Source organism: Thermobia domestica, chromosome 14, assembly GCF_964235325.1.
Source record: "Thermobia domestica chromosome 14, izTheDome1.hap1.1, whole genome shotgun sequence".
NCBI lineage: Eukaryota > Metazoa > Arthropoda > Insecta > Zygentoma > Lepismatidae > Thermobia > Thermobia domestica.
Genome location: NC_137467.1, coordinates 172,496,837 through 172,636,777, shown reverse-complemented (window position 1 = coordinate 172,636,777; position 139,941 = coordinate 172,496,837). Strand labels below are relative to the sequence as shown.

Below are 139,941 nucleotides of genomic sequence, written 5' to 3'. Positions count from 1 at the left end.
GTCTGTAATATTCAGCTGCTGTCTCACACTCGAAGAAGTATCACCACCATCCAATGCTCGTGGAATTCGTCTTCGCGGAACGTTCGGTGCACTGAATCCCATGGTTTCTGTAATTTCTTCTGTTTCTGTCCACAGCGTTTTGAAACTTTTCTCACTCCGTAAGGACTGAAGGCTGCAGATATTGGCTTGCGACAATTTTTTCACAGTAGAAAAATTGGTACGTGTATTCTGTAAGTGCATTGACAGTTGATTCGTGTATTCAAGAACACGTCTCATCAGTTTAAGACGAAACAAAAATAAAAAAATCATGAACATTTCTTAACAGGGAATGCGCATCTGGCCCGTAAATTTGATAGTGCTATTTCCTCTAAAGTTTCAACTACAGGTCCAAAATTTTCTAAAACTGCAAGAATAGCTTCCGATTTACATTTCCATCTAGTGTAGCTCAAAGATTTTAATGTTACCGAATGCTTTAAGTTTCTCCTTGACGTTGAACATTTTCAAAAATAGCGTGCTTTTTTGACGGTGCTTCTATGAAGGAATGCAACTGCTCAGAACACCAAACATGTTTCGAATCGTAGACAGTTTTCCGCACACCCCTGGTCCTCATTGCAACGCCAGAGTACTGACCACACATAGCGGCTGCACCATCGTAACATTGTCCTCGGATGTTATCTACGCTCAGACCCAGTGATATTAACACATTTGTTAACAGTTTGGACAAACTTTCGCCGTGATTTTTCTGTATTGTAAAACCCGATAAAACTTTCGTGAACGTTTAATGTTTCATCACAGTATCGCAAAACAGTGGCTTCAAACTTTGAGTTTCATCCATGATGACACCATATATACCTGCAGTCTTCACACGATCGATTATTTTTCTCAGCACATACTCGCATATTAAATCTAGAAATTGATTTTGGTATTCGGGACTAACGTATTTAAATGTTTTCTCTTAACATAATACCGAAAAATCACGTCATTGTCTTTGGATCTTAGCGATAAGAGTTCTAGTAAATTCCCTTAGTTTCACTTTCGTTACTTTCCTTATGGTCTCTAAGAGGAACACATTGGCGAAGCACAATACAAAATACTATTTAGAAGTGCTTCCAAATATATTCTATTGCCGTTAACTATTTGGTTCGTCTGCAAATCTAATTTACGCGCAACTGATCCATGCAATAGTGTGCGTTTCGGAATTCCGCAGCCTTAGAAATACAAGTCTTATAAGCGTTACTTGCCTCATGAGTACCGAATTTATCCACGACCTTCTTCCAGTTACGGAAACCCTTCATAGTAAAAGTGTCTTCAGATTTCGGAATATTTTCGGAGAATGCACGACAATAAAAGCAAAAATCACTATCTCGAGAAATGTTATATTCTAACCAACTAAATTGCCTATACCAGTGGTCGAAGTGAGACGGTATGCGGTGGTATGCCATACTGCCTCTGGTTTTTCAGTAATGAGGACATACCGTCTCTGGTTTTTCAGTGATCAAGACAATATTTAAATAGCCGGTATGTTGAATCAAAATCATAATAAAACATACCGCCTCTGCTTTTTTTTCCACTTCGAACACTGGCCTATACCACTCAGATCGGAACTGGCGGCCATTTTTATTGGGGTACGTTTTCAATTGCGGTTGGAAGGGACCTAGACCTACTGCCAGAAATGTCTTTGCCTTTTCACAACCTTTGACTGGATCACGATCTCCTGAAACTTCATCTTGTGACACTGTTTCCAAAGTAATACCGTCATTTGAATTCTTATCTTCTGACACTGTTTTCACACTAGCATTTGAATTCTTATCTTCAGAAACGCAAGAAGTATATTGTGTAGTCACTATTTCATTATCTCCTCTGGCACTGTCAATGTAACTAAGTTTCGGCTTCTTACTAAAATATTCCAACGAAGGTTTTTTTTTTTTTTTTTTTTTTTTTTTTTTTTGAGCACTGCATATTAGTCACAACAACTTCCTGTGAAACTTGAGAAATGTTCAAATACCTCAGATAAAATATAAAAAATGAAACCACTATACACCGATACACGTGAAGGCTATATATATGAAAAAAAAAATGAACTGCTCACTGCCAAGGGCGCCGATTTCTTTGTAACTTTGGAGGGGGGGCATTCAGACGTGGGTTTGTATATTCATAAAAAATACATATAACAATACAAAATACATATTCAGAAAAATACATGGGGGCCCATATGAGCTTTGGGAGCCCGGTCCCCTGGCCCTTGCTCACTGCAAACACCAACTTCAGAATAAATCAAGTGTATTATTTTTGGTTTGGGTGCCAGGGTGGCTATTAGTAAAAAAAATGTTGTTTTAACCTTACAATTCTCCCATTCCACTTTACAACAATACCAGATGTTGCTATTTTTGTGACACAGGGAAAGCAGTAAAATATCTTTTGTATTTAGGACCACAAGATTTCCGACAAAGAGCCGAGTTCTGAATGTCTCTGCTTATCCTTATAAAACAGTTGCTGTATCCCAGACAACAGACCGACCTGTTCTTCCTTTGACCATCAACGGACACCACATCCCCTTTCTCCAGCACGCTCAAAGTTCACTGACTTTTATTAAGATGGATGTGGCAAAACATTTATTGCAAGACATTACCAGATATGGTTAAAATCAGAGTTCCATTCCCGTTGTTATTCTAGAACTTTTTTCAGACTTAAAGACAGTTTAAAGTCGAACATTTTATAATAATATCAGCATAGATACCGTAAGACAATTTTTTTAATAACTGTCCATTGCCTAAGAAACAGCCAGAATCAGTAAGGGAGAAGGTATATGAACATCTCTGAATATGAGCATTTTCTTTTTCTTTTTCTTTTTTTTTTTTAAAAAGATATATTCAATCAGAATTTTACACTACCTCTGTGATCCTCCACCCCCTCCCCCAAATGTTCTGAATAAGTCCTATATTTATTCAAATTACAAGCATTTCTGATGTAACAGAAAAATAAAGAAATCATGACAATACAGTTTATAAATTATTATTACCGTCGTAAAGGAACATGTAATGTCTAAAAACGAAAAAAAGCAATAAAGTGAGGTGTGAATCAATTCAGAACACATGCATTGAAAGTGAGTGACAATTACCCAGCTAGTAGTAGAGAGGCAGTGTCAAGGCTTAAAGTGAGCCGGAACGCTCGGCACTAAGTTCTGGGAAATCAGCCTGTGTCAGAATTTAGTTCGTGTACAACAATTGTCACTTTACAAACATTGTGCATTAATTTTTAATTAATATTTTGGTTCCGTCTATGAAACGACTATTAATATGATCTATCAAACCAGATGTGGAACATGGATCAGGGATTATTTACTTCCATTGTTGACTGCGTTCTCGCAAATTACTGTGGATAAGCATTCTGGTGAGGTGGTTTTTCGCTGAAGCCACTTTAAGCCCTGGGCAGTGTGTATGACTAACAAGCAGCATTTTAAAGGTGGAGCATGGCCACGAACTCTGTTCCGATCGCCCATCCTAACTGAGTGACTGAGGTTTAACCTAGTATCTTTTGTCAGGCCAGGGTCGCTGTTTTTTCACTTCCTTACCCCTCCTTTCTCTTGGCCTCGTTAGTCGCCTAAAGACCTTAATACTGTGAAACAAAACATAAAATTAAGCAAAATGGTGTTATATTCGCTTCAGCTCAGTTTATAACAAAATGGTGTTATATTCGCTTCAGCTCAGTTTATAAATAACACTGGATGACTATCCTAATAAACTTCAGAAATGTGGGGGCAGTTGCCTCCCTTGCCCCCTCTAAGTTACATCTATGCATGGCTGTTCACTTGAATTAGTTTCAAGACTATTTCCGAGTAAGTACTTTCTTCAAAATAATATTAAAAATTATAGAAAAATTTTCGAGACATTCGAGTCGAGTCGAGACTTTTACGAGCAGTCTCGACTCGAAAATTCGAGTCGAGAAATACGTCTGTCTCGACTCGTCTCGAATTTTACAGAGTGTGTCTCGACTCGAATTCGAGTCGAGTCGAGTCGAGATTCGAGACTTGTCTCGACTCGTGGGCATCCCTAGTTGAAGCTTTCACCGTCGCTCCCAATACCATCTAATACAACAGCGAACTTAGGATTAGTACTGCTCATTTGTAGCCGCAATTGGCATCAGAGTGGCGATTGATTTTCATAAATACTCAGCAGCTAGTACTAGTAGTAGTTTTTTTCCGCAACCTACTGGGCAAGACAACAACAACAACAAAAAGGATGCGGTAAAAATACACATTTTGCTTTGTTGTTTCGTTTTCGTTATGATAAAAATATTTGAAGAAAATTTGTTAACAGTAGAACGTGGAAAGCAAAAATCAGGAAAGACCTAGCGTATAAGTATGTCACAGCAATCTTTGAACATTTCAGTAGAGCCGTCACTTGTAGTAGCCGAACTTCATTTGCTTAGTAGTGTTTAAACTTTCTTTTTGGGTTGACGAATTAAGAGTTGCTTCCCAATTTGCAAGATATCTAAGGTGTTAGAAAGTAAGTTAAAAAAGAAAAGAGACAATAGCTGTGTAAATTCCGTTGACGAAAATGTAAAAGCAAAGATATCGAGAAATAGGGGGGGGGTGGAGTCCAAAGAACAAGTTAATTTGCCAGCTATTACTTCAGAAACAGACGTAAGTAAATTTATTTATTAATTTATTGATTTCACATTATAAAAGCTGTTATGGCAACTCCGCCTTGATGACGAAGATATCAGTGTCCTTTGTTAAAGACATTAGCTTAGGAACTATTCCGATATTTGCGTGATGCGAATGAAGAAAAACCTGTCAAGATAGCTGATCTGCAAGGGGTTTCCACACCTTCTTCACCAATTATTATTATTATTATTATTATTATTATTATTATTATTATTATTATAGGAATTTACACCTGTCTAAACGGCTCAGGTTTATGTAGCTGGAAACAGCTGTGCGAGTAATTCTAATTAAAAAAATGGTAGCCGGCCATCCTCACTGTTCTTTCAAAGCCTTCCTCTGACAGATTAAATGAATGCTGGAATACTACATCAGCTTATAAGTTCGGACAGTGTCCTTTTCAAATCCTTTTGTCTGACAGTGTGCACAAGTTTTAATAATTTAATAAGCAGTGATGGAACACCTTTCAATATCTGAGAAAATGTCTCATCACGGAAGTTGTAATCTACTTAGAAAAACTAGACATGTGGGTTTTCCTATTTGCTTGCTTAGTTTTAATTTCTAAAAAATCTTAAAAATTTAAATTTGAATTTAAAAAGTGGAAAAGCTCCCATGTTTTTAGTTTACAACTTTATATCTTTTAGGAGGAAAGCATTTTTTGTCTTTATCTATTCTTCGTTTTTTTTTCCAGGGTGTGTATTTATTTTATTTTATTTTATTTTATTTGTTTAAGAATCACCAGATACAGCTAAGAGACCATTTTATACTGGATACCTAACAACAATAATAACAATGGAAAGAATTTTGGAAGGTATTGGCCATGGCCTGTTTAGTAGGTACTATCCCGGGATTTGCCTGGTAGAACTGAGGAAAACCCCAGTCAGGATTTTCAGCAGTGGGAATCGAACCCAGGACCTCCCGAATGCTAGGCGAACGCTCTTTAGCAATTAAGCTACTTCGCCCCCCGATAAGATTGTCGGTCGATTTTTTTTTTTTTTGTTTTTGTTTTTGAATTGCTCCTGCGGGAAACTAGAGCCTGGACCCGAAATAAATTATTGGACTAAAGTTCTAGATGGGCATATTGATACTACCCGACTCCAACTTCGGAACTGGCATCAGGGCAGTAGTAGTGGTCCCGTTATGTCCAGCCGAGTCAGCAAAAATTTTCTCGATTCTGATTGGCTGAGAGAGGTCACGTGACGTTAGGCCCCGCCCACGCGGGAAATTCAAATTTTCAGGTCACGTGGTATGACGTCATGAGTCACCCTGTGGGGAAATCCCTCATTCTCTTTTATGACCGGGATTTTTGAAATTTGTTCCCTTTTACGGGTAAGATGAGTGTTTATGATTGGTTGACAAATGTCACATGATCTTAGACCCTGCGATATTTGAAATTCGTTCCCTTTTACGGGTAAGATGAATCCTTTTGGTACCCCAATGCTGATTGGTTGATAGAGGTCACGTGATCTTAAGCCCTGTGACTTTTGAAATTCGTTCCCTTTTTACGAGTAAGATGAGTGTTTTGGTACCTCGATTCTGATTGGCCGACAGAGGTCACATGATCTTAGACCCGCCACACACCCCATGAGTGAAATATAGAGCGATATGTCGGTGATCACCCTAGACCTGTATTTTAGAATTTTGTTCCCTTTTATGGTTATCCTTAAAGTTCCCATGGAGGGTTCAACCTCCTCCTTAAATAACCCTTTTTGGGTATCATGATATTGTACTGAAGTTTACATTAAATATTATCGTTCTCTTTGACAGATAAGATGATTCTTACCTTGATGGAGATCTTGTCCTTGAATTAGTAGCCTATGTCTCTGGAAGTAACAATGGTGAAAGAGGGGTGTCGCTTGTAGATTTCTTATAACACATTGTTGTGAGTTTAAGCGATTTATTGCTCAGTAAGCGCTTCATTAATGGAAACAGTGTTGCCAGATTTTTCTTACCTAAACTGCTCCGATTCTTTTCGAAACGGTTCCGCAGAGTACAAGAAATTTTAAACTAAAAATTTTTTCGAACTAAAAAAATTTCAAAACTAAAAAAATTTTAAACAAAAATTTTCAAACAAAAAATTTTCGAACTAAAAATTTTGAAACAAAAAATTTTCGAACCCCAAAAAAAATTTCGAACTAAAAAAATTGAAACAAAATTTTGTCGAACTAAAACATTTTTAAAAACAAAAGTTTCGAACTAAAGATGTAAATCATATCTAAAAATTTTCAAATCAAACTTTTTATCGAACTAAACTTTTAAAATTTTCGAACTAGAAATTTAAACCAAGTTTAAGAAAAAATCCTAAGAAATGTTTTTTCAGGAATCGAACTCAGGTCTTTCAAACCAAAGATGTGTATGCTAACCGCTTAAATGAATTCGGTTTTAATCGATCTTGGTGGGTTTCGAACCATGGTCCTTGAAAAGGATACACATATACTTTAAGAAAATAAATCTGACAGTGTAACGCTTCTCAAATCAAACTTTTTATCGAACTAAACTTTTAAAATTTTCGAACTAGAAATTTAAACCAAGTTTAGAAAAATCCTAAGAAATGTTTCTCCAGGAATTGAACTCAGGTCTTTCAAACCAAAGATGTGTATCCTAACCGCTTAGCTATGAATGAATTCGGATTTAATCATGCTTGGTGGGTTTCGAACCATGGTCCTTGAAAAGGATACACTTATACTTTACAAAGAACATGCCAGATAACACCAAAATCTCTTATTCATACACGTCAATATCTCATACAGCAGACAACCCTTTTTGGGTATCATGATATTGTACTGAAGTTTACATTAAATATTATCGTTCTCTTTGACAGATAAGATGATTCTTACCTTGATAGAGATCTTGTCCTTGAATTAGTAGCCTATGTCTCTGGAAGTAACAATGGTGAAAGAGGGGTGTCGCTTGTAGATTTCTTATAACACATTGTTGTGAGTTTAAGCGATTTTTTTTAAACGCTCAGTAAGCGCTTCATTAATGGAAACAGTGTTGCCAGATTTTTCTTACCGAAACTGCTCCGATTCTTTTCGAAACGGTTCCGCAGAGTACAAGAAATTTTAAACTAAAAATTTTTTCGAACTAAAAAAATTTCAAAACTAAAAATTTTCAAACAAAAAATTTTCGAACTAAAAATTTTGAAACAAAAAAGTTTCAAACAAAAAATTTTCGAACCCAAAAAAAAATTTCGAACTAAAAAAAATTGAAACAAAATTTTGTCGAACTAAAACATTTTTTAAAAACAAAAGTTTCGAACTAAAGATGTAAATCACATCTAAAAATTTTCAAATCAAACTTTTTATCGAACTAAACTTTTAAAATTTTCGAACTAGAAATTTAAACCAAGTTTTAGAAAAATCCTAAGAAATGTTTCTTCCAGGAATCGAACTCAGGTCTTTCAAACCAAAGATGTGTATCCTAACCGCTTAGCTATGAATGAATTCGGATTTAATCATGCTTGGTGGGTTTCGAACCATGGTCCTTGAAAAGGATACACTTATACTTTAAGAAAATAAATCTGACAGTGTAACGCTCCCGTTCGTGGATTAAAATAAAATGCTGATAGACTTCTTTGTGTGACGACATAGAAGCACATATGATTGAAAATGCAAACGTCAGCGGATCGCATTACTTTTTTTTTACTACGAACGTGTCAGCATGATTCATGAAAAAAGCAAACATTGACATTTTCTTACGGACTATGAGGAAAATGAAATGTCGTCACAGTTACGACAGGTAGTGACATGATCCTGACAGAAAGCATTTGGGATCAGAACTGTGATACTAGATGTTGTAACTATTGAGAAACGTGAATGACGTCACGATCGATTGTTACACATCGTTTTGGTTCGTGATTCATGACAAGAGCAGCGAGCGTTTTGATTGGTTCGTTGTGATGTCATTTTATAAATTTCCTCGTTTCTGATTGGCTGACGGTGACGTCGTTTTCGCAGCGACCTAAATAAAAATCTAAATTTCATTTTTCAAATCCTACACCGCTCTCAGCTATCGCGTGAGAAGGTCTGTTCTTGAAAAGTGTCTTCATTTAAGAAGCTTTACTGCACCGACTTTTTGTTCATTGAATTTGAGGTAAGTTCAGTGAGATTTTATTTTTCACACAAGATTCCAAAATCATTTTTATTTTATATTTGTGGGGGTGGATCACTCATACACTGTTTTACTTTTAGTACGAAATATTTAGACTATGAAGAAATTAGTGGAATGGGAAAGTGGGAGTACGAATCAGGAACCCCCACACATTAAAACTAAGCACAAGAAATGATATGGTTTAGCGACCCTTCAGCGAGCGCCCGTCGGGAATTGAACCATGGCCAGAAAAATGTGTGCGCTTAGTTTTGAAAAGAATGCATTACAAAATTTCTAAAACTATGCCTGAGAACAATATGGTTCGATTCCCTTTGAAAGCATTAGCGTGCCCCTTCAGCTTAACGTGATATTCGAGCAATCACCTGGGATTGAACCAGGGCCAGAGGCGTGTACGTCAACCATTTAGCTTAGTTTTGAAAAGAATGTATGATAACGCATGAGAATATTAAATTTCAGAAAAGGCTTGACAACGCTCCGATGTGGGAAAGCAAACCCCACCGAGGATTGAACCAGGACCTTCCACGTTAGAAGCATGTACGCTAACCGCTTAGTCACAATAATAATAAAAAAAAATACGCTATACAGATTTTGTTTCGACAATTACGCATGGGTATCGTTAATGTTTGATGAATCTCTTCAACTTGCAAACGCATCATTTAAAGGTCGTTGTGAGTGGAAAAAAAATGCTTACGCGTACTTTGTCACATCTCAGTACTGTTGAAACATTCATTCATTTCATGCATTTTTTTTATCACTATAGAATGGTAGGTCAGTTACATGCTGATGTAATGGTCTCGAGTTTGACAGCAATAAAACACACATTTCAGTAACATAATTATTTTTAAAAAACTTTGATTTCTAGTACATGTGCTTTCATAATGAGATTCTGAACGTCACCGCCAGGAATCAAACTCAGGACCTTTACATGAATTGCTTAGTTAAGAATTTATCATGAATGTTATGATTTCCTGGGCTAAGCGGTTAGCATACGCGCCTTTGGCGTGGGAGACCAGGGTTCGATTCCCGGCGGGAGCTCATGTGGTTCGGATTCCACGTTAATCAGTAGGTCCACGTCTCATATAGCCTCGCTGCTGAAAGGGACGCTAAACTAAAAAATCAAAAAATCAACTCAAATTCACACTGCTCAATTCCTTTTTTCCCATTACATATTTGTTTTACCGTACCTGTTTGTTGTTTTCATTTTTTAATCATGGCCGAATCGGGTTTTACTGTTTGTAATGAAATCACTCGTCATTATAGACGATTTATGTACGTTTATGTATTATGAGGTGTGTACGTCAACCATTTAGCTTAGTTTTGAAAAGAATGTATGATAACGCGTGAGAATATTAAATTACAGAAAAGGCTTGACATGCCCCCGACGTGGAAAAGCAAACCCACCGAGGCTTGAACCAGGGCCTTCCACGTCCGAAGCATGTACGCTAACCGCTTAGTCACAATAATAAAAAAAAAAAATACGCTATACAGATTTTGTTTCGACAATTACGTATGTGTATCGTTAATGTTTGATGAATCTCTTCAACTTGCAAACGCATCATTTAAAGGTCGTTGTGAGTGGAAAAAAAAAAAAAAATGCTTACGCGTACTTTGTCACATCTCAGCACTGTTAAAACATTCATTCATTTCATGCATTCTTTTTATCACTATAGAATGATAGGTCAGTTAAATGCTGATGTAATGGTCTCGAGTTTGACAGCAATAAAACACACATTTCAGTAACATAATTATTTTTTTTTAAAAAAACTTTGATTTCTAGTACATGTGCTTTCATAATGAGATTCTGAACGTCACCGCCAGGAATCAAACTCAGGACCTTTACATGAATTGCTTAGTTAAGAATTTATCATGAATGTTATCAGGTGATTAAGATTTTTCTTTCTTCTTTTCTTTTGTAGTAAATTCACGCTGCTCAATTCCTTTTTTCCCATTACATATTTGTTTTACCGTACCTGTTTGTTTGTTTTCATTTTTAACCATGGCCGAATCGGGTTTTACTGTTCGCAATGAAATCACTCGTCATTATAGACGATTTAACATTGAGGGCAGAATGCTCGAAATTCAATTCAACGCACCGCCCGTAGGAACCGATATCATACAGTATGTACATAACAGTTTCCAAGCAATGCTGGACCATTTGTTAGTCAATGTCGACGATGAGGCGATGGTTGGTTTATCGGTAATATCACCACACAACACGAATAAACCATTTTGGGTGAGTTTTCGCCAAGCACGAAACTTGACACTGGAAACGATGTGGGCCTCGTTCGAAAGAGTGTTACAAAGTAACAATGCATTTCTCCTGCACGAGCCATTCACCGTGCATTTTCATCGTGTGGATATTCCAAGAGGATACGGATATGGAGATCGTTTAGCACAAGGAATACTTCAAAATGAAGAATTGTTACGTTGCAAACGAGGGATTGTACGTGTACAAAATCAAGACTCAAGGTGCCTGGCGTACGCCCTTGTTATTGCTATTGGCCTGAAAAAATACAAGAATGTAGATGTGAAACGACATAAGCAGTATCAACATCAATCGAAATGTATTGTGGACAATGAAGTTGATGCGTTATGTTCAAATGCAGGAGTCAATTTGGATCATGGTGCCAGTGTTAATGAAATTCGACAATTCCAGTCATACCTCAAAGAATATAAAATTACTGTGTATACTAGTTTCACAGGCCGTGACATCATGTACGAGGGGCCCAACGATGAAAATCGCACTCCCATAAATTTGATTTGTTTGGCTGGCCATTTTGACATCATCCAATCTTTAACTGCTTGTTTTGCAACCAAGTTCTACTGTGAGGCGTGCCATAAAAAGTATAGTGAACGTAACAGACATGTGAAAAATTGTCCTGTAACATGCTCCAAATGTTTACAGAGACCACTATGCGACAAGAATCAAACGCCGATATTATGCAAAGACTGCAATCGTCAATTTTATGGGGAAAAATGTTTTAACAATCATCGTAATATTGTATATCATCGTGGGGAACCTGTATGCAAAATGGTGAAGCAATGTACTAAATGCTACAGAGTATATTCTTTTGTGCATACTGGACAACGACTTCATGATTGTAATGAGATCTTTTGCAATGTTTGTAAGAAGATTGTTCCAGGATCGCATCAATGTTTTATGCTTCCTGATCGACAATGCTTGAAACCTGGTGTTCCTTCACTCATGCACGCAAAGAAAGCCTTGTTGATATTCTATGATATAGAATCTATGCAGGACAAAAATATTGGCGATAATACGTATGTACACGTTCCAAATTTATTGGTTGCACAACAAGTATGTTATGCATGTGTTGAAAACAATAATATCCACCAGTCTTGCAGTACGTGTGGTCAGCGCCAGCATATTTTCCAAGGAGAGGATCCAGTTTATGATTTTCTCCAGTACTTGCGGGAACGTCGTCCCAATATAAATAGGATTTTCTGCCTCGCGCACAACGCTAAGGGATACGATGGGCATTTTATCCTAAAGACCATGGTAGAACAATGCCAATGGAGACCTGACGTTATATTAAATGGGACCAAGATACTGAGTTTAACGTTGAATAATCTGACGTTCATTGACTCGTTGAACTTCCTACCTATGGCATTAAGTAAATTGTCAAAAGCGTTCAATTTACCCGCAACCAAAGGCTACTTCCCGCATTTCTTCAACACCAAGGAGAATCAATCGTATATTGGACCACTTCCAGAAACAAAGTATTATGGTGCAGATGAAATGGCCGTCGAAGACAGAAACAAGTTCATGCAGTGGTACAACGATCATCGTAATGACACGTTTGATTTCCAGAAAGAAATTCTCAAGTATTGTATTCAAGATGTCAATGTACTGCGACAAGCATGCGTTTCGTTTATGACGTCATTTGAAACAGAAACCAAAGTGAATCCCTTCTTGGAGACGATCACGATTGCAAGTGCTTCCAATTTAGTATTCCGCCGGAATTTCCTTAAACCCAACACCATAGGAATTCTACCGGCACATGGCTATCGATGGAGAAGTACCCAATCGATCGCTGCAATGCAATGGCTGGCCTACATTGAAAAAACCGAAGAAAAACAAATCTTACATGCGGCCCGACAAAAAGAAGTGTTTATTGCGGGATTCCATGTTGATGGCTACTACCAAGATCCTGAGACGTTAGAGGAGCACGTCTACGAGCATGCCGGCTGCTTTTATCACGGATGTAAAGTATGTTTTACTACAGGCCGTAATCAGCCCATCTACAGCAATCCAGAAGACACCATGGAATTCCGTTATGAACGAACGCAAAGAAAAAATGCAAGACTGCGTGAATTGGGGTACATTGTACATGAAATGTGGGAGTGCGAATTTAATCAGTTCTTAAAACAAAATCCTGCAATGGCGACGTATCTGAAGAATCACCCGTACATGAACCGCAGACCATTAAATCCAAGAGATAGTTTTTTTTGGAGGAAGGACCAATTGCGTGAAATTGTACCACCAAGTCGACGAAAAAGCGGGGGAAGTAATAAAATATTTCGATATTGTCTCGCTTTATCCTTACATCAATAAGTGTGCTAAATACCCTGTAGGCCATCCACGAATTTATCTACAGGGTGATGAAAATATACCACCAATAAATAAAGTCAATGGTCTAATCAAAATGACGATATTACCAAGTCAACATCTATATCATGGTCTCCTGCCTTACCGATGTAACAAGAAACTACTCTTTCCACTGTGTGCTGCGTGTGCCGAAGAAATGAACCCAGACCCTACAGCAACGTGTACGCACAACGATCAGGAGCGATGCCTCACTGGAACATGGGTATCATATGAAATCCAGAAAGCAATAGAATTAGGATATCAACCAGTGGAAATTTTTGAAATTTGGGATTATGACATTGAACAATATGATCCCATCACGAAAACAGGTGGCTTGTTCACGGAATATATCAATACATTTTTGAAATCGAAAATGGAAGCGTCTGGCTGGCCTAGTTCCTGTGTGACCGAAGAAGACAAATCAAAATTCATACAAACCGTCCTGGAGCGTGAAGGTATTGCATTGGATCCGTCCAAAATTGAAAATAATCCTGCACGAAGAAGTTTATCTAAGCTTTGTGGGAACTCTCTATGGGGAAAGCTTTGCCAGCGTACAAACTTTAGCCAGACCACAATTATTGATCGGCCGGAAGAATTTTATGAAAAACTCACTTCCCCCGACATTAAACTCCATCAAATTGTACCCATCAATGATACGATGTTGTATGCGTTCTGGGAGTACAATGAACATGTGCCTGTTCAAAACCGAAACACCAATGTCGTGTTAGGTGCATTTACAACATGTCAGGCACGTCTGGAACTGTACAAGTACCTGGAAATGTTGCAGGAACGTGTTTTATATTTCGACACGGATTCTGTGATATTTACGGAGAAGCCCGGGGAGCCAACCATTGAACCTTCAACGTACTTGGGATGCTTATCGAATGAGATGGAATCTTACGGACCACGAGCATACATCAAGACATTTGTCAGTGGAGGACCAAAAAATTACAGTCTAGAAATATACAATCCGGATACCAACGTCACCAGTTACATATGCAAAATTAGAGGATTTACATTAAATTACAATGCAGGACAACAATTAAATTTCAACACGCTAAAAGAAATGATTACAAATCAATGCCGTGGACAAGTCACCATCACTATCCCCCATAAGATATGCAGGACCAAAGACCATACCATCGTCACACGCAAAGAAGAAAAAATGTACAGTATCCAGTACACAAAACGTCGATTTAAAGAATTCAATTCCTATGATACGGTTCCGTACGGGTACGTTAAAAAACAGAAGATGGAACTGGAAAAAGAAGATGAAGAAGAAAAAACTGTAAATACCCAATAAGGCCGCCATTTCTTCTTTTCCTTTTCTTCTTTCCCTTCCTTAACCACAAAGCAGCAACACCAAGAAGAAAATGAAGTACCCACAAGAGTTCATAAACCATCAACAACACCATCAGTGGAAGAAATGTAGTCATCTCGTACCGAAGGAGGAACCTTGACCATAAAGCAGCAACACCAAGAAAAATGCAGTACCCAGAAGAGTTCATAAACATCCATCAGTGAAAAAAATGCTGTCATCTCGTACCCGAGGAGGAAGATGAACCTAAACAGATCCATCATTTACGAGTAAGTTTTATTTCTCTCTTATCAATATTGACTCGTTTTTATTGTTTCAGAAAAAAAGAAATTCATAAAGTAATCCGTCGTTTCTTCTTTTTCTTTACAGGATACGGCTACAAGATTCGAAGATGATGATACGTCCAACATATTCATTAAACTAGATCCTGTATTTATTATGTTAATAAACATGTATAGGAAGACCACATACTTTTCGTTAAAATACAACAAGTTGAAAAAAAAATATGTTTTATTATTTCTTGAAACCCTGAACACTTGTTTTCAAATCATGGTAATCTTGAAAATTTAAGGTGGAAAATATATTCAAGATTTGGTTTACATGATTTTGTTCGAAAAAATAATTAAAGAATTTTTTTAGTGTCCAAAATTTGATTTTTAATTTAGTTCGAAAAAAATTGGATTTGAAAATTTTTAGATGTGGTTTACAACTTTAGTTCGAAACTTGTTTTTAAAAATTGGTTCGAAATTTTTTGAAATTTTTTTTGGTTCGAAAATTTTTTGTTCGAAAATTTTTGATCTGAAAGTTTAGTTCGAAAGTTTTTAGTTTAAAATTTTTTGTTAAAAAAAATTATTTAAATTTTTAGTTCGAAAATATTTTGTAATTTTTGTTTCAAAATTTTTAGTTCGAAAATTTTTTGTTTGAAAATTTTTGTTTAAAATTTTTTTAGTTTTGAAATTTTTTTAGTTCGAAAAATTTTTTAGTTTAAAATTTCTTGTACTCTGCGGAACCGTTTCGAAAAGAATCGGAGCAGTTTAGGTAAGAAAAATCTGGCAACACTGTTTCCATTAATGAAGCGCTTACTGAGCAATAAATCGCTTAAACTCACAACAATGTGTTATAAGAAATCTACAAGCGACACCCCTCTTTCACCATTGTTACTTCCAGAGACATAGGCTACTAATTCAAGGACAAGATCTCCATCAAGGTAAGAATCATCTTATCTGTCAAAGAGAACGATAATATTTAATGTAAACTTCAGTACAATATCATGATACCCAAAAAGGGTTATTTAAGGAGGAGGTTGAACCCTCCATGGGAACTTTAAGGATAACCATAAAAGGGAACAAAATTCTAAAATACAGGTCTAGGGTGATCACCGACATATCGCTCTATATTTCACTCATGGGGTGTGTGGCGGGTCTAAGATCATGTGACCTCTGTCGGCCAATCAGAATCGAGGTACCAAAACACTCATCTTACTCGTAAAAAGGGAACGAATTTCAAAAGTCACAGGGCTTAAGATCACGTGACCTCTATCAACCAATCAGCATTGGGGTACCAAAAGGATTCATCTTACCCGTAAAAGGGAACGAATTTCAAATATCGCAGGGTCTAAGATCATGTGACATTTGTCAACCAATCATAAACACTCATCTTACCCGTAAAAGGGAACAAATTTCAAAAATCCCGGTCATAAAAGAGAATGAGGGATTTCCCCACAGGGTGACTCATGACGTCATACCACGTGACCTGAAAATTTGAATTTCCCGCGTGGGCGGGGCCTAACGTCACGTGACCTCTCTCAGCCAATCAGAATCGAGAAAATTTTTGCTGACTCGGCTGGACATAACGGGACCACTACTACTAGGGCTTAATTCAGCCATAATTGGCCTCGAATTGGAAGTACAACCATTTATACAATCTGACCTACTTGTATAGAGTTAAATAAGGTTTTAAATTAACTTATGATACTGTAAGTAATCTTTTTCTTAGCCTCTGGTTGATAGGTTAAATGATTCGATAAATATTCTCCAAAATGTAGCTCTCCATCTAGATTTTTATTTTTGTTACTTCATATACATATCCTGCTTGTTCGAACCTTAATAGCACAAAAACTAATAAGTGTTGGAGGAAGCGTTGCAGGGGCGTCATTAAACGGGGGCAGGGAGGGGCAATTGCACCCTCGGAGTTTGAGGTTTATATAGATTTTATCAATAGAATAGTAGAAAATCAGTAAAAAAACGCGAAATTTTACTTATATCAAGGGGTCTTGCCACCCCAAGCAAAATCTGAAATGACACTCCTGAAGCGTTGTGGTGAATTTCAGAGGGAACCACACCTGTGTTGTCAGATAATACCAAGTTCAAGAGTATGGAGAAAGTAGACACAGAATTTCACAAATTAAGTCAAGATCTCATAGATAATTGTGGATTAAATGGAGCAAGATTTAATTAAGTATTGCATAATTTCCCGAATATCTTGAATGTGGCATTTTTCGAAAATACAAGTATGGTTTCCCCTGAAATTCACCATACTACAGCTTCTTCTAACACTATTAGTCTTTGAGCAATTAATATATAATGCCTTAATAAATAAAATGAATTAAAATATCCTATTTGATGTCACCTACTTTGTGTCCTGTAGATTAAAGATTATTGACTAACATATGAGGAACAAATTGCCAGAACGAATATAACGAGTAGAAACGACGACCTCCCAAGAAAACTAAACGGAGGTGATTGTAATCGTAAAAATAAACTCCCATGGGGTTATTCGAATTAAACATCTTTCTCACCAGATGTCTACAATTGCCCTACCGTGCTCCATGTTCCACGTATTCTATTACACTATCTACTTTTTCTGCTGCTCTAGTGGTAACGTCTTTGGTGCACGCATCCCGGCTTCTATACCCGGTGCGAGATTTTTAATATTAAAACGCATTGCGGTGCTACGGATTCCACCTCAAACTGTAGGTCCACGTCTCATATGGCCTCGGCGCCGAAAAGACACGTTAAAATTCAATGAAAACAACGATCTGTATCACAGGTCCTATTTCCTGGAATTGAACGCTTGTATCCCATGGTGAGGATGCGTTTGCTAATTATATATCCATGAGAAAGCTTCAAAATATGAATAAAGTTCTGTAGCTCCAGCAGGGACCAAATCTACTGAACCTTTCGTGTATGTTCCCTGCCTTGAACCTACGTAAGTGTTTTTTGCACTGTAGTTTTTGTTATACATCTGGAAACCGTATTTATACGCAATTTGTAAAATAATTGTAATTTTTCAACAATTACTTCTGGTGGCCCCTTTGCATTTTATTTATCCTAAATAGAGAAATGTCAAGTCACCCACTCTTATTTAGAACAATAAGAAGGAAATTAGTGAAAGGATTATCATTTTTCAAAACTTATTTCGAGTGGAGTGTCTAAACTTGTCCTACCACGACAAAATGTTTCCGATAATTGCTTATTACTTATAAATGTTTCCGATAATTACTTCTTTGAGTAGCATTGCCACCCACATTTGCGAAGAACGTTACGAAATGAGGCCCAAAGTTTAGCATGGATATTTAAAAAAAAAAAAAAAAAATTAAAGATATATATATATATTTTTTTTGACGTATACAAGTTGGTGAAAAGTGACAAACGAAATGCGGTGGAAGATTTGCTTGATTTTCTTCACGTCAAGCGGAAACAGGAAAGGTGTTTCTGTAGGGACCATATGTAGAATTTAAAATAGTTATTTTTTTTCTTGTAACAATAATTACATTAAATATGAAAAGTACAATCACTGTGTTGACACTAAACTGCTGGTAGGTCTGTAGTTTTAGCTATGTTTTTGTTGTTTACTTCTTACATTTACGGTTTAAAATATTTGCATATTTTATATTGTAATCTGTTACCAGCGAAAATGAAATAAACTGCAATTGTAATTTACAGATCCGTTATTTGGTAACTACCTTGTACGCTAGGAATGTGTATGGACGACAAAGGGGGCAATAAGTATATTGACTTTTGCACTTAATTTACAACAATTGTGCTTTATTGCCGGGTGCAGTTTTGCTATATGGATCCATAGTATAAATAATAATAGGAGTAGGAACGGGTCAAAAGCTCCACAGGAGTTCGTTGGGTTCTGTTCTCGACAAAAAAAAAAAAATCCGTACATTTTAGATTCTGTGGATCCGTATAGTAAAACTGCACCCAAGATTTGGTTAGATTAGATTAGATAACATTACATTACATTAGGTTAGGCTGACTTACAAGTCAGCTAACTTTCAAACCAGAAGCATGTAAATTTTAGTTTGGAATAAAAAATTACTATTTGCGTATAAATAAGGCGTATGACATAAAATCTAGAGTGCAAAAACGCAAACCAACTTATGCTAGGTGGCCGCTAAAATTACAAATGCTACCCAATGAGTCAGGGTAGGGCGAACCTGAAGGTCCCGCGCAGTAACGCGGGTTGCACCCAAAGGAGCAGGCGCGTCAACGATGCTCGGTGCGCGCGTAATCGCAGGTAGTGAAGGCAGGTGGGTTGTAGCAATGATATGAGTTTCAGTAGCGCTTGTCACGGTTTCGTAGGCCTACACTAATAGGCCTACATAACAAACAGTAAAACTTTCCCCAAAGTCAACCTACTTCCTTCGAAAATATATCGTAATATTTTCAAGTGATAGAATTTCAATTTTGATTGAGTTCATCCGTGGCTAAGCGGTTAGCGAACACACCTTTGGCGCGTGAGACCCGGGTTCGATTCCCGGCGGGAGCTCATTTCATTCGGATTCCACGTTAATCATTAGGTCCACGTCTCATATTGCTTCGCTGCTGAACGGAACGTAAAAATCAATCAATCAATCAATTTTGATTGTCCGTAACAGTTGTCCCTGTATTTCCCGATAATGCATTATTTTTCCAAAACACTATTCACATTAATAATTTATGCAGAATTCCAATGTCTTTTCAATTTATGCTCTATGTGGATGTCCCCAATTTATTTTTAGTTGTTGTAAACATTAATTTCATTGGCAAATTTAGGACGCGCATTTTTTTTTTTTTTTTTTTTTTAATTTTAGTTAAAGTAGTTGAACATTTATTGTGGAGTGTTAATTAACACAGCCACACACAAAAAATAAAAAGTTCTGCTCACCGGGCCCCAGGGTATGCATTCGTGCATTTTGCACAGAATCCAAATTTCGAAACTCCAGGAAGATCGATCTTGTCAATTTTTTGTTCTGGACGAATTACTTCAGCGATTTTGGACAACGAGGATATACGTAACACAGCTATACAAAATAATAATAATAATAATAATAATAATAATAATAATAATAATAATAATAAAAGTTCTGCAGCAGACCTGAGCTCTATACACAGCGCATCAATCACATATGAGCATGGATTTCCTTGTCGTTTCCTCAGAACAAGATACATGTCCCTTTACAGACACAAATGAACGATGTCTTGATAAAAATCTGCAAGGGAGATTTTTTTTCAATATTTTTTTAATATCGCGCACCATTTACAAGATTGAGCCTACTTCCAGTTGGAGTTTCTAATTCATGTATGATCAGTGTTTTCTTTTTTCTTGCATGTAGTATGTAATAAGCAAATACATTACATACAGAATTAATTATAATGTCAGTGAAATATGGTGTTCATTGAGCAAAACACTTCAAGTAATAAAGATTCAACTTAGACTGGAGAAATTACTATCCTTCGTTTTTCATTCTCATTTGGCCATGAAACAAACGCCTGAGAGATATGTAACCCCTGTATACAATTATGTGGCGTTGGAATGCATAATGCGTAGGATATAATGCTTTAGATTTTTTTATTTTCTTAAAATTTCAACACTTCCAGTGTACCCGTAAAAATGTAATAAAGAAATAATGGCCATGTTTATTTTTAAATATTCAATTAGAACTGGACAATCTGCGCAAAATTTGCAATCGATCAGTGAAAAAGTCATCTTTCTAGAGCCTGTAGTTTCCGAGATCTCATTGTTGAAAGGATTGGCCACAAGCATATAAACGCCCACAAACGTATAGTTTAAAAGAACTCCAAAAATGGCAGCACAATTTATTTGCTTTGATTTTTGAAAAGGCTTATTAAAATACAAAGGCTTTGAACAATAATTTTTAAAAAATAAACTTTTTGGAAAACATCAATTTAAATAATTTATTTCAAGTACACATACTTTAAACTATTTGTCTTTGTTATACGTGAAATCACAAATAACTGTAAATCAAAGGTTTGAAATCAAAAGTTAGAGGTTGGAGCTCAGGCGTTTTCATTGCTATTGTAGCATTTTAATAGATAGATTGTATCTTCTTGATTCTTTTTAGAAAGCCAGTTGAGATTTTGATCAGATTCAAGGCCTCTATCCACATGGAGGTCCGGGGCTATAGTCCCCCCTAAGCCCCTCCCTTAATCCGGCTCTGGTGAGACACTTTTCGTAATAATATTCTGGTTGATAATATATTTATGTAAGAAACCTTGTAATTATTCTAAAGCAAGTTTACTTCGAAATCGTGAACAGTCTAATAGAAAGGAAATTTTGAAAGGATGTCAGTAAGATCAATGTTCAAAGACACCACCACAGCATTCAAAGGATACGAACCAAGAAAAAACTTGAACTTCAGTCATGATATTTGGTCACGAGTTCCGAACCCAGAACTTTCCTGTGGTAAATAGAGAATGCGAATCGTTCATTTACACCCAGGCGGTGAAACTAGCTACGTCGTTTTTATTCTGTGTTTATTAAATACTTGTATGTAGGATCAGTGAGGGTAATTATGAGACAGATTTCACATCTTTTCCACGTTACTCAGCTTACATTAGTTTTGAAAGCAGTTAACCTGGGCAGCAGTCAGGGTTTGCCCAAGTGGGCCCAGCCCGAAAGCCCCGGTGGGTTTTTTCGGGTTGGACCCACCTGGAAAAACTCACTTTAAAACCCATCTGGGTTTTTTGAACTTTTTGTTAGTATGTTATTGGTACAACTAAGGTGATCCCATTGAAAGTGACTGTTATCAGATTTTGATCTTCGCTTGGGCGAATTAGATACTTTCACGTTAAGGTATACAACAACATTCAACATAAGACCTTCTAAATGCACTGAATGAATAAAAGAACTTAGTTTGAGATAATTATAGAACAAATTAATGTATGAATTATGCTGATAGCCTATTTCAAGTAAAATACGCAATTTTATATTTTAGAAAATACTTTCCGTGAATAGTGTGCTCACCGACTCAGTGACGCCGAGGGACGTTATCCCTATACGTTTGATGGGTTTAAGGCCATAAGTGCCGGAACTACCAGTAAATATGTAAATACATTAGTAACACTATTAGTATCATTTCGTATTTTTGATGATAACACAACTATTCTTCAGTAAAATTTGGCTTTCCAACAACAACAGTTCAGTTAAGTCATTTGTTACTATTCAAATAAGCATTCTGTAGAATCAACACCAGTAATAGCGTAAAAATTCTTATCAAATTTAAGAAGCTTAATGCCCGGAGTTCCGAAGACTACGTAATGCTTACTGTTTCAAGTACTGAATTCAACTTTCCGTAGTAATGGAAATTTCCATGTGCAGTAAAGAAAGCTGCATTTTCGAGGAAAAAAAAATCGTATAAGAAGTGCTCGGGAAATTCCAGCAATTGAACGCACAAAGGCTCGGAAGTGAATGCTTCAACAGTAAAACTATTTATTTTAGCTGAAAGATATTTAATTTCATATAAGGCACTAGTCTTTGGCTATCCGGGGGCAACGCCCCCAGACCCTCGCGTTTGCTCTGCCTACGGTCTCACATCGCTTAAATCCACAATTCTACCAAATTTCAATTTTCTTTACATATTTCAACCATTTTGTATCCCAAGAAAACGCCCATTTGAATAACATGGGAATTTCTTCATTCTCCCTTTAGACACCTTACAAACTAAAAATATTTACTTCTGGCATTTTTTTTCCTGTGGATTAGTCCCGGAAAGCTACAATCATGCCAAATTTAATCATTCTAATCCTGCCGGAAGTGCCTAAGCATTTGGGGTATAGAAGATGTCCCATATAAATAACTTTGGAAAGATTTTTCAGTTTCCCATAAAACCACTGTGCAGTTGGATTTTTTTTTTTATTTTTTATTTTTAGTGATTTACCTATGTAACGCTAATGATAACGTACAGCCATACCGAATATCAAGTTTTTATTCAAATTCTAAAACCTAAAATACGAGATTATACGTCCAAAATAAGGCCCATTTAAATAATATGGATAATTTCTTCATCGCTCCTTTAGACCTCCTAAAAGTAAAAATATTCATTTCTGGCAATTTTCCTGCCGTTAAACCCGAAAAGCAACTGTCAAATTTAATCATTGTAGTCCTACAGGAAGTGCCCAATAATTTTGGGGTGTAAAAGACGCCCCTTATAAATTAGATGGGGAAGATTTTTCAGTTCTCCATAAAACCACTCTAAACTTGGATTTTTTTATTTATTTTTATTTATTTATTAGGTAAAACTAACGAAAACATACAAGCTTTCCGAATTTCAAGTTTTCATTCCAATATGAAGTACCTGTACATGAGATTATAGGTTCAAAAAAACGCACATTTAAATAATATTGGGAATTTCTTCATCCCTCCCTTAGATCCCCTAAAAATAAAAATATTCACTTTTCGCAATTTTCCTGTGGGTTAGTCCTGGAAAGCTATAATCATGCCAAATTTCAAGTTTCCACGTCAACCGGAAGTACCCCTTTATATTATGTCAGTTCGTTTAGTTTTATGTAGCGTAGTTAGGAGGGAAATTTTGAAACGTTTATTTTATAAAACATGTATTATATATTTGATTTAAATTAATGTATTTGGAATTCATATTTGGCAAACGTCACTGAGGCTTTTGGGATGGCTCGATCTACATTTGTTTGTTTGTCTTTCTATGCCACACACACTACAGGGTACAACTTTAGGTTTTTTAAGTTGAAATTTTTGGGCACAAACACGGGACACTAAATTTCCTGTATAGATTTTGGCGCGCAAACCAACGTAAAATTTCAAAATAGCGGGTATCTACACTACAGAATGCAATTTTCGGACTTTTAAGTTGAAATTTTGAAGGTAGAAGCTCGAGACATTCTAAATTTGCTGTATAGATTTTCTCGGCGATCCTATGTAAAATTTCAAAATGGCGGTCATTTTTTTTTTTTCAAAACAGCAGTGAAGAGTGTTGCAAGTTGTGACAATGACAATCTTGAAATCACATTTTAACACTTTTACCCCAATGACATTGAAATGTTTCGAAAAGCCCCAATTAAACCTGAAAGAACTCATATGTGCCCAGATGGGTTGTTTTTTTTTCAAAGAAACTCGGGCAGCAGTTTATGGTGCCAATAGAGTAACAATTTGCTGCCAAGAAATTTCCTGTCATCTCGTAAGTTGATGAGTAAATTTAAAATTTGTGCTGTCTTATAAATTCCCTCCAAAAGGTTAATTATGAGACACTGGGTGGGTAATTATGAGACACCTGTTGTCCCTAGCTTCCTGTATGTGATATTGAAGTATGAGTGGAAATAGCCACTGGTGTTATTCTAACATTTTTATGAGTTGATTATACGTCTGTAGGCTAATAGCCTATGCTAGATAATTTCAGGTTACAAAACATGCTTATGAGATCAAATTTAGACCAAGTTCTAGGCTGTCCACTAAAAAACAACTTAGACTACGTTTATTTCTTTCTTTTAGTATACGGATATGCAGCCAAGGCTATTTTCAACAAAATAATGTAGGTCTACAATTTTGAAAGTTACCAAGAAAAAAGATTATAGGACTGCCTAAATTACAGAATACACCTTTTTTGAAACTCAACATATTAGGATACAGAGACAGATTCCAGTTACTTCTTAAATATATTAATCTAGCATGTGTCTCATAATTACTCTCCATATAAGCAAAACGAGATAAAATAACAACAAAATTTGTAACTTTGAAACGAATACCCAAGGGACACAAATTCAATTTAACCTGTAACTAAAGGGTAAGGGGGAAAAAACAAGAAATGTTCATGTGTGTGCTTTAACGGGTGCTTTGCCCTATCTGTTGATGACCCTTGGTACTATTTGACTGTATATGCCATGCATGCGTAGATGTAGAAATGTCCAAGGAAAGGAGCAAAACATTTGACTAACCCTATTCACTTTATACGCGGTTTTCAGTCTTAAAACGTCGTTTTCTCGAAAATACAGTTTTGTGACATTCCTTCTTTTTTTTCCTTACCCTTCAATTGCTGACCTACCAGGCTTCCACCAACACCCATTGCTTTTACAACAGTGATATTACTGCTCGAGTAGATATAAAAGTTAATGATAGGATTTCAAATTTCAAAACAAATTTTTTTGAATGAGTTTGTTAAAAAAAAATTGGTACATCCAAAATTGTGTAAACTGAAACCTATAAATGTAGACAGAGCCTCTGAAGGATGTTAGTAAATGCTTGTGCTCTTAATTTGTATTTATCCTACAGTGGTTGAAGATCAGTGAGGAATGTCTCATAATTACCCTCCATAGGCAGTGTCTCATAATACCCCCAATAACCTTATGTGTTTCATTCCAATTTTTAGGGGTATCCCAGGAGTGTCTAAAGATCGGGAGCCTCGAATGATGGCGATAGCTGAAAGACTTGCGTCTGGAGAATATGATTTAGCCTGCCTGCAAGAAGTTTGGTCAAACGCAGATTTTAATTTGATCTGCGAGAAAGTAAAGACTGTACTACCACATTCCCACTACTTTTACAGGTATAAAATTGTTATTTGTTTAATGATTGCTTGTTTGTTGGAAAGAAAATTTGTTTGTTTCTAGGAAACTAAGCATATAATATATTTTGCTGTGTATGTATATATATATACATATATATTTTAAGAAATGTGCAGAACCGCGGTAGCTCAATGATAGAGCGTTCATGTCTGGTGCATGGAGTCCTTGCACCTATATATTTTTAATATACATAAATTATTTTTAATACATTAACTTAAAAAATTGTGGCATGCATCTAGATACAAAATAAGCAACATGTGATTCGAATAGGTCTCATGGCGAGTAACTAGCACTATGACTCGAAGACAAAATGATCCATTTGCTGCTAATAAATCTGGAATATATAAAAAAATCTAAAAGAATCATTAGCAATATCTTAAAAAACAGAGAGTCCTTAGAGGGCAAAGAAGCTATCTCAGGGTTATCAAAGCATCTTCAAGCGTCCAAACACTTGGTGCAGGCTATGAATGCCTTCACTTAGCTTTCTCTAATATTGGAAGAAATGTGTTTGAAGCATGTCACATTAAGACAAAAAAATTTACAATTAAATTTCGATAAAGGAAATCTAGATAGAGATTGGGATAGCATCATTGCTAATTATATCACTAGAAACAAAAACAAACATATATGTTTTTAATATACATAAATTACTCTTAATATATATATATATATATATATAAAACTACAAACATTCCGAATAGGTCTAATGGCGATTATATATTAAAAGCATTATTAGTGGGTTGACTAGGACCGATTCCATTTAAAGTCGTCCAGACAAACCACAATTGGTCCCCACCATAGTCTCAGATTTCATTTATTTTTTTTTTATATGGGATCTGCATGCAATATTATTAGACCCATATTTTTTCTTTTTTCTGAAAAAAATTTCTCCTTCGATATCCAGTCTTCCAAAATGTCTGCCCTCCTCTCGGATTGTTCGAAAAGCTGAAAAACATGTCAAGTTAAAAGTTCTGTTGTAGAGAAACTAGTGTACTTAGTAACATAATCGCAATAGCAGGAAGAGTATAAAGTTGTATATTTCGGTGGAGGGCCAAAATTCGTCTATTGGTCAAATAGGAATCGCGCAATTTAGTCGCAATGTTGCCAACTTTGGTGAAATTTTTGCTAACTTCAAACATTTTTTTTCTGTCCTCACGAGCAATATCAACCATCTGCTTCTAGCATCTAGGAACTTTAGCATGTGTTTGTCCCTAAGGAGGATTGACCATTTTGATTGTAGTGCTTGAAAAATATTGGAGGAAAATTTGACTGAAGGATGTTAGTAGATGAGTAATTCGTTATATTATAATGTGTTCCATACACTCGACAAATAACTAAAGTAAACAGAGATTGACGCATTTTAAATCTAATTATTAAAGAGAGAAGTGAAATTCTTACTCTACAAGTTTTCGTTTCTTTGTACGTTTCAGCCACTTATTCTGAAGTGTGGTTTATTAAGTTAAGTTACTCACACTGTTAGTAACATATATACAGAAGAATTGTTAAATCTTATTTTTTTTTCTTCATAAATAAATTGTCGGGAACATTTTTCTGTATAAACAAGTTTATCAATAGGCATTTAAATTTTTGCACCTGTACACAGAGTGCAAAGTGCTGCATCATCATCATCATCATCATCATCATCATCATCATCATCATCATCATCATCATCATCATCATCATCATCATCATCATCATCATCATCATCATCATCATCATCATCATCATCATCATCATCATCATCATCATCATCATCATCATCATCATCATCATCATCATCATCATCATCATCATCATCATCATCATCATCATCATCATCATCATCATCATCATCATCATCATCATCATCATCATCATCATCATCATCATCATCATCATCATCATCATCATCATCATCATCATCATCATCATCATCATCATCATCATCATCATCATCATCATCATCATCATCATCATCATCATCATCATCATCATCATCATCATCATCATAATCATCATCATCATCATCATCATCATCATCATCATCATCATCATCATTATTATTATTATTATTATTATTATTATTATTATTATTATTATTATTGGCAGGTCACATGCAGCAACTGAGAAGCTTCCATGCTCCATGATGTTCTGCTCATCTCTTCGTCTTCACGTATGATTTCTCTGTTTTGATATCGTCCGTTAATTTTAGTCTTCTTCGGTCCCTCCCTCTTTCCTCTGAGACAACCATACCTCGGAAACGTTCCTCATGATACCATTCCCTCTTAACTAATGTCCCAAATAGTTTCTCTTCCTCTTCTTAGCAATATCTAAAACTGTTCTTTTCTCCCCCACCATTTCTAACACCCACTCATTCGTTTTCCGTTCAACCCAGCTAATTCACTCCATTCTTCTTCACAACCACATTTCGAAAACTTCCAGTCGCTTTTCATCGCATTTTGCGTAATGTCCATGTTTTTTTTTAATAGTTTATAAAATGATTCGATTTTCATTCGAGTCGAATCCGTACAGGATAACTTACGGAAGCAATTAACGAATTAAGTGTTTTATTTATGTTGTTAATATTTTAAAATAGTGTTGTTCATATTTCATAACATTGTCGCCTTTTCGAAAATCGAATATGTGAAAATCGATTTGCAACTTTTACGAAAATCGATTTTCGGTTTTCTCCGAAGAGTAGACGTAGACAGCACTAAAGACTTTTTTCTTATCAATGATTTCGTGATTATTCGTGAAATATGTGTGTTAATTTTAAGTCTTTTTTTTTTTTTTCCTCAGTGGTGTAATAGGCTCCGGTCTTTGTATATTTTCGAAGTTCCCCATTGAGGACGTGTTTTTCCATCAGTGGGCAGTGAATGGTTACGCCCACAAAATCCATCATGGAGATTGGTTTGGAGGAAAAGGCGTAGGACTCTGCAAAGTACTCTATAATGGACTTAAAGTTTACGTTTATACTGCTCACGTAAGTTATTATAATTATTTTAATAACTAATAATCAGTGTGTTGCTACAACAATTTGCCGGCACAATTGGTTTACAGACGTATTACTTCGGAAGAATAAATATTAATGTAAACAAAGAGACACTGTGGAGGCAAAAAGATTAAGTAATCCCTTCGTATTCGTTTTCCTTGATACACACACAATTATCACAAATTTTTCGTGCTTCATTAAGAAACATTCCCTTTAAATAGATGCGAACTATTTCATTGCTTGCCTATGACTAATTTATACTGGTACGAGAAAGAACGAAAAATTATTTTAAACTTGTGATCTGAATCTTACGTACGCCAAGTTGATATTTCATCAGAGTAGTTTGCTACAACTATATATATATAATCACTAAAAGTTCGTAAAGTTTTTTTTTTTTTTTTTTTTTCATCGAGGCTTGTCCGAAAAGTATGGTTACAATGACTAGGATTCATAAAAAATTATTCATTTAACACAGTTTCTACTTCAACGTATTTAGTGATACAAGAATTATTACCACCATTGTACAAACTCTTCTTAAGTTGAGCTACAGCTTTTGTATTTCACAGTAATAGCATCCTTGCGCTTGTTGCTGGAACCACATTTTTTCGTTCTTAATCTTTTCATCGCCGTAAAAATGTAGTCCAGCAAGATATGCCTTCAGGTGAAGAAACAAGTGGAAGTAGTGGCCACAAGGTCCGCGTTGTATGGTGGATAACCCAAAACTTGTGCTTGGAGAGAACGTATGACGGAGTACACTTCAGGTTTGGCGGGTTTCTATATCGGCGCAGCCATTGTAAACACATGTTAAGTCGCACTAGACTCGGCTTAGTAATGCAGAACAACCACTAAAGGAAAGCAGATGGCTAACAATGAAAACCAGTATATCTAACTATTACTTGTTCCAAAATATTACTTCTTCACCTACACTGTTGCAATCTTAATTTACGGATATGTCTCGTGTAGAGATTATGTTTTTGGCAGTAAGATTAAAGTAAAGATGTGCCCTACATGCAGGATAGGCTTACATGAAGCCCAAGGTAAGGATTCGCATTTCTGTGATCTCAGCACATAGAGATGATTTGCTTAGTTCCATACTTCGACCGCGTTTATCTCCCAGGCTTCTCCAGCAGCCATTTTGACAGAGACTGGGGTTAACCCCTGAAGGTATCAAGAAAGCACAACAAAAATTAACAAAATATTCAACAGTAAACTTCATCAACATAATAAACTTGCGATTCCAGTATGGTGTCCTGTCTAGTTGTATGTGATGGCTCTCAAAATATTTTTTGAATTCGCTGTTCTTCGTCTTGGACATTTTCCTATCGTGTTCTCTTGAAGCCACATTCATTTCTTTTTCTTGTATAGAATTTTCTTAAGTATTTTTTCCTTTGTACTTTAGAGTAGCGCTAGAAGAAGAGAAAGCGTTATGATCGTAAAAAACGATCAAATTGTAGATTTCAACGGATTTACACGTTTCATGGTCCCTACATACCGAAAAAGTGATTTTAGATATCTCTCTGTCCGTCCGTTGTTTCATATACAGGGTGTCCCAAAATTCCCCTGACATAGGGTAACTCTGTTATTATCAGAGTTACAACAAAATGGAAGAGAGAAAATCGTCTCCAAATACGATGTTTTCGATCTAAAGTGAAGGATTTTTTTTTTTTTTTTTTTTTTAACGGACGAGCCATTTGGGCTGTACACTCTTTATGGGCCTAATGTGAAATGAAAATGCAACGTTGCCATTTACTTGAACCCACAACATAAGTAAATAAAGTTACTGTTTGAAATGGGTAAGTTAACGTAAAAGACAATAATTTCTTTCAGTTGTGTTGTGGGTCCAGGTAAATGGCAACGTTGCATTTTCATTTAACATTGGGCACATAAAGTGTGTACAGCCCAATCGGCTCGTCCGGTTTAAAAAATTCCTTCACTTTAGGTTGGAAACATCATATTTGGAGACGGTTTCTTCTCTTACATTTCGTTGTAACTTTGATAATAACAGAGTTACCCAAAATCAGGGGGGCTTTTGAGACATCCTCTCTCTGTATAGCTAACGTAAATTATATATATTGTCTTGACTACTATTAGTTTTCTTTTCTTTAAATGTTGTTTTGTATCTTGTGTTTGCAGTTACACGCTGAATACAATAGAAGATGTGATGATTACAAAGCTCACCGAGTGACGCAAGCGTTCGATACGTCACAGTTCATTCAAATGACTTCAGATGGTGCTCATGTAGTTATATTAGGGGGAGACCTCAACACTGAACCAGGGGACTTAGCATATAGAATTATTTGCCAAAATGCTCAACTTAATGATGCTTATTTACATAAGAAGAACGTAAGTAGAAGAATTTTAGGTATTAATTTATTTTAATATAAATAAGATTATCAGATTCTTCCCTGAGAGTCTTGGTATTTCACCTCTCTTCCCGAAGAAGTTATGTCTCTAGATCTTGTAAACTTACTCTTTTAGTTCCCAGTTGCTTTTTGTAAAGTTCCATTACATGTTTTATCCTGTAAACATGTATACATTTGCGCTTTGAAAGATTGCAGTTAAAACTTAAAAGTCTTGCTATAAATGGAACTTGATCCGATTTCAGTAGCGTATTGTTAATTATTTTTATCATTATTGATGTAGGAAACTTACTTCTTCTTCATGCAGCGGACCGTGATCTTCGGGAATAGGAAGGGGCTGAGAGCACAGACAGTCTTTTTTGCTTGTCCTCTTCAGTTGCGAATACCGCTGCCGGATTCGTGGGTGGTTGTTGAGATATTCAATAGAGAATGAACAGTGGACATTGTTCTGTGTGAGAGTTGGATATGCACCATTCCGTCCTAAACCCTGTTCGGCCTAAGCTCTAAACTGCGAAAAACAAAGCCACGTGAAACTAAATATCGCTGATTTGCTGTTGGCCTGCCGACGCTTGTACTTCTCCACAAAATAGTTCATATGATTTGATTATTACTTTCACTATGAAGCTTCACATAAAACTACTACATTATTATAAATGACTAAAATACAATGCGGATTATCTAATAATACTGCAATCGAGTGTCGTTAATGAAACAATAAAAATAAACACTAAGCATGCTCAGTAATTATGGCGCCAATTCAACTGTGGAGGCGTGTTCTGCTTGTAAGTCTGGAAGATGGATCACATGAATCCCAGTTCCGTGAGTGGTGTGGTGAAACACCAACAAAGGAAACCTTTACACAGTAAGCAAAAATTGCTTACCAGCTAAATTTATATCATTTTTCTAAATTTTTCGAGTTTTTTTCTTTCTTTTCTGCTGCTGGCCTAAGTATCTGGACAACACGAGACAGTATTGTGATCACGTGTATAATTTGCTCCTCTCCGTGGGAAGTGGAGGTGATACATCACTAGCCAATAGTATTTGTTACAAGCGGAAGGATACAAATATTTTGTTTATTGGAGTTTAGAGCTTACGCTGAACAGGGAGTAGATATAAAAAAAATCTTTTTAATTTATATATACATAATGTTAAAACAATCCGCACGATTTTTTTATTACTTGGTTTTGATTTGTGAGTGTTCTCTTAATTCGAGTTTTTATTTGTTATTATTATTATTATTATTATTATTATTATTATGTAGTGTTTAATATTTTGTAAAGATCAGTAGAATTATTTTTGTGCGCATAAAAAACAAAAAAGAGAAGTAATTGAATTGGTGGTATTATATTGTAGTTGGATACACTGAACGTGAAAAGTTAATCCAATAGCAATAAGTCAGTTGGAGAGGTACGATCCTAGTGTTAAGACGTCCGTGCGGCATCGTAAAAATTGTAATAGCTAATGCTAAAAATACTGATTCAATATATTAATGAGCAATAATTTAACATACAATAGTATTAACCCGTCCATGCGAGCTTTTATTATAGTGTACTATCGAAGGAGTTTACTGGAGTCAGACTACAGAGGACATTATCCTTTCGATAAAGAAAGAAAAAGAAAAGAACATTGCAATTATTATTATTATTACAAAATTTGGTTCGGTAATTTGCAACGTATTTCTAAAACTTTGACAAACAGGATAGAGTCTGTGCAAAAATATTTTATTCGACTGCTATGTTTTAAGTTGAAAATGATCTGCTATTCTATAGCTACGAACTGGAATGATTATTGGGGTTTGGAGAGTCTTACGAATGAAGAGAAAGTTTCGACAGAGTCTGCATGCAAAAATACTAGATAATGTTTATGTAAGTCAGTACTGTTTACGGAACACAACTTTTAAAGTCCCAAATCATAGCATAAGAAATAGCACGATATATTATTTCCTCTGAATTGGAAATGTGAAATTTTAAAAAGATTGACTGATTCTTTAAGCACATTTTAGACATACTGTATTAAGCAAATGAAAATTTTATGAGATCTGAGTGATAGATTTTAAGCAATGACGTTTAGAAACATTAAGCTAAAATCTAATTTTAAAACATCTGTTCTTAGCTTTTGTACCAGATAGATAATGTTGACAATTTTTACAGCGTTGACAAAGAATTATTTGTGTTTAACTGACTTTATCTACATAATATTTTATATTAGTACTCCTCTTTCTTACTCTTTTCTTATTTATTATTATTACTGTCATTAGTATTATTATTCCATCATAATGTAGTTCTCTGATAGCACGTGCTTTTTTTTTTTTTTTTTTTTTTTTTTTTCAAAAAGCTGTTCATAGCACAAAGATGATGATGATATTATTATTATTATTCTGGAACCATGTGTTTTTGTCGATGGGATTCGTGGTGTGGTGCTTCCCTCATTCTTCCTGATCACGTTGGATCCACGCTGATCCTTCGATGAGGACGTGCCTACGAGATTGGTGGGGAAGTGGCGTGAGTTCCCTTCATGAACGCCTCGGTATGGTGTTGCGGCGATCGCGGGTTAAAAAAAAGAAAGAAAAAAAAGAAAAAAAAACATCGAATCCGAGCTCATTCTCTAGGAAAATCCAAATCCGACGTGAGCCGAGAACGAAGGTTAACCTACAGAAGAGAATGTGGAAAGATTAGTATCGTGCAGTAGCGGCTCGATACCATAATCTGAGGTAGTTCTGCACAGTGTGTTTTTTATATATTAAAATTCCCGTTTGCAGTAATTAATTATAAAATCTACACGAACCGCATATCTTTTAGCACTCAAATCGTTATACGTAAATGACAATTATAATTGAAATTAACAAATATATATACAACTTTACTGTTTCGCAACCAAAACACTATTGTTTTGCTTATTGGGTGTCAGTGGCGTATTTAGGATTTTGTTCCGGGAGAAGCTATGCACAGCATATGAATAAGCACTTAATTTTTCCTTTGGGATGCCTACAAGTTTAAATGAATTTCGGGGGATCTTGAGCCTTATAGCTCCTCTCTAAATACGCCACCGTTGCGTGTAACAAACTTTAAAAATACCATACCCATATCGTAAGAAACATGTTTTCAGATACTATAACAATTTCGGATTCACGTAATGTCTACAGGTAGAAATTGTATTAATACTGCTGAATTATAAATATTTTATCGTTTGTAAATAGTCTATCCGATGTGTCTTCTGCTGTACAAAATGTCCTATTACTCTATCATTAAAGTTCGGCATGATGGATATGAAATCACGCTCGATTGATAAGGTACCCAAAGCATTGATTCTTTCCTGAAATATTGTGCTTCCCGAAAATGTTTTAACTATTTTAAAATTAGAGAAGTAACGTTCTGCTTCAGCTATTGTCGTTGGGGTAATTAGAAGAATTTCCAAAAGGTTTATGGTTTCCTTAAAATTGTCACACAAATTGTGTTTGTTCAGAAAATTTGCACCAACTTGAACATGGAATGCTATTACTTTCAAAGCGCACAACAATTACACTGAACACCGTTATCAAAAACAAGAGAAGGGAGCCTCATGTACATCACGTCGTGTGTCTTCGGCTTCTTCGGAAGTATTCGTGAGTTCTGAGCTGCTGGGAGTGCAGCTCTAGTAAATCCTATCTAAGAGACAAGGAAAACGTAATACAGTGCGGCTGGTGAAGATTTTGGTTTCAATGCTAAAGCATAGGGCAATCCGTGCACAGCTCTTGCAATATTATTAAGCTTCAGTAGGTATTTCCATTAATCCTACGCTATGCAGCATATCCAGCAATACAATTTTAGGACATCGTTAGACCAAATATCATCATTACATATTATTACCTTGATTAAATTAAACACAATTCAACTCAATTGAAAATACATTTATGCCACTAAAATAGCTGATAGTTCTGCAGCTCTGCAGCACTTATAGGCAAGCCGCCCCTGGTATCGTGTCTCCTGTAATGCGATATTTTGTACTTAAAAAACGTTCTGACAATATTAGTACAGAATTTTACTGTCTGAGTAGTGTTAACGCCCTGTCTCTTGTTGTTATAAACAAAGTTACTACTTCTACACTCGGATAAGTCAAAGAAGTTAGGAGAGTTGCGAACTTTGTTAGTGGAAAGTTTAGATGAGAATTAAACTGCGAAGCTACTTAAGTTGGATAGTGATCTGTATGAGAGGAACCTCACCGTCTGCCTAATGTCAGGAAGTGATCTCATTTTGGTATTTCAACCTCTGAAGAGATCAAATCTGAGTTAGCTGATCCACATATTATACAAGTAACTCGTATTAAGAATAGGAAGTCAGGTGAATTGGTTGCTACTCAGTTACCGATTCTTACTTTCAGTTAGTCTACTCTTCCGGAATCCGTCAAAGCTGGTTAAAAGTACGTCCCTACATTCCCGGTCCTCGTGGCTTATTTGAACATCAGCACTTCAGGTACACCTGCAGTGTAATGCGACTGGTGTTATTTGTGTGAATTGTAATCTGAAAGGTCATGATGCGAAGCCTTGTGTACCGACCAAGCCCTATTGGATAGCTGTAAGGGAAATCACTCTGATCGGTCTAAGGACTGTCCTGCTTTTCAAAAAGAGATCAGAGAGAGCATTCGGGTCCCACATTTGTATCTGTTGTTGGAACTTCCCGAAGCCTACGTCTGTTTCAACTCAGGCATCTAATGTTTCCATCCAAACATCGTATACTGAATGTGGGAATGTAAATAAATAAATAAATAAATAAATAAAAAATAAAAAATAAATAAAAAAAATAAAAATCGCTGCCTATATATATATATAAGTATCGCTGTTCAGAGAACTCTGGCAACTTAACTACTCGATAGAATGCAACCAAATCTGGTAGGAGTATATTTGGAAGCATGTAGAAGCGATTGGTGTAGAAAACAAAATTAGTTCCAATTTTCGCGACCAGAGGTCATTGTGGCGCTGTACAACGCCAATTAAGTGCAGCGTAAGAAGAAAAACGACACTAGTGATGCTCAGTGATAAGAAAGGCTGTAATTACCTCTCCAGGTGCTTCCTCACGCCTGCATGTGTTGCGGATTAGAGCGCCACTATGTGCCAGCAGTGAGCTGATGGTAATCCGATATTGGCTTTTTTAATTCCCCACTCTTTGCCTTGTGATCAAGGGATCCCGGGTTCGATTTCCGGTGAATACACGTAAGTCGGATACCATCCTATCCTGTAGGTCCCGTCCTTAGAACGTCATCATCATCTCACACGGAACCAATCATCACGGATTTTCTTGCCCAGGGACCTTCACGTCAAAGACCTGCCTTTGGGCAGAATCCTACGCCACCATCATCTCCCATAACACATCACTACACTACGGAGTTTATTAATAGCAGTACAAATCAATGCCACGCGTCGCACGGGGTAGCATAATTATGACACCTCTTTCATTGAATATCAGTAATATCATTTGTCTTCCATATCACACCATACATAACACTGAACAGAAACACAATAGCCTCTGGAGGCGATATTTGACACTAATCTTTTCCTGTAACTTTGGAGGGAGTCCACAGTTTATGACCACAGGAAAGTCTAACATTTAACGTCGTTTTCGTAAGATACCCAAGAATTATAAAAGGACGCTTCAGCTCAAAAGCCCGCTTCCCCAATAAATCCGCCACTGACCTCGGGGTATTAATAGCGTTGGTAATCAATGCCACGAGACCCATAGGAGAGGCAATTACGGTCTTTCTTATCATTCAGCATGACTAGTGTCGTTTTTCTTACACGCTGTACTTATTTGATGTTGTACAGCACCACAATTACCTCTGGTGGCGAAAATCAGAACTAATTTTATTTTCTGCACTAATCGCTTCTGCATGTTTCCAAATATGCTCCTACTAGGTTTGGTTGCATTCTGTCAAGTGGTTACGTCTCCAGAGTTCTCTGAACAGCGATATTTATTTTATGATAACCTGGTATATGAAATATACTGGTGTAAATTTACGTTATAAGGGTGGTAAATTTAAAATAGTGTAGCCCAAGATTAAACCATCGAGTGATATTTATTTGTCATCAACGTGGATACCAAATATTGATTGTCTGTATTTTGACACTTATACCCTTTTGTTTGGTCTTGCATATTTGCATAATAGTAACTTCGGACATAGTATACTTCCACGTTGATAAATTCAGAAATCATTCCGATGGAATCAGGTTAATTAACAGTCGTATCTCAAAGGTGTAATATAATTGAGTTATTAATCGTGATTATGTGATAATTGAAAGTGTGTTCAGTTCTAATAAGCGAAAGAAACGTATTATTAGAAGTTTTGTAATATACAGGGTGTTTCAAAACAACACCGACAACGTTTGGGAGGTGATTCCTGACATCAAGATAAGACAAAAAGTGTAGACCAATCTTGGTGCACAAATGCTTCCTTTCAGAGTAATAGGCTACTGAAAACATAAAAAAGTGAACTTTAAAGGTCCATAGCTCCAAAAGCATGGGATCTACCGTAGTCGGGTCAAGGCTTCACTTAGGAACTAGTACGTGCCCTATCCAAATATCCAAGTTTCAGAATCCTGCGATACTGCCGCAACAATTTTTATAGAGGTAGTTGGTGAGTACTTCAAATTACATGCCCGTAGCCAAACTGCCTCTATAGAAATTGTTGCGTGAGTACCTTAGGATTCTGAAACATGTATTTTTGGATAGAGCACATATTAGTTCCTAAGTGAAGTCTTGACCCGACTGCGGTAGGTCCCATAGTTTTGGAACTATGGACCTTTAAAGTTCACTTTTTCGTGTTTTTGACAGCCTATAACTCCGAAAAGGAAGCATTTGTGCACCCAGGTTGGTCTGAATTTTTTGTCTTATGTTGGTGTCAGGCAGTGACAACGCCAGAGGGGGGGCAAGGGGGGCGAGCGCCCCCCTAGTAGCTACTTCTGCCAGCTAGACTGCCTTCCCCCCCAGACTCCTACAATCTTTAAACATTCTACACGTAGTGTTTTATATCAGTATCATAATCAAGCTCATTGTCAAATTGTAGTCTATTTTCCATGCATTTACTATGTGGCAGATAAGTCTTCAAGCTTTCTTCTTTGAGCGTCTGAGTATTTCTGTTTTCTAATTTAGCGCCTTTTGGGGTAAATTTTAGTTATACTTCTTATGATTTTTAATTATTGTGCCTAGCGAACAATAGTAGATTTGGTCGACTTGCTTTCTTCTCATTGGATCAACTTCGATTGGAAACAAAAGAAAGGTAAAACCAGTTACGTAACTTGTTTGTATTTATCCAGGTTTGAATTTTCCAGTTTCATATTTTGTTTTATTTAAAGGTTCTATACTTCTTTTTTCTGAAACATTATTCTCGGCTTTTAATATTCAGAGGATGTGCTTATAACAGCTTAGTTTGCAACTACCAGGGCTTAATTTTTTGAAGGGGGTAAAAAGAGTTGTGTTTTCCTTTCCTGCAAATGATAATAATAAATTTATGGAATTAAATTGATTCCCAATAAAACGTATTGTCAGAGTGCTGATCTTTAGTTAGTAATTGGTTTACACTAGTGCTCCCTTACTTATTTTGTTTCAAAGTACTGACGTGACGTCTACCATATTGACTAGGGACTGTTGAAAAATTCGTAGCCCAACCCAGAAGGAGTGCACGTGGAATGGTAAAGTTTTACTTCTACACTTTCCCCGAGAGTCAATATACTACCTTGTGCAGTGCTCCAGTTTTTGCAGAAAAGTTAAAAAATCTGAAGATTTCCTCGCACCATCCCTATCAGATCTAAAATGGCTTTCTTTCAAGTGTTATTTAAGTTTGGGAAATAAGTGCACGTAATAGTTAGACGGAGCTAAATCTGCGGAATAATAATGATGATCTAGACATTGAAATCCTAGATTATGCAATGTCAGTTGTGTTCGCAGGGGCTTGATGGACAGATGTATTCTCCTGAAAAAACAGAATTCCTTTCTTTTCATTTTCCGCGGCGTTGAACTTTGCATTTTTCTTTCAGCTTTGTAAATAATGTAGAGATTCTGGATTAAATATTTGACCGTTGCGGAGGTAGTCTATGAGTACGACTCCATACTTATCCCAGAAGAATGTTGCAAACAGTTTCTCAACCTACTTCCGTGTCTTGAACTTCTTGGGCTGATGAAGAAATGAGTGCTACTACTCCATTGACTGTTGTTTCGATTCAGGATCATAGTGGTACAACCATATTTCATCTATGGTTACTATTCGTGAGCGAAATTGATCAGCATTACGGTCAAATTGGAAGACGACTTCTCTTAATGCCGTCACTCTTTTATTCTCCTGACAGATATTTTAGGAACCCATTATGTCGAGAACTTGAGCATACCCAAGCCATTCTGAATTATGCTACCGACGAGTTCCAAAGAAATGCCCAGAATCTCTGACACAAGTTTTGCTGAGAAGGTAAAAACTGAGAAAGCAGGGTGCAGCCAGTCCTCAGACTATAATATGTATATCGTGAGTTTACTATACACTTTAAAAACTATATAAATAATAGCTTAAATTATTTTTGTCGCTCAAAAACTGGGGTAGCCTAGGCCCTCCAGCCCCGGGCTATATCCACCACTGGCTGAAATGCAGCAATTTTCAAGAACAATGTCACAAATTGCATCCATGATTTCGGGAAGAGTCATTGCTTTTAATCATCCTGGATGTAAAGCATAATTTGTTGAGAAATCGCCACGTTTATACTGAGCCACTTACTTCTTCACCACTGTATATAACGGAGGAGAGTCCCGTGGTGTTTTACTGATTTCCTAATTAATTTACTTCGGTGACTTTCCTTGGTGGAACAAAAATGTTATAACAGTTAGTGTCTGGATGTTCGTGAAATTCGCTGCTTGGGCACAGGTAATCACTTCAGAGGCCTGAGAAACAATAAGAATTTCATTATTAATATAAAAATTTTTATTTGTACATACAGAGATATGTTTTTCTAAAGGTTTCATTTTTCTACCTAGTACCTACATTCCTTCTGGATTGGACCAGGACATTTTCAACAGCTCCTCGTAAATTTTTCTCTCTCTCTCTCTCTCTCTCTCTCTCTCTCTCTCTCTCTATATATATATATATATATATATATATATATATATATATATATATATATATATATATATATATATATATATACAGAGAGAGAGAGAGATACATACATAGCATATAGTACTAGACGAATGTGTTACTCGTAGCATACGCGAAAGTAATTCAATTTATGTTTAGGCTTCAAAAGTTTCATTGAAAGATATTTCATATGCAGACGTTACTTATTTGTTAGTTACAAATTTTACCTGAAATAAGTTTAATTTATAATCATATAGGTCTAATATAAAAACAGCAACGAAATTACACAATGTAATGTAAAATAAGTCAAACGTAATAAATATGTCATATTTGGCATGGCAAACAGCCGCTCCCCTGAAAATGTATCTGCCCCTCCTTTCCCTCCTAAGAACAAAGCTGGCGTCGTCACTGGTGTCAGGAATCACCTCTTATGTTGGTTTCAGTGTTGTTTCGAAACACCCTGTATATTGTAATACTACTGAAATTTTTGTTGTACAATACTTATAATCTTGTTATTGAATTGAAGTGGTAATTTGGATAAGGGCGTATCAAACTATTTCCGGTAAAATGAGATATAAATATTTTCTGCAAGTTCGAGCACGTCCGCATATGTCTAGGTGGTGGTAAGGTAATATTTCTGCTCCGTAGCGAATGCCTGTCTCCAAAAATAGTGTGTGAATACGTTGGTTACTTGGATAAGGGCGTTTGTTTTTCTGCTCTCCTGAAAAATTAAAGAATTGCTAGTTACGCCCTTATCCAAATTTACCCCTCAATTTTGAAGAAACATACGTTTGATTCTGTAAATAATTATTTGGTTGGAAACTTCGAAAGATAAAATACTAGGTTGGCTTAGCATTTGGGATCGATTTACGGTTAGAACTCGTTATTGTGTTAGTCCTTATAAAACAAAGATTGTTCGGCACATGGTAGCTTAGCTTCAGAAACGGAACAAATCCGGACACTGTGCGAGAAGACCGAAGTTATCTTCCTTGCCGAACAATTAAGAGGATTTAAGTACATTTCGGCTTAACACGTGACATTATTATTACTATTATTATTATTATTATTATTATTATTATTATTATTATTATTATTATTATTATTATTATTATTATTATTATTATTATTATTATTATTATTAGTTGTGTAAGTCGGCGCTTGTTCTTATTACAACGTGTGATCTCGGCCCTTCTATTGTTTGCGTTTCGGAGAGAGATTTCCTACCAGATGTAAAGCCGAACATTTTAATGGTACTGACGCTATAGAAAGTACTCTGAACGAAGCTAGTAAGATTGTTGAACTTACTATTTCCAGCTAAAATCTACTACTACTTGATAATTTAATGACCATTCTATTTCGACTCCTAAACATATTTTGTTGTAAAAATATAGTAATTAATAGCTTTGTGTTCATTTTCAGTTATTTGTTATAAATTTTTGCAGAAGGAAGATGTTCAAGAGGGGACCAATGAAACACCCTGGAATAGTTATGTTGACAAGCGGGAGCTGATATTGAATCCGGGAGGGAAGAGAATCGACTATGTTCTGTACAGAGGTGGAATGGGGATGCAGGTCAGTCTAATATAATCATGGTGATATTACATAGTTACTAAAGTCCGAAGGTGTATCGCCACCATCACCATAAATTCCCGCTGTCAGTTTCCTGCTCAGTTAGTGTGTACAAGGCATATCCAACGACTTCTTTGTTTTCACCTCCCATTTCAGTCTCGTTGCTATGTCCTTTTATACTTAGTCTGTTCCTTTGAATTTTTTGTGTCCGTTTGCCTTTCATTTTCATGTGTAGAGACTTCTAAGTTGGTTAATTAAGTATTATCTAATATAAATATACATGTCTTGAATATTTCCACGGTATGGTAAGAAGTGTGCAGTCATGTAATGTTAACATTAGGTTTAAGATTATAGAAGCATCTCACAAAGTATATGTTATAATTTACCATAATTTTTCAAAACTAGCACACGATTGCAAATTTTTTTCTTTCTTTCTTTTTTTTTAAATCTTCATCAGGGAATACCGAGACTGTACATTAAATATTAGATGCAGTACATGAAAAGTTAAGTTTACAAATTATTATAAACATGCATCAATTCATATGCTTAAATAATTAATCTTCAAAAAGAGTATTCTGTTTATGTCCATACCATGCATCTTAGATTTTCTGTGATTTCTCACTTGATTGAGCTATTTCTGTTGAATTCATTTTGTATTTAATACTTATAATTAGACACATTTTAAGTGACGACATGTCGCTGCAGATGGCAGTAGTGTCATTGTGTGCTTCTTTGTGCTTTGTTTTGTTGTAACATTATGTAAGATTTCGTGACAACCCACGTAAAAGCCTGTTACTAACCAAAATTCGTAGGTGAGGAAAATGTTAAGGGTAACAGAATGATACAGAGATGAGAAAGTTAATTTTACAAGTAGAGCCTTCTTTTTCAAGTGTGTCCTCGAAAAATTCCTTCGAACTCACCACCGCTGCCCTCTTACGGAGAAAACTTTCCATTTGCTGTGGGGAAAGATGTAAATTACCTCGGCTGTGTTACCAATTTGTCATTCAGTCGTTTGGTCTTGGCGAGTGAAGGTCATAGGCTACGTAGAATGGATAACAAGACAGTGCATAACAAAAGCCGTGAAGTAATTCGATGTGGCAACCCTGTCGGCATCCAACCATTGATGGATCTCTGCTATAGCAACTTGTCCCTCCTCTTTCGAAGGATAGCAGCGCCAGCAGGGGCACACTTGAAATAGAAAGGCTCTATTATAAGTAGTGGTGGGCACAAAAACCGGTTTTTCAGTTTTCTTCAAAACCGGTTATCGGTTTTCTCCAAAACCAGTTCGGTTTTTCACAGGATCCGGTTTCGGTTTTCTTCAAAACTGGTTCCGCTTTTTTTTTTTTTTTTTTTTCAAAATTTGTTATATTTCTAACCAGAATAGTGTTTCGTTGTTCTCTTTAAACCGAATCCGTTTCCACATAAATAGTTTTCTGTGTTTTCCAAAAGTTTTCACCGAAACCAGTTTCGGTAAAAACCGAACCGGTTTTGAAAAAACGAAACCGGTTTTGAAGAAAACCGAAACCGATTTCGGAGAAAAACCAAACCGGTTTTTGGAGAAAACCGAAACCGGTTTCGGTGAAAAACCGAACCGTTTTTTGGAGGAAACCGAAATATCGGTTTTTCGGATTTCTGTTTTTGTAGAAACCGGTTTCCGTTTTTTTTTATAAAAACCGGCTTTGCCCATCCCTAATTATAAGCGTAATTGTTAGGAGTATGTGTATCACTATTAGGCGAAGACAACTCTTTTTGTTTAGTTTATGCACCGAGGCTAAGGGATACGATGATGATAAGATGGATGATGATAGTGGAATGAAGAATCTGAGGGGGAAAGGGAGAACCGCAAGAAAACCCATGCCACAAAGTTCACTTGATGCGGGCTGGGATCAAGCCAGGGACCCCATACACCAGATGTGAGCGCTCTACAAATAAACAATCGCAGCCGCCACAAACAAACTGCTAGTTAACTTGGGGGGAGGGGGGGCATGGTGACTCAGTGGTGGAGCGCTTATCTCTGGGACGTGAAGTCCTTGATTCGATTCTTGGCCAAGCAAATTTGTGGTGGATAACATTGTGTCCGTGTTTTTTCAGAGTACTCCTTTTCCTTCCACATTCTTATTCCACCGTTATCATTCATTTGCGTTATTGATCCTCTCCCTTGGCCCAAAGGACATACTCGTGGGACGATAAACTAAAGGATTTCATTTCATTTTTGTTAGTTAACTTCTTTACATGCACAGTATATTAATAAATAATCTGTTGTTATTATTGGCAATGAACAGTATACTTTTTAATGCCATGAAAATTCGTTTCCTTCGATTGTTTTCAAAAACTATGCAAGATCGATTCAGGCCCGTATTTAGATAAGTGCTATTCTGTGCTCGAGCACAGGGCGGCAGAATTTAGGGGATGGCAACATTTTGATTTTTTTTAAAGATTCCCAAAAAACAATATTTAAAACTAACAACCCGAAGAGTCCCACACAAGCTGGAGAAAATATGTTAATTTGTTTAAATCGATGTAATTACAGTAATTACTAATAAGCTAGCTTATCTGATTATTTTTAAGAAGTCATCCTCTCCCACCTGAGCCCAAGGAGTGAGGATAAACTTGAACATCATGAAAACTGATACCGTTAAACTCAGCGACCTCGGAAACTATGAATTGAGCACTAATATCTGACGTTTATGATTACTTTTAAAATCTCCCCCCTCCTCCCCTCCCTGGGGAGTGGAATATGACCGTGAAGTTGAATTGGATTAACTATCAGTATTCATCTCAGCGACCCCAAAAACTATGAATTCAACTATAATATTGGTCGTTTTAGCGGGGGGAGGTTTGTGCAATGGCGGCAAATTATTTAGAGCACAGGGACGCACAATATATAAATACGGGCCTATATATATAGTCATACGCAGTGGCGTATTTAGGGGGAGGGCTTCCGGGCTTAAGCCACCCCCCCGAAATCTTACTTACTATAGTACAGTATATGAAATATCTTGCAGAATTTTCAGATTTTCAGGCAAAGCCCCCCCCCCGAAAGTTTGCAAAGCCCTCCCCGAAACAAAATCGTAAATACGCCACTGGTCATACGCTAATAATGTTGTAGAATTTGTGAGTGATTAGCACAGGAATTCATCATTTTAGTCCGTAATGGATTCATAATCTTAAATCTGATTTGTAGGAAAGTTACCAGTTCATTACAAAGTGGTCGGTTTGTGATGTGAACATCACACTTAACAATAATAATAATAGTAATAATAATAATAATAATAATAATAATAATAATAATAATAATAATAATAATAATAATAATAATAATAATAATAATAATAATAATAATAATAATAGAATCTCACGTTACCTAATTTGAAACAAGGCTCATTGATTGATTTGCGCTTATTTTACTTTTATAGGTAAATGTGGAATCATACAATTTGCCACTGTCGGACCCAGTTCCTGGTTGTAAATTCAGTTATTCAGATCACGAAGCTGTTGTTGCCAAATTAGCCATTGATAAGAAGGATGAAGGTAAGTAAGTTATTATGTGAGAGATTAAGGGGCAACATTTTTTTTTTTTTTTTTCATGTAACATCCTCTATAGGTGCATTTAAAAAAGAAGAAATCAGTGAGTCGAATGTTCATCCATTCAAGTCACATGAAATACACCACAGCTATACTCTGTGCTTGGGCAAGTCATTATACTAATCAACATCTATGACGGTTAAAGAGAAAAGTATGAAATAATTGACTTTTTCTTATACTAATGTCCTGTACAGCGCAAAATTTAAGGGAATGCACCTAGTAAGAACATATGTAGCTTTCTGGCATACTAACCATTATGTTCCTAAGCCATCTACTGTACGTTCTTTTTTTTTTTTTTTTTTGTGTGTGTGTGTGTGTGTGTGTGAGTGTGAGTGAGTGAGAGAGAGAGAGAGAGAGAGAGAGAGTGTGTTCAGGTTCCTTTGTCAGCAATGAGGCTGTGTAAGACGTGGCCCTACAGTTGAAGAAGAAATCTGAACCGGTGTATTGCGTTCATATTCCAAGACTCCAACCGGAAGTTGTGACGCACCAAATGCGCACGCGCTACCCACGAGGCCAGCCAGAAGGACACCATTTTACGTGTTCATTAATATAGACAGTTGTCGAACACATTAGGAATTGTAGTACAGCCCATGTGGGTCTGAATAGATGAACAAGTCTCATCAGTGAAGATGTGGCAGGTCAGAGGACGATCTTGCTGACGTTGTAGTTAACATACCAGCATGGGAAATCAGAGATCCGTCTTCGCAATGCAGTCACTTTTTCACGCTTAATTTTTGTAAGTTAATTCTAAAATGTATATCCCTTTCATGTTTTTTGATAAGTGTCCAAGGATTGGGAAGTTCCCACGTCCAGTGCTTTTGAAGGTCCATTGAAGGGTGAACGGGGTATACCAGGTTCTGGGATCGATTCTCAGTGGGAGAGCCTTACAATTTTAACGTATTACGGTGGTTGGGATCCCACCTTAAACTATAGAACCACTTCTCAGGTAGGCTCGGTACTGATAGAGTTGCTAAACTCCAATCCTTCTAATCACTTAGACTAATATTTTTCTCAGTTCATCCCTTAAAGAGGACAAATTTCGCAAAATTCCGTCATATTTACAGTCTGCGATTACAGGAGAACAATAGTTAAAAATTTCAATATTCTAGGCGGAACTGTTTCGGGGTTCTGGTGATGACTGTATCGGGAATTCATGTTTTTACACGCGTGCGTGGGTTTTCTCGGGGTTCTCCCGTTTCCTCCCACTTTCTTCATTCCACCATTTCATTCATTACTCATCATCACCGTCTCCTTTAGCCTAACCGGCATAACCGTGGGACGTTAAACTTAAAGATTTCATTTCATTTTTTTTTACAAATATAACTTTTTGTTCACATCAATTTATTTAGTGAAATTAGCATATATTGTGGCGTGTACATGAAAATACCTTTATTTTTAGTTTCAGATGAAGCGCCCGATGTACAAGGAAGAATTTCTTCTCTTGAAGAAGGTTTAGCGATTTGTGAAGAAGCTGTTACCAAAATAGAATTAAATAAGAAATCCTATTGGATGTATTCGTCATTTCTTTTCTTGATGTTGTTATGCACAGTGTCATGGGAGTCGCCGTACCAGTATATTAAAACGTTTAATATATTCAGGGTAACTATAACATTGAGTTTATGTTTTTGTGTATTTATGGGAACAATATGGACCAGACTTGAAATAAATGGGATTTTAGCTGGTAAGCTAGGAATGGAAGTAGTTTTGTCAGCTTTGAAAAGAAAAGAACAATAGGGAAGTGTCTGCAGTCTTTCGCAAGTGGAATTTTGATTATCTATTAGGTTTTCAAAGCCTAGTATACCATTTTATCGACAAACCTAATTTTAATATTGTCAAGTAAGCAATTCTGTTCAGAACAGACAATAAAGTTTGTTAAAAGTGATATCGATAAATAGAGTTACAAGCTAATATGGGCAATCTACTCAAATGTGGAATTCAAGTGTTTGATCAAGTTACAGAGATATAATACATTTTGAGAATTTCACATATTTTCTCTAATTTTAAGAACTGGATTTTTTTTTTTTTATTTTCTTGCAATAAACCTAAATAACATTCTTTGTTTTACAAGTAAATTCCGCGCCAAAAATTGTTAAAACTTTTAATAGTTGAATGATCAAAATTATTTATAATAAATGTATAGATTCATTATCAATAGACACTTCGACACCACGCTCCGAAGAATATTTGTGATCAATTCAGGGATGTAGAATCAAAACCTGCTAAATCCATTTCTCAATTTTGTCAGTAAACAAAACAAACAAACAAAAAAAAAAAAAAGTACTCAGAGTTGTTCCCCTTATATTTCAGAATTGTTGAACAATTTATTTTTGTTTAGTGGTAGATTTCACTCATCTGCATTAAGTAGTAACCACTAAATAAACAAATTGTTCAACAATTCTGAAACTTAAGGGCGTCACTTTCTTTTCGTTTCCTGACAAAATTGAAAAATGGATTTAGCAGGTTTTTCTCCTATACGCCCTAAATTTCACTTAATTACTTACAGTTGTACTCCGAATTGAAGCATGAATTATATATGGAATCGTTGGGAATTGAACATACTTTTATATCAATCAACTGGATGGTTTACAGTAGTTTTAACAACGGTAATTTCACTTAGAAAAAAAAAATTCATAGAGAGTGGAAATAAAAATATTTTGCTTGTTTTCTGAAAAGGGTGTTTAAACGGGAGAGAAAAGTCTAAAGTTCATTCAACGAAGCTTCTGATCCTGCTGTAAACATTACAGAATGGTATTACTCCGCCAGTCATCGGATGATTGGCTATCGGTCAGCGCTTCTTTCGAGAAGCACGTGCTTGTACCCTGTAGGTGTTTTACATATTCCTGGCACGCAGCCATACTGTAAACCGTGATTCGCGCGTAAGGTGGGTCAAAAGCCACTTTCTGCGCATGCGTATTCTCTTTTATTACATTAATTCAATTTAGTTCTTAGACACCGTGTTGTTTCTGTTAAATAACTGTAAGGAAATTGCATTTCTGGTAATGAGCCTTACAAGCAACAAAAGCATCGAAAAAACAGCTTATTTGACAATGGACTATTTTCTTCTGTCGCATGGATGTTCCAAGGCTCTTTAACCAATAAAGTGAAACAATTACCACGTGTATCTGTTTACATAAGGTACTGAACATTCCTTGAATAAACTATATCATTTTACACTTCCATTCGTTTCTAAATAGTGGTAGAGTGTTCACCTCCGGCGCTTGGGATCCCTGGTTCGATCCCAGCCCGCGCCGTGTGGACTTTGTGGTGGACAAACATCGTGCTCGTGGGGTTTCTGGGGTTCTCCCGTTTCCTCCCACTTTCTTCGTTCCACCATTTCATTCCTTTCTCATAATCACCGTCTCCTTTAGCCTAACCGGCATAACCGTGGGACGTAAAACTTACAGATTTCATTTCATTTTTTTTTTCGTTTCTAAATACATACTAGGGTCACGGTAACTTAGTGGTAGAGCGCTTACCTCTGATACTCGGAGTCCCTGGTTCGATCTCCGACCAAGTAGGGTTGTGGTGAACAACTTCCTGTTTAAGGGTTTTCTTGGCATACTCCTGTTTCCTCCCATATTCTCATTCCACCAATTTTTCAATCATCATTTATTTGTATTAATCACCCATCTCCTTTATCCTAAAGTACATAAACGTTATACAGGACGTTAAACTGAGAGATTTCATTTAATTTTTCATTTCTAAACACGTATTTTCTCCAGAAGCTACTCAATACATCTTTCATCTACCGATTGATTAGCGGTTCGGAATTTGATTATTAATACTGTTTAAAATAGATATTTGTCCGTACAATAGTATGGAAATAAGTGTTGTGTTACTCCTTCTAGGTTACCGGTTCGGAAACAAGACGGTGTGCCCTCATAAGAAAGTGTCTAATTGGATGTAGCTAACGAATTTGATAAATATCGTAGACAGTTACGCTAATCTAAATACCAATGAAAGAAAATTTGGATATTCAGACGTGAATGAATCTTACATCCAATGTAATTTTCGTACAGCTAATGTTGTTACCTGTAGATTCCGGAGAACATTGGTTTACAGGTACATCATTTTTTCTTTAAACTTTCTGGCAATAAATCCCTTTTCACAAAATATGGATTGCAGAAGAATAAATAATTGTAATTTATATCTTTAGATCATTATTTTGTGGTTTAAAATTACACAAAATTATTTTTCAAAATTATTTAGTAGTTTTGTTTTAAGACAATACACTATATATCACACTTTCTTCGTTTTAAACTTAATTATAAGAAATTTTCAAAGATTATTTATATGTCAGAGAGACAATTTTATAACAAACATAGGGTACTTAACAAGTAGTAAACTTAAACCTAACAGCGCAGATAGACATAACGTCGGCATATTGAATAAACAAACTAAACATTCAAACGTTAATATTGCAATAAAATGAACAAAGCTGAAACGGTCCGTTACATAAGAAAGGAGAAATTGTAATTTTAAAACCAAGGACGTTCGAATTTTTGTGGTAACATCAGATCTCATTGTCTTGCATGACATATTATTATTAAATGAAGTACAGTTAATGTACATGTTTACAGTTTTTAAAACTGTAAGTGTTACAGTTTGTTTTAGATGTCTTCCGGCTATAATCTAGTCATACCTTTTTTCAACTTCAGGGCCCGCGATAGTTCACTGGTAGGGCGTTCGCTTCTGGTGCATGGGGTCCTTGGTTCGATTCTAGCTCACGCCAAGTGAGCTTTGTGGTGGATAAACACCGTGTGCGTGGGTTTTCTCGGAGTTCTCCCGTTTTCTCCTACTTCATTCCATCATTTCATTTATTTTTCATCATCATCGTCTCCTTTAGCCTAGCCAGCATAAGCGTGGGACGTAAAACAAAGATTTTCTTTTCAACTTCACTTCTATAACTAGAAATGAAAAATAACCCAATTCAAACATGAACTTCGTGACAAAATAGATTTTATTTTATATAATTATAGTGTACCACGTTTTCCTTATATATTTTATCACAGAGAAAGTGTAAGGCAAGTCGCTTTTATTTGTAATTTTTATCAGTCAATGAGATTAGTCAATGAGGAAGTGAGAGCCTGCACTTTAAATATTAATATTTCCAAATAACGGATCATTTGCTTTGGAATAGAAAGTTCTTGAAAAGTCTTGTAAAAATATAATTTTTGCGTGCGAACCCTGAGTTTGGTTATTCTTCGAACTTTACTTTTTATTTTTTTTATTTTTTAATAGCATGAATTAATTGGCTCTGACAACTTGTGGAAAAGAATGCATGACACTTCTACGCTCAAATACGAAATAATATAAATCATTTATATGTAAATAGAATAACTAGAAGGTTCTATTTCTATTTCTACACTAGAGAAACAGTTTTGTTAACTTCAATCATATGACAATAAAAATTGTATTAATGAAATGTTTTTGGAAGTAAAAGAATTCTTTCTTGAGTACATGTTCAATTATATATAAAGGGAAAAAATAAAATAGACACTATAATATTTAATAATGTGTAAGTTGATCATGAGTATTGAGTTGACTATGGCTGCAGTAGAGAATGTGTTCCATTTAGATTTTCAATGGTGTAATTTCAAGCTATAATATTTTATTATTCGGAGATTTTTGATTTTTTTTTTTTTTTAATTTTATGACGCGTTACATTTACAGTAGAACATGTAAACTAGGTTGTTTAATTTTATATCAGAAGAAACACTCATTTCGTACATAGAAAAAAAAGTGATGTTAAAAGAACACAATGTAACTATCACTTCAGTGTGATGCAGGCCCATAGCCAACCCAAAAATGTAGGGGGACTCGGTAGAAATTAGGAGGGGCGATCCAACCATATTATAGTCCGTCACCATACTTTATTTGCAAGCCTACCGTGAAAATTTTAGGGGAGGCAATAAAAATTTAGAGGGGGATGGCCCCCGTGCCTCCCCACGTGGATACGGGCCTGGTGTAATCACAAAGGGCATGTCCTTCCAATTATAGCATAATTATCTAGTAACTGACAGTGAGAATTTGTAGTAGTTGTAACTTTTTGCTATGAGCAAAGCTCTACGCGGTATATTTGACACGTATAGAAAGTAACAAACGACTTGTTCTGTTTCCTGTAATCCTTCAGGAAATAGTGTTTCCAGTCTTTGAATTTTCTGACATTTCCATGGGTATCAGTTTTTCTTATGTGTACTAGCAAAAAATAAAAACTAACACAAATTACTAGATATTTACGATATAGTTAGAAGGGTGTTCAAATAACTTTTAAGTGGTTACTGCAAGGAATTTTTTACTCTACTATTTCTATGTACGCTTTAAATTCATCACCATAACTTACTTTCGTAGTTTTCGATTAATGCCAATAAATTGAACTTACTTTTATTATGTTATATGCGTATCTTCTGTGAAGAAAAAGAAGGTAGTTAAAATATATGCATATTCCTTCAGCGAACTTTCAAAGGTCAATAACTTCAGGGTTCATTGGTTTAATTGAATCAAGTTCTCTTCGGTGTAAAAAGAGTGAGGTGTTGGTGTTTGAGTCAGAGAGCACTATAGTGTTAAGAAATTAATTCATTCTGAAGACTCAACGAAAGGATTGTTGTGAAGTTTTCGAACTAACTATATAATGTGGTCTTTTTTCCAATCAAACGATAGTTACAATTTTTTAAATATATGTATGAAACATGATTAGTATGAAAGATACGTGGTTATGTTTAAAATTCTGTTTTATCGCTATTTTACCCTTTTGTTTACCAAATTGAGGTGTACGCACACCCTAGGGCTACTTGTTTTGTCGTAACTTAAGTAAGAATTATTTATTCAGGAATGGTATTCGTTGACTTTTATTATTAATTTTTATTAAACATACTTACAAAGAAAGCAACTGTACGTATTAAGTTGATTTCTAGAAATTTGAAGTTGATTAGAGTAGGGTGTATGGACACTCCAGTTGGTAGAGATGCTTTAAGAAAACGAACTTATTCCTGAATTATCACTAGATTGTTAACCATTTCATACTTTTTCTTGTATGTATTAATCCTATTTTACAATTACCATGAAGCAAAACATGTAAGTTACTAAGTGTATAATTATATAGACGTTCTAGTCTGTTTTTCTGTTCGCGTGAAGGAAAATTATGCTTTATATACTATATAAACTGTATTATTAAAATACAGATACTTTTTTTTTTTTTTTTTTTTTTTTTTTTTTTTTGTATTTTTAGATTTTGTTTGTGCAATAGAAATCCTATTGAAACATTTCTTCAACAATCAAATATTTACGAGGGAGAATCCGAAAATAAGTTTCCCGTCCCGTTTTCCCCAGGAAACAATGAGGGAAACAAGACAGCGGTTGCACGCATAACACACGCAGACACAAGTGGGTATCGTTCGCCCGCGATCCTGCAGATGGCGCCGTCGTAGCGCCTGCGCAAAGCGGAAACAAGTCTCTCAGTCTGAGCCTGGTAGCCATAGAAAGAAGGCGCGGTTTGGCGTCGTGGTCAAAGGAGGAAGTGCGAGTAGTTGTCCGGTATGAATGGGCACGTAGCGTATCGGGAGCAGAAATCATAACCGCTTTGTGGAAGTCTATGCGAGACCACACGCAGCGACGGCAACGCAAAACCATATTGCAATTCTTACCCATCCGCCATACAGTCCTGATCTCGCACCCAGTGACATTCATCTGTTTCCGGCTTTGACGAAGACTCTCGGCGGCAGTCACAGGAGCTGTTCGAAGCATCTTCCGTATGCAGAGCCCTGAAATTTTCCTGGAAGGGTTTTTAAAGCCTAAAGACCGGCATGACTAATGTCTTAAGGTATGTGGGAAAATAATGGTACGTCTGATCTTTAATATCACGTGCTATTTTTGGTCTTGCATCTCCACCTCTGTCCACAGTCGCCTAGGGAAATTTATTTTCGGACTCCCTCTCGTACTTTTCTAAAAGAAAGTACGGTTTTTGTGCTGGGGTGCATTTGCACTCCGCCCGTTAAACAACGTAATGATTTTAACTTAGTAAACACAGGGTTAAATTTAATGCATAAGTATTATCCACAACAAGCATTCACAAAGTATGCTGAGCGTTAAAGGACTATTATTACATTTATTATAGAAAAGGAAAGAAAACAAGAAAGATGGAAGAAAAATACAAAAGTGTAATCCACCATTTTGGATATCACGGAGAAAAATTTGAGTAGTATCGAAAAAAGATTACAGCGGACAGAAAAAAGCACTAAGAGCTCTTCCAGAATTATGAATTTTAGCAGGATCAGCAATACTCGTTACAGACGATCTCCGGTGTCAAAATTGGTTTACTTTGTAATCATAATTACTCAATTATTTGGTAATCTTTTACTTCCAAAAAATTTTGTTGTCAACACAATAATAAATAAATAAATAAATAAATAAAATTGTAATATCTATCGCATTCTGCTCAAGTTTACAATCTATGTACACGTCAATTGTATTCCTTACTTATTAATGTAATATATTTACACAGACCATGCTCAACCTTTGAAGAGTTTAAACGACATATATATCTTTGTAAATTATAAGTTCTTAAAGGAAGTAATGCTGCCCCTCCTTATAAGTACAAATAACTTATATTTTCTTTCTTTGTATCGAACGATGTTTATCATTAGTTATTATGTTTGTTATGTTATTAACAGGGAATAATATTAGGTGAAACTTTAGAATTGGTAGATAGCAGATTTTATTTCAAGTTTCAACATGAATATAGTGCAAGTCTGTTCCATTTAAATTAGTATAATATGCTGCGCCTTCTGGACTAAAATGCTGCAGTTTATTATGCTTGTGTTTCTACAAGTGGTGTTCTAGGTAGTAGGACGAACGTAACAAAAAACTAGGGGCCACAGTAACTTAATGATAGTCCACACACCTCTGGTACGTGGCGTCCCTGGTTTAAGTCCAAGCTCCCACTAAGTGGACTTTGTAGTGGATAAACTTCATGTGCGTGGGTGTCCTAGGGGTTTTCCCGTTTCTTCCCACTTTCTTCGTTCTACAAGGATCACCATCTTCCTTAGCTTTTGTGCATTAACGTGTGACGTTTAAAAAAAGAAACTACTGTACGTACAATGTGAATGCTCGGAAATGAATGGTGGATTTACTATTTTCGATTAATAATATCAAACTTTCTTGTAGCAGCCACTTTTCGTGCCTATATTTGTAGTTTGTAAGGGCCACGATGACTTAGTGGTAGAGCGTTCACCTGTGTATATGGAGTCCTTGGTTCGATCCCAGCTCGCTGCAAGTGAACTTTGTGGTGGACAAACATCGTGTGTGTGTGGGGGGGGGGTTCTAGGGATTCTCCCATTTCTTCCCACTTTCTTTATTCCACCACTTCATCCATTTCTCATCATCACCGTCTCCTTTAGCCTGGCTGGCATAACTGTGGGACATAAAACTTTAAAATTTCATGTCATTTCATGTGTAGTTTGTGGATGTCGTTCGGCTCCTTTTCGGTCGTTCAGAGCGCATTTCGAGTAAACATATCTTTGTTGAATTCTCTCATACTTGTAGTCGTTAAACGTAACAATATACGTCGTTTGTATTTTAATTTATACAAACAACGAAATCTTTCGTATACACATGAAATTAATACCTGAATTTTCCTCCAAAACTGGATATCATTCTTTCCTTCGTATGGGAAGCAAATCAGTTAACTAATGTTTAGAAGTCGCTTGCGCAGTAACTGTTTCTAGAATACAGTATATTGGGATCAGGGATTGAATTATAATATAATCTTAGTAGCTTTTCTCGGGCTATCAGCCAGGTGAATGTATTGACATCCGACATTTCGAATGCAGACATTGCATTCATTTTCAGGGATTACAATGAAGAGACCGGAGACGTGAGCATCTATATATAGAGATCAGAGATGGTCATCCTCCCTCATTTTGCCCTCATGAGGGCCGCCCTCACCCTCACCTCACTTCACCCTCATTTTAGTAGTTGAGGGTGAGGGCGATAAAGTAATTGAGGGTGAGTGTGAGGGCGTCAATGGAGGGTGAGGGGAAGCCGTCAATGGAGGGTGTGTGAGGGCGTAAATGGAGGGTGAGTGTGAGGGAGAGTGAGGAGAGGGCGTCAATGGAGGGTGAGGGTGAGGGAGGGTTAGGAAAAATGACCATCTCTGAAGAGACTACTTAGGGGTAGAGCTTTGAATGGGGGCTTGTGAATGGCTGAGGGAAATGCTGGGTTCTGATTGGCTGGGGCATGCTGACTCCTGATTGGTTGTTGTTGTGGCTGCGAGAAATGGCTTTATTAAATGTCTATTTTTGTTTCTATTGGGTAATGTAATCGGTGCAGGAGGTCTATCAAATATTATCTTGACGCAAAATTGTAGTTTAAATCTTGTAACTTTACCCCTGGGTACGTCAAAAAGGAAGTGGGAACAACTATAATACGAGCCTAGATCAGAGACAAGAGTGTAATAAAAACCGTGGCTGTATTGAATTTTAGGACTAGAATCCAGTTGTGCGCCAAATATTTCAGGTTTACTATAGAATCCATGTTGGGATTATCCTTCACGAGGAAATTAATCACCTTGCACTAATTCTTGTTCAAACTTTGAACAAATAGTAAGATTTGGTTTAGAAAAAGAGTAAACTGTTCAGTATTACATAATATGGGAACATACTATATGTTTAAAAAATATGTATCCAATATGGTCTATTTTTAAAATGTTAGAAGCAGTGTGTTTATGTTTTTTTCTCCATATGTTTTTCACTTTTTAAGAATCCAGTTCAAAAATTAATATTGTCAGTAATAGACTTTAAAAAAAAGTGTTGTTGTGCGAGTTGTTCGTAGAACATTTTACTTCTGTTATAATGTCTTTGTTATTTTAATGTACATTTATCTAGATAAAATGTTATATTTGTTGCTAATCGTTGGAAACATGTAGTAAGTAGTTACTGTGTGCTTTTAAAATTCGACCCTGTATGACTAATGTGCATGCTTTCATCATGTGTGGTCCCGGGTTAGATTATCGATGGGGGAATGCTTGCTTCGGGTACAAACCCGAGTGGTGGTTCGGATCCAATTTTAAGCATAGGTCCCGTTTTATAATGCCGATGCTGCAAGGGACTTTAAGGTACAATCAGTGTTTGTATTCGAAGTTCAGATAGAGTTTCAAAATAAATGGGTGATTATTTAGGTTGCCCAGAGCGCATTTTCACGAAGAAGTCTTTGTTGAGTTCGCCTGTACTCTTCGATACGCCTCATTTGAACGGTAAGGGGAAGAAAGAAGGAATGTCACAAAATTGCATTTTTGAGAAAACGGCGTTTTAATATTGAAAACAGCGTAAAAAGAATAGGGTTAGTCAAATTTTTTTGACCCTTTTTACATGGATATTTCTACATCTATGCATACATGGCATATACAGTCAAATAGTACCAAGAGTCACCAACAGATAGGACAAAGCACCCGAAAAAGCACGCACTTGGACATTCCTTCTTTTTTCCCCCTTTCTCTTCATTCGTAGTCATCAACAAAACGATGTACGTAAGTGTTTTGCAATTTACTTTATATATGGTCTATAAATAACTTTGAGGTGTGATATTTTAAATATCAATTTTTTTTCTTTAAAAAAATGTAATAAACATAATTCTAAAAGCTCCGTTTTAGGACGATAAAAAATGTCAAAAGGGGAGCCGCGATGGCTCAGTGGGATCGCTCACCTCTGATACGTGGAATCCCTGGTTCGATTCCAGCTCCCAGCTGCTGCCAAATAAAATTTGTGGTGGACAAAAACCCTTTTTTTTTTTTTTTTTTTTTGACAGTATATTAGGTTGTTTTTTGATATATCAATCAATATTTGTCAGGTTTTAGTAGGATGAAGGATATTGGAAGGACTTTACCTTCTTCTGACCTTCCCTGATCAGGGTTTGGTTATCTGCTTGTCTCAGAGTGCAGAGGTTTCTTTGTTATAATGATCAAAGTACGTAAGTAATTCATAGTTAACAACGCGCAGCGGTAGCCGTTTAGTGCTGAAATTTCTAAATAGATTTTCCATTAGGTTATCACTCTCACAGTATAATTGTACCAAATATGATTATTGTCTATAAGTCTTGCAGATGCGTTCCTTTGTCCATGGAAATAAAGACAATAAAATCTTGTGTCCTGCCACCTAACATAACGTTGTAAATAATCTATATTTTTACCCACAATACTGTAAATTTTGTAGTAACATTGATGTTTCTGTATTATGTATATAATTTCACTTTTGAGTTGAGTCTATGAAAAGATTGGGAAATTAATTTATGGTTAAGACACGCTATGTTTCACTGTGTTCAATTTATTTTTAGTCGGTTAATGGTTGTTTTGGTTCTAGCAAGCAAGTCAATCTTTAATCCATTCTTTTTATTGAGAACTATTACAACTTAACGGCTCGGGGCAAAATAATGGTAAACGCCACTTCCTGTAAAATTGAGCTGTTAGATGGAATGGGTTGGGATCGGAACATAGAACAGTATGTAGGTAGTTTATATTCAGAAATGTACCTGTAAATGACAGGAAAAGCTTGTTTGATACATGATTACATTGTATTACATAGAAATGTTGTACTATCGTTTTTAGTTTACTTGAAAGTTAAACAATGTCGCTTACCATTATCTTGCCCCGAACTGCTCAACTTTTAAATAAGTTAGATATGAGCGTGGTGCAGATGAAGAATTTTCGGGTACCGAGTTGTAGGTTGGCACCTCCACGCAGCAATAGAAGCCAAGAATCAAAGCAAATTTGCGCTGGCATTTTTTGTAATCTTGAATTTCAGTATCCACGGAGCGCTTGTCCGCCGTGTAAGAGGATAAAATTTGTGTAAAGAATATAATTAGAACATAATCCGCGCATTAATACGAGTTTAGATAAAAAAAAAAAAAGGAACCGAACACGATTTTACAACGACAAAACCACGAACCAGATCTTTCACGGAGGACTATCAGTGAATGGATTAAATAATGACATACCATACCATTTAATATTAAGAACATCCGCTGAGAATAACGATGGGAATTCCCGAGAGTTTATACAGTCAACGACAGAAGTTCTCTTCGTTTGGGAATAACGGTAGTATCGCTGGAACGTACAGAAAATTATATTCTTTTTAATTTACTGAAAACTGTACTTAAATTAAAGTAAGATTTGAAGCTTTCCTGGCGGCGTATATGATAAAGTTCTTCTCGGGCAATCAGCCAGGTGAAAACTGGTGCGGAAAGGCTTATATAGGACAAACAGGACGCATGCGGAAAGGCTTATATAGGACAAACAGGACGCATGTGGAAAGGCTTATATAGGACAAACAGGAGGCATGCGGAAAGGCTTGTATAGGACAAACAGGACGCATGCGGAAAGGCTTATATAGGACAAACAGGACGCATGCGGAAAGGCTTATATAGGACAAACAGGACTCATGCGGAAAGGCTTATATAGGACAAACAGGACGCATGCGGAAAGGCTTATATAGGACAAACAGGACGCAATTACCAAGAGCTTTAATTACTGGACCAGGATAGTAGCCGAATCTCTTGCCATAGTTCATGAACCGTACAACGTTAATAGAGACACTGGATTTCTACTCAGCTCTCTGTGGAACCCGGTCATCAGTACCACAGCAAAGAAAACGACACACAAACATCCAGATAACCCTCAGCCAATCAGTACCACGGACTACGGAACATAGCCAGCCAATCACAGCTCCAGTTTCCAGATGGAATCAGCCAATCCGGAACCAGCATTCTCGCCAGCCCAGAGTATATATTACTTATATCCGCTGATCTCTACATAATTGCCCTGATGATGAGAACGATGACAGCTCTCGAAACGTTGGCCTATCCACCAGTTTTCACTTGGCTGATTGCCCGAGAAGAACTTTATCATGTACTTAAATTATCCTTCCATTGTGCAGTTATTTAACGAAACTAATTTTATGAAACTGAAAGAACTTTTGTCACTGAGTGCACGAGTAGCGGATATAAATTCGTATGCTTTGCAGATCTAATTATTCAGCAGGACGTAATGTTGAAACATTAAACATAACACGACAATCTCACCTCAGATCTTACAGACGTTTACTTACACGTGTTCATAAACTGAGTAATGATATTGGCCTCCAAACTCCCACCTGAAGACACATTGGAGAATATGATGGCTTAGTCATAGATGACTCGTCTCTAGTTTTATTCTAGGCTATGTAAGTTCGTGGTGGACAGCATCGTATCCGTGGGTTGTTCTACTCACTAACCCTTTTAGGATTTCCACTTTTTGAGATAAATTTTATGACTTTCAGTCCAACAGCTACTACTTCCTTACTATTTATCTTACGATCATGGTTCATACCTCGTTTTTACAGAATAGAGCATCCTTTCCAACGCTATTACTCGCTTGTCCGTATTATACGCCAGAAACGGGAAAATCTGGGAAAACCGGAGTTTTTTCGGAAAAAAAAAACTCAAAAATTTTGCACCTCTCTGACTTGGGCCTGGGTTCACGTAGGAATGTAAAATTTTTTTTGGAAAAATACGTTGTTATGTACACAATGTATATGCAAAATTTCAATCTTGTATCTTGTAAACTAAGGGCGGAAAAAAATTTGAAAGTCTGAAGGTGACCCATTTATATATATTTTATTTAAGGGGCCGCGGTGGCTCAGTATTAGAGCGTTCACCTCTGAAGCTTGGGGTCCCGAGTTCGATCCCAGCCCCCGCCAAGTGATCTTTGTGGTGGACAAAAACACCGTGTACGTGGGTTTCCTCGGGGTTCTCCTGTTTCCTCCCACTTTCTTCATTCCACCATTTCATTCATCACTCATCATCACCGTCTCCTTTAGACTAGCCGGCATAACGTGGGACGTAAACCTCAAAGATTTCGCCATTACTATTTGGCCTAGAGTAATGGTTCAAACGCTATTTTCTTCCGTATAACGCGCCCTTTCCAACGGTACCACTCACATGTACCTGAACCGGAAAATATGATTTTTTAAAAAAAAAAAACACACACCCCTCGGAATATTTGCACCCCTCGCGCCCGGGTTTAGATAGGGATCTTAAAGCAAAAAACTGAGAAATATACAAAGGTGCACACAATCCGTATGCAAAATTTCAATCTAATAGCTTGAAAACTGAGGGCGTGGAAAAATTTTGAAATTTGCCTTAAGAAAAAGAAAAAGGTTAACGCTTCTCCGCCCTCACTTCGCGCCGTCAAGTTGACCATCCGGTTCCAGAACGCATTTGGGGTGTTCTTTGGTCCATGCTTGACTTGAGCAATAAAAAGAAACGGCTCAAATACCTGTTATAGGACCTAAATAAGCAATCAAAGACAACATTACGCTATGATAACAAAAATTACCATAAATCCTTAAAGCGCAAATCATCCGTCTCCTTGATTCCTGAAACACGAATACAATACTCATACGATAGATATATTGGACATTCAACGAAACCTCTGTACACAAATATTGTTCCTATACGGACTCCATGGCTACTGAAACCTAAGATTAGAAAGTCAGTACTCACTGCTTTTTCTCCTCTTACTGTTGCGCCATGATACCAATCCAAAACGAGGTAGCCGAAAATCTTCTACCCTGTATTTTGTCTTTGCGCTTACTTTCAATGTTTAAGTATCTATAGAAAACACGGTGTGATATTTTTATGTAGGTTGTGGAACATTCCTTTCGCATTTTATATACCCACCTGTTCAAGAAGAGTTGTAATTTGACGTATAATATTTAAGTAATGGTAGGTAGATCTTGTTATTCAGGTATACTGTGATACAGACATTTTTGACGGTTCTAAGATTCAGCCAAAGATTTTTTATTAGGAAATTTATTTAATAATAGCATGTAAACTTATTCACACACTAATTGACACAAGTTAACTTAATTAATCACCCTAGTCATATGTGTGACATGTGGTTAATATGTGATTTGATGTAATTAATTACTCTTCGAAAGAGATGAAAGTAAACACACACACTATAATATATGTATTCAGTGTTTGTCGTCAGCCATTTCTACAATTATATTTAAGTTTATGTTTTTATTATTTTGTATAAGTTAATCATGATCATAATATTATGTATTCCAGAATTTTTATGTGTGCTGTGGAATATGCTTTTCATTGATTTGATAGAACTGATTTGTCACGTTTTGTTGTCATGTAGTTATCCACAATCAACATAAATTCAAGTTGTTAAAATGCTTATCTTTTTGAAGATTATTGTTGAATCAAAGAGCATTTTATGTAATAAAGATATTTCTTGTTTGTATTATGTATATATTTATATATGAAATAATCTATTTTATTTCCTTTCACATATTCAGAAATTATGTACTTCAATAAAAGATGTACAGTACACTCTCACTAAACTGGCACATGTCAGACAAGGTAGTGGCGGATTATCGAAATCGTTGAATTAGTGAAAGAAAACGCATTTACACAACTAAAGCTATTGCTTCTAGTTTATTTTTAGTACAAAATTGCAAATAAAGAAAAAAATAAACAGTAGTATTAACATGAAAGGATAAAAAAAAGTTCAGTTTGTGATATGTAAACCCCAACCAAAAACCACTTGACGTAGGAGCCTAAGCCTGCTCCAGCGCCATTCGCTAGCGACGCTGTCCCTAACAAGCATATGAGGAGCTTCCTACACTTAGTGGCCGTCACGTCTTGTTTTCACGACTTCTCAGTTTGCCTCACGACGATGGGTGGACGCTGGAAATTGAGACATATCGGCCGGGAGTCGAACCCGGGACCACACGGACGAGTCCTACGCTTAACTACTGAACTACGGCGTTCCCAGTTATGATTTGTTGTAAAAAAAAAAAAAAAAAAAAAAAAAAGTGGGGGAGAAGCAATAGATTACTACATCACTCGATTGTAGGGAAAAAAAACCCTCTCAATTGTCTTCTGTTTCTTAGCCTTCAATGACATTTTGTGCGGTTGTTCCTCAAGTATCTTCAATGCGAGTAAGTATATCAAAAACAGCCACACCATTTTCTTTGGCCCATTTAATTCAGGTAGCAAAGACATCCACTGCACTGCCGTGGCTCACTGTTTTAACGATGTCAGTTTCTCCTTATTTTTTTTTTGGTTTGCACGTCTTAAATTTAGTCATTTGGCAGCAGGCGACTAAATAGAAAAATGGAACATATATTTTCTCTCCGAGGTCGTTAACCTATCCGCTTGAAACGACAGATTATCGGGCAGGCCGGAGTACCGCACCGCCGGATTATAGAGAGAGTACTGTATTTCTAAAAAATATGTAATCAATGTGCCAACAGCGAGTTGTTACAATCCGATACAAGTATTTGATAACTCTATATTTTGTATTACTCTGCAGACCTGTATATGTTTATAAAATAGAACAATTATTGGGAAGACATAAATGTGTGTGTGTATTTATAGAGGGAGCAAGTATAGATGTGTTAATAGGTTTTTATTTGTCAGATTTACCTTCGAGTTAAAATACAATTGGTAATTACTATGTAGCTTCAAATATTTCCCAAAAAATCAATGTCTAATGTTCGAAATAGTAAGCATGATAGTGGAGTAATACTACTTCGTAATGATAACAAAAAGAAAGTATAATAATACGAGGGGATGCTGATAATTTTTGCTTCCAAGGTCATAAAAAAACCTACAAATCACAGAGCCAAGTATGCACTATCAAATGAAAGCTTACACAATTCTCAACAAGATTGTGTATTCACTTTTTCACACAGTCGCCATTTACTGCAATACATTTGCGCCAACGATAAAAAAAGTCGTTTCATTATGTCGGCGTAGAATTCAGGATCATGTGAGCGTAACCAAGAGCAAACAGCAGTCTCAACTTGTGTATCAAAGGTGTCCAAACTCATGGGGTCGGCGCTCACGAGTTCGGAACTCACGCTTACTCGACCTCAACCTCACGAAGTGAGCGTGAGGTCAGACTGGTAGCGTGAGGTTGAGTGAGCGTGAGATCAGACCGGTGAGGTGAGCGTGAGGTCGAAAATAGTTTGTGAGCGTGAGGTTCACTGAGGTTAAATCAAAGTGGTCACCTCTGGTAATGTGTGCTCTTTAAATGTTCCTTCAAATTTTGGAAACAAAAAAAGTTACTAGGGGCAAGATCAGAGCTGTAAGGTGGGTGGGGTAACAGTGGACTTAAAGGCTATTAGGGTTTCAAGAGTAGCTGTAGTCATGTGGTTTGTGTGTGGCCGTGCATTGTCATGTCACTCATTGCCATTGCACTGCACTCACATCAACACATGGTACACCATAAACTTGCATCATTCGATGATGAATGTCAATAGGTGAAACTCTCTGCTGCGAGAAACTCTTATCACTGGTCGCTGTTTTAACCATATATGCATGCTGTCATGTTTACACCTGTAGCTTCCCAGAATACAGTCACACTGGCCTCAAACTTGGTACAACTCGTCACAGATCAGTCACACTGCTGCCCTCATTCGACGATTTTTGAAGATACCTGAAAAAATAAAAAATAGGAGGTAAAAATTATCAGCATTCTCTCGTATATATGATGGGAAACGCGTGCTATTACTCTTAACGAACTTTTCTTGTTGTGACTGGTATTGAATCAAAACTGAAAAACAAAATAGATTTTTTGTTCGTCGTATGCTCTCCAGCAAAAGTCAGTGTTCGATATACAACTGCTTTTGTCAGTATTTTCGAAATAAAGACAGCGCTAAGCAGTATATTAATACACTCAAGAATTCTTACTATCGTATTACTTAAAGGTAACTTTAATACTTGAAAACACCTTGCACTACCTAACTTTCGGCTTTCCCGTGGAGCCTTGATCACAAGGGTTAAAAACGAAAGACAAAAATAATAAAAATATTAGGAAAGTAAAAGGAACGGACTGCTCGACGCAGTTCCTTTCGTGATTTTTTAAAAAAAAAATTCTCCTGTAGTTAACCTCCGTGACCATAACTCGAGGGGAAAGCCGAAAATTAGGTAGTGCAAGGTGTTTTCAGGAATTACAGTTACGGTAAGTAAAATAAGCCAGCTCTTTGGGTACCTATATGTATTTCTATAAATTACAACTTAAGGAACTAATACAGGTATTCACGTGACTAATCAAGATACATGTTTATTATTTAGTAATTGCGGAAATTTTTAATGGAAATTCCTGTCATTCTTAGCGGTGTCTTGTTAAAGCATCTGTAGCACAAACTCAACACATCACATGTTATTTTATTGTTCTGGCATAGACGTATGAAAAAAACCTTTTTTCTAGTTATGAAAATTATGTAAATATATCTCAATATCATCTGTAATAAACTTGCACTATTAAAAATGTTGGATGCAGCTTTTGTTACTGATAATATCCATGTATTTCACACTAGCAGATCCAAAAGGTTCATTTGGAGAGAGTGGATCACCTCCTGGACAATTGATGTAGGCTTGAAATAAGAGTTTTACAACAAGTCAGATTAAAGTAGTGCAATATTTTATAAATAGACCTATAATAAGGCTCCACCTTACTCCCCTTTGATCCGCCAGTGTGTATTTGTATGTATTTTTTATTACTAGAAGAAACTTCTTTGTTTTGATACGTCTATGATGCTAGAACGATGGATGCCATGTGATGGTGTGAGTTTGCTGTAGGTACTTGAAGAAAACGCCGCTGAAGAAAATGGACTGAAAATTTCTTCTATTACTAAATAACAGGCATGTAACAGGACTAGTCCAAATGAATACATAGTTCTGTAGTTACAGAGAACGTGATTTTCTTCGAGTTACCAAAACTGTACTGAACTCGACCCTCATACGTGAACAGTCAATTTTGCTGGCGATTTCAGTGTGTGAATATGAAAATTCAACGTTAAGTTGCTCGGATTGACTTTTTTTTTTTTTTTTTTTTTCCAGAAGCAGTTGATGAACCAGGTGTTCGTGTGACTGTTGGATAACACACAAATACGAGGTGCATTCCAGTTAACCCGAAACTTTATGTTTTAAAAAATCAGAGTGGAAACTGTATTTATTTTTCCAAATAACCTTCTGCTAGTTATAGATTTATTCCAATGTTTAACTAATGCCTGGAAGGCTTCGGGATAGAAAGATTTTTCAGTGCGTCTGAACATCCTGCTTCAGTTCATCACTAGGAAATGTTTCGTCATATGTGATGATGCGATCCAGCAAATACTGACTTTTGCCATAGCGGTTCTTCAATTCGGTGCAGACTTTTAACTCTTCACAAGTGAAAGTATTTTGGAACCCAGCGTGCAGTCGCTTTCTGGTACAACAAATAGTCATGAGTTATTGTGTATTCTGTTCTTAACGGAAGATTACACACCTTTGCAATTTCATGATATGTTATGTGACAATTGTTAATGATAAATTGTTCAAAGCGCTGAATGTTTCAGGAATGACTGTTGTGAGCTGGGATCCATCACGACCGCGATAATCAGCGATAGACAGACTGCCATCATTGCCGTGCTTGTACATTTCAGCTGATTTTATACTTCTCCACTAAAAACTTAATCATCACACTGTTGTCCATCATGTTGAATAACAGTCTCGGGACTTGTGCGGGAAATGAATGCCGCCTACCAGTAACAGAACATGATTGCCAGTCTCTACTGCATGCACTACTTCCACTCTGGGATTCGATTTTAAATCTGTAAAAATGTCTCAGATTGACTTGAACGTCCCTTCTACCAAATTTTGAGTTTTGTTTCAGAAGTTCCCACCAAAGATGATTAACATTATTTCAGAAATCGTGCAGTAATAAGGCAATTTTTATTTATTTATTTTTAAGTTTGAATACTTTTTTGTAAGATTGTATATTCAGTGTAAACAGCATGAAAAGTTGGTTTCGAAGAATTGGTTCCAATGTTTTTGAACTTGAGCAAATAGAGCTACGTAAAGAAATTGCTTTGAAGTAAAGAATTTAAATCATTTTTCTGTACATTGTTCATGAAAAATAGAATTACAACGGGAATTTATTTGAAGCTACCTCATACACATTTATTATATGTGAAACTTGTTTAACGACATATGTGGTAGTCCAAACCTAAATAACTATAACAAAGATAATATTTAATTTATATTTTTGTGTGTTTATGTTATATATTTGCACAAAATAAAGATTTAACTTAATTTTGTTAATGATGTCTATGGTTTGAGTGGTCGTATACGGTTAAGGTAATAAGGAAAATGTTTTAGATATGATAAAAGAATTTTTATTGTTCGAAATGTTTGTTTCTGTAGTTTAATGAATGGACGTTTGTGCTTTAATAATTTTATTATATGGATATAAAATATAATTCTGTTATTGAAATAAGCTTTAGTTTATTCATTTCTGAAGAACCAATGATATTGCATGATCCGTTGAAGCCCTTAATTTTTGTTCCAGGGAGATTACTTTAATTTCTCCTGAGTTTTAAAACTTTACTAAGGTTTCCTTAAAGCAAAATATAGGGTGTCCGAGTCCTGCACCACAAACAGAATTATAAAAATACATTTTTCGTTCTTTTGTAAATGAATTACGTTGTAGGAGCATAAATGTGTGGAAATAATACTGCTGTGCAGTGAAGGTTACTTACACCGAAATGATGTCAGTTTAATGAACGCCATCCCGAACAGCATCTAATATCACACACCACCGTGGGACGATTGCTAGAGATTTTTAAAAGAATCAAGTTGGAGTGAGAAGCATTTGATGCAGATTATTTCCTCCATGTATTCAATAATTTGCGATTCTGCCTGCAAACGTGTGCAACTCAACGCAAAGCACATGAAACAAATCCTGTTATTTTATCTATGGTTTGGGACTTTGCAGACACCCTGTATTTACCGCGTGCCTTCACTAATGAAGAGAACAAATATTTGATTTGATTTAGTTAAACGTCCACACGGCTAGGCCTGCTAGGGAGACATGGACCTACTGATTATAGTGGAATCCGAACCAATTTGTTCGTTCAACTGTACCCTCACTGGGAATCGAACTCGGGACCACGCGAACCGAAGTCAAGCGTGTGTTCATAAATACTCAAAATAACATTTAGCTAGTATGTTTTGATGAGTTAAAAATTTCGATTTCACGAATATCTGGTTGCTGCAAGTGCTGCTGTGTAGGGAAAGAAAGAAATATTTACTTGCTGAAGTGAGGGCAGAGAGAGAAAGAGAGTGTACCATATACGAAGATCTACCGTAATGGATTACTCTATACATTGGCGTATGCAAAGGGGATCCGAATTTTAACCTCCCCTTCCCTTTGAACAAGATATGAAAATATATTCACCATATTAACCCCTTAACTCGTCTTAAGACGCAAGATATGTGCAGTTTGTACCTTTACCTGTCTAAAAACGCAAGTTATTTTTGTGCCACTCTTGCGAAGAAAGTTCTTGTCTAAAGACGCCAATGCATTTTGTAAGCGTTGGAAGGTGAACTTTTTACAGTTTTTTTACTGGCAATTTTCTGTATTGTCATTCGAAGTAAAATGGTGTCTTGCAGCGGAAATTCAGAACGTCTCTCTGAATGTTGGAATAGCTAAAATTCTTAGGAGTGAAAATAGTGATTATAATATAATGAGTCTCTTGATAAGGAGGATGATTTTAGCTTGTCAATCAGTACTTCCACTGAGTGCTGTATGTAAACGACAATCTACTGTATGGATGTTCGAAGAGGACTCCAAACCAACGGAAATTGTTCGTTCACGCAGTGTTGTGAAGGAAATGGTTGCTTCATTTTCCAAGAAATATGGACACCTCTCTACCACCGCCTTGGAGAATCGTAGAAGAGTGGTATACTACCGTTTGTTTGCCGGAAGTAGTCAATACACTTAACACAACCCCAAACGTCGCGTCATTCTCCATCATGACAATCGAAGCTCTTGCACAGCAGTTTAAACACTGGAGTTTCTAACTGTTAAACAGTAAAAATGTTAAACTCATGCCTGACGTTTGTTACATACACCAGACTTTGCCCTCAACGATTTCTTTTTTTTCCAACTATCAGAAATAACATGCGTGGGCAGCTATTTCTAACTCCAGAAGAGGCAGTACAAACATACAAAATGCATGTTTCTGAGGTACCAACTGCTGAATGGCATAACTGCTTCAAGAATTGATTATTCGAATGGACAAAATTTACTGCCATAAGGGCGAATACTTTGAAAAGCAATAAAATGCAAAGTGTACCAAAAAGGACTTTCAAACACATACGGATTTATTAACAGACATGGTTTTGGTCATTTTGTAGCAAAATACAAGTTTTGACTGACATAGTACACTAGTTCAGGAACAAGCCATCGCAAGTGCTAGCGGGAGTTGCAGCAAAGATGGTTGCCTTTACAGATCCGAGCATGCTAGCGGTGTGTTTTGGTGTGAAGAATCTAAGTCTGCGACAACTGTGCAACGTAATTTTCGTACAAAGTATGGATCCTAACGTAAAAATCCTCCCAGTAGGCCTTCTGTTTATGAGTGGCATAAGTGTGTTTTATTGAAACTCGATGTTCGGTAAGAAACAACAAATCTTCAAGTCGTCGCCGTACGTCTAAAGATATTGTAGAGTAAGTGAGACAACTTTGTGAACAGTTCTACAAAATCAACATTGAACATCTTTAGGTATATAAACATGTATTTTGCTACAAAATGACACCAAAACCATGTCTGTAAGATAAATGAATAAATCAATATGAATTTTCAAAATTGTAAAGCCCTTTTTTTTGATACATCCTGTATATTCGCATTTTGGCTATCGTATTTATGTCAGTTTCCCGAAACTTTTAGTACAACCTTCGTATTTTATGTATCAAGATATCTTCGTGCTGGATCAAATTGGGCAAAATAATAATAATGAAAACTTGTACATAAATTCAACTATTTATTAACGTTTTGAAATACAAAATGAAAAGTAAAATTGCTCGCTAAACTATTTTAATGTTTTGTGACGTACATTTTCTCTCTTGAAATGTAATTTAAAATATTTTCGTCCAATACAGTTTGATTTTGCATAGTGCTGGGAGGACTGTATGTTATAAAGTTGTTTATTTCTATGTTCATGTTCAGTAACACTCAAAACAGAACTAAAATGATATATAAACATACAGTAAAACTTGCTTAAGGCAAGGCATACGTGATGAAGCCAAAAGGGGTTGTACTGGGCAAGATTCGCTTTGAACAAGTTTCGCTGTATACTTATATATTTACTGAGAACTATCACCTTAATCACAGAAGCTGCCTTTACTTATTCTTTTTCAATTTTTAACAGTACTAAACGAAAAATAAGCACTTTACATTACACATTATAAATTCATGATTCTCTATAGGAAAGCTGTTACACACTCAATGCTTCTTTTATATTTTACAATGCTTAAGAAAACAATCACAAACTCTCATCCGCATTTATACGCACCACACAAATCATGAGGGAACACTCTCACGCACAGTTAGAAAACAGAAACTTAAAATGGAATGAAGAGTTGTCTTGGCATCGATGCTCCGTTTTTGGAAACTCTCCGCTTGCTCTCTGGGATGAACACACACACATATATATATATTTATATATGTATTTCTTCTTAAGCATTGTTTGTATGCAAGAAAATTTTCGTAAACCACCTCCCTTCATATCATGACTGATAAAAATCTAAATACTCGAATTATCATCTTAATATTTAATTTGACTAGATCTTTCTTACCCAATATAGTTCTTTTATTTTCTAATATAGACCTTTATTATAATTATTTAAATACAAAAAAGCTCAACAATTTTTTTCTTTTAATACAACATTTAAAAAAAATATGCAAATATTGATGAAGATGTGAAACAGAACTGGAGGATTGCTTTGGTTCGCAGTAACTGGAAAAAATGTTTAAATACGTAATTTACGATACACAACAGTACAAAATTACTGGTGCAAAAGAACGAAGTGAAAAATAATCAAATAATGCTGATCAACAGTGACAATGTACATAATAATAATAATAATATTTGTACATGCACACTCATGCACACGCTAATTAAAATTAAACACGACTGAAAATTGTGAGAAACTCGCATCACATTATCTCAGGCACTGTAATAGAAACACGGAATGATACAAGCAAAAAAATTTCTCTGTGTGTGCTTATTAATTTCTTAAGTATTAACCTCACAAAACAGCAATTTCCTGCACAAGTACCGTGTTTACTCGCGTAATAGTCGCCCTTGAATAATAGTCGCACCTTAATTTTGAAGTAAAAACCTACGCCAAAAAAATTTCCACACATAAAAGTGGCAGCTTACGGGATTTGTGTCTTTGGGAACGAGACTTTCTTTGAAATTGCTTACCCTGTGCGAGTGCGAGCTAAATAACTTTTCGTGTTTGCTGATACGTAACATTGTGATCCATCTGTCAAGTGTTGTGGGGATTTACTTCCACCCTCCATTTTGCGCACCGCCCTCTTAAGTATCACTCATCCCAGTATGGCACCTGTTAACAACCACCTCATCCTTAATTTTTTATAAGTTTAATTTTTACAACTTTTAATATTTTATCATATCTAGGGTATGTTGATACAATGTATCAAAATTCGAAATTGTTTTGATCGTAGCGATAATTGAATGGTAGCTTTCCTCTGTAATAGTCGCAGTTGGATTTTCACATTAAAAATTCGGACAAAAAGTGCTACTATTACGCAAGTAAACACGGTATACACACTAAACGTAAAACGTGTTTGAAAGGCCAAAAATTGGGTACTTTTCGCACCCAAATAATGAATGTTAATACAGACACATACATTTAGCTAAATGAACAACAAAAATGAGTATGTAGATGATAACGTCTCGGCGAAAACGAACAATCCTACTTCCATTTACATTGCTTATTTAACATAGTCAATGCACACACATATATGAACAGTTATCTATATACACACACATATATATATCTTGTGAACAAACCAATAGTACCATACATCGTTGTATAAAATTTACACTCAACCATAATGCTACTAACGTTAGAACCGAGGGAAATTTCAATTACTGAGCGAGGAGCGGTAAGGGAAGAACAAATTCTCTTATGAGAACTGTTCTTTCTCTAGCTCGTGTGCAAAGAGATAATTTCCTTTGCAAGGAAACTTAATTTTACGTCTCATTTAGTGGCTTCCTATGTTAGTATATTCATAAAATTTTCAAGTAATTGCGTAGTAAAGTATTTGCAATTACACTTCTCTGTTCTGTTCCATAAGAGTATTTTTTATATCATGAAAATTAACCCGGTCCATTCTCAACGGGTAGGAAAATAAAAAAAAATAAAAAAAAAAAAAAAAAAAGAATGGAAATTAGTAACTGATTTTTTTTCTTTTTAGTTTAATGCCTGGGAAAGATTGTAACTTCTACAGCATATTCTCTGTACTACAAGCTCCATATACTTGCTAATAATAAATCTTGTCGAACACAACAAATAACGCTGGCATTAAATAATGTGAATACCAAATAATAATTAAAAAAAAAGTATTAAAACATAGTCTGAGATATGAGTTCCCTCCCCCTCGTCTAGCAATTTAATTCGAACACTAATTGCAATCAATATCATCAAAATCTATCCTGTAATTACCTGACCTGACCTGACAATCAAAATATCAATATTTTATGAGCTTTTACATTGTTTTTTTTCTCTCTCAATCCTAAACTTGATAGAAAACGGTTTATTTACTTATGCTATATACAACCCTCCAAGTTTCGTTTACTTGTATCATTCTGTGTTTCATTGCAAGATACAAAACAGGAAAACAAACTCATCTGTCATTCACGAAAATAAAACAAAAAAACAAACATGGTACACTCGAACAATATTCTTATTTGCTATCAATGCATTTCAACTACAGTCAGAGTACGACGTGTTTTCTTAAAAACAATTCCCAATGGTGTCTTAGATCAATGCATAGAGTTCGTAATTGCATACACCAAACATTTTTACGAAAGAGTACAGAAAACAACGTAAATGTTTAGATTCTACGCTTTTAAAGCGATCTCTAGGCTAGAAACATTAGTAGCAGTAATGCCTTAATACCAATACATACATTCACACGGAGAGAATCGAAGAAAAAAACTATTTATTGTCGTTTCAATTCACCAATATATTTTTCCAATTTCTTCTTTACACAACTAGCGTGAAAAAAGTTAACTTTAGCTGGAATAACGCCAAACACAACGACAAACAAGTATTAACATTTAATGAATACACTGTGAATAATTAAATTAAATTAATACTCTAACTTTAATGAAGATCTCACTTACAAAATGATAATTTTATATATGGATAAATAGATCTGACAACCTGTAAAATGCAAAACTAGAAATATTTTCCACCTACTAAAAAGCTAACCAGTAAACTATTATTTTTAAGAAAACACTTGTTTTTCTTCCCACTCTGCCACCGGTAACACTATCGCCGCCTAAAGTCTTTTATTGTTGATCGAACTATGTATTCCTTTGATTTTATTTCTTTTATAATGTACGAACGTTATACCACAAGTACCCTTTTTTTTTTTTCATTTAGAAATGATCGCTTACAACTAACGTAACATATAAATTAATAGAAAATATCTTATGTAAAACTTTGGGAAAAAGCTGATGCAATTAACGACACTTTCTGTGCCTCCACCATTTATACAATATGTAGATGACGATTTCTTCAGTGTTTTTGTTTTGCTTTGTTCACTCTTTTCGTGAGCGTCGTCGTCTTGGTGACGATTTTGGAGCATCTCCTGAACCCTCCTCAGCACCAGATTCCTACAACATAATAAAAATACGCTTTACTATTAGATCAAAATTACAAAATAGAAATCGACGGTACTTTGCAGATACCGCGTACCTCAAAAACCAAACACAACTTTACAGAAGAACAAAAGCGGCTTGAAATAATTGGAGATTAGTTGAAAAAATGAAAATGAAATCTTTGAGTTTTATGTCCCACGGTTATGCCGGTTAGGCTAAAGGAGACTGTGTAAGTAATGAAGACATGATGAGTAATGAATGAAATGGTGGAATGAAGGAAGTGGGAGGAAACGGGAGAACCGCGAGAAAACCCACGCACACGGTGTTTGTCCACCACAAAGTTCACTTGGCAGGGGCTGGGATTAGATTAGTTGAAAGTCAGCGACTTTCAGATGGAGAAGACAATTACGATAACATATTGACTTTTCTATCAGAAAAGTTGCTAACTTTTAACTAAATCTCCAACTTTTTCATTTTTTTTTTTTTTTTTTTTTTAAATTTAAAGTTACGAGGTAGCTGCAAAGTATCGTCGAAATACAACGTGTCTATAAAAATACTACCATATTTTAAAGTGGTATTACATCACTTTGGATAATCGTACTTAAATGAAATGAAATTGATGGTTACACATTTGAAAAAAAAAATATATATATTTTTGTGCATCTCAACAATGGACAACACTGTGAATAATGAATGGAATTTCTGTAAACATTTTATGGTACTAATGGAGAATAATGAAGAACTAACAAGAAAACTTTCAGTGACGAGGCAACATTCCACATTAGTGGAAAAGTGAACAGGCATAATGTTAGGATTTGGAGGAGAGAGAATCCACATGCCATTTTGGAAGTTGAGACTCCCGTAAAGGAAATGTCTTTTGTGCTGTATCGAAACGTCAAGTCTATGGCCCATTTTTCTATCGAGAGGTCATTGTCACAGATCCAACTTATCTTGACATGCTCACTAATTGGTTATTTCCACAATTGGAAGAAAGATGCAATGATTTTATTTTCCAACAAGAAGGACCACCTCCATACTGGCATTTACGTTTTGAAAACATCTGAATGAGCGGCTTCCAGGAAGATAGATTGGACGTACCGGAAATGATGAAAATGTCTTCTACAAGTGGCCTGACTTGCCGGTCTGACTTCTTTTTATGGGGTTATGTAAAGGGTCCATGTACCTCATTGCTTCAAAAACTGACTTCTTTTTATGGGGTTACGTAAAGGAATGTCCATGTACCTCATTGCTTCAAAAACTAAGAAGTGCAGTTCGTATCAGTGCTGCCATTAATTCCATTTCATCAGATATGATGGAGCGTGTGTGGTGTGAATGGGACCATCGCCACTCATGGGGCCCACATTCAATGTCAATGAGGTATAGTAAAAATTGAGTTTTAGTTACAAATGTGGCCAATTTCATTTAACTACGATTATCCAAAGCGACGTCCACTTAACGGACTAATTTGGTAAAGAGTGTCCATAAAATCGTGAATTATGTTACGAGTAACATTTAAAATTATGTTCTACAGTAGGAATAGAAAATATTTTAATGTACATCCCATAATAGTAGCAAAAAACCTTACAACTGTATATTAAAAGGGTGAAGAAGAGACTCGAATTTTAGATGTTTTCCTGTTGAATGATGTTCCTTAATAATCGAAGATTTAAACTGCCTAGAATGTTTATAACTAGTTGTTGTGCATTGTTGAAGCAAACGATCCTCCTTGTAATTTCAATCCCAAACTATATGAGTAAGTCTCATGTCTGACAACACACACATACTGTTCTATAGAAATACGAGGGCTGTTCAGGAAGTACCATTTTGGAGCCTATCGCGGCAGTGGGTGGGGCTAGAATCGCCATCTTGGTGTCAAAACGTTGCCACTCTCAGTACGCATCCAGCCGCGATAGCGTGCGTACTGTGACGCTCTTACTCTGCTTTCTGTGACGTGTTACAATGTGTGCTGCAATAGAAAATCCTGCCTGGGTGATTAGGTTTTTTGTTGAGAAAAAAATCCATCTCCAACTGTGTGCGCCGGGGAAAACTTAGCGCGAAGGTGTTGTTTTTTTCACGACAGCACGTCCACACACGGCCAAGTGTAGCCGAGAGCTCTTGATGATTTTGGATGGGAGGTGTTCGATCACCCACCATACAATCCAAATTTGGCGCCAAGTGACTACCACCCCTTCCCAGCGATGAAGACATGGCTCTCTACACAAGACTTTGACGCCGAACTGCATGCTGGTGTAAGCCAATGGTTGAAATCGCACGTGGCAGATTTTTACCGTGACGATATTGAAAAATCTGTGAAACGATATGGTAAGTGCCTTAATTTGCATGACCATTATGTGGAAAAACAGCTTAAGAGTGACCTTTCAAATATATATAATACCATATGGTTTGTTCATTCTATTACTTTTTTTTAATTATTATTTCAAAACGTTTGTTACTTTCTAGATAGCCTTCTTATGAGTGCGTTTAATAAATATTCAGAAAAATCGTTATATCAAATTGGGGAAGAATATGCTTTTTTAATTACTGGCTCATTTCAACTGCAAGCAATTAAAACGATTGGAAATTCTCAGAGAGAGAAAAAAAAAAAAAACAGATCATATTCAATTTTTTTTAAACAAAAGTTATACAATATTTATTTAAATCTTCGTGGGGAGGGTAGTGAATCTTCTGATATTTGACTGAATTGAAGTGCAAGAGTAGGAATTATGCGAAAACCTCAATAAATACCCACATTACATTGTGTCAATTCTTGGAATCCTTAAGCAATAAATATCCCTATTGCTACGGTCAACGTATAGTTACTGCCAATCAATGAGACATATTCGTTGGGACAATGTATGGTTAGTACATCACCTTTCAAGACCATACCTCTGGCTATCTGGATTTGAGTCTGCTACCTTGTAAGTTCTCCGATTGTTTCACGATAATTTATTGAAAGAACATCGAAATTAGCACCCCACCGGAAACAATCTGAGAAAAGCACTATGGCTGCTAAATTACGAAAACAAAGCATTCGTGAATGACTAACATAAGCCGTACCTGAGATTTCTCATCCTGACTGTCTGTGGCTTCTTCGGGCTGTGTCTGCTCTTCTGTCTCCGGTTGGTCCACTTCCAGTTCGCTTTTGGACGCTGGCGTCGCTTTCGGGGATGCTTTCTCTGCCGCTGAAGGTGGCACTTCTTCGCTTGGTGCGGGAATATCATCTGGGATTACTTCATCTGTCTTTTTAGCGCGAGCTGCTTTTTTCGTAGCCTCTTGCTCCTGTAAAAACCACAATTAACACTGAAATACCTACCATAAACTCATATTTTATACATATCGAACGATTACAATACACATACCAAACTGCATTACTTAGATTACACTTTGTAGAACGGAAAATCACAGCAAATTCCATTCTACGTGAAAACTTACTACTATACAACTATGACTACTAAGCATACTGATTGTTATAAGTACAGATGGAACACAAAGGATTAAATTCAATGGATGTACTTTTACTTTTCAGCGGGGTTGGCTGGTTTAAACCAGCTGATTTTTTCAAAAAAACCAACTGGTTTAAACAACAACAAAAAAATCTTTAAATCGTGTGAACTTAATGGTAACGTTCACATATCAAACCATCCGCATTACGTTTATCTACTTTTCACCTTTTAATCAAGGGGCCCCGTGTTCAATTCTCGGTCGAACCACAACCCATCTTTCAAGTGTAAACCAAGTAGCGATTTGAGGTGTCCCTTTAAGCGAAAGTCTTCTCCGTGATAACCTTGGTATTTCATAAGGATGTTAAGCCTAAACATACGAATGAAACCAAATTATATATATTTCTACTTCAATGAATGCCTGTTGTTTTATAAAGAAGCCAACCTTGCTTCTTATTGATAGAAATTGGCAAAATTTATCAACTGCCTACGTAGCTTACATCAATTTGGATTTGATTTTGTTTTAATTTTACTGAATGATATCTACATACCAAATTTGTAATTTAATACCTCAGTTTTAGCGTACTGATTATGATACGTTGACCTTAAAATTTTACATACAAATACATCTAAAGTAAAACAGGATTTTCCCAATGGCTAAGGCGGGAGTTTCCCGATTTATATATAATTCTACTTGTGTAATTGTTTATCTTTTTGTCCTTTTGAAATGACTCTTGATAATTATATTAACAAGTAGGCCTATGTAAAGATCAGTACAACGTATTTTTATCAAGAGTCCTTCGTGAGTGAGTCGGCAATCGCATTTGTGACCAATTAGTCCCGGTTTCGTGTCCAAATGGACAATTTCTCTTGGATGTAAGTCGAGAAGCGGTTTGGATTCCGCTTTAAGCTTATGTGACCCCTTCCAGCATAACCTTGTTGTTGAATAATAACACCAAGGCGAAACAAACTAATTTCTGTCCATATCTAATATAAATACATAAAGTAAATTATTTAAACGAAAAAAAACCTTTTTTTTTTGTTTTTTCAATAAAAACCATGGTTTTTGCCAACCCTGCTTTTCAGATATTCTTTTCTAAAGATAAACTGTCGCCAACATAAGGCTATAACTTTAATTTCTCAATTTTATTTAAGTTACAAAAAAATGTCTCCGCAATTTGAACAGATCTTAAACCTTTCTTTTTCTTTTTAAACACTTCAGAAACATTTGTCGTCAAAATTTAAAACTACTCAAGACTGAAACATCTTCGAAATGAAATCAAAATCTAAACTTTTTGTCACAAATCACGTAAAACAAGTGTCCACGCACTGGTCTTACGCACGTGAGTTATCTCTTTTATTCTTCGATAGTTTCGTTGTTTTCCTCCTAATTTTAAACATGATGTCCAAAGTTCCAAAGGACAGTTGAAAACTAGATAAAGAAAGGGTTCTAGAGAATCAGAAGTAAAAATATATTCTAGTATAAATACGCGATCGTATAATCAATAAATACCAGACATTCAGGCACTAGAAACAAGAAAAACATGTGCTTATACTTTTAAATAAAAACAAGCATCAAAAACTAACTGAAAATAATCAAGACAAATATTCAGTGATATACCAATCTGAAATTAACTTCCAACATTTTATACACAACACGTTGAAAAAAGAAATTATTTGTCATTTTTACATGAATATATAAATTACTATTATTAAATACACGTATATTTAATTTATTTTGGCAGTTAGTCAATGATTCATTAGATGATAACAGGGTACCTTTCAAGTTGTCAACTCACAAATTGTGTATTCGATTGTATTTAGTACAATACCTTCTTTAAAAAAAACAAAAATGATCCTTCTAATCTTAAGAATGTAGCTGGAACATATTTAAAGCACCTAAAACACGTCGATCAAACTCACTTGGTACATTTTCACTTTTGAACATTTATCTAAAACTAAACTCCTGGAGTTCAGGAACAGCCCTTTGGAAATGACGCCCTGTCAGCCGGCCTGCTGCATTCATGCCTTTTGGGGTGGTATATGGTCAACACATGGCTTTCTAGACCTAAGTTCTTTCTTTCAAGTAGTTCTCTCATGACGCTGAGTGGATGCCGCTATGCGAGCACCATCTGGTGAATATGAATGGTCACCCATCTTTCCTCAGACCAAACCCAGCACAGCGTGACTCCTCTAATCCCACGCGAAGCTATATTTCAGTGTGGCTATAGTGTTCAACTGAAACTTATATAATTGTAAATGTAAATGAAATGAAATCTTTTTAAGTTTTGTCCCACGGTTATGCCGGCTAGGCTAAAGGAGACGATGATGAGAAATGAATGAAATGGTGGGATGAAAACAGTGGGAGTGAACGGGAAAACTTAAGAAAATCCATGCATACGGTGTTTGTCCACCATAAAGTTCACTTGGCGCGAGTTGGGATCAAACCAAGGACCCCATGCACCAGAGGTGAACGCTCTACCACTGAGTCACCGCAACCCCTAACTTATGTAATTGTGTCTGATTTATCCACATTCTTATTACCACCAATAATTCATGTCTCGTTGCCACATTTAATTCATGTATTGTAATGAAGCTAACTGTTTCTCTTATTTGCAAATATCTTGGGCGAAACAAACGTTTCTCGTAACAAATAGTATATAACTGAAGCCCTGATTTTTAAGTAATTAACTGCAAATAATAGACAATATTTGTAATTTAAACAATAATATAAACCAGCCACGTACAACAGCCGGTCCTTGGGGCGCTCCCGGCTCACTGAGCCCTTTAATCCGAACAGCCTGACTAGTTATTGAAAATGAATTTCTAACGTAATTTCTTAAACTGAGCTGAAATATTTCTTGGATAACTGATGTCCGCCTTGAAAATATCCTCCGCGTTCGAACATCCAGTGAAGAGTACGCCACTGAACATTAGCAGACTGGTCAAGTGTTCCACTAAAATAGTAAATAAATACATTTTCCTGCTTTTCTTTAGTAAGTAAATATTTTGGTTACCGTTATAACAGTTTTTATGTTCCTGTTATATATTAGTGTACGGCGAATGATTTTACGCGTATAAATTGAAATCTTCAAGTTTTACGTCCCACGGTTATGCCGGCGAGGCTAAAGGAGACGCTGATGATGAGAAATGAATGAAGATGGTGCAATGAAGAAGGTGGGAGGACCTCGAGGAAACCAACGCACGCATTTTTTGTCTATCGACCACTTGGCGCGAGTTGGGATCGAACCAAGGACCCCATGCACCAAAGGTAAACGCTCTACCACTGAGCCACCGTGGTTCTGCGTTTATAAATTGAACATGGCTATTCAATTCTTGTGAAAAATGTAGTACATTGTCTTGTACGGCCCTTGACGCCAGTAAGTCCTTTGTGGTTAGCCCAATCCCTGTTCCCACTTGCACATGTCTGATATAGACAGTATAGAGTGAAACAGGTAAAATATATTTTGCTTGAATTGAGGCAACCCTCCTCCCTCCTCAAAATAAACCTGAGAACATTCACTTTTATTATTCTTAACATTAAAAACATTTTGCCTAACATCAGACATTTTGCCTAACATCCGGTCTCTAAAAAAATGTTTTATATTGCTTCCAGATCTACCATACCACTATACCTATTACTGATACAAACTTAAACAAAGAGATAATGTATCAATATTTACTACTATTAAAGGTTCAGCACTAGCATTTAAGTACTTACCGGTGAACTACTACAACAGAAGGTCAGGATTAGTACAAGCGGAAGGCCAATGACGACCACATACACAGCCCATAGCCATGGGTGAGCATTGGTGTAGTTAAGGATTCTCATTATCAAGCCTTCCTATTGGGTAAGAAAAAGAAATGGCAGGGAATATAAAAGGCTTGCTTATACAGGTTATAATATCTACGATCTAGCTACTTTAATACCTCCTTCAGCCTTTTCCATAAATACCAGATATAGATGGAAATAGGAATTGCACAATAGATAAAATACAAAGCCCACCATCCTGGCTTATAATTCATGGCTTTCATCATTCGACCCCAAAGTGTGGCCTATGAAAAAATAAATATTAGTTATAATTTACAAAATTTTATACAGTATATAACCATAGAAAGGAGATCAAACATTATTTAAGAGGCCTCATTCCAGCGAAATTAAAATACCGCTAATTTTACAGTAATTGTGTGATATCTTCAAATATATAAAAGATAATCGAAATGTGGAACAAGAGTGCCCTAGACAATATTATTTTACATGAGATACCGTTATTACGACTTACTTATCCTGCTTTCGATTTCGAGCCATTTTGAAAATCGGCATTTATTTTCGCGTTTCTAAACGGCTGAAAACAGAAAGCCACTAGGTGACTTGTGATAACGGTACCTCACGCAAAATAATATTGTCTAGGGAGCTCTTGTTCCACATTTCAATTATATTTTATCTATTTGAAGATATTACATAATTACTGTAAAATCAGCGGTATTTTAATTTCGCCGGTATGAGGCCTCTTAATGATAAAAACGTAATCAAAACTGAAAATTATTTGCAATTGTTGAATATGTACACTCATGTCCAAAATTATTGTCGCATGTCTATAAATATGATGATGTAGGAATGTAATTTGGTAACGAATTCGCCCGATATTTCTTATGTTAGTATGTGTATAATCGACAAAGACATGTATGTGGCAAAATTTCACGTCAAAAGAGCAGTAAATAAGAACAATAAAACGAAAATAAAACTTTGTTGACCATTTAGCAACATTTTGTTATACTCATTCTAATTTTCGTATTTTAAATTATTTTCCTATGAAATTTACCACAAATATACATTTCTCGATTATACACATAGTATGAGTATTAAAAGTACCCTGCAACATCATTATCGAATTATATTCTTACAAGAAGACAGTTATAGATATGCGACAATCATTATGGACTTGAGTGTATATTATGATACTAAATCACTATCAATCCACTGCTGGGTGAATCTCTCTCCAACTCTTCTCCATAACCATCTATATTGGCCAATTATTTTCCAGGTTGTTCCACAGAGCTTTCTGATTTCGTCACATCACCTGGAATGAGGACTATCTCTTTGTATCCAGTCAAGAATTGCTTTTGTCCATCGATTATCATTTCTTCTTACATTATTTCCAGTCCACTGTCACTTCGGTGTCGTTATTTTCATGATATCCATCATTTCTGTAATCTTTCTGCGAGAGGTGATCAAAAACTAAAGTTACAAGGCCGATATTTCTGGAGTTTCATCTATAGAGGAATGAGACGTGTGTGGTAATTGTAATATATGGAGTTGGGCAACTGTGCAGTTTCAGCCACCCACCACCTAAACGCAAGTGGCGAGTCGTTTGGAAAACTGGTCTCGCGAAGAAGCTTGCACAGTTACCGTCAAATGGGGGAAATAGAAACCTGTGGGTGAATAGAAACAAAACTTCCCAATTAGTTTTGGATTTATCTGGACGATAAATTAATCAACAAAACTGAAATTTTTTAAACATAGTCTCATACGGCTCAAGTGTTCAGTGTAGGGACAAAAGGTTTTAGTGAGTTGGCAATACTGAGGTAGACAGTAGAAATGTTAATGTGTTACTGGAATTCTACACGGTATTTTGGCGCTCCTCAAACTTTCTTGGTAATTCTGACATTTTCATATTTATTGCATTTGAACATATGCCTATTTTGTAGTTTGTTGCTTCATTTAATGCGATTCATAGTAGAAGTTTTCCATTTGTAAATGATTTTTAATCAAAATTTAACTTTACTGGGTTATTGTTATGATTTTTAATTAGTAGGGTGAATAGAAACATACCATCATTGGCAGATCGAAACTATTTTTTTTTTTATTGGAAGTAGCTTACAAATTGTAGTAATCTCAAGGCTACGTAAACAATAATCAAACTTGCATTTTAAAAATATTTTTGTGATATGTTGTATATATCTTTGCGATTTGATATGTTGTATGTATCTTTGTAGTTAATTTAAGTCATGTTGTTTGGTTTTTGTTTGTATCTTACTGTTAGAGATTTTTGACATCGTCTATATTTCCGTTAATTTGCTATGCCTCGCATCTACTAACCTGTTTTGGGTGGAAAGACCTAGAAGAAGCCTCCACAGGATAATATTCAACGTGCATTAGAAGAGATTCCAAATGGTCTCTTGGGAGGGTTGTTAGTTGCCAGTTACTATTAAAATGGCTAACGGAATTCTTGTAGCACTATAGATATATACAGTGAAATCAATATATTTGAAATGAATAGCGTATTAGTAGTAATATGCTTAAATAGCGTAATCCTTATAGGTGGACGCGGTGTGCCAGGATTTATATGTATACACCCTGTGACGTATATACACTGATTGCATACAACAGCAGCTTGAACAGGGTGACCTAGAATACTACTGCAATTTATAAACATTTCTAAAATAGATTGATTGACGCAAATAATCGATTAATATTCTACAGTTTGAAGTTATCATTTTTAATTAGTTTATACTTCTAGTTTAGAACTGTTCTCAGACCTAGTTCGCAACATGGCTGAGGCATGACAATACTCGTAAAGCGTAAAATGGAATGATTCATATTAATAACGACTAGAAAAAAAATCTTGAATTAGATAAGCTGATAGAGTACAGTGGAGTCCTGGTAATCCGAACATGTCCGGAAGGAAAATTTTATTTTATTTTATTTTATTTTATTGGTAGCGAAAATACGCAGTATTAGGGAATAAATAACTAAAGGGATGAAAATGGGCGCACGTTTTCGTAGAAAACAAAGTAAACTTCCGTTAAGAGGTCCTATCATTGCGAAATTAAAATACCGCTAATTTTACAGTAATTGTGTGATATCTTCCAATAGTTTAAAGATAATCGAAAAGTGGAACAAGACCTCCCTAGACAATATTATGTTACGTGAGATACCGTTATCACGACTCACTTATCTGCTTTTGATTTCCAACCATTTAGAAAATCCGCATTTATTTTCGCGTTTCTAAATAACTGCAAACGGAAAGCTACTAGGTGACTCGTGATAACGGTAACTCATGCAATATAACATTGTCTAGGGAGGTCTTGTTCCACTTTTCAATTACCTTTTACCTATTTGAAGATATCACGTAATTACTGTAAAATTAGCGGTATTTTAATTTCGCAGTGATAGAGCCTCTTAAATACAGTTTTCTTCTTTGATACCTGTATTTAAGCCTTAAGCTACATTACGACAATTACACGAAATTTGAAATAGAATACAGTGTACGTACTGTGCTATACTGAAACTTAGAGGTTTAGTATAAGTGAAATACAGTAAGGTAGTAGAATAAGTACTGTACTCTAACATAAAACTGAACGTACAATACTGATAGTGTACTAGTATTCTACTAGTATCAACATAGTACCATACTAGTATTACTTGTTACAAGACATGAAATCAGTTATTGTCTTTCGTCGCAGTGAAGGGAAGAGAAGCTATTGGACGACGCGTAGCTTCACCAACGTCTCAAACTACTGTACGTGGAAAAATATATGCATCAAGTTTTTCCAACATTTTTAACATTTTTCCAGTACAGTACATATACTGTAGTCAGAAAACGTGTTTTGAAAAAAAAAAATCCTCATTAGTCCCAAGACCTACCAAAAGGCAGAATAACACAATGGACCCATTCATCCGCTTCAAATCGCGATTTTACTGTTATTCCGGCTAATTCGAACAGGGTTCGGTCCCAATTAATTCGGATTAGCGGGACTCCATTGTATATCTAATCAATTTGATCCTGAACTATCATATTGTGTGTTCCGTGTTCTCAACAATTCGAAAATTCGCATAAAATAGATACTCACTGAGTCTTTGTCAATTTTCCTTCTCTTCAAAGCAAAAGTATCGGCTGCCCATCTCTCAGCCACTGCCAGATCATCAGTTATAATAATATTATCAAAGTAGATCATGTCCGACATTGACCACAACTCAAATCCAATGGCGCCCTGAAAATATAGTAAAGAAGATTCAACATTTCATAAAAAGGGCAGAAGTTAATACACACAACTACAATACAAAGGCACTTACTCTAATACACAGGTAAACAGGCTTCCATATAGACGAAATGAAGAGGCTACGGTACGAGTCACCACAGAAACGTGAAAGCTGCACCATTGAGGCAGTAGTAAATGAAATAAAATCGAAGTTTTACGTCCCACGCTTATGCCGGTTAGGCTAAAGGAGACGGTGATGATGAGAGCTGAGTGAAATGGTAGAATGAAGAGTGGGAGGAAACGGGAGAACCCCGAGAAAACCCACGAGCACGTTGTTTGTCCACCACAAAGTCCACACGGCGCGAGCTGGGATCGAACCAGGGACCCCAAGCACCGGAGGTGAACGCTCTACCACTGAGCCACCACGCCCACCCCCATTGAGGCAGTAGTGTGTGATATGTCGGCTAACAGAGTAGTCATAAATGAAATATAATTTCCATCCAAAAGTTCAATCCAAGTTTTGAAGTATATTTTTGGAGTTTTTTTTTTATTACATAGGTTTTACCCCCTCCCCCCAAAAAATTCCTTGGAATTTTTCTCAGCTCAAAAATCCCAACAGCCCTGTCCAGAACAGATAAACGGTGCCATAATATGTAGCGTGGTAATATCCGAATCGAATCCCATAGAAGCTCACACTACCGGCGATGTGCGAAATTAGGACATTAATGGCATCGAAGAATCCACTGACACAATGTGTTATGGTTACCCGGTTCCGAGTGTCTCAAACAACCATCCATCCATCATGCCACTCTCAAAAATTTCTATCTCAAGTTGGCTTATAAAGCGAATGTTCACGCACTGGAAGTCAGCCATATCGTGCAACGGATAACTAACTTTAAAAAGCTGTACGAGTGCCACCTGCTGGGAAAAAATGAAATGAAATTTTTGAGTTTTACGTCCCATGGTTATGCTGGTTAGGCTAAAGGAGACGGTGATGATGAGTAATGAATGAAATGGTGGAATGAAGAAAGTGGGAGGAAACAGGAGAACCCCGAGAAAAACCACACACGGTGTTTGTCCACCACAAGCTTCACTTGGCGGGGGCTGGGATCGAACCCGGGACCCCAAGCACCAAAGGTGAACGATCTCCCACTGAGCCACTGCGGCCCCACTCACCTGGTGGGAGATCGGTGGTCTGTACTCATCGAGTTTGTAGTCTGATAGATTGACGGAACATTAGAGCAATTGCGCTTACGTACAGAAGTGTCGACGCAAAAGGACGAAACTATTCCGTTCGTCAGTACACCGAGAATTGTCCACGTGCTTTCATGGCTGTCGCTGCTAACAAGTGAAAATCAATGCTACATTTGGGACTGAGCCTAACCACATAGAAATGGATTCCATCACACAGTCGAATCATCGCATTCTAGAGACGGATGCGAACTGGGACTAGGATTAATCGATATCCCAGTGAACAGTTTCGGTGTCGATCCAATGGACTACTGTATCCTTACACTCCTACAAACCGTCTTTCTCTCGTAAGGTGCGTACAGACCGCCGGAAACTGTACCAACAGGAGTAGAATAAAATATCCCTTGTATACTTGCAAACAAGTCTTTTTAGTGGAAATTGCGCTATTGTGCAATCGTCAAAAGTCTTCGCCATCACATACAAGACAACCGGTAGTGGAAGGGTGGACTTGCATACGTAACAACTTCATAATCTTCCATGAAGAAACCTATCGAACTTCTGTATCGTCTACATTTCTTTCTCTGAATACAACTCATGTATACCGTCCATTCCATACATTTTATTCTCTATGAATACCTGGCCATGATATCAAATGAACAATCTGGAATTTTAATAAACTTAATTTCTAAATTGCCTTTCTTACTCCCTTGAACCTATAAACTCTTAAATGTAGTACAGAAAGCGTTTGGCACTTTATTCTTAACGTAACACAATAATTAACTTTTGTTACCCCGCAACAATCAACAATGTGGTCATTTCAAGAGCAGCTCCTTTTACTTCGTTGGTCACACTTACGTTAAATTTGGACCAAAGCGACCTCCAAAAGAACTTGGACGGTGTCATTAATAATTTCAATCGAAAATTTGAGTTTCATTGAGTCAATACTACCTAGTGTTTCCTTCCTGTATATGCTTACAGGCAATACACAATTTGTCTTGGAATACGAGAACAGAAAGTGTGATTTGTTTGTATTCCCTGAAATGATTTCTAAATAGCTCATGCACTTTTCACTTTCTATCAACTCTTATTTATTTTAAATAGAATTCAGGTTACAGTCTAGTGCTGGAGAATTATGTGTTCATTTTTCATCGAATGAACGATGAAGGTAGAAAAAAGTGGTTTCTGAAATATAACATTGATTACTGCGGCACAATAAATATTAGTTACTGTGTTATGTTAAAAAGCTTCAATGTAATGTAGATCCATTCTGAATAATGTTTTATTAGAAGGCAACGTAATTACTTGAAGTTTAAGGTTCCGTTTCAGCATCGAGAACAGATGGACGGGATATACTGCTTAAAGGAGGACCCCAGCTACTATTCGCATTTACACTCGAGGGAAGAATCGCAGTAGAAATCGAACCAGAGACCCCGCACACAGAAACCACGCAATTAGCTGTTTCGTCACAATTATTTGGACATTATGCGTACATAGTAATGTTGGAAACGCATGGACACAACTTGTAACATTTGTATTACTAGCTTTAACTATTCTGGACAGAGTTACATATTCGTCCTAAGTTCATCAAAATAAGATTATTGAACTGCTTAAGACGTAATTTACTTCATGTATGTTCAATAATAACTCGCAGAATAAAACAGATTTAAACTTACGTATTTTCGAATAATTTTCAACATTTACCTTATTATTTTAACAAAATTTCTTCTTTACAAATTGAATTTACATCCATTCATAATGGCTTCCCTACGTATTCTAGCTTAACTGCACAGAAAAATTTGTCTGGCCACTAAAACTAACAACGTAAATGTAAAGATGTGAACATAAAAGAAAATTATATCTTCGGCACCGGACCACTGTCCATAACATTTACATATTTATACGGATATCATTACAAGCTGGAAAGGTATGGCATGGACTTTAAAATAAAGGAGACGGATGACTAATCGAAGTGAATGATTTTGAAATGATTTTTTCTGCTCTCCCACTGGGCCCACGTGCATCAAAGGCACACGTGTTAGCCTCTAGAACAACAGTGGGCAGATAAAGAAAGAGCCAAAACGAAAGAAATAAAGGAAAGGAACAAAGAAAGAAAACAAGCCAAAGAAAGAACAAGAATAAGAGACGGCAAAAAAGAAGACAAAGGAAGGACAGTAGGAAAGAAATAAAGAAAAAAGAACGAGAAAAGAACAAAGCAAGAAAGAAGGAACACGAATTAAAGGAAGCAAGAATGAAAGAAAGAACAAGAGAAAGGAAGCAATCAAGAGCAAGAAATAAACAGAACAAAAAGATAACAAAAGAAAGACTGAAGGAAATCAAGAGTACTTACGATCGCAGTCATTCTGAATGGTTGCTTATCTTCGAAGAAATGAGGATTTGGAATCTTCTTGGGCTTCCACTTTCCTTTGTAATTGGGGTTGGCAATGAGTGGCGCTTTCCACTTTCCAACGTATTTCGGGTTGCTCACCATAGGGGGTTTCCATTCACCACAACCTGGAGCGTTATCACAGACAGGATTTTTCACCATTGGTGGCTCCCAGTCTCCATCCATTTCAGTATCCCTACATTTCAAATATAAAAAAGTTCATTACTCAACGAACGACAAGACATATTGAATGTACATTAGAATAGTGATCTTCAATTCACTTAAGCACCCGTGTTATCACAGGAAGCCACACATTGTGATGACAGTGAAGCATACTAACCCTTGTGGCGTAATAGCTCCAATAAATGCAAGGACAAATTTCAAAATATACAATATTGTACGAGCACGATTATTTATCTCCGAGAAGAGAGAGGGATAGTCTTATTACTTTTCTGCTTGCCTATTCTGAATGGTGCTAGTGGCTAGATGAGGAACTAGGCCCGGAATTACCCGAGCCGTGACAAATACGAATCACTCTGAAATCTTGCAGATAAGGTGCAGGTTAAAATTTAAGGGCTATTAATATATGTATTTATAGGATATCTTAATAATATTGTAAATGAAGGTTTCCGGTACTATCCACCCAAAACTAGGGTCATATGTTATCTGTTCATTCGTGTTTTTCAATTTAAATATAACTTGTAACAATTACGATTCCACGAGGCTTTAAGAGTTTTAAATGTTGCTGAAAAAATATGGTATTGTGTTTTAAGACATTATTATAATCAAACGAATTCATTTTTCAATTTATTAGGTGAAATTGCGCTATTTCGGAGGAACCACATGAAAGGAAAAAAAGGTGATGTTTAAAGTTGTGATAGTTTATGGAAAAAAGTTTATATGTGTTATTGTTAAGAAATATTACACTTTTACGTGTTTTTCTCTCACGATATATATCTTTCACGGACCGTGTTGGCCTCAGCTTATTGCTATAATAATTTAGAAGCCAAACACGTTACGACCTTCAAGTAGGTTCTTTTGAAATCAATTTAGGACTGTGGATGGTGTCAACGAGTATAATAATAATAATAATAATAATAATAATAATAATAATAATAATAATAATAATAATAATAATAATAATAATAATAATAATAATAATAATAATAATAATAATAATAATAATAATAATAAATAATAATAATAATAATAATAATAATAAACTTTTACGGTACGATGGAGACCCGGGTTCGATTCCCGGCGGGAGCTCATGTGGTTCGGATTCCACGTTAATCAGTAGGTCCACGTCTCATATAGCCTCGCTGCTGAACGGGACGCTAAAACTAAAATCAATCCAACTCTTTTACGGTACGGGAATGTTACTGGTAATGTGAGTCCACAAAGCAACATAAATTCCTTAATGGATACGTACTGAAGATGACACGGAGTTGTTGGAGTGTATATGAAAGTTATAAACAAAGATGCTTAAGTGAGTTCAAGATCAATATTTCATATAATAAATGCATGTTAACCTTAAACACATTTGCCGTATCTTTAAATAGAGAGACACATAAGGCCCAGAACATCTACTACAGCTATTTTGATCTTTCTTTCTTACCTCAACCATAGGTTGGTGGGCAACATGGGAATTTTAAAACTTTTCTCTCCCTTGAGAGAGCTGTTCTACAGTGCTGGAAATTGATATAAAGGCAGAGGGACATTTAAAAATAGAAGAGGGCAAGAATGCCGAGGATGGATAAAGATGATATATTTACAAAGTAACATTGTATACTGCACAAAATCAAAGGCATATCGTTTGCTAATACGACACTGGCTCGCGTAGTTTACACAAAATAGAAATTAGACCGTTTTCGGATGGAAATTAGTATAAAGGCACCCATTATCTTTTACAAAAAATAAAAGTACAGTGTACAGTCCAGAATGGAAAATAGATGTTCAGTACTTGATTGACCCTCCTTTCTTCTGAATGAGTTGGAATATACGCTTCACATTATGTTTATGAGATCTGTTAGTTGTTGCAGTGGAATGGCTGACCACTCTTCTCGTATCGCGTTTTTCAACTCAGCAGTTGTCCCAAATTGCCATTCCTTGCGATAAACATTGCACGCAAGGATGCCCCATAGGTTTTCTATCAGGTTAAGATCCGGACTTCTCGCTGGCCACTCCATAACCTTCATGTCTTTTATCTTGAAACCACTGTTGAGCTGATGTTGCCCTGTGGATCGCAGTGTTGTCCTGCTGGAAAATCAGGTTCTGATCGTCCAACTCCTCATACGTCCGCAACAATTCTATTTCTAACATCTTTATGTACGTAGATTAATTCATTTTGGTGTTGAGCCATGCAATATTGGATGTATCTTTAACACAAAACCCTGCCCAAAGCATAACACTTCCTCCACTAAAATTTCTGCTGATTTGCACTTTCCTACGGTCATGCCAGTAGTATTGAAAACCATCCGGACCATCTAAATTGAACATCTTTTCATCACTAAACACAACGTAATGCCATTCGGATGTCCACGGCATATGTGTTTCCGCAAATTGGAGACGCACCAGCTTGTGCGTCGCACTAAGAAGTGGTTTACACTTCCATTTCTTGAATATAAGGTGTGGATCTTGATTCAAAATTTGACGCACTCTTCTGGATGTGACAGGTAACTTGCAAGCAACAACAATTTGGAAAGAGAACATATTTCTGGGGCTTACCTTGCACACACTTAATCGTTTCGCAGTCCCCTAGAGTTTTCTCGTTCTACCATACTTCCCGTTCTTTCCATATTGTGCACCCAACCGAACGTAATTATCAACTACACAACTTTAACGATTTAACCGTTTTGCAATTTGCCAATTTGACAGGCCCATGTCCTTGTACGCAGAGACACGTACTTGTTCCTCACTCGACAATTTTCCACGAGGCATGGCATACACAACAGCTCACAGACGTTAACACCCGCGCTTCTCTTATCGCACTGCGTCAGCTGATTCTCAAAGGCGTATCAGGGGTAGTGCAGAACGTGTAGAGGGCGCTAAACAACAAGTAACCGTGGGTGCCTTTATACTAATTTCCACCCGAAAATCGTCTTATTTCTCTTTTTGTGTAAATCACGTGTGCCAGTGACGTATTAGCAAACGATATGCCTTTGATTTTGTACAGTATACAATACTACTTTGTAAATATATCATTTTTATCCATCCTCGGTATTCTTGCCTCCCCCTTTTTTCAAATGTCTCTCTGCCTTTATACCAATTTCCAGCACTGTATATTTTGTTAAGGTCTCTTCTTCGTAACTGCATCTAGATATTCTATCCTTGGTCTTCCTCTTTCTGGTTTCCTTTCTGCCTTTCCCTCTATCAACACGGTGATAAAATCGGAGTACCGAATAAGATGATCAAGCATGCTGTTTCTTGTTTTTCCTATTATCTTCATGATCTGTCGTCCTTCATTAGCCTCTGAATTTATTTTTGTTCGTGGTTTCATTATTTTTCCATCACAATTACGATCACTGAAATTAGACTACTCACAACTCTATGCATACAATCTCTAAAGTCGGAAAGACCGGCACCCGGTATGCTTTCTTCATTTGTTACTTTGTTAAACGAAGATTAGAGACGAAAGACAACCAATCAAAGTCGATTTTACAAATTGACCGAAAATTACATAAACGAGATGTACTGAACTTCGACTTTCAATGGTGCAACAAAAGTCCTGGAACCACGTTTAAACTTGAAAGTTTAATATTGAACGCGTTTGAGTGAACGCTCGTTTGAACTTCGTTGGTGCACACGGCTGTAACAGTGAAGTGAGGGACGCATATCATTTCAGGCTCGCTGCGGATCCCAGGGCACATCATCCCAGGGACGAGTGCCACAAGTCCGCTGGTAGGCCCCAAGGGCTGAAGCACAAGAGCTGAGTTTTCGTTTAGTTTCTAGCCGCACAACTTCAAAATTATTTACTGTTCCGCTACATGTTTTATTTCGTATTGAAGTATATTAAATGCACATTTGACATATTTCATAAGCGTAATTGCACGTATACTTTAGTCTTCAAAAAATATACAAAATAACCTATGTGCACTGTTATATCTAATCAAACAATACTTACCAATCGTCAGGTTTTTCTGCATTAGGATCTGGTATCATTTCTGGCTCATCATCTAACCATCCCTTGGGTTTCTCCGCATTTTCATCTGGAATCATTGCAGGGGCGTCTTCATCCCAGTCATCGGGCTTCTTGGCATCGGGATCGGGGATCTTCTCCCGTTCATCCCAATCTGCAGGCTTCACATCATTCGGATCGTCAATCTCCGCTGGAGGGTTCACTGGCGGTGTGAAATCTTCCAGCAAACTTCCTTCATTAACCACCTGCAATTATAGTCAAAATGTCCTAATACAAATTCCCTCATTAGTTACTTGCAATTCTAGTCAAAATATTTTAAACTTCCCTCATTAATCACCTATTCAAAATGTATTAATATAAATTTCCTTATTCTTAATTATAATCAAAATATCTTTGAACTTCCGTCATTAATTACTTGTAACTAACAATCTATGGAATCCGAAAGTTCAACGCTGCATTCACAAAAGCTCTTCACTGACTTCTGTCCGTAGCCAACTGGATCCAGTTCCAACTTTGTATTCCGATTTCTACGAGATCAATCTCAATATTGACTTTCAAACCCACCTGCGTCTAGGTGTTCCTAATGGGTCTTTTCCGATTGGATTTCTAGTTAAAATTTTGAAGTGTTCATATTTTCCTCCATTCTGGCTACATGGCTTGCTCATCTGAGCCTCCTCGACTTAATAACCTAACCAGGTTAGGTAAATGGTATGAATTATGCAGTTCCGCCATTCCCAATTTCCCTCCTTCTTGGTCCGAATATTAGTCTCAGAATTTCATTCTCAAGTACTTTTAGTTTTCATCTTTCTCTCAAAGTACGCGACCATATTTCCTTGCCATACGGCACAACAGGCATTATTATCGCAATTACTTGCAACTATACTCAAAATGTCTTATGTAAAGTTGACTCGATGGAAACTCCAACTTTGATGCCAATAACTCGAGAACCAAAGGTTTCACATGTGGACTACGCATGTCAGGATCTAACTTCATGCTGAATTTGTTCAAGTTCGAATGACTTCTGTACATCGCGTATAACATATGATTTTATATATATATATATATATATATATGTATAGAGAGAGAGAATCTCGAATAACCGATGCCAATCGGACATAAATATATGTTCATAAACGAGAGGTGCATGTTACAGATAAATATACGGATACCAATTGAACGTAACTACATGTTCGTAAACGAGAGGTGTACGTTACCGAGAGATGAGATATTACTGTTAGTTCTGTGGTGATTGTATGTGGTATACAATAAATACATCAGTTATAAATGCAAATATAGGCTAATATCAAAATTCTCTACTTAGTGTTCGAACTTTTGGAGGTTAAATACCCTCTGTTAAGAAACAAATGTATCGCTGGCGGATAGATATTTGGGCATGCAATACTTCACACGTAATTTTCTTTAAATATATACTATCCTTTGTAAAAGTCTCTAATTTGCACAGAACTTAACAAAAAATGAAACTAATTGAAGTTTGCTGTATCATGTCCCAGATTTATTTTCACATTGGAGAAAGTATCTTCTGCACTGAATACGTGTAACTGTCTGTTATGCTAGAGTTACTAAAGTGCTTAGGGGGAGAGGGAGAAGACTGTCTATGTCCATAAATTGAAGGGTTTTGCTCCGTAATAATAAATATATTTTTGCAGGGACAAAGATATATCCTCTACACTATGGTGTCCATTAACAGAGGTTCCATGTATTTTTTAACGTTCTTGCTGCCAACGGAAGTTTATAGTGAATATTACTGCGAGGCCATCATTATTTATTTATTTATTGTTTTAAACTTCTTGTGATCAGGATCTCTTCACTTCATTTTCAACGTACCAATAATTATATTTCTTCGCAAGCAGAGATGAGCCACGTTTATAGAATCTTCACGCGGCTTAGGAGAGAACAGGTATGTACCAAGGGCATATCCGTGGCCCCTTCGTGTCGGTGTGTCCACCAGTGGTACACGAGGCAGCAAGAGTGTTAAAAACAAAATTAACAACAAAAAATTGTCAAACATTTTTTCATACACTTAATTTTAATCGGTAGAAATCGACAAAATTATCACAATCGGAGACAAGCAAGATGCAAAAGATATAGAAGGGCAGATCTGCAGTAGTATATAAACAATATATTCCGAAATTAGACCCAAACAGAGAACTAAAATTTCATAAAATCGTGTAAAAAATATAATATGACACACGAAGCTTACCTTATTATCTACTTTAATTTGGTAGGTATTATCAGGGCTCACTATAAGAGTAAACAAATGTGGCTTTTTATCCTTAAACGGTTCTTCTATCCTTTCTTTTGGCTTCTTGCAGTGTTTCTCCTCATATGTTCCATTCAGAGGACTCTTGTGACGGAAAATAAAGTGAAGCTGAAAACAAAATACAAATATTAATGAAGTTTAACATCTACTTGGTAGGACTTGCTCTACACTCCCTTATCAGTGTTGAAACAGAATTGTATTTTATATGACAAAAGATTAGTGTACCTGTATTTCGAATTACCGAAAATCATTCATATACAAGGGCGTCCGAGAAATCCCCGTACATTTAGGTCTCAGTGTCACAGAGAAACACGTGTAGTACCTATTTATACATGTTGCAAACTCGGTTAACACTTCATCTGCAAGAGAAAGGAAACATGCGTCGTGTGTGGGTACAGCAAAACGCGGATCCAGCTCAGTTTGCTTTTGATCTGAGTGATTACTTTAATGAACAATTTCCAGTCATGTGGATTCGATGTAGTTCTGCATTTCCTCCCCCATTGAAATGACCCCCACTAAACTCGGCCCTACAGCAACAGACAGCTCGCTGTGGAGAATAATCAATTCATATGTCTTATCGCCAATACAGGACAGATGAACAATTGCTTGAAAGTGTGAAGGAAGTCCTTCGAATGATACCTATAGCTCCTCAGTTTGTTACACTGTATGTTTTGGTAATTTATGAAACATTTAATAATAATTGGTTTAAACTGAAGGTCGCTCACATATGCATAATTATAAAGTAAGATCATATGTATTTCAACAATAAAATTAATGTCTCAGAAAATATTTTCTTTCAACGTCATTGTTATAATTATGATATTTTCTATTAATTGAGGAATATAAATTTGAAATTAAAATAAATGAAAACAATAAACATTATTTTACACCACAAGACCATAACACAACAGTCTGTTCTAAAACCGATTTACAATAGTAAGTATATTACCTTTCGAATATATTTTTACAATGATCCTGAATTGTCTGTAGAAGACAGTACAACTGATTTTCGTCCCTGACTATACATTTTAAGTGAGTTTAGGTAAGAGCAACATCTTGTCCGGCATTGCCGTTGACAGCAGGTACAGTAGTGAAGAATGTTTGAGGAACTGCTATACAGCTCGCCGAACAAATGATTTATGCTTGTGCAACTGTGCGCTCGCGAGCACACACACTCTCTCTCACACACACCACACACCTACACCTTATCACCAGGAGTATGAACTCAAAAGATTATATGGGAAGAGAGTGAGAACAGTACTGAGGAAAGACTGGTAACATACGTTGAGCATGGTCAGAGACATGCACCGAGGAAAATTTCGAAGCTGTTAGGGGAACAGAACTCCCTCTCAGGGCCACCCCAAGCAGTTCCTGCTCCTGAAGTTTCTTGGGGAACTTTGAAACAGCTTAAAAAGTTGATACTCATTTTTAGGGGCGGAATGCATAAGAGGAAGGCAATCGATCGTTACTTTTCCAGACATATTTCCAATAATTTTCCGTCTATGTGTACAATCAAAGGTTTCTCTGGCCGGAACTGCTCTTGCACATTAGCTAAACTAGTGGAACGGATTTGCTCTCTCTCTTTCTTATCGTAGAGTAACGTACAGAATAACTATCTTCGTTTTCCATGCCTTCTAGGGTTGCTGGTATCACTAAAGTTGCACAGAAACGTTCTGTACCAATACAAGGCAATGTTCAAATCTGGAATACTTTATGGTTCATGAGTGACCTCTAAATATAAACAAATTTTCTTCTCTAGAAAGGAACATAATTTGCCTCCTCCCCCCCCCCCCCACCTGCCTAATAAATCCAGGCTGGCTACGGGCCTGTCTCTAACACAAGTCTAACTTGTTGAGTGTACAATTAAAAATCCCATGGAAAAAAGTAAAGTTTATTTTTGAACTGACTACACCACCTAGTAGCACATTAGGAATAACTTCATTTGAGATGTGGGAAGTGTTTTATAAAAATATGTTTCTAAGCTAAGTGTTAAAATGTTATAGTTACAGGTAAAGTTCGGCGGTCCCGTTCGAAAGTCGCCAGCGGACGATGCCGTTTTCGCGACAGGCACACGGTATATTCATTTTCTTATATTTATGGTTGAAACAAATGAGTCAGTTCCGAAGCGGGAATAGAAAAATTAATTCCTAACAGGAAAACTGAATATAATTACAAGTAGTTAAAAAAAAAAAAAAAAAAAGTATACCTTAACGGCTCCTCAACTGCCAGTAGATGGCAGCATGTGCTACTATTGATATATATATATATTTTGCTTTCTTATTGTCAACATTCACAAAAATTCAGTCGCATTCAAGAGATTCACAAAAAATAAATATGTTTCGTACATTTTGCTTTGTAACTGCTCTTCTACTCATAAAAGACACTCAAAGCACTTTATAAGGTTGTTTCTTAAAGCTGTATTTTCTGCCTTATTTTCAATGTAATTTCAGGGATAAAAGGGCTATCCCCACCTACTCTTTCAAAACACCTATTTCTTAACCATACACAGGGCAAGTTATATTAAACAAATGTGAATTGTGTTTGGCCAATTAAGATCTTCGTTCAAGCTAAAGTACTAAGTATATTCTGCGTGTGATTGGAATAATATGGCTTTTAAAAGGCAAGTAGGTAGATATTTTTGGTTTAACAAGATTTTAATACGATTTTGATTTACAAATTACAATATTCCGTTTTAAAATGCAAGTCCAGTTCCAGTCAATGTCGGGAATTGAAAATTACATCACTTACTCCCAGTGCTCCCGATTAAGTTTTCATACTCTAACTAAATAGTTTTCGAAATTTTTGACGGAGTTAACGAATGGTACCCCAAATATAAAGCCACTTTAACATCACATTTTCAATTTCAATTTAAGGCAAAGGATATATTTTAGAAGCAGAAAAGTTTGAAGCAAAACTGTTTTCTCGAACAAGTCAAATTCTGAATAAGGAGTTTTACTTTAAAAAAATCAACTTATGATCTGTTGTGGAAGCTGGAAGTAACACTACGAAAAAGAAGTTACCGGTAATTTAACTACGATTAGAAAACGATTGCTCATGTCAATGGTAAACGCTTGGATAATTTCTAACTGTGCTTTTTACGTTAATATGAGGAATCCAATGGAATCAGTGTTAAACATATCCTTCCATGGGGACACGAAAATAAAAATTAAAAAGCTCAAATTTGGGATGCAACTTCTGCTATATCTTACATATTATTGATAACGTGTTGAATTTTCTTTCAGAATATTGTACCAACGAAATACAATCTCTGTAAAGTTTATTCGTTTATGTGCTGATATGATATAAACAAAACAAAGAAAAAAGTAAATAAAAAAAGCAATCACCAGAAAAGTCGACGAAACCGTACAATTATATGTCAGACAGGTAATTATACATATGTGCTTAAATGTGTATACTGTTTTCTATTTAAATATCTTAATAAGGAACCGGAAGTTTGTTAATTAATAAGAAGCGTTTGTATGTGACAACAATTTTGGGATTTTTTAGGTAAACTTTTAGACTTTCAGTCAAGCACCTACTGTATCATCAACATTTGGTTCGTACCTCATTCTCTTGAAAATAAAATAACCTTCCAAACTGTACCATTCGCATATCTGTATCATACATGAAGAGGAAAAAATGGGGATTTTTTTTTTCCTGAAAAATGTATGGTGTGTATTTTATATATATAAGCGAAAATGTTATATGAAGGTATGCCCTCCGGGGCCTCCTTCAGCCGCTATGGGGAATCAAAATTTCACAATGCGGCAAAGTTGGAGATTAATTTGGAGTCATTAGCATTACTCTACGAACACAACAAGCAGTTCAATCGATTGCTTCACTAATAAGTGATGCTAGTGTCAATCAATACCGACTTTAGATGCCATCTGGAAAGAATCGATATTACTATTTTACAGATTGGTACGAGATCTAATCTACGGTTCTTTATTGCGACGTTGCCACATAGTGTAATTTGTATCTCCAGAGGACGAGTCGAAAAGTATACAAATATATATATTTTTTGCTTTATTTTGACTTGTAGAATAATGCTCTGTGGTCCGTAGGCGCCATTTTTACCCGATATACTCCATAAATCCCGAAACGGTTAAGCAATGTTTGTAGTAAGATCCATTCAAGAAATTTGCTTGAGACTTAAGCAAAGATTTATATTTCAAATTTGATGTTAATTCTCTCGTTGACCCCATGGACGATTGTTTCTAACAATGCTCCCATTGGATTCCGCACCATCAATTAGTATAAAAAACACATTTAGAAATTTATCCACGCATGAAAACTTTTACCATTGGTATTAGCAAAAGATTTTTTTTAAAATCAGATTCATTTTCCTTTATTGTAAAAGGGATGAACAAGTGATTTTAAAAAACATTGTACATGAACATTCTTGTTTCTATATTGCGCGCACTAGTCTGAAAGTTCAAATTTTACCTTATTTTTAACTGTTGTTACTGTATATACACTATAAAATCTTTACTTACGTTTATTCATAACTTCATTACTTACCTTATGGTCATTCCCACACTTATCAGGCCCAAACATGATAGTATATGGAGTTTTGTCGTGGAATAGCTTCAAATTCAGGTTTTTATCCACCGATAGAAGCTTGAGGTAGGCTCCACCACATTCCTGTCCATTCTGAAAGTTCACTTCGTATTGAACGATCAGTGGTTTCTCCAGGAAATGAAAAGGTTTTGCTAGTTTAGCAGATATAGCGGCGTGTTTGGCTTTCGATTTCAACACAAGACCTCGGTCACCCTTCAGTCCATCACGCTCGGGCTCATCCAGTTCCCATAAACCTTTGAGAGAGAAAAAAAGGTATACTTTCGTGTTTTCATGCTCCGTACAATACAAACCATGAACTTCTCCAGTCTGACTTTAAAATACCGTGTTTCTTTTGTAGCAGACGGAAGTAGAAAACAACTCATTTGAGCAGCTTTTATTTTAAAGACATTTCTAAAATAACACGACTTGCTTTTTCAAAAGATACAGTACATAATTTGTTAGGGCAAGTGACTCGCAGTGTGAGCAGTAATTCCGTCTGCCTGCATCCATTGTTGTTATAACGACAGATTTTTCGTGCAGTAAAAGCCGCACAAATCGTGCAAGACAGGGTCAATAATAAACTGTCGATTGACGTAGCGATCAAGGGTACACATGGCTTTCATCACTGAACCATATATTGCTAATGAAATCTTCACCCTCATATGCCATAGCTAACACTCCAGAGCAATACAGTAGACGTGCGCGCTCATCTCCAGTGAGACGCTGCCCCACACCGTATGAGTGAAAATAGTGCTAGACAATAAACTCTTTCTCCTTTGTTGTGAGTAGCATTATCTTCGCACCACCTGCACACTACGCTAGTTCACACACAACTAAGCACAGGTTGGCGCTCACAGCTCATACCACATTGCATCTACGCGCCATCCGTAGCGAATTTCAATACTGTTTGTTTTGCCGCTGTGCTGTTTGTTTATTAGATAATATTTAGAACCGGAATCTTTGAGAAGTTTCGGATCAACATCCGAATTGTTAATCTTATTCTCAACAACATAAACGTGAAAACGATACGTGTTCAAGATAAGCTTCCCCTCTGACAAAATAATATATCTGTGCTATCTAGGGGCTAAAATTTGACCACACTGGTGAAAATAAATATGCACGTGAGAGGTTGCGAATATAGCTAGTTCAAGCGCAACAAAAGTTGACAGCAAAGGGCTGGTGATGTCTGTTGTTCGTCCAGAGAGTCAATTGATTCTCGTATTCTACTGATTTCGTAGGTAAGTGAACCACAATATACATAAAAGAATAAATAACAACAAAATAATATTTATGAAGCTGGGAAAAGAAGACACACAATTTGGCATCAACATAGAAAAAAATGAAATCTAAGTTTTACGTCACACGTTTACGCCCAGCTAGGCTAAAGGAGACGGTTGTGATGAGAAATGAACGAAAATGGTGGAATGAATAAAATGGGAGGAAACGGGAGAACCCCGAGAAAATCCCTCCACACAGTGTTTGTCCACCACAAAGTTCACTTGGTGCGAACTGAGATCGAACCAAGGACCCCATGTACCAGAGATGAACGCACTGAGCCACCGCGGCCCCTGTGAGGTCATCCAGTCAGCATTCCAAAAGAGCGCAGAAGGGTATAAAATGTTAAGAAAAAGTACACTGACAATCACTGAGAAAGAGCTATTAGTATAATTCTTCTCAATCTCTTTTTCTCTTCAGATAATTTTAGAACGAAGAGCAATATTATAATTTCAAGAACATAAGTAATACAACTTAGATATGTTATTTTAAAATGAGAAACACGAGATTAAGAAAGAAAGAAAAAAAACTTCTCCAAAGCAACCAAAATTATCAAATTATGTATGTGGTGGGGAGGGGGGGAGTGATTATCTTCGTTCGTATATGATTACTTCTCACCCTTTATCTTTCATATCAGTAATTTCTCGAAAAATTGTCTTGTACATGTATACGTACACATTGGATAATTCTGGGTAGTTTTAGGTTTCTTTAATATATACAATGAATATTGAATATGCATCTTATTAAATCAAATGGCAATTCCAAGTTGAAAATGTACAATATTGAAGTATTTCTTAACTGAAAATAATGTGTTCTGCAATCATACCCTCTTTGGAATTCAGCAATAGTATTACAAATTGCCATCCTTCTGGTGATAACATTCTCCTTCATGAAATACGGAATGCAATGCGCGTCATCCAGAAGGAAAAGCCTGAAAGTGTCCTAATATGGCACAGGTAATCACAGCGGGGTGCGCTTGAGCAGTTGTAGAAGAGGAACACATATCCATAATCTGGCGCGAGGGCAGCTGTGTGGAGTCAGTGATGAGAATTGTGGCACCATAAACACGGTTTCGCACATACAGTATCTCTTCCAATGTGAGGTACGCGCGGTAATCAGGTTATTTCACGCTACGAAGCTGTCAGAGATCTACTGGCAGTTGTGTGAAATGTATGAATCGGACGCCATGAGGTATGGTCACAAGATGTTGCAGACAATTCACAGCAGGCTATACTAACATGTACGACGAGCATAATGGCAGACCGGCTATGGTTACGCCCGAATTTGCGGAAAGGATGCAGTAAGCAATTTCCTAAAACTGGCGGTTTATAATGTTCGAACTCTCATATCAGTTCCCGCTGTTCTCTTGTTCCCTGCTGCAGATTATCCCGTCACGCACTCCTATCATCTTGGGGCACTTTCGAAACTTACTTTCTGAATATGTCTCGCAACATAGATGGACACCCATCCTCCTAGATGGACAATATTTACATCCTTCCCATTCTGAGTCTTCCACGTTGATGGAGAGAAAAACATTAATCTTCTCTGCAGTAGAAAACCTCACTTGCCAAATTTCCAATCTTTATGTTCCACGGTCAAATTTAGTGTATATGTACGAGACACAGAAAGAGAGACTTCTATATTTAAGTAAACTGCATTGAACAGAATATTAATATTTTTTTCGTTCTTGTACTGCAATGTACTACTTTCAGTCGGTCTATATATATTTACTCCATGTAATGTTTTACAGACTAATATTTATTACATATTGCATATAAAATACAACTACGGACGTAGTAATTAATTACTGCACAAGAAATGCATATATCACAACCTTTAATAGTTTTTGATTCAAAGTACTTATTTCCTGATTGATTATGTTTAAAACCCTTACACAACATCGAAGTTATTCTGCTTCCTTATCACCTAAACATCCACCCCTTACCCAATCCAAATACCTTCCCCTCCTCCACTGATGAGTGAAGAGTTTCTCTCTGAATTTCGTGACGTAAAATACTGGAGAAATTTATGTTAATATGCGAAATACTTACCATCATATTTAGCTATACTATCATCCGTGTCTTCCTTCTTTGCTTCCGATGTGATCCACTTCTGTTTAAACGTTCCAAGATCATCGAAATGCTCTGCGAAATGGTACGGACCTTCTGGTTTTGGGCTCGTGTACTTGATTTCTTCTTCCTCCTGTTTCGTCTGGAACACAAAATTACACATTTATTTACTAACGTCACGTATATCTCGGTTAGCGTACGCACCTTTGACGTGGGAGATCCGGGTTCGAATTCCGGTGAGAGCTCATGTTGTTAGGATTCCACGTTAATCAGTAGGTCCCGTCTCATATAGCCTCGCTGCTGAAACGGACGTTAAACTCAAAATCAACTCAATTGAATCATGCATACCTTGGGCACTAATATAATAAGCAATTATAGGGCCAATAATACAGTTTGGAGGGTGCTACACACAGCATAAAGTACTTTCAGGTTTGTGTAATTCATTAACCAATGTTAGTTATATTTTGAAAATACCTGTTACAAATAATACAAATAATCTTGACATAGCAATGGTAACTTAGCAGAATAACTAATAAATACGAATGTAGGTTTAATCGATCCTGTATTTCCAGCCTGTTATGTATATTTTAATACAAGGTGCGTAAATAAAAATACCTAACTTATTGCTATTCGAAAGAGAAGAGTCTTTACTTTCAAAGGACTTTATATCCTTCAAAATAATCACCAGAGGAGGCAACACACCTTGTCCAGCATTTGTGTAATCTTCGAACATCAGGAATAAGTTGAACACCTCCCCTGGCGTGCCCAATCCCCGGACTCAAACATAACTGAACATCTATGGCCCACTTTGGAGAATGAATCCTGCGCAGATTTCCCGCCTTCATCCTTTCTCACGGAACTGACAAGGGAAGTTCGAGAGAAAGCACTTGCCTGCAAAGAAACTAAGCATGCAATTTGAAAGACCAATTCAAGCTGATTACAACAAGATAATGAAATTCCTGTACGGTTGAGAACTGTTCCAGAGATTCGTTAAATGTACGATTTCGAATCCTAGCGACCTACCGTTATTATGTAGTTTTGATGGTTGGAACTTCCTACTGTTTGGTTATTGAGGTTCATTCACAAACATTGTCCATTGCAAGTTGGATGACGGATGGCAAAGATGTAATGGTTGAGAAAATACTAAAGAACTGCAGATGATTTTATACAACCATTTGATGTGTCTGGATTCCGACCGATCGATTATGGCAGGAGATTTGTATATAGTATGAAACTTCTTCATCCAGTCGTTATGATGTACCAACGAAACAAGTTCGTGTCCATGTTAATGAATCAGTTCCGATCACCGCGATACGTTAGATTGTTTCAGTGTGTTCCACAAGGCAGGTTACTGAACAAATTATATACCTTTGAATCACCTGCGGAATTTGCTTTTCGCTTTGATTATGCGAACTGTTTCTTTGACGGATGAAACGCAACTGCACATATAAAATGTTCATGGTGCAAGGAAGTCTTTTTTGCCTGCGTCATTTCTTCATATAACAGAATAACAAGTCCTCAATTTTCATCTCTAACTATCATTATTGTGAACAGTATAATGACTAATTTTAACTAACTAACCCGTTAGTTATTGCTAAACAGTCTTTTCTGTTACCTCCGACAGATTTCAATTCGTATGTCAATAGTCGTTGCTAATGATGTACGCGCATATACTCATTTTTTCATATAAACTTCCAAGTTGAATCTCTGGAACAGTTCTCAGCCGTACAGGAATTTTATTACCTTGTTGTAATCAGCATGAATTGGTCCTTCAAATGACAAACTTACTTTCTCAGCAAGTGAGTGCTTTCTCTCGAATTTCCCATAAGAGTGATGCATCGCACGCAGATGGTGTGATATTCCACGTGGCATTGGTAAGCTGTGTGTGTGTGTTTTTTTTAAAATAGGCGTTTCCATATTTTGACCATCTGTATTCTGTGATTGACAGTAACATACGTGATTTCTCGAACTTCTATTTCCACTTGTGGATAATGCTCTGCAGGAGTTAAGATGCCTCACCATCACGACTGAGTGTACATAAAATATTTTACTGCATAATGTAAGAAAACGAGCAGCAAAGTGTATACTTGCAATTTTCTTTAATCTGAAATTTTGTGTTAAGCCTAAATTCTGTAATCTAAGCTATGATTACAAAGTAATACAACATTTTCAATGATATTTCTTGTAAATAAATGTATAGATATGCTTTCACTACAGCTAAAACTGTAACAATATCAACATGCATACCTTGCTATACTTTTGTGTATATCATATCTGAAAGCAAAATTATTTACTTTACATCAATTCTCATATGCACTGTTTACATTTATCTCAGATACAACTATAAACTATGTATAGTTTTTCATATTTACCGAAAACATTTAATAATAATAATAATAAAAATGTTCTGCTAAGTCTATTCTTAATAACTATGTTGGCTAACTTGATTTTGTTATTTCTTATTTCCTCATTAATGCAATCAAGTCATAAGATCGAAGACAAGGCCAGATTTCTTGCTGTTTCGTCCCAGAAAAACGGTGCATGGCTTCAATCTCTACCGTCATCTTCTGTTGGTCTACATCTCAGCAATGAAAGTTTCCGTATAGCTAGAGCTTTGCGGTTAGGAGCAAATATTTGTAAACCACACCGTTGTCGTGCTTGTAATGTTCTCGTCGATAAGAGGTTTACATGGCTTATCATGCAAGAGGGGCGCAGGTAGACAATCACGGCACTCAAGCGTGAACGATATCATTTTGAGAGCTCTCACATCTGCAAGTCTCCCATCAGTACGAGAACCAAACGGATGCAGTCGTTCAGATGGAAAAAGACTATAGACAGAATTACTTTAGTACCTTCCAAAAAGGGAAAGCTCTAGTTCGGGACTTCATCTGCACAGATACTTACGCTTCCTCACATCTTCCACATTCATCATCACGCGCAGGTCCCGTAGCTGCTCGTAAGGAGGCCGAAAAAAGAAATAAATATATTAATCTCCTTGGTAAATATTAGTTTGTTCCAACTGCCATCGAGTCAAGTGGCACTTTGGGTCAAGAAGGAGCTAATTTTATCAATGAAACTGGCCATCGTATTTCATTTATATCAGGAGATAAACGATCTAAATCTTTTCTTATTCAACGGATCAGTATCGCAGTTCAACGTGGGATCGTGTCAGCCATTTTGGGTAAGATACCCACAGGTAAAGATCTTTCTCATATAAGGAAGAAAATAACGATTTGGTTTCTGAGTACCAACATCGTTAAGATATTTTTATAGAAACTGAAGAAGAATAACGAAGAAGAAACAATTAGAAATGTGTAACAATCAAAATTTACTTAGATTGGTTGAGTATTCACTTAGGAAGTGAAATTATTTCTAATTGTTAAAATGTATGTTACTTTTTTCAGCACACTTTCTGTTTTCCTTGTTGTACAATTCACAGTATTATTCTCAGAACAACTGAAATTTAACTTCACGATATTTCAATGTTGTTAATTGAGCAAGATTACTTAACAAACGGCAAAGAGATATAAAATAAACAAATAAATATACACAACTTAATTTTCGAATAACAACCAATGCTGAAGTTGTTTATACTCAACCCTCCTTTTCAATATCGTCGAAACAAAGTTTTCATTGACATAACCGAACAATTTCTAATAACGCAAACATCTGACTTAATCCTAATAGAAAATTCTTAATTTTACTCCACAAGTTAATTAGTAACTACTGAAAAGGACGTATTTCTCAACTTTCCAGTACCAATAGTTCAAATCTTCTACTCAACTACAGAGACCTTAGTGCTGAAAAAAAAATCCTTGTCAAATAAATACACCGTTTTTTTTTAACTTTTCCAATGACATGCATCACAAATTTCTAGAAAAATGAACGACCTTTTTGTATACCTAGGTATATATAAATGAAGCAGATGCTTTCATACGGCAAAAGGCAATTATGAAAACAAATAAATAATGAGAACCCTTCCCTAGATTTTTTTCGCTTTCAAGTGTTTGTTTACAGACAGCTAATATTCCTATGCTATTACCGTATCCTTATATATTTCCCTTCCTTTATCCCCCACCCCCACTCACCCGTTACGCTATTATCAAGACCGAGAGTTTAATGCAGCAAAAACTGAACTGCACACTTTTTTTTCTTTCTTTTGAAACGATTATTCTAAATAGTGTTACCTTCCAAATAAATATACAGGGTGGTCACAAAGCCTCGTTACCCCTTAAATGTTAATATAACTTTTCCCGTTACCCCTTGATAAATGCTAATATAAGGTTTTCCATTGTTTCTGATTGTGTGAACGGCTGATACTTCCAAGTACAGCATTGAAGACCGTGTTATTGCAAGTTCTTGGATGCGCGAGAGAAACTACAGGTAAGACACTGGAAAAAGTGAGTGCAGACTTTTGGGCAAGGTTTCAACGAGATCCTCGCCCGAAACAAACGCTTTTACGACGGTAACATAAACTATTCGCCACAGGAAGTTTGAAGGACGATGAAAGAAGTGACAGACCGTTCACACGAGGAGAAACATGTAGTGGGTCGTGGCGTCCGTAGACCTATCGCCGCCACCTATGATAATGCGCTATGAGAATTCATGAAGGGCTTCGTTGTACAATCCGCGGCAAAAAACCTGCAACATGAGGATGTAAGTTTATTGTGAAACTACGCCTAACAGCACAGGGAATGAACATAACGTCTAAGTGGAACGAATCACACCAGCATAAACCTCGGCCTCCTCCCGTGCACACTTATTTTGGAACAAAAGACTTCGTCATTTCACAATAAACTTATATGCTCATGTTGCAGGTTTTTTGCCGCGCATAGTACAAAACCGTTACGATACCACTGCCGAACTGACAAGCTGTGAAACAAGCTTTCACTCAAGTTACACCTGCAATGCTCCGCAAAATGTCGCACAGAACCTGGCGGCTTATTATCCTTTGTCATGAGAATGACGGTCGAGACTGATCCTTTGCACATTTAATGTTTCCTATCTCAATAAAGCTTCTTGAATGATTTGTTCTTCATGTCATTCAATTCTTTCCATGTAGTTATTTACGTACGTACGTTTATTTTCAGAGGTAACAGGACTTTGTGGTCACCCTGTACTTCTTCACAACAATATTTCTTACGATGAGTCTCTGTTATCTAAGAATTAAGTTAGTTGGAAAATTCTAATATGGTTACTGAGGAGGCTTTGGAAGTATTAAGGCTGAATCTGTGAACGCTGGAGGTTATTTAACGTAAGTTTATCTTACTTCTACACAGTGAAATACTGAGTGACACTTACAGGGCTTACTGGAGCACTAGTTCCTATTGGTGACACTTCTTCTGGTTCTGATTGCGATAGGCTAAACGTCACTAAATTTAGAACTAATAAACTCTTCAAAAAACATACAACGAGCTTCATCTTGGTTACTTTCGATCTAGACTCACATCAACATTCCTGTAAGAAAGAATACACTAATTATTACGAAGAAAATGTTTGACAAATAAAATAGTGATTGTATGACATTTAATCAACAGTCCAGTACAAAAATAAATAAAGCTCAAATTCTAAAGGCAAACTTATTTGTAGAATGCTTTGGCGCTTACAAACTGTAATAAAAGTTTGCCACATATATAAATTTCTCAATTCGAGGGAACCAACTATGACTTTTCTCATAAAAAAATATATTTCAAGCAAGGCTTCTACTGTCATTTTTCACTGTAATGTAAAGATAGATTAGAACTTAAATAGATTAGTGAAAGTAAGGATCACTTATTTAAATCGTTTAGATTCATTTTACAGTTCGCTCAACACAACTACAGTACGTATCAGAAATACTTAAAAAAAAATACTGTTTTTCTTCTTCTAGCAGTAAAGATTGCCACTTTTTTCACATGTTCCTCTGTACTCAAATATTTATAGCCTGAAAGATAATTTGACGTAATTGAATGTTTGAAATATATTTATAGTTTCCAATGGTGATATAATTACATTTAAACATAGATACTACTAAACTGTTAATTTTTTTAAACAGTCTTATAAATAATATAGCATGTTTTTAAAATGTACCTAAAAAGCGGAGAGGTATTTAGATGCGCCTAAGATTTTTTTCCTTAAGTGCAAGTACCTCAATACCATTTCTAAAACTGTAAACGTATTTTATAGACTGAGTTACGTCGAAGTCAAATTTTTTAGTACGTTTGCCTTAAAAAACACATATCTCTGGAATCTCAACAGTGAAACATGTAAAACTAGGAACATGTGGGGAAAAATAGCGATCTTTACAGTAGGAAGGACAGACAAGTTTTTGCAGTTGTTTATGTACTTCATCTGTCTTCAGGGAACATGAAAGTGACTGAAAATGTAGAACTTTAGTTTCGCTCCTCACACTATGTTCTATAATCTAAAGCACACACAGAATGGAAATTAGTAGTCATGAAATAACTAACGAAATGAAAAATACGGGGAAAACCAAGGCAATTTCCAGAGATGATATGATCATCATCACACGCTTATATGACGTAAGACGAAATAACGAACTTCAACACGAAATACGAACAATGTACAATTAAACCATTTCCTCTTACATTACCAATAAACTCATGGTTAAAAAAAATACTCAAATATACAGTTAAAAAGCATGTATATTGTTAATGGACGCTACAGGATGCATTTCTATAATTGAATACCAGGTACCTGCTAGTTAAGAATGTGTGTTTTCGAAAAATCAATAACTTAAACCAGTGGTTCTCAACCTAATTTCTATCACGACTCCCATTTTTAGCACATCCTCTCGCCAGCGACCCCTTATAATTTCTGGTTTGTAATAAGCTTGTGTGGGATTTTTAATATACCTACTACGAGATCTCACGATATCCATCTATTTCTATAATAGTAGAATTCCATTTTTTGTATATAGTTGAAATAGTAACTTCCCTAAAAGCTAATGGATTAAAAGCAAATTTGGTCAGTTCATTCATATTACAAATATCGAATTCGATCGGTCATACGGATTCAAAACGGAGGACTATGAATATTTTAAAACTTCGTAAGTCCCTTAATTTTGGTTCATATGATTTAAAAAAAAAAAAAAAAAAAAAAAAAAAAAAAAAAAAACTGATTTCCAATTTTGGTTAAAACACTTTGACAGTTGTTTAAAAAATATTGAGTATATTAATTTTCGGGAAGCCGCCACTTGGAGCTACCTCATACTGATGTGAATTTGGTACATTGTTGTGTGTGTGTGTGTTCAATATTACCAAAAACTGTTAAAAGCAACTTGTTTATATTTAAAATTTAGGAAAGAAACAAAATCCCACACCAAAATCGAACTTCATTGTGGTCAGCTTGCTGGAAAACTGATTTTTTAAAACTCAGTAATTGTTGAAAATGTTTCATACTTTTTTTTTTTTTTTGTTCTTAACATTACGTATAAAAATAACAGTATGTTTGAAATCCTCTCACGACCAAGCTATGGGTCGCGACCCCTAGATTGAGAAACCCTGACCTAAAGAATGCCTCGCACTCCCATCACCTTATCCAGACTTATTCTCTAGATGATTTATCCATTATGTTTATGACAGCTTACAATGTCATATGAATGAAGTGAATGCAGACGATGATGTCACAGTCAAGTTGTTACATACTCATGGGCCATCACCATTTTTTCTGGCCAGAAGGGAAAGATACTCATCCATCATATCATTGCAATCATGGAATACCGAAAAACAAGAGTGGAAGAATTTACTTATCTAGTCAAGAATGAATGGTGCATGTTCATTCAAGCTTTGAAAACGCTTGAAAACATTCAATAAGAACACCTAGAATATGAAATATTTTAATGCAGGGATGCAAATAACCCTGCGGGCGAGTATTTAACATCATACTGAAGGTAAATACATGATTTCTATTGTGGGATGTGAGCTAGTAGCTTATTTCTTGGGCTAGTAAAATTTTGTTGCTTATTCGCATCCTTGTTTTAATGGTAAGTTTTGAAATAATACGTATACTCCATTCCAACAAACACTGTGAACACATCAGATTATAATTTTACTGAAATTGTAATTTTAAAAGAAAAATAAGTAAGTCAAGTGATTTCTATATTTGAAATGAAACAAAATAATGTCGAAGTGAAAGAACATTCATGTTGTTTTTGTATGTAGTGCGGCCAATAGGCTCAGTGTCTCCGAATTTATTTTTCTTCATGAAATAGTGTAGCTTAACGTCCCATGAAGTCGTCCTTTAAACTAAAACAGAAGGATGATTCAAAAGAGTGAATGATAGTGAAATTAATATTGTGCTCTTACTAATAATCGAACATAGGACCACGACAACAAAATCCAGCGGAGAGGGATCCCTAGTTTTATAGCTACTATTACCAGGGTATGGAAAAATCCACTCGACTCCACGCCAGTGGCGAGTACATTTTTACATTTGGCGAATAAAGACACTGTAACTGCAAAATGGTCTCGCTAGTAGATTTTTTTGACTGGCTATAGTACTCGCGCCGAGTCATGAAGCTTTTGCTCTAAACCAATCATAGAAATATTTTGCTTCAGCTCCAACACATCGGAAAACTTCGGTACAATTCGTGGAACCGCTTCCCGAGCGTACACTTGGGAAAACGTCAAATAGGTGAAATTCACCAACAATGTTGCCAAACTTTGAAGACATAGTAAATGAGTATTAAAAAAAATAATAATAAAATAAAATTTACCAATAATAACACTGCATGACAATAACCACTGTGACAATTATTCTAAAACGGTAACAATAACACGAATAGTAACAACGAAAACATGACGCAAGAAAAAACAATTCACAAATCGGAACTTGGCGCTAATCCGACAACACTGTACTCTAGAGAGATGTCTTTTGTGTAGCGCGAGAGAGGACACTTACAAAATTTGATGGGTGGGGGTTGACAGCCGGAACACAACCCTCGCGTTCTATTGGGTGGTGATATTGGTAGATCTAGGTCAAGCTTCATGACTCTGCGCGAATACTATAGTACTTGCAAGCAAGATTTTTCAGGCCCTATTACTTATTCTATTCTATCTACGTTAGAAAACTGGTTGATTTATTTTCGGTATCAGGGCTAAATGAGGATTTACATGCAAATATCATCAAGTGATAACGCGAAAAAAAAAGTGCCAAACTTTTTACTACGTTAAAAAAAAAAAAAAAAAGTTATAAATTCGAATTAAGTTTATGCTATGGGCCGCGCACTTCTGATATTCTGGATTCCTAGTTCCATGACAGATCCCACCAAGTGAACTTTGTGGTCGACAAATACTGAGCGTACGGGTTTTCTCAGAGTCTCCAATTCCTCCATCATCTTCATTCTACTACTGTAATCCATCTCATCATCATCGTCGGAGCATAATCGTCCGACGTTACATTAAAGGAAAAAATCTCACTAAGCCCACTCTCACATTCAATGTTACCTTACATCGCTGTGAACATCGCCCCCCCCCCCCTTCATACTTTTAACGTAATTACTGTCCTCAGTACCACTTCCATGAATTATCGTGCTTGGGGTGAAATGTTACATTTTTTTCTTTCATGCCTCATTAGGTTAAGTACGGTTTTATATCAGTCCTGAAAGACAAAATGGGACAATGCTAGAGTGCTTGCTTACCTCTGGTGTGGGGACCCTGGTTCGATCTCCGCCCAAGGACAACGTCATGCATGAAGGTTTTATCGGAGTACTTTGATTTCCTCCCACATTCTCATTCCATCAATTGTTTCATCATTCGACTCTCTTAGCCTAAGAAACATAATCGTTGGACATTACACTGAAAGCTTTCATTTCCATTTTAACATTTGTCTATTTAATTCCATTTGGTTCGATTAATAACTAGCACTGGAATATGTTTACTCCATATTAACACATTTGCTGCGTTACGAGTCAACGGGGGGTGCGATACTTCATTTCTGTGCGATGCTGTTGTATGCATTGTACTACCTGTGTGCGTTTGTCATATTTTCGTTTGTACAGACTTTTAACATTACTAGCATCGACGGATAAACCTTCAACAAGACACACTGTGACACGTAATATATAGTTTTTCGAAAAATCTTTTGAAAGGCTTTATTATATTTGATAAAAATAGAAAATAACCTACTATAAACATACAGCTCTCATTTCACTACCGGCTTCCATGCTTACTACGTAGGTTCGTACGAGAGGATTTGTTGCGTACCATTTCACACCATTCTTCGAACATGAGACAGATACATTGAACACAACGTTTAGAACCAACCACAGGCACTACTTATAGTCAATACCAAGGGAAATGCACATAAGGTGTTATACTGTTTATGCTGGATGTAGGTGTTTCCATTATAGAGGATATTGCGCTTACATTAACAGTGTTACTGTGTTAATTTCTGACTAGTTAGTTACGTAAGAAGTATTGCACATAAATAAATAAATTACTCATTCTTTCCTTGTGAATTTGTAGATTTTACAGGTAAATGTTTAGCAGAAGGTGTCCAGGAGTACGTAAAAAGTACAAAATTTACAGGAGGAATGGAAGAGGCAAGTACTTAGACCTAACATAACCTAACCAAATCAAACCTAACCTAAACTAACTTAAACTAACCTAATATTAATGGAAATAAGCTAAATTCTATCATTTCTTCGAAAATTATGCCGGACATCTACATTAATATAATGCAACATAAACTAACCTAACGTAAACAGAAACGGATGGCATTTAGTATCTCCCCCAACTCGTTTCAAGGTTCCAGAACCGAGTACCTTGTTTTTGTCTAAATTGTGATAAAGGTAGAAGTACAAGGGCCCTGGGGGCTTCTAACTCCCTTCGCTATCCGTCCGTAGCTCAGCTATATTTTGTAAAGTAAGTAACACACACTAAATCTTATATGTCCAAGATTAGGGGAGATACCAAATATCAGCCACAGAAACTACCGAAAATTGTGACACTTTTTAGAAAAAAAGATTGGACCCTTTCTGCTAAACAGTGTCCCAGAAGTCTATGGTGGAGCACAATTCTTACCAAATAATAAACACAAAGTGATATATTCCGCAGATGTGAGAAAAGGTGTTTCACTTAAATTTATTTTAGAAAGTAACTTTTACCCTTCGGTCGTCTTACATAGTCAGTTGGGTTATATTATGTTCTGAATTCCCTCCGTAACTTTGGGAGAGCTTACCCTTAAGGATATAAATACAGCATACGAACACAGGTCGTAAAATAAAACCGCGATCACGCAGATAGGTAGCACGAAACACCCTTGCACTTAAGTACAAATAGTACTATTTTTGCCTGTAAGGTATTCCGTAGATTCCTTGTAGTAGAATTGAACATGTTACTGACTCATTTAAGAAAGTACAAGCAACAGTAGTTCCGCTTCAAGAAAAACGGGTGGGAACACCTTCGCACAGCCTTGACCGATATACCGGTAAAAAAAAATTGAGTAACCCTCCTGTGCTTTAATGCCCTACCCTATACTCATACTGCAATTTTTTTTCGCTTATTTTAACGAATATCAAGAAAATAACTAAATTCATACTGAACGATTTTTTCTTGTAATAAGACTATATCTTTATATATTTCATAATAGTTACGAGTATACTGTTGCGAAACCCGACTATTTTAGCAACATCATCGAAGTGCAACTTCCTCTATAACAATTTCTGAGTGTATACCGTGAAAATTCAATGTACGCAGCCAACAGAGAGAATATTCAGTACATTATTATTTAGTTCCTTAAAAATAAAATTTTACTACTTACAATATCCACTCACTGCACTGCAGTTACCTATCACGAAAATTTCAAACACGCCTTATACCGGAATTCGATCTTCCGTCTTTTACAAAAACAGGCTAGCCTCTTCAAAACCAAATAAGATTAAAAGTCTCCACGTTACTATTAAAATCCCATTAACCGACTTAATCTGAAGCCACAACAAATCAAAAAAGCATGATGAAACAGCTGAAAACCGAAATAAATTTACGAAGAGTAACTTTTATTATAGTTGTTTTAAGACACAACTTCCCAGCCAATCAAAATTAACTGCGTGTACATAGCAACGATACACGGAACTGCACGAGGGTAGAATTTTGTTACATTTGCTTACCTCCTGAACCTCCAGAATTATAAATTAGTTATTTCCTGCTTTGTAGCTCACACCGCTATGGAACCATTTATCACCACTGCTTCCACCGGCTTCTGCTGCTAGTCTTACTGCTTGTCATGCAACCACCGAGGAGAATAAATTAACACACTCGAAACGCATTCTTCCGGTACACCATTTGAGTCATATTAGCCAGAATATAATCTAATAGCAAATGTTTCGTGACGTTGCGTCTTTTAAAATAAATATAATTAAGTATTTCCGTTATGTTTATCGAAAAGGAGAAAAAATCGGAATGTATATATCACTACTAAATATAAAATAATTTACAATTGCTGGACTGTTGCCACAGAGTACTTATTGAAGTTTACAACGATTATTTACTCCGTTAATAACAAATGTAATAAATCATCGATTGAAATTGTGAAATTCTTGTTTGAGCTAAGAAATGAGACAATATTGTAAAATATCATTTCAACGTCCAATATAGCCTACTTGGATTCCTTTTCTGCAATTTCAGATGTAAGTTATGCTTTAAAGAAATAGTTACAAATATTATTTTAGAAACAGTGGCGACACCAATTTTACTTTTTGGTGAGGGCAATCGAAGGGACAGAGACTTTTTAGGGAAAATTATTTTTCATGTAACGAAAATGATAATAAAACATCATGTCTGCCGGGCAGGTTTAGTCTACGGGGGGACCCTCCATCCTTAGGCCCTCCAGCGTCGTCACTGTTCAGAAACAGATCTTTATACTTTACTTTTTTTATTTTAAAAAAGTCCAATATAATAACAATCTGTATTTGTTGTGAAAATAAAATAAAATTTTTCTTTGCGTTCATTATCATATGTATCTGAGGTTTTAATACTGTTTCAAAATGAAAGAAAATTTGTGAAATTAAACTTACATTATTTCAACATTATTTTTTTTTTTTTTAATTTTTTAAATCCGTTTTGCTAATTGCCGTTATAGGTACATTTATTGAAAACTTTTTCACAAAATCTGTTGGCAACACTGTATTCTAGAAAAGTTGCAGGCGCTGCAAGCGAATTTACACAAAGCGTATCGTTCCGTACCTTTATGATCTTTCAGTGGCCATGGGCAAAGCTGCGCACAATGTTGCGATAAGATAAGGTCGCGGCACGATGTCGCCGAAGAGTGGGATGTGCTGAAATTAATCTTGATGTTATACTACAAAGTAGCTAACTTATAAGCAAACAAAAGGAAAGTATTGGGCAATAATATTTTAATGGACTATTTCAGCATTCTGTTTTTATAGGCTGTTAAACATCATTTGATCACAACAAAGAAAAATGTTGATAATTTAAATATAACTATAAAAACAAAAGTGTTATTGATGGCCCACAAGTGTTGTAAAATATTTTATGAAAGAATTAAAAGAAATAAATTATTGCCATAAACCTTCGACAAACGTGTTACATAAAATACAATATTTCTTCACGTTTTAAAACGCTTTTCATTTTTTGTAAGAATTTTGCTTTCCATAATTATGAGTATTCAATTATGTACTTCATAAAAACGTTCAGTGCAATTAACCATTTTTTTTATTATATTTAGAAAAAATCGCCAGACTAGGTGCTGCCTCGGAAGAAAGTTATAGACTGATTAACAGTGTGGCCACCGCTAATGCTTTCGTACTAGATCTAGTACATTTTATAATAGTTTAGTGCTGTGGTTTAGTGTTCTAGTAAGTTTACCAACAACTCTAGTATTTTTCTCCTCCCCTTCTTTTCTCATAAATACATTTGGGAGAGAAAAAGGAATCTCATGAAAATTTGGCAATGTACGAATTCAGTGTTAAGGGTGTTGGGAGGAAACAGATCCGTTTCTATCAATTTTGTGCTGTAACTTATAGTTCTTTCTATTTAGAAAAATAGAAATTACAAAAGTGCCAAAGAATGAAGGTTAAAACTAATAAATGACCACAGTAAACAATATTCCATATTTAATGATCTGTTTAAACAGTAGGCATTAAACAATTAAAACACGATTTTATCAATAAACCTATTTTATGACATTTCTTTGTCTTTCTCCCGACATGATCTGTATTTGTTATCCTTGTGTTACTTTAGTGGTTTTACGGTGAATTCTAATACGGCAGAGCTCCTCCGTGGCTAAGCGGTTAGCGTACGCGCCTTTGGCGTGGGAGACCCGGGTTCGATTCCCGGCGGGAGCTCATGTGGTTTGGATTCCACGTTAATCAGTAGGTCCACATCTCATATAGCCTCGCTACTGAGAGGGACGCTAAACAAAAATCAACTCCAACTCTAATACGGCAATTAAGCAGGGATACCGCCAGGACTTTTAGTCTGGAGACGTAAAGTCAAAATTAGAAGTGTGTAGGTAGTTTTGCATGGTTTGTATCGAATTGTGACTTAAAAAATTAAAGTTGAGGGTTCTTTCAAGAATGTGGCGGTCACTCTCCCATTCAAAGGGAGGGAGAGCTGCCGTAAACCTTGGAATAATTAGATATTAAATCGTAAACTGTTTTAAATAGGGTGAAACGGGAGTAGATAAAATTTTAGTACATTTTCCCCAGATCTAGTACTTTTTTTTGTGCATAAGTTAGTACGAAATATTTTTGTCGGTGGTCACACTGCTGCAAATTAATGTGCGTTGTAGAGTTTCGTTATGTATAACCAGTTATGATATTTAGCCGGTTCCTTAGAACCTGTTGAAAATAGATTTCTTAGAACCTTAGAATATTTCGAGTTCGCAGAACCGTTTGTTATATAGTAAATTTTACCCAGGTATACCCTGGAACAAATAAATTTTAGTTTAAATCAGGAGCGTCATTTCAGACTTCACTTGAGGGGCAAGAGCACCATTGATGTAAGCAGTGTGCGAATTAGATCATCTATATTGGGGGGGATAAAATTAGGCCAAAGGACATAGTCTGAAGGTTCAAATGTCAAAATGAGACAATACATGCCTTACCCCCCATATATATATATATATATATATATATATATATATATATATATATATATATATATATATATATATATATATATATATATATATATATATATATATATATATATATATATATATATGTGTGTGTGTGTGTGTGTGTGTGTGTGTGTGTGTGTGACATCTGTAATAAATAAGAGATTTATTAATTTAATAAATCTACCGACAATAACTATGCACATATATATTGTCTGACATACACACACCCCACTAAACCTTTCTGAACGTGTTTTAATGTTGTACTCACTCTTGTCCCCGTAGCTCTCTAAGGTTTATTCAGTTAATAATTTGGCTCGAGCGATAGCCATGATAACAAGCATATGTTAATTTTTCCACTCATATTGAAAGCATCCACTTTGCATTAATACATACAGGTTGCGAAAAGAAACCTACTTCAGTCTTGTGAAAACCACTAAAATTATCAGTTAAACTGGACTTTTTTTTTTTTTTTTTAAGAAAATCTAGATATTAGCCTATCAAATAAGAAATGGATTGTTGCTGGTCCCGATTTCTCACATCAAGGTCAAATCGAAGTCCAAATATTTAAAATCTCTCAATTCAAATTTTGAGCTTGTGCTTCTACTTCCCGCTAAAGCTGTGCTCATCACGACTTTTTTTTCTCCAAATATCGATTCCGTGATGGGCACGGAAAGTCAACACTTAAAAATTACGTTACTGTTAGGTTGAAGATGAGTTGATTCACTATGGGCTACGTTATTCAAATAAAGTAAAACATTACACTGAAGTTTTTCAGACAACATTAATTGCGTGGACAGCAAACTGTACAGCGAAAAGATGGAAAAATGAAGGGTTAACTTGAAAAAAACCCGCTCCAGTTGAAATGCTTATACAGACACGGACAATGACACGGAGAACCAGTCGTATTAACAAATGCTGAAACAAATCTTGAATTATTCGCTTATTCACCTAAAAATCACCTTCCTTAACATGTCTGCTCACTAGGAGCGTATCCCCCAGCGTGTACGTTAACATATACTTACGAGAGAATACCTATATCTCAGATTTTGAGTACAGTTTCAAAAGTTCGTTTCCGCAAACTGTAAAAGCAGTGATTACTATGCTAATTATCACAAATTAAATGCAACTTTTGAGTTGCATACACACAACCTACTAGGGAATGAAGACCATGTGCTAACAAAGAGTACACTGGAAAATGAAATAACATGTTATAACAAAAATTAAAATAAGATGATAATCGATACAAATATAGAGGATGAATATGACATATCCGAACTTCGCCAACTATGGTAGAAGAAGCTATTTGTTTACTTATTCTTGGCCAACCGCTAAGAACATTTATAAATCTATATGTGGCTTTGTTATACGCAATTAGTACATTCAAATTCACAAACGATGACGAACTGAAGGGTACGAAGGTACAGTTGCAAGTAACAACCGTAGTCATAATAATATAGTTCTACTAAACGACGTTGAAAATAGTGGGTAATTAGGTGGTAAGTAGAAATGACCAAAACTGAACAGTTTACATCGATCATTTCGAAATACAGCTAGAAGATTAAATTTACAAGAAATAACAAAATCAGTGAAATTTGGAGTTATACTAAGCTTAGTTTGAGGGGGAAAGCGAGCATCCCCGGTGGGGATACTTCAGCTGACTTCTTTGGGGGGGAACAAAATGTGATTGAGGGGGAAAATCCCCCTCATCCCCCCCCCCGGTAATTCGCACCCTGGATGTAAGACTTCTACGTTTTGTACTAGTATATTAGTAGACAATCTATTAAAGTATATGTATTCCTCAAGCCCTTGGGTGCAATTGCCCCTCCTACTCCCCCTTAAATATCTTTCTTTTTAGATATTCTACAGGAGTAAATATGTGATTTCTAGAACAAGGTATAAGCGTTTATTTCATAATCTCAAATGCTCTGATATCAAGAATGAGAACTGGGATCACATGAGTGTAGTGGTAAGAGTTATTTATATTTGAAACATTTATATTTGAAACACATACATACCATTATCTACAATTGTGATCCATTGCTGGATTAAGGTCTTTCCAATACTTCTTCACAACCATCTATCTTAGATGATTTGTTCCCAAGATATTCGCAGTGCTACCTAATTTCGCCACACCCCTTGTATTGGAATACTGCGTAGCTCTCTACTTGCTACTTGTGGTATCCAGTAAAATAGTCATTATTTTGTCTACATTGCATGGTTTATTTCCTAAGAGAGTTACATCTATCCATCTACTATCTCTCTCTCACTGTATATATATATCGGGTGTTGCAAAATAAGTGTTACAACTCTTGGGAGGTGACCAGTACGCACGTGGGACGGTGTCCCAGCTGTAGTGGGACATGTTAACATTTGCCCATTAGCTACATGTTGATATCGACACACACATTGACCACATTTCAATATCGATCATGCGATCCCACTAGTGACATTCATTTAGTTTACCCAGTTTCTTAATGAGTACCCTTGCACAATTTCAACTTAGCCTCAGTTGTTGCATCCTTATTGGTATGCAACCGTGTGCATCATATTGCATCGGATTGATGGAATATTATTGGTGAATTGGCAATGGCTTTCATGTTCTTGATGCTAATCCTTACATTTCCGACGCTTTGAACTCACGTTTACTGAGTATGAGTGCATTTCTGGGCATTTTCGTTAAGTGTTTCCACACATGTGAATCACCCTGCTTCATGTGTCGTTCTCTACCGACACTCCAGATGTCTTTCTAGAGCATTTGAGTACAAATTTGCTACACTTAATACTCAGAACGTCACTGTTGGCCAGCACCCGTTCCTGGCAATTATGCAACCACACACAACGGGCATGAAGATGTCCGCCATTTTGTATTTGTTCCAGATACCGATTTAATACAAACGAATTATTGTTACCTGGTAGAAATCCTATCAATTCATATCCATTTAGAATAAATTTCATTTGGCAGATTATCCGGGACTCCCTACGTTCCTTTGGGGAATCCCTTGCGCATGCATGGTAGGATTGTGAAACATGAAAAATTCAATACAGCAGGTATGACTTCTTCAGTGAATTTTTTACCCGCCCTCTTTACGTTGGATAGTTTCCGAACTATTGGAGTCCGAAAGTCTTTTTCCCACGCTTTCGCCACGTTGTAGATCCTAAACTATGTCCGATAGCCAAAAGTTCAAGAGAACTTTTTATCTTGTCTCATTTTCAGGAGTCACCTCCCAAGAGTTGTAACACTTACTGTCCCGGGTTCAAGCTCCTGTGAGGGAACGACAAATATTACTGTATGTGGTTCGTGTCCTGCAGTTCCCTATAAGGGCTTAGGCATTCATGATAGTCCGGGATTCGATCCCCTATGTTTTGGACGTCTCCTTTAGACTTCAATAGCAGTTCGGACTTTCTACCAAAGCCAACCATATAACCACTGGACAACACGGTTCAGAGTTCGGGTCAGAACATTCTGGGAAACTGACATAAAAGCTGATTCTAATCGTATTCTCAATTATTATATTGTATAGGCATTAGTTATTTATGCTGGAAAGAAAAGTAAATTAGGTTAGCTTAAACTAGAAAATACAAATTTATACCATGGTAATTATTTTGATAAAGGATATGCGAAATTTCACTTTTCATTTTAATAAACAACACTGAAACTGCACAAACACATATTACTTTACATTTTGGCACTTTGTTTTAAATAATTGAATATGATAATAAAATTTAACACTTGGCCCAATTATTCTTATTACAATCGCGGAAGACGCGGTAGCCGCGAGTTACCGGTTGGACTTCACTACATCGTTAGTTTTCGCAATTTCGCACTGTCACTTTTAACTCACTTTGAAGCTGGAGATAGATAATCTTGGGGGGTTCCAGAGAGATGTCCTTAAGGTTGGGGGATGAATTCCCTTACTTTGCATTTTATCTTCTTTCGGGTGGTCTTGAAGTTTTTTCATTGCGCAGCTAGCTCCTTGCCGTCAAGACGATTTTAAAAGTAACTATTACGAACAAATTGCTTTAAACGTGGATTTTGTTTTCTCGGCAACATTTTCGTCATAACCAACGCACCATACTTTTAGTATAGGTTCATCGTTGCATCATACAACTTTTAATGCGCTAAACACCATAATTAACTACATAACAAATGTACCATAGTACGCGCAGTGTTGTTCGTCTGCTCATCCGGAGCTGACTGGCTGGCTCTTTTTTTCATTTCTCCGTGCTTCTACCAAGCAGAGAGGCTCACAATGCAAATTGTTGATGTGAGAGCTAAAAAATAACTATGACAACCTATAGGCAGGAATTTTTGGAGACGAAGTTTGCTAATTGTGTTGAATTTTAGCACCGTGTTTGGAGAGACGAGAGGGTCCACTAAGACTTCCGTCGCAGACGCGACACACACACACATATGCATATTCGTCTTTTAGCTAAGAGAAAAATTCTAGAGTGCTTTTATACGAGGTTTACTTAAAAAGTTAAAATTGAGCTGAACCATATAGCTCGGCATATCATCACAAGAAGACGTAATCGATGTTAACCTTTTCAAGACTAGTGGAAGAAACTCGGTGACAATAGTGGAGTGATAAGTGTTGCAGGGTTCTGTTTGTTTTTCAGTTCCCTCAAAACAAACGTCTTGTCGAGCGCCTATGTAACCAAATGGTTCAGCTCATCGAATATTAATGAAGAAAATTTTAACTTTCCAAGTAAACCTCGTATAAAAGCACTCTTTAGAATTTTTCTCTTAGCAAACAAACGAATATCCATGTGTATGTGTGTGTCACGTCTGCGACGGAAGTCTTAGTGGACCCTCTCGTCTCTCCAAACACGGTGCTAAAATTCAACACAAGGAGCAAATTTCGTCTCCAAAAATTCCTGCCTATAGGTTGTCATAGTTATTTTTTTAGCTCTCACATCAACAGTTTGCATTGTGAGCCTCTCTACTTGGTAGAAGCACGGAGAGATGGAAAAAAGAGCCAGCCAGTCAGCTCCGGATGAGCAGACGAACAACACTGCGCGTACTATGGTACATTTGTTATGTAGTTAATTATGGTGTTTAGCGCATTAAAAGTTGTATGATGCAACGATGAACCTATACTAAAAGTATGGTGCGTTGGTGATGATAAAAATGTTGCAGAGAAAACAAAATCCAAGTTTAAAGCAATTTGTTCGTAATAGTTACTTTTAAAATCGTCTTGATGGCAAGGAGCTAGCTGCGCAATGAAAAAACTTCAAGACCACCCGAAAGAAGATAAAATGGAAAGTAAGGGAATTCATCCCCCCAACCTTAAGAACATCCCTCTGGTCTTATATGAGTGAAAATCCTCATTATTTTCAAAATATACACAGATGGAAGATGTAATTAATATTATTAAAATGTGAAATAAAGGCGAACTTCTAAAATTTAAATAAGTGAAACAAAATTTGAGTGCAAAAACTACAATTTAATCATACCATGCGATGATTTTTTTTTTAAAAATTAGCAAAGTACTTCTCCTGTTAGGTGGTGTCCAGTCAAAGGAGCGCAAGGATAGAAACAGTGCATGAACAAAAACCGCGCGTGCACAAAAATAGCGCCTGAGAATACAGCGTGAACAAAAAACCCGCCTGAACAAAAACAGCGCATGCAAATATAGCGTCCACAAAAACAGCCCATAGAGAGTTTGCGACACGGACGAAACCAAAAAATGAACAAGAAGAGCGCATTCTTTGTTAGTAACTTGATCTTAGGTACTTCTTAAATTATTTTCAAATGAAGTTCGACGCAGGCCAATATATTTTGGTAGTGCTACCTTCTGCTGAGAACTTAAAAAGTAACTTAGTGTTTGTTTGTGTATTTTTTACGAATATTTTAACCAAACAAACGAAGTTCGATACAGGTCGACGTATCTGACTAGTTTTTCTTTGGTCACTTTGGCTATTTAAAAGAACGAATTTAATGCTTCACACAGATGGTGAGGTGATTTTAGATTAGCGTCCCGTTCAGCAGCGAGGCTATATGAGACGTGGACCTACTGATTAACGTGGAATCCGAACTACATGAGCTCCCGCCGGGAATCGAACCGGGGTCTCCCGCGCCAAAGGAGCGTACGCTAACCGCTTAGCCACGAGGGAGCTCTTTCACACAGATGGATGTACATGGTTTCCATGTATTTTGTTTTATCTTTGCAACCACATTGCAATAAATATCTTAACCAATCAAACGATGTTTTTGCAAAACTATTGCACTTGGGCAATTTGTTACATTTTCCAACAGGGCACCTCCTTACACTAATTTGGCATGAAAACGGGAAGCTTTCAGGGACAGTTCTTTTCACAACCGTGGGTCTGTGTTCAAGGAAACATGAATTCTTTGACAGTGGCAACTGTTACTATGGCAACGATGGGACCCGTTCCATGTTAATCATCCGCATGAAAAGAATATAGCTGCCCAATTATATAGTATGCAGTTTAGAAATCCATTTAACGGTTATGGCTGATATTTTACGCAATAGATAAGATTTGTTCGTTGTGTTGTTTGCTTTTGGATAAGAATTTCGAGGGCACATTTTTATTCGCAATCAAGAACACCGATCCTGGGGGACCAGGGGCCCGAGCCCCCCAAAGCTCTTGTAAGACCCCATATATTTTCATGAATATGTATTTTTATATGTATATTTTATTATATGTAGTGTTTTCATAAATATACAAACCCACATTTGAATGTGCCCCAGGCCCGTATCCAGGGGGGTCTACGGGGCCGGCCCCCTAAATTTTTGCTGGCCCCCTAAAAGTTTTATACGCTTGCAAAAGAACTATAATATGGTGATGAACTATCATATGGTTGGATCGCCTCCCCCCCTACATTTTTGGGCTGGCTACGGGCCTGATGGGCCGCCAATGTTACACAGAGATCGGCGTCCTTGGTCGCAGTGTTTATTTGATCGAGAAACAACCACATTCTTGTAATATAAAATCTACGACTGAGAAAGGAAAATTAATTATAGTTTAAAAATTCAACGCCAACGCGGAGTTTTTAGCGTTCATAAAGTCCAACAAAATAACACTCACTTTCGCGTGTTGCTAACGCTGCGTTGATAGCGCTCTATAGTCCAAGCTTAAGCCTGTACCGCGTGACTGTTGTGTATAGTCCTGACTGGTAAGAATCACCAGTAAGATGAAGTCTGTAGTAAAGTTTGAAATACTCTAAAAAAGGAACATCTTATATTGATAGTAGCATTGCCCAATCAAACAGTGCGCAATCAATAGAGGAGTGAAGGAAAGTGAGAAATCCAGTTTTATGGGCCGACACCAAGAAACACAGGAGATACAGAGGAAAGAAGAATCTAGAATCATGTGAAGATAGCAATTAGGGACGGTATCGAGACGAGACGAGACGAGACTTTGTACAGTCTCGGTTTCGTCTCGGTTGATAAATAGCAGTCTCGTTCTCGTCTCGAGTCAAAAATCGCCGTCTCGGTCTCGGTCTCGTCTCTTTCAACAGATGCTTGTCTCGATCTCGGTCTCGATCTCGAGGACCAAATCTCGCTCTCGTCTCGAAAGTCTCGAATAAATAGTGTGAAATTAAAATTGTGAAAGTATTATTATCGTATAGTCTATCGTTTCCGCTTCTTATTTTTTGCCTTCATTCTTGACAATTATGATACGCTGTACCTCTTCATAGCTAATTTGCTAGCGCTAATCCTTTCCATGCGTGTGTTCCAGGTTCAATCATCAGTGGGTATATCATATCTGGGATAAAACCCTAATAGTAACCCATATTTCACTTTTTAGCAATAGACTTTGTCTCATATAGCCTCAGTACTGCTTGCGCAGTTAAACTCTATTAAATTAACTCCAGTACTATACAGTAGTTTATTTCCTTCCTTTGAATCAGAATTGATCAATACCTATTAACAGATAACGCAACACATATCAGCACGAATGTATTAAATCTAGTGATGAGCGCAAGAGTCTTGGTCTTGCAGTTTTTGCAAGACTCTTGCATGCAAGACCAAGACCAAGACCAAGACCAGGAATCCCGATGCAAGACCAAGACCAAGGGGTGCAAGACCAAGACCATACCTGCAAGACCAAGACCAAGACCAAGACTCTTGCGCAAGAGTCTTGCACAAGTACTGACATTATTTGATTTTTTTAATATAGAATGTAAAAAAGAAGGAGATGGATTTCTTGGCTGCAGTAAAAATGCTACTGGAGTGAATGTGTTTCCAGTAGTTTATGCAATCCATGTGAGTCGATCTACCCCTGTAGCATATAGCTACAATATGTCGTTTTCTGAATTGGTTGTTCACGTGTTCTGTAGATATTACTAGTTTTCAAGCCACACAGGTGTCATCTCGCACCATGTGAGCTTTTTTGGTGGACAAACACCGTGTACGTGGGTTTTCTCGGTATTTTTTCGTTTCCTCCTACTTTCTTCATTCCACCATTTCAGTCATTTCTCATCATCACGTCTCCCTTAGCCTTGGTGCACAACCGTGGGACGTTAAACTAGATACTTCATTTCATTTCAAAGCATATTAGTGGTGTTCTTCTTCCAAAACTAAAGAGAAATGTAGTATTGAACAACGGTAATACGTACACCATAGGTGTCGACTACATGGGTATGGGCTTGGCTCCAAGACTCACGCATCCGTTGGAAATGTTCAATGTGTGCTCATAAAACTAATATCGAAATAACATTTTCATGACATTGACAAAAACTTAGTACATGTGACCGCAACTTTGATTTCATGGGCGTATGCTTATACATTGAATAATTGTATATTAATATAACTTTTAGCCTCCTTAGGTATACGGCACATCGAGGATTGAACGATATAACATTATACTACAACAATAAATTTATATTATAAAATTGAAAGTGACTATTTTTGTGACTCCTAATCTCTTGAACCAGCCGACCGATCTCGATCAAATTTTCAACATAGATGAGGTTTGGGCCTGGGAGTGTTTTCATCATTTCACTTTGACGGTAAAAGTAAGGGGAGGGGAAGGGGGAGTTATAAAATAATAAATAAAACTTAATAACTCTTGAACCAAACGACCAATCTCGATCAAATTTTTAACATTGATTTCTGTTCACTTTGACGGAGCAATGTAGAGGAGTAGGAGGAGGGGAAGATGTACGAAAATCAATATAAATGAAAGTAAAAATTACTAAGTTTGTGACACACACACACACACATATATATATATATATATATATATATATATATATATATATATAGATATAGATAGATAGATAGATAGATAGATAGATAGATAGATAGATAGATAGATAGATAGATAGATAGATAGATAGATAGATAGATAGATAAAACTTAATAACTTTTGAAACACCCGACCGATCTTGATCAAATTTTCAACATAGATGAAGTTCAGGCCTGGAGCAATTTTTATCATTTTACTTTGACGATGCAACGTAGGGGAGGGGGAGGAGGCATATATAGAGGAAAGGGCGGCAAAGTGGATATATGAGGCAAAGCGAATAACGCAATTTACAGTCAACTGAAAACAGAGGGCAAGAAATGTTTGTCCCAGTTTATGACGTCACTAGTAAAAGAAGAGAAGGACGTTTGTGTTTTGGCTGTACGTGTTGTTGTTTCGACGAGAGAGGAGAAGAAAAGAAAATACGCATTTTGCTAAAAAAAAATTCAAGAGGTAAGGATTTTGAAATCTTTTCTTACTATTCCGTAGAATGTTTGCGACCACACTATGCATGGATAGGGTGGGATCTTACCTTTGTTATCATGTTTGAGAATTATCGTAAATACGTCGTCCATATGCTGTAGACAGTCTTTTGTCTCATGTGGTAGTGTGGGGCAAAGAGAATAATTTTAGAAGGGGCAAAGCGAATAGCGATTCACTTTGCCCCAAGCATAATGCAGTTCTGTTTTAGAACATCTGTTTGGCACTAAATGTGGTATTGACGGTACGTATACGTTGCAACACAGCTAATTTGAATATTGAAATTCATATTGAATTTGTTTTGTTAACAGTCGCCGAACAAAAACATAGCAGTAGTAATAGTAGTAGTGCTGGTAGTCGTAGTAGAGTAACATCAGTAGTTGTTTAGTAGTAAGTTGGGTTAGGATAGGAGTTCCGTTAAATAATCGCAGCGGCTATTAACGCAACTTATTCTATATTAAACTATGTAATTCTATACCACTGTTAAGAAACTATTAATTTGATTTTACATCTTTTAAAATGATTTTAATTAACTTCAGTTCTTTGTTTCTTTGTTTTTCTACTTTTTGCCTCGAATCAATTTACGTAAAATGTTCCATACATGTTCAATACTAATGACTACAGTAGCGTACGGTGAAATTTTGTTCGGGGAGGGAGGAAGCTCGAGGTCTCTACGTGCAGAGGAACTAACGAGTACCCCTATCAAGGAATGTTTAAAACAGAAAAGTGCGAAGAAGTATAGCAAGTCTACTATGTCTACCGAACCAAGTACTAGTTCAACTTCCGTAAATGAACTACCAGAGAAAAGAAGGAAATCTACCATTCAAGGTTCTCCTGCAAGAAGAAATGTTTTGCTGCGGCTATAGCTCTACCAAGTACATCTGGAATTACAAAGAAAAAACCTTCAAAATCACCAGAAGGAGACGTTAGTTACCAATGCAAGTTCTGTCATGAATATTATTCAGATCCACTTAATGAAGACTGGATTCAGTGTTCTATTTGTCTGTCATGGTTTCACGAAAAATGTACCGATTATTATAAGAGACAAGACATTTACATTTGTGATCTGTGCAAACCAAGCGTGTGATGTGATATTATTTTCAGCCCTAAGCCTTATTATTGTTTTTTTCTTTAATCTGTTCGCTACTACATAGATTGTACTCACTAGGGTTACTATAGATTCAAAGAAACTAGATACTAGATGCCTACTTGATAAGAAAAAAAACTTCTATGGACTTGAGCTTTTAAAACATATTTAGGGATCATGTGTATGCAAGCTTTGTCTAGACTTAATTCTATATTTATATCTGTTAGGCTAATACTAACAAAACATTAAACATTTTAATATTCTGGTAGGTAAAGCAGTTCATCTAGATGTCATTCTTTTATTATCTTAGACTGTGTACACATATATTGTTTTTCGATACAATTTCTATTTTGCATATCTGTATTAAACCCTACTTTTAATGTATGAGTTTTTGTTTATTCACTTTGCCCCACTATCATGATCCGCTTTGCCTCACCGGTGGGGTAAAGTGAATAAATTGCAGTAGTTCAGTAATTAGGGAATATCATTTATGTGTATGCAATTCTCGTTACTATTGTATTGTTATTTGAAAGTTTAATAATCATAAAATATTTCCTCAAAACTTTGGTTTAATTTTAGTTGCCATTTAGGCCTTTGAAGTTAAGTGATCCGCTTTGCCCCCCTTTCCTATATATATATATATATATATATATATATATATATATATATATATATATATATATATATATATATATATATAAATCTAAGTGCTGTCTTTGTGACTTCATTACTCTTGAATCAGCCAATCGATCTCAATCAAATTTTCAACATAGAGAGGTTCTGACTTGGCGTTTATATATATATATATATATATATATATATATATATATATATATATATATATATATATATATCAAATCACTGACGGTAGAACTTAGGGTAGAAGGTGGGGATGGAAAATGTACAAAAATAAATAAAATTTAATAACTCTTGAACCACCCGACCGAACATAGATGAGGATCGGACCTGAGGTGGTTTCTATCATATCAATTTGGCCGTGCAGTTTAGGGGGAGGGGGAATGAATAATATTTAAAAATGATCGAAAATGACCGATATTAAAATGGAGTTTATAGTTTTAAGGGTCGCTGAGATAAACAGTGAGACTTCCGATGCTATTTAAATCTAAGTTCAGCCCCATAGCTTGGCGGAGGGAAGAGACCATATGTAAAAACGATTGAAAATGACAAATATTATTGTCGAATCCATAGTTTTTCAGTTCGCTGAGTTGAATACTGACACTTCCGATACCGTTTACGACCAAATTCAGCCTCGTAACTTGGGGAGAGGGAGATACATAATAATGATCAAAAATGGCCAAATATTAGTGTCGAATCAGGTTTCGGCGTCGCTAAAGTGAACAGTGATACTTCCGATCCCGTTTAAATGCAAATTCAGTACCGCAACTTGAGGGAGGAACAAGATATATAAAATTATCAAAAATTACCATTATCAATGTCGAACATGCTTTTCGAGGTCATTGAGATGAACAATGACACTTCCGATGCCGTACCTCGCAACATAGGGGTGAAGGATATATATATATATATATATATATATATATATATAAGTTTATTGAAAATGACCGATATTAGTGCCGGATCCTTAGTTTTTGGGGTCTCTGAGACGAACAGTGACATTTTTGATGCCGTTTAAATTCAGATTCAGTCCCGCAACTTGGGGAGGAGGAGGGGAGAGAAATATAAAAATAATCGGAAATGACCAATATCAGAGAGTGCTTTACTAATAGTAAAAAGTGATTGACTAACGAAATATATTATTATTATTATTATTATTTAAAGTTTAACCCAACGAAGTGGGTAATTGATGCTAGTAACCCATAGTCACAAGTGAGACTTCAAATAACTTGGAGTTTGATGCCGTTATTTTGTATTTCCAATAGAGGTCAAAAGTATTTATATAGATTGAATTTACACAAAAGACATAGATAGTTGAATTGTTTTCAGTTTTCACTCAAATTATTATAAAATATTACGAGGTTTGATTGTAATAATTATTATTTTAATGTTGTCTCTCTCTTTTTTAGTCTTTATTGCTAAATATGTCATCATCATCTTCATAATAGCTATTCTGCCATTATTGGCAGGTTACTTGCTGCAACTGAGAAGCTTTGACGTTCGGTGGTCCTCAGCTAGTCTCTTCGTCTTGACGTAGCAATTTTCTGTTTTAATACCTTCCTTCAACTAGTCTCCTTCGCTCCCTCCCTCTCTTTCCTTCCACAATACCCTCCAGCACGTCCCTCATAATACAGTTCCTCCTCAGCCAATATCCTAACCAGTTCCTCTTCCTCCTCTTAACAATATCTAAAATTCTTTTTTTCCCTACTGCTAATTTTTTTTAACACCTTCTCATTCGTTGTCCGTTCAACACCGCTAATTCTCTCCTTTTTTTCGCCATGCCCGCGTTTCGAAAGCTTGCAATTTTTTCATCACTTGCGTAACGTCAATGTTTCTACACTATAGAGTACATATTGGAATCAGTAAAACAAAATCTCAACATTGAATTGGAAGTTTCATTAATACAAAGATTAGCTAATCGTGGTTGAAAAGAAAAATCTGACGCCTTTGGAGTGTAAAAATAATTTTGCAATTCATGGTATTTCAATAATCTGTGCTGTCTTGATTTTCTTTCATGTATCTGAGGGGTAGCCTCCAGAGTTTGGAACCAGTGGAGTGTTGGATCTGTTAAGAAATATAAATAGATTACGAAACGTTTTGATTTAGGCATATCTTACAAGTGAAGTGTGGTACCCATTAAAAAAGGAAGGTCATCACCTATGTTGTACGCTATCATCATACTTCCACAAAGTTAAACTATATTACGTTTAGAAACATGAATTGTATTTCCGTTACTATTGGCGCATTGTAGAGTTTATTATCTCTTATATCCAAAGTAAAATTAACCTATCAAAAGCTTGAGATATCTTAAATGCAAGACTTGCAAGACTCTTGCATGCAAGACCAAGACCAAGACCAAAACTGGGTGTGCAAGACCAAGACCACCCCTGTCTTGGTCTTGGTCTTGCATTTGCTCATCACTAATTAAATCGGACCGAAATTGAAATTTTGCAGTATCTCATTTATTATCCAATACATTTTAAAAACAGAATATAACATTCATGATCTTAACAAATAGGGTAAATTATTACTACAATATATTTTGTTTCTAATTGATCAAATGCTTTATTAGCGTTTTACATTTCCGTGTTTAATTTACACTTTATAACACGAACTTCCTGAACCTTGTGGTGGGAGCTAAGGCACTCACCTTTGCTATGTGTGGTCTTTGGTTGGATCACCAAACAAGTTAGATTCAAAGTCCGATATTTCGCATAGTTCGCGTCTCAATTTAAGTACATTCTGCTTCTTATACAAGTTCATAATGTCGTAATGCATTACATAAGCATATATCCATAGCCGTAACTAGGCAGGGGCAACTGGGACAGTGTCCCGGGGTCCTCACCCATAAGGGCGTCGGAAAACCAAGTCAGGCTTACAAAATTTCTACTCTGAGAACTAAAGAAAGGATAATACCTACGAAATTGAAGAATTTAGTGCTATAACTTAAATAAATTGTCATGGATACTGCAGATCAATCTCTTTGTACGCTAGGAAAAATGTCACCCCTCGGTGGCGACGAAATCAGCTTTGGAAGCCCACAGAGTTATACGCTGGTGAAGAAAACGTCATTTCCGCTTCCTGTTTAGCTAGCTGGTTACAAACAAACCAGCTTCGAGCGGGCAATATTAAGAAGTTTACGTACTCGTCTCTGAAAATGATTTATTTCGCTTTAAGATATAACCATAATAGTTTAAAATACATGCATTGTTTTTTTGTTATACCAAGAATGAAATTAGAAATATTGTACTATACAATATACGAGAGGAACAATAACAAAGCCATACTAGACAACAAACGATTGGACGAACAGATGAATATCTCAATCTTTTTGACACTTTCTCTCCTTGCATATTCTGCCACAAAGAAATTAAAACACTTTCTTTTTCTTTTTACCAAAAGCCCCCTTGCTCTGTGTTTTCTTGTTTGTGACATTTTTAGGCTAATTTCACTAACTATTTAATACATATTAACACTCAGAACACTGTAATATAGTTTCTTAGTAGTGATAACTGAATCACATGTTTAAAAAAACATACTGTAATCTTCGAACAGTATATTCCCCAGCTTGGAGTGTAATACGTCAAAAGCGCAAGTTTGATAACAATTTTACCCTTGTGGTAACATTTAGGCATAAAAATTTGAAACTCTTGAAACAATTGAGATTTGCAGGCAATGAATGATTTTAAAATTGGTAAATCGGCATTACATATATATGTAAGACAATCACATTTAAATAAGTACAAGCTAACCTAACCGTACCTTACCGCATATGAATGTTGGTAAGAGTATAGTACAGGCAATATAGTAAACTTTAAACCGGACTTGTTAACTTGTCTGATTTCGTTTGACATAAGCTATAATTGTTCCATCCTATCGATCTACAGTAAGTAGGCATGAAGAATACGGGATTATTTTTCGAAAATTAATCTACAAAAGTATTTATGCAGGAGAACATAGAAACAGCGTTAAAAAGTGTCATGGTTACTAAGAAATTGAAATGCAAATCCAGTTGTAGTAATTACTAGCCCAGGCTGGTTTACGCTTTTCGTACCATTTTTTCACGCATACCCAACTTCACTGATCCACCTGCTACCTACAGATGCATCCTTACATGCGCTCGAGCTTCAACTGCTCTGAATCATCATAGATGTAGTGTTACGTAAAGTGACCACCCAGCGTAAGTTGGTACGTGATTTACTTATGAGTTTTAATACATGTGTATCCGGCATGTTACAAATCTGTACGCCGTTCGTGGCAGACGTAAAGAAAATAATTCAGTTAACAATAGGACATTAGATAGGATAGTTAGAGAATTATACCTTTTAAATAATTATTTCTGGTGGCGCCTTTCAACTTTACCAGTGCAAAGCGGGAAATGTACAGTCGCTAACAAAAGAATGAAGAATGGCCTAAATGATGAATTATTCCCATAAAGAGATGCTAAGTTTCTGACATCACGTATGTTTTAAAATTCATTGGTTATTCTAGCGCTGTCCCGAATATCTGATTATTAATTTTAAAAAAAAGATCAAGTTCCTTTCATAAACGTTTTCAGTGAAGCGTTTTCAAACTAGTGTTGTAAATAGAAAAAAAAACCGTTCGTATTTTTTCAGAAATGTACGTTTTTTTAGAAAAAAAACATTGCCTCTCGTTTTTTTTCTAAATTTCGTTTTTTTTTCAAATAGTCATTTCTAATGCATCTTACGTCTATTTAAGTATTAAATATTTTTATGTAGGTATAATCACCGTAAAATGCAACATAAATTAAACGCTAGATACTAATACGCTACAAATATTTTGCAATTTACATGAATACCATACCTATTAACAATTCGGGTTTCAGCAGTTTTCATCAATATCAACTAAGAAATAAAAGTAGAAATTAAATTTTGTTTTTTCTTGAAAGCAGGCCTTTAATAAGTACGAAAATAATGTCACGAACAGTATAAAATTCAAATAACTTGTCTAAAGTTAAAAACTAATACTAATTTGTCTAATAGTATTTTTCTAAATGTCATATATAAATAATTTGTCGACTAGATATATATGATATGTAGAGCCGGCTCTACCATACCTGTAACACGTGCATTTGCGTGTAACGGCAAGTTTGGATGGTCCGGCAAAATCTGTCATAAGTATATTATTTAAATTAAATATTTCTTGTTGGAAACAGACTTCATGATGATGGTAGTTACATTTACTAAGCTGACCTTTTATTTGAATACTACATTTATAAATTATGTTTAGGTTGCATTAGTTTAAGGCCACATGGACAATGTTAAAGCAAATGGTCGAATAAATCCGAGCACAAATTGCTTGATTGTTGGCAAATGCAAGAATTCAGTTCTCGAATAGTAGTGAATATCTGTTCCATTTAGTAAGTTATCACAGTTTTGATATGACAACTAGTCTTGTTTTCATCAAAAACAAGTTCCTTATTATTGAAGATAGAAACAAGTTTTTTTTAAAAAAAATGTTAACAGATATTGAAGAGAAATCAAGAAATAAAGATAAAAGAGCTAGTTGCACTGGAATTGCAAACTGATACATTGAGATTGAAGCTCGATAGTGAATTCTATAAAAAGGATTACCATCTTTCCTCTACAGGTGTGTTTGCTTTATCTTTCACTAACATAATAGATTGATATTTTTTTTAAAAAAAGACACAACGGGATTGCATTTTTAGTAAGTATTTAAGCCTTTCTGAGTGCAACTGCACTTACCCTCACCTTTGTTGTTCATGCTGGAATAGCATACTTAAAATCATGACTTTTAAGATTTGTTCTTTCTGGAGAAAGGTGGAGGCGGCAAATTATGCCATTGCATGGGGCGACAAATTGATTAGGACCGGCCCTTATGACATGTATATAAAAGACATGAATATAGAATGACTCAATTTGAAGTAATGCAGAGTGTTTCAAAATTAATATTAGGGTTTTGAAACTTTGTAGTATTTATTACAATTAACTTACAATTATATTAAATGAAAGAGCAACTCAAACAGTTTTGTACGCACACATGTACATGCATTGTTTCTTCTGTCTGCCGTTAGAAAGAGCATGCAGAAAAGATGTAGACTAGAGAGCAGAAAGTTTTTTTGTGTTTTAATAAAGACTGAATCTGTACAGTGCAACGGTCTGTGTGAAGAATATTAATGAGACGCTTGCAACTATGTCCTTATCGTTTGCAGTTGCTACAGGTCTAAAGCCTACAGACTACGGTTTACGTGACAATTTCGCAAGTGAAATATTGCTGCATAACAATGAAGATTCTCTGGATCGTGTCGTCTTCAGTGATAAATCGACATTTCACCTAAGAGCTAATGTGAACACTAATAATGTTTGTATCTGGCCGTCAGCATATCCTCAGGAAATGGTACACTTGAAACGAGACTCCCCTAAATTGAATGTGTTTTGTGCCATATGGCGGAAAGTTTATGGGCCTTTCTCGCCTATCGACTAGATGTGTGCCGTGTGACGAATGAATCTCATGTTGAACACTTGTAGCAAAGACTGTTTGAGGTGCTCTTTTACTTGATGCATTGCTTATAATTGTACGTAAAATGTAATAAGTACTACGAAGACTTAAAACCCCAAAATTCATTTTGAAAAACCCTGCATTTCTCACCAACAGTGTAGGAACTAAGATGTAAAAAGGAGAGAAAATTTTCCTTATAAAGTTATTGTTTACAACAACGATATTATTATTATGTCCCTTTCACATTATCCGGCGATTTGCCGGATCCGGGTCGGCGAATTGCCGGACGAGGTAGAGAGACATTGCAAGCAATGAAGCTCTTCACATATGTGCGGCGGTCGCCGAACATTCATCCGGCGAGCAAAAACAGCCGGATCTCCCTGCTAGAATCCGGCGCGGCAAATAGCCGTGCATAGCCAAGCGGGACATTACAAGCAATGACGCTCTTCACATATACGCGGCAAACTACCGGATGGGTGTTGGGGGAGGAAGCAAGTGTTGCCAGGAAAGAGCAGAAAGTGGCTGCTATAATATGGGAGCGTGTGGTTTTGTGTGTTATGTGGAGTGTGTTTGTGTATGTGGTTATGTTCTAGCCCAGTATATCTGGAGTAATTAACCAAACCTGTATATACAACATATGGGGAAAGATGACATGTAAAATTAATTGAAAACGACCAATACTACCCAAGTGTCGAAATCTATATAAATTATTATTTTCCTATGTAATAGAAGAATGGGAGATGTCCGTGTAGCACTGGACAAATGACCTTCTATAAATTTGTGGTGACCCAAAATTGAAATATACACTATCAAATATTTCAGCAATACATTCTTTTGCTATATATTTATGTACTATTTTGCTACGCAAAGCAAGAGAGAATTCCTGATATGAAATTTGATAAATATACCGTACTTTATATATTTTATAATTATCTGGCTGTAATTTCTTGAATAGTCCTCTGAATTCAGAGACTAGAGCAGTGCTTTAAAGAGACTTGAGTCAATAGTCGGAACGCTTAAAACAAAAGAATAAACCCGAAATAGTATAATAATAATAATAATAATAATAATAATAATAATAATAATAATAATAATAATAATAATAATAATAATAATAATAATAATAATAATAAAGACTTTATGTGTCTGTCTGTCTTTGTGCGGCCTGGGGACCATACGAGTGGACCGAAAGTTACCAAAATTTGGTCACGGGTACCTTGGTCCAGGCTCCAGATCAAATCGATGCGTTTTTTTCAAAATTCGAACCAGGAGGTCTCAGGGGGTCGTTTACCAGGACATGTAAAAGTTGTAGAAAATGACCGATATTAGTGTCAAATCCATAGTTTTCGCGGTCGCTGAGATCAATGGTAACACTACCATTAGGATGACTTCAGCCACCATTTGTATGCGGGCCGAGGATCACCAGAGGGGGGGGGGGAGGTATTTCGAGACATGTAAAAATAATGGAAAATGACCGATATTAATGTCAAATCCATAGCTTTCGGGGTCACTGAGCTCAATGGTGAAACTCAAGATATCGTTTACTTTCACATTTAGTCCCCATCAGCTAAGGGACTTGGGCCAGGAGATCACCGAGACATGGTAAAAATAATTCACAGTGACCGATATTAGTGTGAAATTCACAGTTTTCGCGGTCTGAGATAAATGGTTATACTTTCAGTAGCGATGATTTTCAAATTCAGCCACCATTGTATGCGAGCCAGGAGTCACCGGGCTGGAGAATTGCGAGACATGTAAAAATAATCGAAAATGCCCAATATTAGTGTCAAATCAATAGTTTTCGCTGTCGCTGAGATGAATGGTGATTCTCCCAAGGCGTTGACTTCCAAATACAGCCCCCGTCGACCGGGAGCCAGAGGCTTTGTTTTTTCAAAATTGGAACCAGAGGATCACAGAGGCGTTTACTTTCTATGTAAAAGTAGTAGAAAATGACAGATGTTAGTGTCACATTCATAGTTTTTGCGGTATCGGCTGAAGACCAGAGGCGATTTTTTCACAATCCGAACCAGGGAGGGGTCTCAGGGGGCGTTTACCGGGACATGTAAAAGTAGTAGAAAATGACCAATATTTGTGTCGAATTCATATTTATCGAGGTCGCTCAGATGTATATTGATACTCCCGATAGTGTATACGTTCAAATTCAGCCCCCATCCGCCTTCCCAATGAAAACACGTACGTTGTTGAATATATATTCACACAAAATGTATCTAATTTTAGAAATGTTTCTTAATTCTTCTTTCATTGTTCAGTTTGTTTACATTGATATTTTATCTGACCCGTGCGAAGAACGGGCATAACAGCTAGTAATAACAATAATAATGCCTACAGACCAGTCTTGGGGGCAGTGGCTGAATGTTAGCTTGAGATTCTCGGATAGACCGCAACGTTGACTATCCCGAGAGGACTTTAGCCTGATTTTCTCAGTCACAACAGTTGAATACCGGAACGGTATTTTAAATATCCAGAACCGGGCCTCTATTTTGCCCAAGTTTATCAATTGTGGAAACAGTATAGAAAAATGTCTTCCAAAATACCGCTTCTCTAATACGAAAGTGCACATCTCTTCTGTATGTGGCATGTTCTCTCATTCGGTAACAAACAGGCCCGTATGTGTCTCTGACGTTTTTTTTTTTTTTTTTTTTTTTTTTTTTTTTTTTTTTTGCCTGTGTCTTGACAAGGCGAGTAGAAAACACATTTTGCGTCTGTCCATTACAACCACCACAACACGACAAGAGTCACTGAGTTTTGTTTCTTCAGTTGCACAGCAACCCTGCTCGCATATTTTTCATCCACGGCAAAACGCTGGATAATATGAAAGGGGCCGAAACCGGATCCGGCAAACAGCCGGAACGGGATCCGGCAAATCGCCGGATAATGTGAAAGAGGCCTTAGTCGAGACTATAACTACAACAACACGAGTTAGTAGTCAAAAAATGTAATCAAATGTATACTCGGTGGCCCAGGTGGCCAAAGTGGCACACATGGGTGTGTCATTTGTTTAATCCGCTCCTGTGTGGACACTAATTAAGATATCGGGATATTATTCTTGCAAAACATGGTTGGACTATAGTTTATCATATTAATTTTTTTCCTTCTGGTGTCGAATTTCCTTCTCAAATTTCATCCCAGTCAAAAATTCGAGAATTTTCTAATTTCGAATTTCCTTTACTTCTTTTTTCCCTGTAGCTTCCTTCGTTGTAGAAAGACCTCCTTATACTTGCCAGGTAGATACCTCGAATGGATACCTAACTGTTGACATCAATTGGACGGGCCTGCGTACAGTGTTGCCAATTAGGGAAATTAAAATTTTCCTAAATTTGGGCAAAAAATTAGTATTTTTTGTTTATAAATCCGTACCTATACGTCCGAGTGCAAGTCAACTTACGCCAATCGAACATTTGTCCTTACTTAACAAACACAAGTACAGATCGTTACAATGGGGTAATTAGGGAACGCACGAAAAATTCGTATTTAGGTTGTAACCCTTGATTTTTCTAGTTTTTCCCTACTTTTCTGTTTACCGTAATATATTTTTGGTAATTAGAAGTTTTTTTCCTTAAATATCGTCATAATACTTGTAGAATATATTAGTGGTGTGCCAATGTTTAATTTAAGATAGTTTGCGTCTGTCTGGTAGCAGTGTTACCAGCTACAGAAAATTTTAATTCCAAATTTTAGAGGAAAATTTTGGAAAAATTATCTGTTTTGTCTCTATTATTTCCCTCTTGTTGGCTATATCGGACCAAACGTACCAGTATCTGGAAGTTTCGTCTTTGCTCTACACAACGCACTATACAAAGTTTCAATAGGATAATTAGGGGAGGTACAGTAGACCTTGTTCTCTAATTGGGAAGATAACTGTGATTTTTTTTAAGGTAGAATGAGATATTTTTTATTGACATGCTTACTTTATTAGATATCGCCACAATACTTGTACGATATATTAGAGGGATACCAAAGCTTATTTTAAGATAGTTTGTGTGTGTTTGACAGTAGTGTTGCCAGTTACAGAAAATTTTAATTCCAGATTTTAGGGCAAGTTTTGAAAAAAAATCCCTTTTTTATATCTATTATTTTCTTCTTGTTGGCTACATTCGAACAAACGTATCAGTGTCTAACAGGCTCGTCCTTATCCTACACAGTGCACCATAAAAAGTTTCACTAGAATAATTAGGGAAAGTACAGTTGAGATTTATAATAAACCATGCACTGTAAATGGTAAGAAAATGGTGAATTTCTGAGATAGAATGAGATTTTTAAAAAAATTTCATGCTTACTTTGTTATATATCGCCATGATACTTGTAGGATATATTCTTGGAGTACTAAGGTTTATTTTCAGATAGTTTTCGTCTGTCTGATGGCAGTGTTTCCAGCCAAAACAATTAATTCCCGCTTTTAGGTGAAAAATTCGGAAAATTTCTTTTTCCTCTCTTTTATTACCCTCTTACTGGCTACATTGAAACAAACGTACCACTACCTGAAAGCTTCCTCTTTTCCCTACAGAACGCACCATAAAAAGTTTACATATGATAGTTAGAGAAGCTGTAGCCCCGGTATATTTGATTTTTCCTTGTGAGCGTAAAAAGTGTCAAAATTTCATGTGTATGACAGAATTTTTTCTTTCCCTCTTTGGGTGGAAGCAAGTGACTTCAGGATTTCACTGTACCTTGTCAACACACCAAAGATTTTTTTAGGCGACTTGAACCCGTATAGCAGCAGTGGTACTAGATACAAAAAATTTTGAAATTCGGTTAGGGAATTTTTTGTAAATTTTCACCCCTACATTTCCCTCAATAATTTCCCACCCATCGGCA

At 36.2% G+C, this 139,941-nt stretch overlaps 2 protein-coding genes across 4 annotated transcripts; one reads left to right on the top strand and one right to left on the bottom strand.

Moving 5' to 3' along the window:
• The first annotated feature begins 18,318 nt into the window (after positions 1–18,318).
• nSMase (neutral sphingomyelinase) lies at positions 18,319–66,387 on the top strand. Of its 2 annotated transcripts, XM_081739192.1 has the most exons (8): positions 18,319–18,514; positions 25,322–25,495; positions 28,293–28,476; positions 30,619–30,828; positions 41,372–41,500; positions 44,914–45,028; positions 46,482–46,681; positions 64,970–66,387. In XM_081739192.1, exons 1-8 carry the CDS (start codon positions 18,477–18,479, stop codon positions 64,997–64,999), a joined length of 1,080 nt encoding a protein of 359 aa, XP_081595318.1. In that variant the 5' UTR covers positions 18,319–18,476; the 3' UTR covers positions 65,000–66,387. The 2 variants fall into 2 exon arrangements, with proteins under 2 accessions (XP_081595318.1, XP_081595319.1); XM_081739193.1 differs by lacking the exon at positions 64,970–66,387 and having other exon boundaries at positions 18,462–18,514; positions 46,482–52,160.
• A 2,532-nt stretch (positions 66,388–68,919) lies between these two features.
• On the bottom strand, positions 68,920–114,532 carry LOC145670476 (calnexin-like). 2 transcript variants are annotated; one of them, XM_081739190.1, is made up of 11 exons: positions 114,238–114,532; positions 107,430–107,585; positions 102,111–102,270; positions 98,746–99,038; positions 94,165–94,332; positions 91,929–92,188; positions 87,770–88,001; positions 84,103–84,243; positions 79,970–80,092; positions 75,866–76,087; positions 68,920–72,823 (listed from the first exon to the last, which is right to left on the bottom strand). In XM_081739190.1, exons 2-11 carry the CDS (start codon positions 107,547–107,549, stop codon positions 72,749–72,751), a joined length of 1,794 nt encoding a protein of 597 aa, XP_081595316.1. In that variant the 5' UTR covers positions 107,550–107,585; positions 114,238–114,532; the 3' UTR covers positions 68,920–72,748. The 2 variants fall into 2 exon arrangements, with proteins under 2 accessions (XP_081595316.1, XP_081595317.1); XM_081739191.1 differs by lacking the exon at positions 114,238–114,532 and adding an exon at positions 113,892–114,174.
• Between the last annotated feature and the right edge of the window lie 25,409 nt (positions 114,533–139,941).

Excerpts from the sequence above, each read along its gene's own strand:
- LOC145670476 (XM_081739190.1), bottom strand. The coding sequence starts at position 107,549 with ATGAAGCTCGTTGTATGTTTTTTGAAGAGTTTATTAGTTCTAAATTTA. Across the intron at positions 92,189-94,164 it reads AAATTAAAGTAGATAATAAG|GTGGTTAATGAAGGAAGTTT; the intron begins GTAAGCTTCGTG and ends CTATAATTGCAG. Across the intron at positions 80,093-84,102 it reads GGAAAATTGACAAAGACTCA|GAAGGCTTGATAATGAGAAT; the intron begins GTGAGTATCTAT and ends CTTACCCAATAG.
- nSMase (XM_081739193.1), top strand. The coding sequence starts at position 18,477 with ATGAAAAGTACAATCACTGTGTTGACACTAAACTGCTG. Across the intron at positions 18,515-25,321 it reads GTGTTGACACTAAACTGCTG|GGGTATCCCAGGAGTGTCTA; the intron begins GTAGGTCTGTAG and ends TCCAATTTTTAG. Across the intron at positions 30,829-41,371 it reads CTTATTTACATAAGAAGAAC|AAGGAAGATGTTCAAGAGGG; the intron begins GTAAGTAGAAGA and ends AAATTTTTGCAG.